Source organism: Pelmatolapia mariae, linkage group LG14 (assembly GCF_036321145.2).
Source record: "Pelmatolapia mariae isolate MD_Pm_ZW linkage group LG14, Pm_UMD_F_2, whole genome shotgun sequence".
Classification (NCBI taxonomy): domain Eukaryota; kingdom Metazoa; phylum Chordata; class Actinopteri; order Cichliformes; family Cichlidae; genus Pelmatolapia; species Pelmatolapia mariae.
Genome location: NC_086239.1, coordinates 25,390,394 through 25,533,889, shown reverse-complemented (window position 1 = coordinate 25,533,889; position 143,496 = coordinate 25,390,394). Strand labels below are relative to the sequence as shown.

The window sequence follows — 143,496 nt, the reverse complement described above, 5'->3', positions numbered from 1 at the left end:
GTAGGGCCTTGGGGTGCGGGTTTGTCACCAGGGTGCAGGGGAGGCCCAGGCCCTCCAAAGGCCTATCTCCCCTCACCACACTCCCTGCCGGTAACTGATGCCCTCAGGGGTCGGTGCGTTGGTGGTTCTTGGTGTTCGGGGCTGGGCGCTCAGGGATGTACCAGCTCACTCCCGGTGACTACTTGGCGGGGCCTGGTGCCTGTTGCTCGGTCAGGCCTCTTCCGGGGCGAAGGGGGCCCTCGGGCCTCCGGTATCTGGGCCTGCGGCTCGGTTCACTCTGGCACAGCTGGCTGCCGGCAGAGCCGGCGGGCACGCCAGTGCAGCCCCCTCTGGCTTCTGCTCCGTGGCTACTGGGTGACTCATCATCTGGGGCTCTCCTCAGCTCTTCCCAGGAGGGTGGCAAGGATGCCCCTCCAGTGGTCCTCCTTGGGCTCTCGCACTCTGGGGCCTCTGGATGTCTGGAGCATGGATCTCCTCCATGCCTGCTTCATGCCCTGGGGGACAGGGCAATGGCTCTCTATATCCTCTAGCAGACCATTACATGGGGAAACCTTTTTTTTTTTTTTTTGCCTGTCCCGTTTGGCTCTTTTGCCATCAGAATTATTGGCTAAAGGCGAAGAAAGATGGCCAACGGATTTACTTTACCAAATGGACCATCCCAGCCTTGCCGTAATGGTCTATTTGATTCACCTTTTATTGTTTATTTTATTTTATTTTCACTTGCTAAATGAGGAAAAGAAAGGGGAGAAAGAAAGAGGGAAAGAAAAACAGCAGAGAAGAGGGACGGGGATAAAGGGCAAAAACCAAAAACCAACAAAATAAGCAGACAAAAAATACATATATCAATCACCTGGATCACCTGTTGAGAAAGAAAAAAGAGAAAACAAGCAGAAGAAAAAGAGAGCAATATAATAAACAACATTATGATGATCTATGGGAATATAAGAGTAAATACTAAATATTAAACATTATTGTGCAGGACGTAAGATCGACAGCGCACAGTGTGCTTTGAGGTAGGAGCCAAAAAGGGTGTAGTTTGTGTGTGTGAGCACCCGTGTGTACACCTGTGAGCATGAGCGCACTTGTATTTAAAAGGTTCCTTCATGTAATGATCTGCTAGAGGGTGTGGGGGGCCACAGCCCCGTCCACCAGGGCATGAAGCAGGTATGGAGGAGATCAAACTCCAGACATCCAGAGGCCCCCAGAACACAAGAGACCAAGGAAGACCAACAGAGCAGCAGCCGCACCACTATCCCAGAAAGAGCTGAGGAGAGCCCCAGATGAGGGGTCACTCAGCAGCCGCGGAGCAGAAGCCAGGGGGGGTTGCAGTGACGTGTCCGTGAGCTCCGCAGCCAGCTGTGCCAGAGTGACTGAGCCCCAGGCTGAGAGGCCGAGGGCACCCCACCCCCAAAGTGGCCCGAGCGAGCCCCAGGCTCCAGGCCCCGATAAGCAGCCACCAAGGAGTGAACCGGTGTGTACCTGGACGCCCATCCCCAGACACAAAAAACCACCATGCACCGAAGTCTGAGGGCGTCTGCCACTAGCAGGGGAAGTGGTGGGGGAAGATAGGCCTCCATACCTTGGAGGGCTTGAGATGTCCCTAGAGAGGTGGCATCTGATACCCAACCTGACATATAGACACAGACATACAGGCACACACAGATACAAACATCCATTCCCACCCTCATGCTCTCATATGCAATTACTCAACACTCATCCAACGTGGAGAGAGACATAAAGAGACACTGTACACACAATCACACTCCCCAAGTGTACTCTAAGCCCCAGGTCTAGGTACCCTTGCCCCTGGAGGGGGAAACTGCACCCAGACCCAGGTGGTGTTATCCTTTTCCCTGGGGTGAAGAGAAGCAGACTGCCCCAACTCGGCAGCAGCAGGGAGGCCCCACATTCCAGACCCCAATCGGACGGCCAGCTCCTCCTCCTAGCCCCCCCGCTCCAGCAGGCTGCAGAGAACGGGGGTGTGTGAAGACTCCAAACCTCCCTCCGCCCGCTCATATGTAGTGTTGATGAATGTGTGTTCTAAGGTGCATTTAAAACCCAGGAGGGCATGGAGCTACCTGCCAGAGAGCAGCAGGTAAGCGCATAGCCCCTCCTGATAGCCCTCAATGTCTACATGTGTTTAAAATTGAGAGGTGGGCAACGACGCCAGGGGTGAGGTTGTACACCCTGATGGTCTTTTGGATTCCGTGTAGCGTGCCCACCCCCAGGATCCTATATGTATGTGTTATGAGAGTGTGAGCAATGTGAATGTCTAAGTTGTGGGATAAAATTGAGGCACAGGCAGCCAGAAGGGGACGGGGGGGGGGGGGGGGGGGGGGGATGCCTCCCCTGCACCCTGGTGACACACCTTTACCCAAAGGCCCTGCATGTGTGGGTGATTGTGGTGGAGCGGGAAGAGGGAGGCAGCTTGAGATGGGGAGGGAAGGAAGGGAGGGGCAAGTGACCCTTCCTTGGGGCCAGCTCCCCCGCTGACCCCAGTAGGCACCCCCATACTCTGCAACCCGCCAGGGAAAGGGGGCCCAGGCTCATGGGGAAACCTTTTGAATACAAGCGCGCTGATCCACACAGGTGTGCACACGGGTGTTCACTGTTCATAGACATAAACTACACCTTTATTTCCAAGCACAATGTGCGCTGTCGGTCCTGCTTGCTACACAACAACATTCAATATTTAGTATTTACTGCTGTTTACACTTAGCTAGATTAACGTGATGGTGCTGTGTTTAGTGTGTTGCTCTGTTTTTTTTTGCTTGTTTTCTTTTCTTTTTCTCTCAACAGGTGATCCAGGAGATTTTTTTTCTCTTTTTAAGAGCCCTTTCTCACTGTTCCTCTTCCCTTTTGTTTTTCTTTTCCTTCATCTTTCTTTCTCCCTTTCCTATCCCTCAGTCATGTCTGTCCCGTCTGTAACAACTGAAAATAAAATAAATAATAACAACAAAGGTTGATCAAATGGACCAATACGGCAAGGCCGTGATGATCCATTTGGCAAAGTAAATCCATTGGGTATCCTTGTTGGTCTTCAGACAACAATTCTGACGGCTAAAGAACCAAATGGGACAGGCCAAAAAAAAAAAAAAAAGGTTATCAGTATCATCTGATATATATGACATTTACAGTACAGTACTCACACATGACATAGGAGGGAATAAATATGAACTTTTTGACATAAATTTGATCATATGAAATCGGATTTTTTTAAAATATGAAATAATGTAGCTTTTCCCTTCCGTCATACTTCAGAAATATAAAAGAAAAAAAAAACAAAAAAACAACAACACAGCTTTATTGCTGGACCCAAGCAAAACAAACTAAACTGAAGAGTACAATAAACCAGGCAGGCAAGGAAGACAGAACACACAGCTTGGAGAGGGTACGACACAATGCAAAACAGATGAAAACAGAGACGATAAATACAAGAGGAAAATGAGGGAATGAGGACCAGATGGGGAACACAGCTGTCACTAATTACGGGACCAGGGAGACGCAAAACCAGAAACATTAACATAGGACACAGACTGTGAAAGTAAAACAGGAAATGATGAGAAGACACACACCGATGAGACCAAGAATAACAGAAGAAAACATAACAGAGACATGAGAGAAAAGAGCATAGGGAAGGCACCGTAATAGAACTGAGAACTATAATTATAATACAAACAGAAATCCATAATCCAGAAAGTATAACTTAACTCAAAAACATAAACACTGGATCACCAGACCCAGGACTGTGACAATATTTATCTATCTATATATGTATCTCCCGATAGATAGATAGATAGATAGATAGATAGATAGATAGATAGATAGATAGATAGATAGATAGTAGGGGTGCAACGATACACAAAATTCACGGTTTGGTTCGGTTCGATACTTTGGTGTCACGGTTCGATATTTTTTCGATACAAAAGAATGTTCATGCTTTTTTAATTTGTCATTTATTAAAATTATAAATATATATTTTAACTCAAAAGTACAGTTTTTAAATTTAATGTTGCTGAAACGACAAAGTAATAAAAAAATAAATATCTCATGGAAAAATCCCTCATCTTTGGAAAAGAGAGTTTATTACAGAGAAATGGCTCTTTCCAAAATAAAAGCTATACTATACCCTTCTTCTGGGGTATACTCTAAGCAGCATATTAAACATATCAGGTCCCCATAAGGAGAATCATGTGCTAACGGCTGTCTAAATGACTCGGGTAAAGTTTGTAGCATGCGTGCTTGTTGTTTTTGTCTGCTTCCACTTGTCTTTGCACTAGGATGATGTCGGAGTAAATGTGCAGTCATATTCATTGTGTTCCCACTGGTGCTGTCAGCGTTAATCTGAAATGACATTAACGCCACAACAAGGCAAATCTCCGTTAACGAGCTACCGCAGATCGCCCCGTGCGTGGGGCTGGACGGCATCAACATGTTAACGAGCAAACTGCGCTAACGCACTAGTTCCCACCCATGTAATTGAGCATTGCGTGGCACATCCGACATGCTGTTTTACTTTTGTCCATGATGCGCTTACCTTCAGGGTCATACTTCACATGAAGACCAAAATAGTTCCAAAGGCCAGGTCTGAATGAGGGTGGGGGAGGTTCAATTTGCCATGCTGCAATGAGCTAAGCTTCTGTCTTGCTAGCTTGCGCTGCGCTCAGTGGATCTGCGCTCGACAGTGCAGCCTAGGCGGAGTAGTCGAACGCAGATCCACAGCATCGTCAGAAGAAAAGTTGATAAAATAAATTAAAAATTTTGTATTGTTCGATACACATGCGTACCGAACCGAAAGCACTGTATCGAACGGTTCAATATCGATACGAGTATCGTTGCACCCCTAATAGATAGATAGATAGATAGATAGATAGATAGATAGATAGATAGATAGATAGATAGCAGGGGTGGAGCTGAACCTGAATACGGTATTCGGAAAGGCACAAATAACCTGTTTTTTACGAATAATTTAAATACTTTAAAAAATATTTGTATTCAGGAACAAGGGAAAACTTTATATTAAAAAGCTGAGTTTTCTTATGAGACCGCAGTGCATGACTGGATAAGTGAGCGACGTGTGAAAGAGGTGACTGTCACGTGCTGCTCCACACAGCAGCAGAGAAGGCTCGGCTGAGCGAAAAAGGGCTGAACTGCATCACTATTTTTGTTGAATAGATTTTTTTGTACCTTAACTTGGTTCCGGAGGCAGTTTATAACTTTCACGAAGATCGGGAGATTATTCCATTGCGCTGCATTATTGACGTCTGCAGTCAGGTGCTCTCATGTTTGTTCTGTTTACGTAGCTCTGTTAGCTCGGTAATTTAGACAATAGGCTGTTGACAGAGTAACGTTAACGTTCAGTTTAAAAGGCTAAAACAATGCTTGTGTAGTTGTCACTTATTAACTTAGCTGAAACTCCTCACATTGATTTGGGGAACTAAATAGAAGAGTGTTGCTGCTGCTGAGTCATCTGGCAATAACATAAATAACAACAGCAAATGGCTGTTATGTTATTTTCTTTTCAATGACAATGACCTTGTTACATGTTCATTGCTGGATTTAAGGAAAAACATCAACTAATATTGCATATCCATAATTATTATAATGGATATAATTGGATATAATTAAAGAATACTTACACTATATCATTTGTTAGAAGTGTAATTTTACCGGCTGCTTTGCACATCTCTAATAGATAGATAGATAGATAGATAGATATTGTCACGGTCCTGGGTCTGGTTATCCAGTGTTTAGGTTTTTGAGTTATCGATCTATATATGTATCTGTCTATGTATATATATATATATATTTATCTGTACATAGATATATATATGTATATATAGAAAAAGCGTGAGAGAGAGGCTCTGAGAGAATTCATATAAAATCTCCCTGTATTCATACTTGTTTAACATTATTAGATTGTTGTGAAGTGTAAAGAGCCATGGCCTCCTGGATTCTACCTGCTCCTTGGTTACATTGGCCTATTGGCCTTTGTCTGTCTTCTCCTAGCATTCTTTGGACGAAAGCTACCGGACACGTTCAACGAAGCAAAGTTCATCACCTTCAGCATGCTGATTTTCTGGGCTGTATGGATTTCTTTCATCCCAGCTTATGTCAGTTCTCCTGCGAAATTTTCCATGGCAGTGGAAATATTTGCTATCTTAGCATCCAGTTTTGGATTGTTACTATGTATATTTGTTCCCAAATGTTATATTATTTTACTGCATCCTGAGAGGAATATTAAGAAAGGGATGACTGGAAAATATCAAAGATGAACATTTATAGTTTCAGTGTTTTTCAGAGTAATTAATAAAATGCTCATATTTGAATTTGAAGCTAAATAAAATAGTATATGAGAGATGTCTTTGTGAGATGTCTTTGTGATTCTGGATAGTGTTTTTAAAATATGTTCAGCTGGAAGCTGGTTCCATAGAAGAGGGGCCTGAAAACTGAAGGCTCTGCCTCCCATTCTACTTTAAAACACTCTAGGAACAACAAGTAAGCCTGCAGTGGGAGAGCGAAGTACTCTAATGGGATGGTATGGTACTATAAGGTCATCAAGATAAGGGCCTGATTATTCAAGACCTTGTATGTGAGGAGCAGGATTTTGAATTCAATTCCGAATTTAACAGGGAGCCAATGAAAGGAAGTCAATACAGGAGAAATATGCTCTCTCTTTCTAGTCCCTGTCAGTACTCTTGCTGCAGCATTTTGGATTAACTGAAGGCTTTTCAGGGAGTTTTTAGGACAACCTGATAATAATGAATTACATTAGTCCAGTCTGGAAGTAATGAATGCATGAACTAGTTTTTCAGTGTCACTCCAAGACAGGATATTTCAAATTTTAGAGATATTGAGTAAATGGAAGAAAGCAGGCCTACATAGTTGTTCAATATTTGCATTGAGGGACATATCCTGGTCAAAAATGACTCCAAGGTTCCTCACAGTGTTACTGGATGCCAAGGTTATGCCATCCAGAGTAATAATCTGGTTATTACGCCGAAGGAGAGGAAAGCGAGCCGGCGCACTCGTGCGTCTGAGGAGACGCGGACTGCGAACTGCTCTTTCTGGGATCTTCCTCTCCAACTTACGCTCACTCAGGAATAAGATGGACGAGCTGGCCCTGATGAGAAGCATGAACAGAGACTTTGCCTCCTCCTGTGTCTTATGTTTTACAGAGTCTTGGCTCTGTGAGGACATCCCGGACTGCGCGTTCAAGCTGGAGGGTTTTCATTTGCTGCGCGCGGACCGGCAGGCCTCTCTCTCTGGTAAGACCACAGGTGGAGGTGTCTGCTTCTACATTAATAGTGGCTGGTGCACAGATGTAACAGTGATTGCTCAGCACTGCTCTTCCTCTCTGGAATACCTTTTTATTCACTGCAAACCGTTTTATTCTCCGCGGGAGTTTGCTTCATTCATCTTGGCCGCTGTTTACATCCCGCCAGATGCGGATGTGCAGGCAGCTCAGTGCGCACTCACGGAGCAGATACTGCACATGGAGCGGATATTCCCGGACTCTCTCATTATTGCTCTTGGGGACTTTAACAAAGCCAATCTGAGCCAAGAGCTTCCCAAATACAAGCAGTATATTAAATGCCCAACCAGAGAGGAGAGGACATTGGACCATTGTTACAGCATGATCAGCGGGGCCTATCGCGCGGTGCCCCGCGCTTCACTCGGACTTTCTGACCACGTCATGATCCACCTGATCCCCGCGTACAGACAGAGGCTGAAGCTCTCCAAACCTGTCGTGAGGACTAAAAAACTGTGGAGCAACGAGGCTGTGGAGGAGCTTCGCACGTGTTTGGAGTCCACAGACTGGGACACAATGAAGGCTGCTTCTAACAGCTTGGACGAGTTTACGGACATTGTCACCTCCTATATCCACTTCTGTGAGGACAGCATTGTGCCATCACGCACCAGGGTGAGTTATAACAATGACAAACCCTGGTTTACTCCTAAACTCAAAAAGCTGTGGCTGGAAAAGAGAAAGGCGTTCAGAAGCGGAGACAGGGACTGCTACAGAGAGGCCAAGTACAGGTTCACTAAAGAAGTGGACATTGCTAAACATCAGCACTCTGAGAAGATGCAGCAGCAGATCTCAGAGAATGACTCGGCCTCTGTGTGGAAAAGTTTTAGGAATAGCACCAACTACAAGCCTAAAACCCCCCACTCCACTGATAACTTGCTTTTGGCCAACACCCTTAATGACTTTTACTGCCGTTTTGATGAGCCATCAAGCAGCCTTCACACCTCCAACGGCCCCAACAATAGAGACACTTTGGACACTCATTCCCCCACCTCTCCCCCCTCCATAGAGCCATCACCACCATCAAAAACTTCACCTACAACACCTCCCTCCACACACCACACCAAGGAGGATTTCACACCACCTTCTCCCACCACAACTCTTCATATTCATGAAGCAGATGTGAGGAAGCAGTTTAAGAGTCTGAATGCTCGAAAAGCTCCTGGCCCAGATGGTGTGTCTCCTGCCACCCTCAGACACTGTGCAAACGAGCTGGCCCCAGTGTTTTCTGGCATTTTCAACTCCTCACTGCAGGCATGTCATGTGCCTGCCTGCTTCAAGTCCTCTACCATAATCCCTGTCCCCAAGAAACCTAGGATCACTGGACTAAATGACTACAGACCTGTGGCTCTGACATCTGTGGTCATGAAGTCATTTGAGCGCCTGGTTCTCTCCTACCTCAAGACCCTCACGGCCCCCCTCCTGGACCCCCTGCAGTTTGCATACAGAGCCAACAGGTCTGTAGACGACGCTATCAACATGGCTCTACACTTCATCCTGCAGCATCTGGACTCCCCAGGAACCTACGCCAGGATCCTGTTTGTGGACTTCAGCTCTGCCTTCAACACCATCCTTCCAGACCATCTCCAAGGCAAGCTTTCCCAGATGAATGTGCCTGATCCCATCTGCCGGTGGATCACTGACTTCCTGACGGACAGGAAGCAGCATGTGAGGCTGGGAAAGAATGTCTCGGACTTCCGGACCATCAGCACCGGCTCCCCCCAGGGTTGTGTTCTTTCTCCTCTGCTCTTCTCCCTGTACACCAACTGCTGCACCTCCACCCACCAGTCTGTCAAGCTAATCAAGTTTGCAGATGACACCACCGTTATTGGACTCATCTCGGACGGGGATGAGTCTGCCTACAGGAGGGAGGTTGAACGTCTGGTGTCCTGGTGCAGCCACAACAACCTGGTGCTGTATGTCCAGAAGACAGTGGAGATTATTGTGGACTTCAGGAAGCACACAGCCCCACTCCCCCCCATCATCCTGAATGACACCCTCATCACCTCTGTGGACTCATTCCGCTTCCTGGGTACCACCATCACCCAGGACCTGAAGTGGGAGCCCACCATCACCTCCGTCATTAAGAAAGCCCAGCAGAGGATGTACTTCCTGTGGCAGCTGAAGAAATTCAACCTGCCAACACGGACAATGATGCAATTCTACACCGCAATCATCGAGTCCATCCTCACCTCCTCCATCACCGTGTGGTATGCTGGAGCCACTATCAGGGACAAACAGAGACTGCAGCGTGTTGTGCGCTCTGCTGAGAAGGTGATTGGCTGCAGACTCCCATCTCTGCAGGACCTGTACACCTCCAGGACACTGGGGCATGCAGCTCGGATCACAGCTGACCCTTCTCACCCTGGACACAGTCTGTTTGACCTGCTCCCCTCAGGCAGGAGGCTCCGGTTCATTCGCACCAGAACCTCTCGCCATTAGAACAGTTTCTTCCCCTCTGCTGTTGGACTCATGAACAATAACCATATGACTGTTCCCACCACTAACACATGACCCTACACTGTGTTCACTGCATCATTCCATGTTTGGCACTGATCACCACCTGCACTCATGTATATATCTATCTACTTAGCACTTTTAATTCTTATTTTTATGTCTATTTAAGTGTTATATGACAGTATGTTTGCACTAAGTACCGCAGCAATTTTCTAATGTTGTAAACCTGCTCAACATTTGGCAATAAAACCCTTTCTGATTCTGATTCTGAGATGCAATATTTCTAGGTTTTCATGGCCGAGTGCAGTAACCTCAGATTGATCTGAATTTAGAAGTAGAAAATTAGAGGCCATCCAGATCTTTATGTCTTTAAGACATTCCTGTAGTTTAACTAATTGGTGTGTGTTATCTGGCTTCATGGATAGATAAAGTTGAGTGTCATCAGCATAGCAGTAAAAATATAAGCTAGGCTTTCTGATGATACTGCCTAAGGGAAACGTGTAATGTAAACGGAATCAGAACCATGTGGAACTCCATAATTGACCTTAGTGTGTGAAGAGGACTCTCCATTTACATGAACAAATTGGAGTCTGTTAGATACATATGATACAAACCACTGCAGCGCAGTACCTGTAATACTTACAGCATATTCTAATCGCTCTAATAAGATATTATGGTTAACAGTATTCAACACTGCACTGAGGTCTAGCAGGGTAAGCACAGAGATGAGTCCACTGTCAGAGGCTATAAGACGATCATTTGTAACCTTCACTAAAGATGTTTCTGTACTGTGATGAGCTCTGAAACCTGACTGAAACTCTTCAAATTAGTAATTCCTCTGCAGATGATCTGTTAGCTGTTTGACAACCACTCTTTCAAGAATTTTTGATATAAAAACAAGGTTGGAAATTGGCCCATAAGTAACTAAGTCTGCTGGGTCAAGAGATGGCTTTTTGATCATAACTGATCTTAACTGCTGCGAGCTTGAAGGCCTGTGGTACATAGCCGATTATTAGAGATAGGTTGATCATATTTAAGACTGAAGCATTGATTAATGGCAGGACTTCTTTGAGCAGTCCTTTAGCAATGGGGTCTAAAACAGCGGTCCCCAACCTTTTTTGCGCCACGGACCGGTTTATGCCCGACAATATTTTCACGGACCGGTCTTTAAGGTGTTGCGGATAAATACAACAAAATAAAACTAGTACCGGTACCGAAAAAAAGAAGATTTATTCATAACACACGTGAAAAGACCCAGGAAAACCGAGTTAATGATAAAAACGATAACAAAATAACGCTGAAAACCGATAAAAACCCTGAAAACCATACATTTCACACCTGAGCCTCAACTCTCGCGGCCCGGTACCAAACGACTCACGGACCGGTACCGGTCCGAGGCCCGGGGGTTGGGGACCGCTGGTCTAAAAGACACATTGATGGTTTGGAGGAAGTAATTACTAAAATTGACTCAAAGATCAATTGGAGAAAAAGACTAAATGAATATCAATGGTGCTGAAAGTAGCTGTAGATAATGTTACATATGTGAGATGATTATGAGTCATTGTTTCTCTAATGGTTAAAATTTTATTTGTGAAGAAATTCATGAAGTCATTACTAGCTAATGTTAAAGGAATGGTTGGCTCAACAGCGCTCTGACTTTTTGTCAGCCTGGCTGCAGTGCTGAAGAGAAACCAAGGGGTGTTCTTATTTTCTTCAATCAGTGATGAATAGTAAGATGTTCTAGTTTTCTGGAGGGCTTTCTCATAAAGCAGCGAACTTATGAGTTATCTGCTGTAAGGTGCACTTTTAAGAGTTTTACCAGGGAGTAAAGTGCTTCTGATTAGAGGCTCTTTTTTCACAGGAATTATACTATCCAGAGTCATACGTAGTGAGCAGGTAAAATTATTAACAAGATAATCGACCTCTCTAGGAGCAGAGTTCAGGTAGCTGCCCGGCTCTGTGATAATAAAGGACATTGAAGATGATAACATTTGGTGAATTCTTAAACTCAGTTACAACACTTTTAGGAAGACATCTACTGTGATTAATTCCATTCCTCATTCCTGTGTAATTACTTTTTGTAAATTTAAATGTTACTAGGAAATGATTAGACAGGAGAAGGTTTTCAGGAAACACTGTTAAATGTTCAGTTTTATGGCATATTTTAAAACAAGATCTAAAGCGCGATGAAAGTGATGAGTGGGTTCTTTTACATTTGAGAGAAGCCAATTGATTCTAATAACAGATTAAATGCCGTGTTGAGGCTGTCATTTTTAGCATCTACATGGATGCTAAAATCAGCCACAATAATTATCTTATCTGAGGTGACCACTAAATCAGATCAACTCTGAGAAATCAGACAGAAACTCTGTGTAAGGCCCAGGTGAACGATAGATGATAACAAAAAAGACTGGTTTTTGAGTTTTCCAGCTAGGTTGGACAAGGGTAAGCATCAGGCTTTCAAATTAATTAAAACTTTGTGATGGTCTTTGGTTGATTAAGCTGGTGTGGGAAAATGCTGCCACACTGCGCCCTCAGCATGCTCATAATCATCTTGCTGCAACCAGGTTTCTGTAAGGCAGAGAAAATTGATTTGTTGATCAACTATTAACTCATGTACTAACAGAGACTTGGAAGAGAGACCTAATCTTCTGAGCTCCAGACCAACCGCGCTCTAGTCATCCCACCTCTCTGGTCCTGACATCACTGAAATACGGACGACCCTAGATTAGTAGATGTCCCACAGCTGCCCTGCCTGCCGGGCACAGCCCCTTGAGCTCGTTGCACCACCCCTCCCCAGCAGCGGAGCCAGAAACCACACCTCTGCCTTACACGGCAAGCCAGGTGGGCTCCCTTCTTTACACTATTTAACTTTACTGTTTCCTAAAGGCCCGGGTCCAGGAACACAAAACCAGATGCTCTGTTCCTGAGTTGCTTTTTGTTGAGCAGACTGTGCTTATACATTCTAATTTGGGTTTTACAGGTTGTATAGAAAGAGCGGGTGAAGGTGGTGGCTGAATAGGTAGTTGAGTTAATGACTTGGCAGGTAACTGAGTTAATGACTGAGCGGGAAACTGAACTGCATACTGAGCAGATGACGGCGCTCATGACTGAACAGATAACAAAATGGATGACTGAGCTGCAGGCTGCGATAATGGCTGAGCAGCATACTGAGCTAATGACAGAGCTACAGGCTGCGCTACAGCCTGAGTGAGTGACTGAGTAGAAGCCTGAGCGGCTGCCTAAGCTGAAGCCTAAGCGGCTTACTTTAGTGATGGTTGTAGCAGAAGTGGAGCAGGTGAAAAACAGTCCTTTAAATGCTCAGAAGTTCGTTGAGTAACCTCCATTCCCTGGAACTGTCCCAGTTTCCTCTCCTGTTCCTGTGTCTGACAGTGTGGTGTAGTGTGAATGGAGTGAGAGCGTGACCGACTGAAGAGGAGCATGGAATGAACATTGGATCGGAGTGTGGAGTGTGTTGGATTGGATTGTGTGAACGAGCCTGTTCCCCTTGTTCCCTGGATCCCTGGAACCCTCGCACTTTGTATATAGCTTCACCTGCTGTTTTTGTGTAAATAAACTGTTGACTTTTATTCTTAGAGCTGGTCTGTGCTTGAGACCGTTCTGTCCTATGACAGAAAGATCCAGCCAGCATGGACTGAGTGGACCAGGATCCGGTCCATCAGGCTCTCGCAGCACAGGAAGTGCTGCTGTCCCGCCACGAGCAAATGTTCACACATCTGCGCGGTGAAATTGCCATTCTCACTCAGGCAGTCACGCAGGAGACGCCGCTGATAAGCACATTATCACCTTATTTCCCTCCTCCACAGGAAGATTCTGCTTCAGCCACGGGCCCGTTCTTCCTCTCACTCCACCTTCATCCATGGAAAGTTACTTACCCACACCGGAGCTGTTCGCGGGTTGGACAAATGTGCAGGATTCCTCACCCAGTGTTCACTTATCTTACGCCTGCAGAAGTGCTCCTGTGAGAATTATGGCGGATTACTCTATAGACTTTTGGATTCTGGCCGAAAATACTAGTTCGTGTCAAGAAGCCCTCAGCCTTATTGAAAAATGTAAACGACGAGTTAAAGGATGAATTAACCATGCGTGAGTTGCCCTCTTCCCTAGGTGCCTTGATGTCTTTCTGTATTCAGGTGGATGACAGGCTACAAGCCCTCAGTCCATTATGGGCCAAGCTGCAGTGGGAGCACTGCCAAGCCAAGACAGGACGCTTACACCTCACACCTGCAGAGCGACATCACTGCCTGATGTCCGGTGACTGCCTCTATTGTGGCCGCAAAGGGCATATTGTCACTACTTGTACTTTGCAAGTAAAAGGGTAATGGTAGGAGTACTGGTGGTCGACCTGTCAAGTAAGAATTCTCCTCCACGTCTAATGCTGACCGCTTCGAAACCCATTCTCTGGCGGTTCTAATCGATTTGGGTGCTGAACAAAGCTTTATGGACACCAAGTTAGCTCATCAGCTCAACATATCCACAGAAGCCTTGCCTCATGCTCTCTGTGTCTGAGGTTTATACTGCAAGCGTCTCACTGACATCACTCATGCTAGCGAGCTCGTCACACTCATTCCTTCCGCTAACCATTCAGAAAGAATCAGCTTCTTTACTTTTGCTGCACCCCAGACACTACTCGTTCTCGGTCATCCCTGGTTACAGCAGCATAACCCCTAGATCAAATGGAAGAAGGCGTGCATGTCTGGGTCGGGGGAGGAGTGTCACATGACCTGTTTGAAATCTGCCACGCCACCTAAATCTGCCAATAAACCATCTTTGCCTTCCGAAACACCTGATTTGACTTCTGTGCCACCTATTTATCACGATTTAGCAGAAGTGTTTCAGAAAGATACAGCATTATCTTTACCCCCGGATTGGCCTTACGACTGCGCCATCAACCCGTTTCCTGGAGCTCAGTTGCCCACTGACTGAATCGCAGCCGGAACGTAAAGCAATAGAAACATATATTACAGATTCGCTTGCAGCAGGCATCATTCAGAGCTCGTCATCTCCAGTAGGCACAGGTTTCTTCTTTTTCGAGAAGAAGGACAAATCCTTGAGACCATGCATAGACTATCGTAGATTAAACATAATAAGAGTAATAAAACAAGTATCCATTACCTCTGCTCTCCTCTGCTTTCAAGCTCCTCCAGGGAGCCACTGTTTTCAGGAAGCTTGACCTGTTGAACGCCTATCACTTGGTAAGGATCCGTGAAGATGATGAGTGGAAGATTGCGTTCAATACGTACCTTGGACACTTTGAGTACCTGGTGATACCGTTCGGCCTAACCAATGCACCGGCCATGTTCTAGGGCCTGGTGAACGACGTACATTCATATTCACCTACGTTGATGATATCTTAATCTTCTCTAAATCAGTTTCAGAGCATGAGAACCATGTCAGACAGGTCCTTGAGCATCTCCTGGAAAACAGACTCTTTGTGAAAGGTGAAAAATGCCAGTTTCATGTCAATACAGTCTCATTACTTTGTATACTACCTTGAAGCGACTGTTGTTGTGATTTGGTGCTATATAAATAAAATTGAATTGAACTGAATTGAACCGAGTAAAAGCTCTCCTGAGGCCCAATCAACCTTCTCTTGCCTTAAGGAACAGTTTGTCGCTGCACCTGTCCCAACCGGACCTCAGCCTGCAATTCGTGGTGGAGGTGGATGCCTCTGGGGGCTGTACTCTTGCAACAGAGGGATGGTAAGCTTCATCTATGTGCTTTTTTCTCTCGCCGTCTAACCCCACCAGAGAGAAACTACAATGTTGGGGACCAGGAATTTTCACTCGTTTCCATTTTTCCATCACCTGGGTCCCGTAATGTCAAACAGGACGCCTTGTCACGCCAGTTCGCAGTCACCGAAGGCAATGCTGACCCAGCACCAGTTCTGCCAGCTTCTTTCGCTATTGGGTCACTTGGGAGATTGAGTCCACCAGGCCCAGCGGACCGACCCAGATCCTGGGAATGGACACCCAGGTTGGCTCTTTGTGCCTGCTTCCATTTGCGCTCACGTACTCCACTGGGGACACACGGCCTGATTTACCTGTCATCCTGGGGTGCACCGCACCATTGCCTTCCTGCAGCAGTACTTCTGGTGGCCAACGCTGTCTCGAAACGTACGTGAATATGTCCTGGCCTGCTCTGTTTGCGTCCAGAACAAGTCCTCCAGCTGACCGCTGGGTTGTTGCAGCCTCTGTCCACGCCGTCCCAACCCTGGTCACACATAGCCCGAGACTTTGTCACCGGATTATCCACTTCTGGACGTAACAACCACATACTCACCATTGTCAATTGGTTCTCCAAGACAGCTTTCTTCGTGGCCCTCCCTAAACTTCACACTTCCCTAAACTGGCCCTGGAAACCAGGCAATTGCTCACAACTCATGTGACATCCGGGAGGACGTCGTATCAGACCATGGACCACAGTGTGCCTAGCCTTCAGACAGGATCTGAAGAGAAGTTCCTCGCTGGACGCTAAGGTCAGTCTCTCATCTGGATTTCATCCCCAGAGTAACAGGCAGACCGAGCACAACAACCAGGAGTTGGAGGCTGCTGCGCTGCATTGCCTCCTCAAACCAAATGATCTGAAGTGAGCTGCTGCCATGGATCAAATACGCCGACAACAGCCTCACGTCCTCAGCTTGACTCAGTTTGAGGCCTCCTTAGATTTTCAGCCCCCCTTGTTCCCGGCTATCGAAGATGAGGACACTGTCCCGTCTGTCCAGGTCCATCTGTGCAGGTGCCGTCGGGTATGGAGAACCACCAGAGCTGCGTTGTTGCACGCTAAGGAGCGCAACAAGCGCATTGCAGAACGGCATCAGAGCCCCACACCAGACTCCGCAGTTGTAAGGGCAGAATCCAAGAAGCTCAAGGCTAATTTCATAGGCCCATTTGAAATCTCTGCCTTGGTAAATCTGGTATCAGTCAAGCTTAAACTTCCCCATAACATGAGAATACACAGTGTTTTCCACGTGTCACAAATAAAACGTATACTCTCCAGTCCCTTGTGCCCTCCTTCCAGGCCCCCTTCACCCGCCTGGGCTGTGGATGGGCTGACTGCCTACTCTATCGCTCGCATAATGGACTCTCGGTGTCGGAGGCGCGGATGAGGGCTACAGTCCGGAAGAACGTTCCTGGGTTTCTCGGTCCATCTTGGACAAGACTATGTTGCAGGAGTTTCATAAACTGTAGACTTTTATTCTAGGAGCTGGTGTGCTCTTGAGTCCACTTGGTCCTGTGCCATTTAGTGCTATGCTTTCATTTCAGAGTGCAATAAGACATTAACTGCAAAATTAAAAAAAAAAATTGGAAAAATTGGGGTGTTCTAAAACGTTTGAGTGGTAGCGTGCATTTACCTAAATCTTATGTCATTGAATATTGCCTGTGAATAAACCTTATGAATCTAGACAAGAGTTCCATTTCTGAGTGCCCAGTTCGAAGATAATGCATTAGCCAAGCTGGTAAAATACTTTGGCTGTCACAGTACTGGGTCTGTGACCCAGTATTTGTGTGTGGCGGAGGTGTGGTCCCGGGCCCAGCTGCAGGGGAGCCATGGTGCAGTGAACTGGTCCAGCACTCTTCGTGTCCTCTGGAGGCTCAGGAGAGCCGGTCCAGCACTGCCTCGTTTCCACTGGAGGTTCAGATAAGCCGGTCCAGCACTCCCTCATTTTAGGTGGAGGCTCAGGAGAGCCGGTCCAGCCCCCCGCAGCTTCCATGCCACTGTCTGTGTCCGCTGGAGGCTCAGGAGAACTACTTCAGCACTTTCTCATCTCCACTGGGGGCTCTGGAGAGTCCGCCCAGCCGTCGCCCGTCTCTGCTGGGGGCTCTGGAGAGTCTGCCCAGCCTTTGCCAGTCTCCACTGGGGGCTCTGCAAAGTCCAGCCGGCCACGCCACCCGCAGCTCAACCACCTGTGGCTGACACGTTGCCCATAGCTTGACCACCTACGGCTGCCGCACCGCCCGCTGCTTGACTGCCTCCGGCTGCCATGCCAACCGCAGCTCCAGTTCCGTCTCTACCAGAGGTCAGCAGGTCGTCTGGTCCAGCTCTGTCTCTGCCAGAGATCAGCACGCCAACATGTCCATGTGGTGTTCGGCCTGCACGTCCACGTCCATCAACCAAGCCACACCGATGCCAACCATCCCCCAAGCCACACCAACGACAGGTGCCATCCAAGTCACCTAAAGCTCTTCGTTTCGGTCATCTCCTTTCTCTGCTTCTGAAAAGTCCCTCCTTCACCACCGTCGCCCTGCAGATCTGTTGCCCAAGGATCTTTCCTGAAAAGGTGGCCTCCTGGGTGGCTGTAGCTCAGGAGGTAGAGCAGGTCACCTACTGATCGAAGGTTGGTGGTTTGATCTCCTCCAGTCTGCATGTCAAGTATCCTTGGGCAGGATACTAACCCCAAGTTGCTCTCCGATGCATCCATTGGAGTGTGAATGTGTGTGAATGTAGTTAGAAAGCACTACGTATAGAGAAAGTGCTTGTGAGAATGGGTGTGATTGGATGAACGTGGCATGTTGTATACAGCGATTTGAGTACTCCGGAAGAGTAGAAAAGCGCATTTACCATCTAAACTGTGTTGTCGCTGCCGCTTTCCATCTAGTCGGCCTCCGGACCTGCTCCGCCTGTGTAGCCACCACATCTCGTCGGTTGGCCTCGTCAACATGAGATGCTTTGTCTCAGGTGCCGCTGCTGGCTCCGCGGTTGGCCTCCAGAACTGCTCTGTCGCTGCCACTGGTTCCGCGGTCGGCCTCCTGAACTGTTTTGCTTTGGACTTTTTTTTTGGACCCCTCTGTCCTGGACTGCCCGCCACCTGCCCGGGTTGGGTTGGACATTGTTTTGTTTGTTATTCGTAGGGGTGTCTGGAAGGGTATCTGTCATGACCCAGTATTTGTGTTTAGGTTCTTCTGTTCTTTGATTCAGTTTTATTTATGTTCTCCTTATTGGTCTTGATGTGTTATATGCTTAGTTTCTAGTCTTTAGTTTTCTGTCACTGTCTTCCTTGTGTACCACGTTTAGTTACTGTTGCCTCTGTGTTTCATGTTCCCTCTATTCCCCTAGTCCAGGGGTGGGGAACTCAAGGCCTCAAGAGCTGGTGTCCTGCAGGTTTTAGATATAACCCTGGGTCAGCACACCTAAATCAAATTATTAGTTCATTACCAGGCCTCTGCAGAACTTCAAGAATACTCTATGGGTTGGGATTGCATAGGGCACACAGAGTTTTCGGGTTGGACCTGCACAGGGCACACTAGACAGAGGCTGGGGCAGCACAGGATATTCAGGACACAGGGCACACTGGACACCCAAATGCAGACTAAGAGACAGACAGAATTCTTGTTCTGTTTTTTTCATTCTGGCATGAAATCATAAACCTGGAAACATGGCATGATGTAGTAACAAAGCAGACAAACAAACAAGGAATGAATGAATATGCACAGACTAAATACACACAGGAGGTGATGAGGGGAGGTGGAAACACATGGGGAAACGACTGACACAAATGAACATGACGCCACTGGAAGCAAAACTAAACACAATGAACATCGAGCACAAGACCTTCACAATAAAACAGGAAACATGGAGAGAAATAACCTGGGACACGCAAGCTGGACAGGAGAGAGAGGGAGCGGGGGAACATGGGAACATCGATAAACATGATAGGCAGGAGAAATGGAATGAACATGAGGGGAACATGGGAACGGAAAAGGGACATATACATATAAACACAGAGAGGGACACAGGGCAGAGACACAAGGGGAACCTAAATGGACAAGGAGACTACACATGACAAACAGAGGAGACTGAATGAAACACAAGAAGGGAAACATGTAAACAAGATGAGAAGACAGGAGACAGAGACATTACTGAAACACATAAAATGGATGTGAGCTTAAGATAACGAAATGAGACTTGAACATGAACAATAAACATCAAAATATAAGAAAACTCAAAACACTGGGTCAAACGACCCAGGACCGTGAAAAGCACTAACAGAACTGTAAAAACCTATCATCAAGCTCCAGACTGTAAATACGGATGGATTTTTCATTGTGACTGGTGACTTTAATCTTGCAAATGTTGAGAGAGTACCACCCAAATAGTACCAACATGTGGACTTTGCTACAAGAGGAGAGAACTGCTTGAATAAAGTGTACACCAAAATGTGTGATGTCTACAAAGCAGCTGTGCACCCTCACATCATTTCTTTAGACAAGACTACAGTGTTGATGCGGCCTTCATACACATCACTGCTGAAATGCACCAGACCTGCCAGAAGAACCATCAGACTCTGGCTGAGTGGAGTTGTCTCAGCACTGCCTGATTGTTTTGAGTACACAGACTTGCACATGTTTAAAGATGCAGCTACTCATGATGGCTGTGTGAATTTGGATGAGTACACAGAATCTGTGTCCTCCTCCATCGGAAAGCACACAGAGAATGTCGCCATCTTCAAGCACATTTCCACAAGAACTAAAAAAAGCCCTGTTTTTTCAGCAAGACATTAGTGAGAGAGATGTATAGGAAAGAGAGAAGAATGGTGTGTTTTGGTCAAGGAATAAAGCTAATCTTAAAACAACCAGGGCCAAACTCTTCCGTGCCATACAACTTCAAAACATATATATGCAAAAATGATCCAGAGTCGCTTTAGCAATACAAAAAACTCTCAGTTTATGGCAGGGCATTCAAGACATCACACAGTACAAGTCTTCATCAAGCATCAAGCAAGTCATCACTTTTTAACACACTGTCTGGCCCCTCCCCACTCAACCTACATTTATTTGGACGGTGAACTGAGTCTGCTGCACACCTGCACTTTACTCAGCACTGTTTTATGATTGACATGCTACTTCATAGACTTTTTTTCTTCATCCATCCAGAATACTGCAGGGAAACAGACTAGGTGCAAACAAAGCAGACTTTCACTTGACAGGTTCAGACTTCACAAGGAACTATTCCAAAGTGAAGCTTTAAATAAATACAGGAGGTAATTAGGTAGAATAGTAGTAGTATTAAAACACTCAACTCAATGGAAGAGGTGATCATCACTTTTATATGTTCAAGTGCATGTGTGGAGAATATAATAAAACACAATATTTATGAGTGTTTTAAGTTGTAAACTGGTCAGATTTGACCCGAACATGACAGGAAGGCTAGACACACCAGGGTAAAAAGACGGACGAAAGTAATAAAGGCACAATAAAGGAAGTAATACTAAATACAAGACACAAAATGTAAAAGAATACATACCCCCCCCCCACACACACACACACACACACAAAAAAAAAAAAAAGAAATAACAGAGATACATTAACAAAGACTTGACAAGATACAAGAGGATAGGAAGGCTAGACTTAAACCCAAGGAATTCAAAATATAGACAAGAAACACTAACAGAAAACCAGATTACAATGGTAGCAAAAACAAAACCCTAAACACAGATGATTTACAATAATGGGGAAAAATCAGCAAGGAAAAAAAGTAACCAATAAACAAAGTAGTGCAAAACCCAAAACTCTGGGTCAAAGACCCAGGCTAGCATTAGCCTTTAAATTTCCAGCATTATGGTCCAGTCAGTCATATCATACACTAATCTATTTATAGCAGCTTTCAATTGGAATTCTCATATCCCATCCCATGTTCATAAATTCTTGTTCTATGTCATCATCATATAGTTTTATACATAAAAAAAAACCCAGTAAAAACATTAAATAATCTTTTTAATGTGTTTATTGCCAGTTTTAGGAGCGAAGACTTTTTTTCTTTTCTTTTTTCTCTTTTTTTCTGACCCTGTGTTTGGAAATGTGTAGCCAATTAGATCATGGCATTAAAATCTGAAAATATACACTTACGTAATACCAAATCAAGGAAAACAAAATAATTTTTTTAAAATCTCTAGAACACAATAGAAGAATATTTAGAAAATTTTGACACGTCTCTGGAGCTGTATCAGACGTAGGGTTTTTTGGCTTTAGATTTTACTTTACTATCATCAGTATAATCAAATCAAACCCATCTATACTGCTATACATGATCTCTCCATTCTCATGGACATGCTCTGTGTCCATTTTTTAACCCATGTTTTGAAAATGCAACTATATATCAATAAATGTCCACTCTTAAAATTTACTTATTAGATTTTTTTCAGGGCGGGCTAACTGTGATACTAGAAACAGCTATGAAAACTGTGACACTATGATTACTATGAAGACTATGAATCCACAAGGCGTGAAGGTAAAACAGACGACCTGACAATGAACAAAGGAAGACAGAGGACTTAAATACACACAATAGGTGATCGGGGGAGTGGAAACACATGGGAAAACAGCTGACTAGAATGAACATAATGGTGTCACAGGTTAAGTGGAACTAAACACAATGACAAAGAAGACAAGACTCCTTCAAAATAAACCAGGAAACATGGAGACATAGACATGACAACACGTTTGACAGACTAGACTAGACAAGAAACCAAACACAAAAACCAAGGAGACAGATGATAAATGATGGCTAACCTAAAGCTCAGCTTAACCCTAAATAAGAATAAAATATGAACTAATAATCACAAACCTAACATAAGAAACTCAATAATACAGAATAAAATTCAAAATGCTGGCATGGCATGTCAGAGACCCAGCCAATGACAATTTTGAATATAAATTACATAGCAGTGAACTTTAAATTGAACTTTGAGCCAAGTTTTAGAATGATATATTTCCTGAATATTTTTTTTAAATATTTGTAGTGAAACAATAAATCATAGATTATCTTATTGTTAAAATCAATCAATTAGATGTGTATCTAAATTTAAATTAGAAAAGATATTCTAATTGGGTAATGGTTCACAAGAGGAAAACAGAGATATGATCATATTGCTATATCCATAGGACATAGAACATATAGACTTAATTAAAGGCTACTAGGTAAGGGCATGATCTTTTGAAAAGTTATACCAAAACTAGTAGGTCTGAAGAGCTATAAAAATGAGTGAGAACACAAGCTTGCTATATAGAAACACCTGACATCAAGCAGGGATGGAGAAAGTGGTGGCTTTCATTGGTCTGGTATTGGCTGTATGTTTGTTTCACCTGAACTCAGCTGCTGCCTTGGGTGTTTCTCTAAATGATTTGTATCAGAGGACTCCACTTACAGGGGCTCTAGCTGGTACTGTGGCTTCATCTGTGAATTGTAAGCCGCAGGGTAGCACTCGTCTACCTGTATTCTCAATGGATGGAGACTTCACTATTGGTGGTATTTTTTCTATTCACAACTATGTGCACACAGTTAACAATAACTACACCACCATGCCTGAGCCAGTAAGATGCACTGGGAGGTCAGTAAGATAGAGAAATTGGTGCTAAAAGGATGTTGGACTGAGTAGCAATTAAATATTCTGATGTTCAAAGATGCTGCATTGCTTTTGTACTGGGCTGAAAAGTCTTTGTTTTTATTTTAGTATATGTAAAAATACTGAGTAATCCATAGACATTCTGCTTATTGTTTTAAAAACTGAAATTATATAGTGTGTTAAGCAATTGCTTTATAAATGTGTTACTTTATATTTTTGTATAAAAATAATTTGACTTCCTGTTTGTATTTTACATTAGTTTCTCATAATAAATTGCTCAGGGTTACCCTTACAGTGATCATCTGACCATAGTCCAAAAATGCCTGTTTGTTAGGGCGATTTCTTGAAATTTAACCTGACCTAAGTCTGTGTAGGCTAAATTCTAACACTAACATAATTGTGTGTCTCCAGCATGGAATCTCGAGAGCTGCGATTCTCACGTGCAATGATCTTTGCCATTGAACAAATTAACAACAGCACAGAGCTGCTACCTGGAATCAAACTCGGGTATCAGATCTATGACTCGTGTGCATCTGTGCTTGTGGCGGTGCATGTGGCATTTGAGTTTTTGAATAGCTTGGACCCTGTGTTTTACATTGGCAATAACTGCTCCCAATCTGGTATGGTGATGGCTGTTGTTGGTGAGTCTGGGTCTACACCATCCATCAGCTTGTCACGAGTCATCAGTTCCTTTACCATTCCTCAGGTAAATATTTGAATTTCTGGAAACTTTAGATTGAAAATATGGATGTGAATTATTTTTGATTGTGCTGTCATTGAAAGAGTTTTGTTTCCTCTTTTGCTTTAGGTGAGCCACTTTGCCACATGTGCATGCTTGTCTGACAAGCAGCAGTACCCGAATTTTTTCAGAACAATTCCCAGTGATAAGTTCCAAGCTGGTGCACTAGCCAAGATGGTAAAACACTTTGGCTGGACTTGGATAGGTGCTGTTCGATCAGATTCGGATTATGGAAATAATGGCATGGCATCTTTTCTAGAAGCAGCACAGAAAGAGGGGATCTGTGTGGAATACTCTGTATCTTTCTATCGGACTCACCCACAGAGCAGGATCCAGAGAGTAGCAGATGTTATTCGCAGGTTTCCACATTACAAATATTAACTGTGTGGAGATTAGTTTACATTCTTATAAATAAATGTTTTGTGGTGACATATTCCACAGTAAGTTATTGAGATTGATACTTTGCATTTTACACAGTTAAAAACAAAAAAGCTTCTAATGTGTCATGTTGTCTCTCAAGGTCTACAGCTATAGTTATTGTGGCATTTGCAGCTATAGGGGATATGGCAATCCTGTTGGAGGAGCTTTCACATGAGCCTTCCCCACCTCGCCAGTGGATAGGCAGTGAGGCATGGGTAACCAGCCCAGAATTAACAAGTTTCAGTTTCTGTGCTGGGGCCATTGGATTTGGGATTCAGAAGTCTTTAATCCCAGGTCTCAGAGATTTCCTGCTAAATCTGTCTCCCTCTCAAGTAGCAGCCTCTGCATTGCTTACGGAGTTCTGGGAGGATGCATTCAACTGCACACTGAAAAAAAGTAATAAAGTGTTCTTAGTTTTAAAATTACTCTGACAAACTCATGGTGTTATAAAGTCTGCTGCTGCTTCATGAGCAAATCCATTTCCACAAAATAATGAAATATGAATTTGAAAAAGGATGCATCAGTGAAAATAATCTCACTTGATATAAAGACTTCTAGGTCAAGTTCAAGTATTTTAGTTCTAATGTTTTTTTTAACCCTTTGTCAAATCTGAGTTTGAGTGTTAAGATAATTGGTTAAATGTATCAGAGAGAAGGCATCTAAAATTTTTCATTCAATGGTGAAATCATCTGCCCTGTCTTTCTGTATCTGTAGGTGCTGCTGCTACAAAGAATAACGTGTGTGATGGAAAAGAAGACATACAGAATCTCCAAAGCCCATATACTGACACATCTCAGCTTAGAATTACTAACATGGTGTACAAGGCTGTGTATGCAATAGCACATGCCATTCATAATGCAGTGTGTCAGAGAAAAAACGTCACATCTCAGTGTGACAAACTGACCAGGTTAGAGTCCAAACAGGTCAGTCAAAAATCAGTTCCGGTGACTTCATTACCCATAATAAAATGCTAATGTAAATTAATTATTAATAGTAAAAGTAAAAATTATTACAGAGTATTGCTTTCTTTTTTTTCTCCTCTCCTCTCATCCTGTCTTAACTGATCCTTTCAGGTTTTAAATCAGCTGAAAACAGTGAATTTTTCCCAAAACGGTTATGACATGTCATTTAATGATAATGGGGATCCTGTAGCAATTTATGAGTTGGTTAACTGGCAAAAAAGTGAAAGTGGAGATGTTAAAATGGTATCTGTAGGGCTGTACGATGCATCACTGCCAGTGGGCCAGGAGTTCCGGATCAATAGAAACATAACCTGGATGGAGGGTACCGCAAAAGTAATGACAATCTGAATTAAACTTTAAAGAATGAAATTATTACAGCTGTGTAATAATTACATCTATTCTGCTGTTTTTATGTCTTTTACAGGTGCCGGTGTCAGTGTGCAGTGCCAGTTGTCCTCCAGGAACCCGTAAAGTGCTGCAGAAAGGAAAACCCATCTGCTGCTATGATTGTATACTATGTCCTGAGGGTGAGATTAGTAATACTACAGGTAGAGAAGAATTATTTCCATATTTCCTAAAATATTTGCCTTTATGGCAAATGTCTGTAACACTGAATATTTTACAAGAAGCCCTCTCTGATTTTCTTTATTCTTTCCATTTAGATTCTGCTGATTGTTTACCCTGCCACAAAGAGTTCTGGCCTAATGCAAAGAGAGACACTTGTATCCCTAAGCCTGTAGAATTTCTTTCATTTCAAGACATCCTTGGGATCATCCTGGCTACATTTTCAGTTCTTGGTGCCTGTCTGGCCATCATAACTGGGGCTGTATTCTTTTATCACAGGACATCTCCAATTGTCCGAGCCAATAACTCTGAGCTGAGCTTCCTGCTGCTCATCTCACTGACTCTGTGTTTCTTATGTTCATTAACTTTTATTGGAGCACCATCTGAGTGGTCCTGCATGCTGCGTCACACTGCATTTGGCATCACCTTTGTACTCTGTATTTCCTGTGTACTTGGGAAAACCATAGTGGTTTTAATGGCTTTTAAAGCTACACTTCCAGGTAGTAATGTCATGAAATGGTTTGGTCCTCCACAGCAAAGAATGACTGTTGTGTCTTTCACCTTCATTCAAGTTTTAATATGTACAATTTGGTTGGTACTTAGCCCTCCATTCCCAATTAAAAATCTAACCACATACAAGGAGAAAATCATCCTGGAATGCGATTTAGGCTCTGCTGTAGGCTTCTGGGCTGTGCTCGGCTACATAGGCCTACTTGCCTCCTTTTGTTTTGTTTTAGCTGTCTTAGCCCGCAAATTACCTGATAATTTCAATGAAGCCAAATTCATCACTTTCAGCATGCTAATATTCTGTGCAGTGTGGATCACCTTTATCCCAGCATATGTCAGCTCTCCTGGGAAATTCACTGTAGTTGTGGAGATTTTTGCCATTCTGTCCTCCAGCTTTGGACTAATAATGTGTATATTTGCTCCAAAGTGTTTTATCATTTTGTTTAAGCCCGAGAAGAACACCAAGAAAAATTTGATGAACAAAAACCAATCATAGTATATTCTTGGTTCAAAAATGGTTACTATTGCAAGCAGACATTTTACAGTTTACATAATAGTACATAATAAAATTCTTTAGTTTTAGTTGTTATTTAAATTAAACAATTATAATTCTTTCTGTGAAAAATTTCTCATACATATAATGTTATTCAATTATACATTATTTATAACTGTATTTCTTAATGTAAGAATAATTATTCCAAAGTTAAGAAACTAAATAAATTCATGTTCCCATGTAAACATGATTTTGTTCAGAGTTTTTTCTCGGTGGTTAGATACCATTGCTTCTAATATTTCCATTTGTATCAAAAGCTAAGGGAAAAATTACCAGCATAAATGTAATGTGAAATGAGTAAAGTTTGCCACGGTATATGTTTAAGCCTGGAATTTAATTATGATGAATTCACTGTTTTCCACTGGGAAACCCTGTGTTTGCATGTGGATGCTACTTTGAAATTTACCACACAGCTAAATGTTGCACAAGCAAGCACATGGCTGTAGCTTCCCAAAGCAAAGCAGTACCTACCACAAATTCACCTACCAGAAAATTGCACAGCAACATTTACAAAACAAAAGACTGCCCTGGCATTAAACCAATCTCTAAATCAGTGTTCACTCAAGCACAGCATATAGTTAGGGTATTAACCAGGGTTTAAAGTATAGTGAGTTCCAGAGGCAGAGGTATAGTTCTATTTGTTTAAGTGCTGGAGTACATTGGTCATGCACAAGCCCAAAATGCATGTATATGTTGAAGTTATTTGTTTCTATGGCTACTTAACCACGGTGGTAGGTGTACATATGTCATTTAAATATAAATGAGCAAAAAGATGATCAAAAGTTAGACTGAGTTTGAATTTGTCACTGTGGTAAGGTCGAAGTACAGTTCAGTCCTCTGCTGTATAGATACAGAAAAGGGTTGGTTTATTACAAAGTATTGCATATAAACATGAAATCTTTGTTACTGTTTATCTGTGCTGTGCGTCAAACAACAGAAACATTATGTAGTACCATTATATAGCAAATACTGACCCATCACTGTTTGTTTGCTTTTGTTTGTTTGTTTCATTGTTATGGTTTGTTTCTTTGTTTGCATTCAATGAAATACGACAGGAATTTAATTGAAATGTGAACAAAAAAAGGGACATTTTTAACAAAAACAGGGAAATTGTTTTATGTCAAATAATACTTGTTTTAGATTTCTTAATTATTTTATAATTAAGAAATTATTTATTAGTATAAATTATTATACTAATAATCAGTGTTGGGCAAGTTACTTTGAAAAAGTAATTCAATTATAGTTACTAGTTACCTCTTCAAAAAAGTAACTGAGTTAGTAACTGAGTTACAATATCCTAAAAGTAATTAATTACTTGAAAAGTAACTATTGCGGTACTTAAAAAAAAAAGTTTAACCCTCTGGGGTCCAGGGTATAACTGGCCATTTTAACTACTTTTGATTTTCCCTCCACATTTTACCTTTAAAAACTATTTACTTTGCCTTGTTTGGTATCATCCTTTTCAGCACAACCTCACGTGTCTGAATTTACAGTCATGTTTTCATTTTGATATACTGTATTAACACAATTGATCTAAAATCAGACAAAAACCATAAAATCAGAGTAGAAAAAGTTATATTTTTTACTGTAACAACCACAAACATCTTTAATGAATCATATTTCATAACTTTAAATGCAACTATAAATTGTCAATTTTAAAATCCTATGCACAAGATTGCTTTTACCCTTTTTTTAAATAACCATTTCAAACTATTTACAGAACAATCAGGTGTTCTGCATTCAATAAGATGCCACACAAATTATTTGTGCCACTCCAAATATTTCTGTCCACTACAAAGGAGAACATCACAGCCTGATACCTGCAGGTATGACAGCAGCAGGTGTATCACTCCTGTTTCTACCTGGAGACAGCAGTCGCCTTATTGTTCTGACACACAACACAAAACTATCCACAACACTACACACTAACTACACAAGACAACACATTAACTACACACTCCAAACACGCTAAACGTCACAAATCTCTCACATCTCAAAACTCGCGCTCTCTCTTTTTCTGCTCTCTCTCTCTCTCTCTCTCTCTCTCTCTCTTTCTCTCTCTCTCTCGCCGTCACTCCTAAAACTTCCGCTGTTTTTTTTTTGTTTTGGTCATAAGCAGAGAGTGCTTGCTAGTGCTGTCCTTAGACAGTAAACGTGACGAAACTATTGAGGAAAAAACGCCGCGTATATATTGTTTATCATGACTCTGGTTTTACGTGGCCTATCAACATAATTTATAAACTGGTATATATCACCTTGTTGCTTTGTCTTTAAGTGGTCGTGTGATTAGCTTACCACGGCTACTTTATTCTTCCTCAGTCAAACAGCAGCACTCGTGCGATTGTTTTGCCCCCTTAGCTCCAGGTGTTGTGCTAGACAGTGATCGTGATTTTCGCGTCCGCGGGAGCGCGCGCAGCTGCTTAAAGCTGTAGCGTCCAGATTACTTACGTAGTCAGCTACTTCCGTGCAACTGATATAAGATGCGGTAAGCTGAACACAGCTTCAACCGTCTGTTTGTTGAAAAATAGTAACGGACCGCGTTTCCTTGTTAGTAACTGTAACGGCGTTGTAACGATAGGAATAGTAATTAGTTAGATTACTCGTTACTGAAAAAAGTAACGCCGTTAGTATTGTAAAACTAAGACACTTCCATTTTTTCTTTGCAAAGTAAAAGCCACCTAGAGCTCTGCTTGTCCACCACTACTACGTCCGGTTGGTTAGCCATGGCCAGTTTGTTATAGAATAGAATAGAATAGAATAGAATAGAATAGAATAGAACAGAATAATCCTTTAATTGTCCAACAGGGGGAAGTTTGGTTGTAACATCGGCAAAAAACCACATATAGAAACAGAACAGGACACAGAACATAGAACGAAAACACACAAAATATACATATTTACATCATGGACAATTGTTACCAAAACAGTACTGTACAGTTATTAAAATTAAAGTACAGATAAGTGGTAAACCCAGGTTGTAGTGTGCAAACAGAGTAGGATACTGAAAGATGTTTAAATAGTTAAGAATATTTAGAATAATTAGAAAAGTACAGATTGTGTATTGTACCTGTGCGTTAAAAAGTAGACATGTAACTTCCAATAAGTTAGTATATATAAACTGAGAAAAGTAATTTGCAAGTTATAACAGTTGTAGTTGTTCGATTGATTAGTGCAAAGTACAGCGCTGATGTAAACATCTATGTTCGTTGGGAGCAGTTTTGATTGTACAGTCTGACAGCTACAGGGTGGAAGGACCTGCGGAAATGCTCCTTCATGCATTAATGTCTGTATCTTGAAATCCCACAAGATCTTAGGGGTGTGTCTCATTTGAATGCAGCACTACGGACAATACCTACCGTCACCATTACCATTACGCCACGGCAGCAGTGATCAATGAGATCCTTGGCTATAAGTTGAACAGCTACAAGGAGCAGTGCCCTCCATGGAGAAGGAGATTAGAGTCTAAGATCAAGGTAGCACGGAGAGAGGTTAGCCAGCTATTGGAGCTGCAGGAAGGTGCGACAAAGAAGGTGCCTAAGAAGTACAGCAAGCTGTCCTTACCTGAGGCCTTGAAAACTACCAAGCAGCTAGCCAGCCTTGGCCAGCCGCTTGAAGAGGTACACCAGAGAGATAGAAGGCAGGAGAATAAACCAGCTGTTCTCCACAGAACCAGCCAAGTTGTACTCTCAGTGGCAGGGGAACAACATGAGAACAGCCCCTCCAAGGCTGGAGACGGAGCAATATTGGAAGGGCATATGGGAGAAGGATGCAACCCATAACAGCAATGCTCTGTGGCTAGTGGATCTGAGAGCAGACCACAGCAACCTCCCTGTACAGGGTCCTGTAATCATCACAGTGACAGACATCCAAGAAAGGCTCTCTAGTTTGAAGAGTTGGACAGCACCACGCCCCAACATGGTTCATGTCTACTGGCTGAAGAGACTGACTGCACTCCATCAGCACCTGGCAGCACAAATGAGCTACTAGTTGACAAGAGACACGCGGAATGGCTAACCGAAAGACGGAAAGTCCTGATCCTCAAGGACCCCCAGGAGGAGGAGATAGAAGCCACTGACATCAAGACCAAGAAGCTGCTTACCATGCATGAAGGGGTTCACCCTAAGTCCAGCACCCTGAAGCTGCATGCTAAGTGGAAAGGAGGCCGGGGAATAGTGAGTGACAGCATTACAGTCCAGGATGAGGCAACGAACATTCACAAATACATCAGGAAGATGGCCCCAACACTCAGTGAATACCTCAGGCAGCAGAAACCCAAGAAAGGTTCCTGCACGGTATGTACCACCGGCAGATAGAGGAGGTGGCCAACATCCAGAAATCCTACCAGTGGCTGGACAAAGCTGGACTGAAAAACAGCACAGAAGCACTAATCGTGGCAGCACAGAAACAAGCTCTGAGCACAAGATCCATAGAGGCTAGGGTTTATTACACTAGGCAAGACCCCAGGTGCAGGCTGTGTAAAGATGCCCCGAGACAATCCAGCACACAACAGCAGGGTGCAAGATGCTAGCAGGCAGGGCATACATGAAACGCAATAACCAAGTGGCCGGCATAGTATACAGAAACATCTATGCCGAATATGGCCTGGAAGTCCCAAGGTCAAACTGGGAGACACCCCCAAGGGTGATGGAAAATGACAATGCTAAGGGTCCTGTAGGAAGTCCTGTGGGACTTCCAGATACAGATGAACAAAATGGTGGTGACTAAGCAACTGGACATAGAGGTGGTATATAAACAGAAGAAAACGGTCGTAGTGATAGATGTAGCGGTTCTGAATGACAGCAACATCAGGAAGAAGGAGCACGAGAAGCTTGAGAAGACAGAAGTCCTAAACACAAACTTAGCAACGTAGCATATGTTGTACAGTGTAGCACGGAATGCTTAGCCCTCTACATTAAATGCATGGCACAACATAGAAGAGCCACGTCAACAGGACAAGACTCGCATGTCATCTGCATCTTAAGGACAAAGGTCACTCTTTCGAGAATGCCAATCTTCACATTTTGGACAGAGAAGACAGATGGTTGGAAAGAGGAGTGAAAGAAGCCATCTATGTCTACTGTGAACGACTATCTTTGAACAGAGGCAGTGGTTTACGGCACCCACTGTTTGCCATCTATAATCCAGTTTTGAGATCCCCTCCCAGATGCCTTAACGCCCACTTACATCCTCTCCTTTGGACATCAGGAAATCACATGCTAGGGTGGGGCTAGGTTTCACAGTGGGTTCACCCGAAACCTTGGCTGATTGTGATCCACACCCATTTTCACACCTTGGCTTGTGTGATTAGGTAGAGGATCAACATGGGGTTCATGTCCCTCTTTGGGGACACTCCCATAGGGCGTGTCCCCTACTGGTCAAATGGTGGGACTCCACCATTTGACCTTAGACCTGAAGAAGCTTCTTGGATGAGAGGTGAAATGTCTTAAAGCAACTTAAAGAAGTCCAGCTGCTTTTCTTTCCAAGCTCCTGGACTATAATGTCCTGGATGACAGAGAACCTTCACAGACATACTAACATATTTGGGGGTTTGATGGGGGACATGTTTTTGTTCACTTTACTATAACCAGAACTGAGACTGTAGCCAGGATCACATTAAATTAATATTAAATGTATATTGTATCATTGAGAATTAAAACATGTTTTGTTTTGCATATTACAAACAAAGAAATGGGTGGGGGATTGTGTTTTGCTTGACCAGTGTTTGCCAGCAAACATTTACTCTTAAAATTTGTCTGTTTTTAATTCTAATTCCAGAGAAATTAATTTTAAAGGTAAAGCAGAGGTAAGTTTTTTTTATAGCATTATATATAGAATATTTTCTGTATTGTATTTTTAAAATAACTGAATTGAAGCAATGAATCTTGAAATTTATTATTGTTATTAAAAGAAATATTTAGAACCCAGAAAATCATATTTAAATAGAGAAATAGTTTGCTGGACGAGAACCAGTATGAGATAAGATATGACCAGTAGAAATTATTTATGCATAGATCATGGAACATAAAGATTTAATCAAAGGCATCTCGGTAATGGGCATGTCCTCTTTAGGGGTAGAACAAAAGACTTTTGTCTTAAGACCTATAAAAACCAGTGCTAACACACTTACACCCATATACAGACACCTGACATCAAACAGGGATGGAGATAGCAGCTCTTTTTGTTAGTTTGATATTGACTTTTTGTTTGTTTCACCTGACCACAGCTCTTGCCTTGGGTGTGTCCCTAGATCCTTTCAATCAAAAGATTACACTTATAGATGATCAGGTTGATACTGTGGATTCACCTGTAAAATGCAAGCTGCAGAATAGCACTCGTCCACCTGCATTCTCAATGGATGGAGACTACATTATTGGTGGTATTTTTTCCATTCACTCCTACATTCACACAGTTGACAGTAACTACACCACCATGCCTGAGCCAGTAAGATGCAAAGGGAGGTCAGTAAGAGAGAGAAGTATGTTGTTCTGTGTGAGGAAAAAAATATTCTAACGTTATGCTCGAGATCCATTAGTGCCTATTTTGTACTGATTTTCCATAACTGTGTGCTGAAATTAATTTCTAATGTAACCTTTGATTAAAAAAAAAATTACAATAAATAAATGTTCATAGCTGCAAACTGCAAATCTTCCTAGACTGTATATTCTGTTCTGTTCTGTTGTAATTTAACCTGATTCAAATTATAACAGTGACATAATTATCTGTCTCCAGCATTAATACACGTGAGCTGCGCTTTTCACGTGCAATGGTCTTTGCCATCGAACAGATTAACAACAACACAGAGCTGTTGCCTGGAATCAAACTGGGGTATCAGATCTACGATTCATGTGCATCAGTGCTTGTGGCGGTGCATGTGGCATTTCAGTTTTTAAATAGCTTGGACCCTGTGTTTTACATTGGCAATAACTGCTCCCAATCTGGTATGGTGATGGCTGTTGTTGGTGAGTCTGGGTCTACACCATCCATCAGCTTGTCACGAGTCATCAGTTCTTTTAACATTCCTCAAGTAAATATTTGAATTTCTGGATAAAGTTTGACTTTAAAATATGCCTGTGCATGACTTTAACACTGCAGTACATTGTTACACTGCTATATTAATTAATTAATTTATTCGATTTTTGTTTTGTTTTATCACTTTAGGTGAGCTACTTTGCCACATGTGCATGCTTGTCTGACAAGCAGCAGTACCCAAACTTTTTCAGAACAATCCCCAGTGACCAGTTCCAAGCTGGTGCACTAGCAAAGCTGGTGAAACAGTTTGGCTGGACTTGGATAGGTGCTGTCCGGTCAGATTCGGATTATGGAAATAATGGCATGGCATCTTTTCTAGAAGCAGCACAGAAAGAGGGGATCTGTGTGGAATATTCTGTATCCTTCTATCGGTCCCACCCACAGAGCAGGATCCAGAGAGTAGCAGATGTTATCCGCAGGTTTCTACATGACAGAAATGACTTGTGTGGCAATTGATTTATTCTCCTAAAGATAAATATTTTATGCTGTCAAATACCACAATAATATGTTGTATAAAGTTTTTTGACTAGTTAGGTATAGTAGAAAAGTGCTATATATGAACCCATCCATTTACCATTTATCAATAACTTACTTAAATAAACATAGTTGAAAATCTTTCTAATATATTATGTTGTCTCACAAGGTCCACAGCTATGGTTATTGTGGCATTTGCAGCTTTAGGAGACATGAGGATCCTGTTGGAGGAACTATCACATGAGCCTTTTCCACCTCGCCAGTGGATAGGCAGTGAGTCATGGGTAACCAGTCCAGAATTAACAAAATTCAGTTTCTGTGCTGGGGCCATTGGATTTGGGATTCAGAAATCTGTAATCCCAGGTCTCAGAGAGTTTCTACTCAATATCTCACCCTCTCAAGTTGCTGCCTCCGCAGTGCTTACTGAGTTCTGGGAGGATGCATTCAACTGCAAAATGAAAAAAAGTAACTTTAATTCAACGAATTTGGTTACTCGTAGAATTTCACCATTGGAACTGTTCTGATTGACTGTCAGTGATAAATGCTAACTTGATTGGTTAAATGCATCAAATAAGAGAGGTCTGAAATTTATTTTGACTTTTAATAGTATAAACATCTGTTCATGTTTTAGGTGCTGTTGGAGACATGAATATGTGTAATGGAACTGAAGATATACAGAATCTCCAAAGCCAATACACTGACACATCTCAGCTCAGAATTACTAACATGGTGTACAAGGCTGTGTATGCAATAGCACATGCCATCCATAATGCAGTGTGCCATGGAAAAAATGTCACAGCTCAGTGTAGAAAACTAACCAAGTTAGAGTCTAAACAGGTCAGTTGAAATGAACAAGTCCGTGTTAATGTTTTTCGTTATCTCTAATGTACATTGAATGAAAACAAATATGAATTAATTATTGCAAAATTTGATTTTTTTCCCCTCCCTTTTTGTGTTTTTACAATTTCACAGGTTTTGACTCAGATGAAGAAAGTAAATTTTTCCCAAAACAGATATGATGTGTCATTTAACGCTAATGGGGATCCTGTGGCTATCTATGAGTTGGTTAACTGGCGGAAAAGTGAGACTGGAATAACTGAGATAGTAACTGTAGGGTTGTATGATGCATCACTGCCAGCAGGCCAGGAGTTCCAGATTAACAGAAGCATAAACTGGATGGAGGGTAGCACAAAAGTAACGAGTAAAAGGACAAGAGTTTGGCAAATAAAATTTTGGTTAACATAATCATAGCAAATATTTGCAGTTATTACGTAGCCTTTATGTCTTGATAGGTGCCAGTGTCAGTGTGCAGTGCCAGTTGTCCTCCAGGAACTCGTAAAATGCTGCAGAAAGGAAAACCCATCTGCTGCTATGACTGTATACCGTGTCCTGAGGGAGAGATAAATAATATTACAGGTAAAATAAAATGTTTGCCCACGCATGTAAAATGTTATAGGGTGGATATCTACAATAATATGAATGATTAAAATATTACAACTCTTATAATTCTTGTTTTTAATTTATGTATTTATTTCAATCAGATTCGGCTGATTGTTTACCCTGCCACAAGGAATTCTGGCCTAATAGAAAGAGAGACACTTGTATCCCTAAGCCTGTAGAATTTCTTTCATTTCAAGACCTCCTAGGAATTATCCTGGCTACACTCTCAGTTCTGGGTGCCTGTCTGGCCATTATGACTGCGGCTGTATTCTTTCATCACAGGACATCTCCAATTGTCCGAGCCAACAACTCTGAGCTGAGCTTCCTGCTGCTCATCTCACTGACTCTGTGTTTCTTATGTTCATTAACTTTCATTGGAGCACCATCTGAGTGGTCCTGCATGCTGCGTCACACTGCATTTGGCATCACCTTTGTACTCTGTATTTCCTGTGTACTTGGGAAAACCATAGTGGTTTTAATGGCTTTTAAAGCAACACTTCCAGGTAGTAATGTCATGAAATGGTTTGGTCCTCCACAGCAAAGAATGACTGTTGTGTCTTTCACCTTCATTCAAGTTTTAATATGTACTATTTGGTTGGTACTTAGCCCTCCATTCCCAATTAAAAATCTAACCACATACAAGGAGAAAATCATACTGGAATGTGCATTAGGCTCTGCTGTTGGCTTCTGGGCTGTGCTCGGTTACATAGGCCTACTTGCTGCCTTTTGTGTTGTTTTAGCTGTCTTAGCCCGCAAATTACCTGACAATTTTAATGAAGCCAAGCTTATCACTTTCAGCATGTTGATATTCTGTGCAGTGTGGATCACCTTTATCCCAGCATATGTCAGTTCTCCTGGGAAATTCACTGTAGTTGTGGAGATTTTTGCCATTCTGGCCTCCAGCTTTGGACTAATGCTGTGTATATTTGCTCCAAAGTGTTTCATCATAATATTTAAGCCTGAGAAGAACACCAAGAAATACATCATGAATAAGGATAGGATTTAGAGGTTTCACACTTAAAATGGCAGCAGCAGCTTCAAAATATACAGCTTCAACACAATTAGCAAATCACTTGATTTTCAGTTTTAAGTGAATTCAGATATTTACGTTAAGATTTTCAAAATGTCAGTTTTTGAATCATTTATTATTTTTCAATGCAATTGATTAAGGTCAATTTTTTTTTCAAGGCACAATAATAAAAGTCACATTTCATGATAACAGTATCTTGTTGTGAGTCCTTTTTTGAGTTGTTTGATATTGTCTGAACCATCCCTCTGCAGATGATCAGTTAGCTGTTTTGCAACTACTCTTTTAAGAATTTTTTCGATAAAAGGGAGGTTAGCCCATAATTAGCTAAGACAGCTGGGTCAAGTGAACATCATACCAAGCAGGCCTTGAGTAAATGTGGTTATCCCATCTGTACACTTGTCAAATCTGGGAAGGCACCTAAAGAATGCTCCAGGCAATAAAGGAGAGAAGAAGGACAACTGCTACCTAAGTGAAAACCTCGAAGTGCCAGGAGATTTGCCATGATTTATACATCGGGGAAATCGGACATCCTCTGGTTAAGCGGATGGCACAACACTGAAGAGCTACTTTGTCAGGCCATGACTCCGCAGTCTATTTACACCTAGATGCCAGTGGCCGCTCTTTCAATGATGAGAATTTTCGCATCCTGGATAGGGAGGAACGCTGTTGGAGCGAGGAGTCAAGGAGGCCATTTATGCAAAAAGGGAAAGAACATCTTTGAATTGAGGAGGAGGCCCAAGGTTACATTTTTCACCATCTTACAATGCTGTGATTGCACCCATTCCCCAACTCTGTGAATGGTACTCATGGCCATTGGTCAATGGTCTTTGATCAATGGTTGTTGATGAGTGGTCATAACTATTTGCATATTAATGACCAAGAAACTGACGTCACAGTCCTTCTCTTCGGTAACATCTGCCTCTCTGACACAGTGGCGTGTCCAGCGGGGTGGCCTGGGGGGGCACAGGCCACCCCTCCAACCAGACTGGCCACCCCAGGTGCCACCCCGAAGCTAAAACAATAAAATTCAATCAAATATCAAATGTACGATTATGTTTTCACAGTGAAGCTCAGATATCCGAGTGTCAGTGAATGCAGCATGGGCTTCTGCAAATAAGCATCATGTTAGCAAAGGTAGGAGAGCCAAGCACGAAAGACGGCACCGCAGAAAACAATTCTTCGGCGAAAGATTAACAGGTTAACATAGCTGGACTGGCCATCGGGCATACCGGGCATTTGCCCGGTGGGCTGATGACTTATTTATTAAATTTTTTTGTAACGGCATGAACAATGAGAGGTGGTGGATTGGCCAGATGCTGGCCGATGTGTAAAAATAACTCAGTTGTTTGGTGGTGGCTGTGGCGGAGCTTCTACAGAGGCCAGCAGGTGGATGAGGGAAGGGGAGGCAGGAGGAGGAGAGACCCGAGGCGGCCGCCGGTCCGAGTGTTAAGTGAACTAAACTTCAGGTAAGAAGTTATGACCTGCAGTCTATCTGGGTCAGATATAAACCAAGTTCAGATGTGGTTTATTTTCGTTATGCTGACTTTTTCGTACTGGGTACTAGCTAGCATGACGGTGTTTCTATAAAGCTGGGCGGGTGCTATGATGTTACTGATAGTGAACTTTATTTTATTCACAAGGTTAGTTAGTAGAGTTGCCAACGGCTCCTTAAAAAATGGAATGGTCCCTCATTCAGAGAAAATATTATGCGTTTGGTATTGAGCTGAGAAGAGTCACAGTTTGTCCCGTACTTCAGCTAGAATGAAAAAAAGACACAAAGCTGGAGTTATTCTGTCATTACGCTGCACAGCTGCCTTTTCTTCTCTCATTCTCTCCCCTCTCTCTCCTGTTCCTACTTCAATCATGAAACTGATCAGTGATCAGCTGATCAGCTTTTCCCTCGTTTGTTTATCGCCCACTTTGCGCCAGAAAGAGGAAACCAGCGGATGTCGCGCTAAACAACAGCAGCACCTTTAAGCTTGATCAGCTGTTGTTAGAATTTGTTTAATATTAATTTCTAGTATCAGCTGATGTTTGCTGGAGCCACAGCTGTAAAAGCTGCTGGTCATGATATCGGTTTGGATATGTGGTGAGAGGGAAACATGCAGATGAAACCAGGAGATGTCCTTACTGAATCATCAGAGCTGAACAGGTGATGGAGAAACAGGTTTACCTTTTAGGTGACATGAATGATTTGAAGGGAAGTTATGAACTGTTTCTGAGAAATAACATCAGGATCCTTTTCTAAGTAGCTGACAGCTGGTAACTGTGCAGGGGCGGGTCTAGCAAAGTGTTGCCAGGGGGGCCAGGTAGGGCATTAACAGGGAAAGGGGGGCAGAAAGAAATACTTTTCTTTCTTATTCTCATTTAAAATATCTAGCTTTTATTAAATAATTATCTGAATCTTGCAAACAAAGTTTTTATCTGATGTAAAATGTATAGAAATCATACATATATCAAAAAGACAGTGTACATCACTGTCACAACAGTGTTTGTTTTCATTCAAAGGCTTTATGGCTTTAATACCTGGTGGGCCAGTCTCTAGTCAAAATGCCCAATTTTTTGTCCCAGTCCAGCCCTGCAGGTTAATACTGGCAGTGTCACCATGTCAGCTGACTGTATTTCATCATCAGCCAGTGTTGTTCTTTATACATCAATATTACCAAAGTTTACCATAAGGCAGCATAGAAAGTATTTACATGCTTTCAGTTTTCATTCAAATGTTAGTCTTTTCAGTTGTTTCCCCACTTTTTTCCTGTTTCAAAATCAAACACCAGTTTGTGAGAAGATTATCTTCTTTTTTTAATAGGCAGATAAAGTTTTGCATTATACAATTGGCAAATTAGCCAATGCCGTTAAAAGTGTTCGTATTTTAATATTCAAAAATGTTTTTGCCCAAAACACATGTGCACTATATGTCAGTAAAAATACTAGGCAAGGCAAGTTTATTTATATAGCACAATTCAACAACAAGGTGATTCAAAGTGCTTTACAGAGACATTAAAAACAAAAACAAATAAAAAGCACGATTTAAAATTGATTAAAACAAACAAACAAAACAGTATATAAAATCAAAAATTAGAACAGTAGATAAAATCAGAACAGTAGATAACATCAGTAGTTAAAATGTGAGTTTTGAAATTTAAGCTTAAAAGTGTGGATTTGGTGCTTTATTCAAATGCAGCTGAGAATAAGTGAGTCTTCAACCTGGATTTAAATAAACTGAGTGTTTCAGCTGATCTGAGGCTTTCTGGGAGTTTGTTCCAGATATATGGAGCATAAAAACTGAATGCAGCTTCTCCGTGTCTGGTTCTGACTCTGGGAACTGATAAAAGACCGGAACCAGATGACCTGAGGGATCTGGAAGGTTCATACTGGGTCAGGAGGTCACTGATGTATTTTGGTCCTAAACCATTCAGAGCTTTATAGACCAGCATCAGAACTTTAAAGTCTATCCTCTGACGGACAGGCAGCCAGTGTAAAGACCTCAGAGCTGGACTGATGTGGTCCACTTTTTTGGTCTTAGCGAGGACTCGAGCAGCAGGGTTCTGAATGAGCTGTAGTTGTCTGACTGATTTTTTAGGTAGACCTGTAAAGATGCTGTTACAGTAATCAAGCCTACTAAAGATGAATGCATGGACTAGTTTTTCCAGGTCCTGTTGAGACATCAGATCTTTTATCCTTGATATATTCTTGAGGCGATAGTAAGCTGATTTTGTTATTGTCTTAATGTGTTTTTCTAAGTTTAGGTCTGCATCCATCACTACACCCAAATTTCTCACCTGGTTGGTGGTTTTTAGGTGTATAGATTGAAGTTCTCTGGTGACCTGTAATCGTTTTTCTTTGGCTCCAAAGACTTTTACTTCAGTTTTGTTTTTGTTTAGCTGGAGAAAATTGTGGCACAACCAGTCATTAATTTCCTCAATGCATTTACCAAGAGCCTGTACAGGACCTCGGTCTCCTGGTGACATTGTGATATATATTTGTGTGTCATCTGCATAGCTATGATAGTTTATTTTGTTGTTCTTTATAATCTGTGCCAGTGGGAGCATGTAAATGTTAAACAGAAGGGGTCCCAAGATGGAACCTTGGGGAACTCCACATGTGATACTTGTCTGCTCAGATGTGAAGTTACCTATTGATACAAAGTATTTCCTGTTTTCTAAGTATGTTTTGAACCAGTTTAGTACAGTCCCTGAAAGACCTGCCCGGTTCTCCAGTCGTTTGAGTAATATGTTGTGGTCAACAGTATCAAATGCTGCACTGAGATCCAGTAAAACTAAGACTGACATTTTTCCACTGTCTGTATTCAGACATATGTCATTAAACACTTTGGTCAGAGCGGTTTCAGTGCTGTGGTTCTGTCTAAAACCTGACTGGAAGGCATCATAGCAGTTATTTTGTTTTAAGAAGTAATTGAGCTGTTGAGAAACTGCTTTTTCAATGATCTTACTTAAAAATGGGAGATTTGAGATCGGCCTGTAGTTGTTCATTTGTGTCTTGTCAAGATTGTCTTTTTTCAGTATGGGTTTAATTACAGCACTTTTTAGTGATTCTGGAAACACACCTGACATTAAAGAAAAGTTGACGATCTGTAACAGGTCTGACTCCAAAGTTTTTGAGACCTTTTTGAAAAAACTTGTTGGCAGGACATCTAAACAGCAAGAGGAGGAGTTCAGTTGACCTAAGATGTCCTCCAGGTCTTTGCTGTTAATAGGGTGAAACTGTTTCATGGTGTTCAAACAGTTTTTCAGTGGACACAGTACATATCCTGAATCTGCTGTTGATGTACCAATTGCTTGTCTAATCTTTTGGATTTTTTCTGTGAAGAATTTGGCAAAGTCATTGCAGGCCATGGTCGAATGAAGTTCAGCTGCCACTGACACAGGAGGGTTTGTTAGCCTGTCAACTGTAGAAAATAAAACTATGCAAATATTGCTGTCCTTGAATGCTGAATAAACACTGACAAAGCACTGATTGTATCTCTTGTACTTTATCAACGCAGTATCTAAAAACTTTGCACCGTAGTGGTTAAAATCTCATTCTAATGAGAGTTAAAAGCGCATTCGGTTATTAGGTTTATAGGGTTATTGAATTATGGTTAACGGTTGGTAGATTTTTTTTTTAACATTATCTGCCAATTACATCTGCCACCCTTCTCCAAATCTGTGCCCCTACCTGGCCCCCCCAACAAAATTTTTCTAGACACGCCACTGCTCTGACATCAAGTTAAGGGAGTCCAGCTCTATCCCCACAACAGTACTGGCCTTCTGGATCAGTTTATTGAGTCTGTTAGCATCTGCGATTCCTCAACCTGCTACCCCAGCATGCAACAGCATGGCACTGGCCACAACAAACTCATAAAACATCCTGAGCATTGCCAACACATATTAAAAGACCTTAGCCACCTCAGAAAATAGAGACGACTCTGGCCCTCCTGTAGCATGTAGTGGTATTTTTAACCCAGTCCAGTTTATTATCAATCCCTTGTGGTAACCCTGTGTTGCTGAAAGAAAAGGAAATTTGAATTTCATTACACATATTTCTCTTTTAGCACTGCTAAAGGTCAGCTAAACGTTCAGTACATACTTTTACATCACCTAAGTCTGTATCTTTAGTACAATACTGAACCTGGTTACAAGTATTAGTTTATACAGTACAAGCCTACAACTATGACTTCATTACTTAGGAATGCTGCACCCCTGCTCATTTATTCATAGTGCTACTTCTTATAGCAACGTCACATTCTATAATATTACACATCTGAAACACAGAGGCTCTTGCACCAGCTTGTAACATTTTCATTCTATATATTAATACTTTCATTCGGTATATTTGTGATTTATTTCATATATTTCAGTTTCATTCAATATATTCAAGGTACATTCTATAAAACAAAGGGGGGGGAAACGCACCAGAGTTTTGAGCCGAACCAGACAGAGAAGCCAAACCAGACCCTCAAGCTGCTGACCATCAAAGTTAGAGCTTTTTACCTTCCAAGGGAGTTCAGTTCAGTTCTCCTTTCAGTTGTTTACATCCCTCCAAATGCTGATAAAGCTACAGCTATGGATGAACTGTATGACGTCATTATTGGACTTGAGAACAAAAATCCTGAAGCTGTCTTTATTGTGCTGGGAGACTTCAACAGAGCCAACATAAAGAAAGCTGATGGCAGCTGATGGCAACATCAGTGAACTCACAAACTCTGTCACTGGATATACTGAAAAATGCATGGACAATATCATCACCAAAACCACCGTCTGCAAATATCCAAATTAGAAACCCTGGGTAAATAAAGACATTCGTGTTAAGCTCAAGGTGCGAACCTCTGCCTTTAACCCAGGGGATGCTGATGCATATAAAGCAGCCAGGTATGACCTTCAAAAGTCCATAAAAAAGGCCAGAAAGGACTACAGGGACAAAGTGGAGTCCAGTTACCACAGCTTTGACCCCAGGTGACTGTGGAATGGACTGCGCTGCATCACTGCCCATATGGAAAAGAAATAGTAAAAACTTATATGATTTACTCATGAAAGTGGCCACTTTCATGAGTAAATCATATAAGGCTTACATGATTTACTCATGAAAGTGGCCACTTTCTCATTACTTTCATATATTGTTTTAGTAAGTATCCAAAACATACAAGTTTCATTTATATAATTTTTCAAGGGATCTTATATCTGTTTTCACTCTTGTATGCTTTTCATACAAGTTTCACACAAGACAGATACAAACTTTATAAGATTTATATATATCTTTTCCATATGGGTGACTACAAGAAGGAAAGCAGGCGGTGTTCAGCCCACCCCGTCTCTTGCTGATGAGGCAACAAAGAGCACATCCTCTACCCTCAGGAAGAGAGTGAGGCTGTAACTCTAACACTCAAAACAGAAGATGTGAGATGGTCTTTCAAAAAGGTCAATCCTCACAAAGCTCTGGGAGCAGACGGCATCCTAGACTGGGTTCTCAGAGCGTGCGCCAACAAGCTGTTCACCAATATCTTCAACCTCTCCCTGAGGCAGTCAGTGGTCTCCTGTCTGAATGACCACGGTCCTATTGCACTGACATCCGTCATCATAAAGTGCCTTGAGTGACTAGTCAAAGGTCACATCTGCTCCTCCCTCCCTGACATCTGGACCCTCTTCAGGGATCTGCCTATCGAACAAACAGAGCCACTGAGGATGCCATCTCCCTGGTGAGTGAGGCCTGCACACTGCCCTCACTCACCTGGAAAAAGGGAATACATATGCATGAATGCTCTTCATCGACTACAGCTTAGCATTTAATGCCATCATCCCATCAAAACTTGCCTCAAAGCTCATCGACCTTGGGCTGGGAACACCTATCTGCAGATGGATTCTGAACTTCCTCACAAACAGGCCCCAGGTGGTGAGAGTTGGAAAGCACACCACCTCATCACTCATCCTAAACACAGGAATGCCATATGGATGTGTGCTTAGCCCCCTCCTATATTCCTTGTTCACGCATGACTGTGTCGCTAAACATAAGTCCAACACCATTATTAAGTGTGCGGATGACACAACCATCATAGGCCTCATCACAGACAATGACCTGTCTGTCGAAGTCAGCAAAACAAGAGAAATGATAGTGGACTACCGGAAACGATCAGTCGGGGAACACGAGTCCATCCACATCAACGGTGTCAAGGTCGAAAGGATCAGCAACTTCAAATTTCTTGGAGTCAACATCACCGAGGACTTCTCCTGGACCCTTCACACAGACACTGCAATCAGGAAAGCTTGCCAGCGATTCAACTTTCTGAGGAGGCTGAAGAAGTTTGGCCTGAATGCCAACATCACCTCAAATTTCTACAGGTGTGCGATCGAGAGCTTGCTGACGAGCTGCATTACAGTTTGGTATGGAAGCTGCTGTGCTAGCAGCCGTAAATCACTACAGAGGGTGGTGAAAGCGGCAGAGCACATCACTGGCATGAGGCTTCCTGCCATTCAGGACATTTATCTTCAACAGTGTCTCAGTAAAGCACACAGCATCATCAAGGACCACAGCCACCCAGCACATCAGCTGTTCTCCTTGTTACCATCTGGCAGACGTTACAGGAGTTTGTTTGCTCGGACTACAAGACCCAACAACAGCTTTTACCATCAAGCCATTCGAAACCTCAACTACAACACTTAAACACACACATCACACTTCACAGGATGCGCACAGAAGCTGTCCTACAGTTTCACAAGTTCATACTACACTCTGCACTGGTCACTCCATTTTTATTAGTATTTAAATAAAAATAAAAACCCTTACTCCGTGCAATAGTGTACTAACTGCCATATATATATGTAATATTTTTTACTGTATTATATTGCTGAGTGACATCTGAGTCTTCTGCTCGTCAAACAGATTTAATTGCAATGCTGACCCTGTGCTAACTAACATATGACTTGAAAATAAAACTGAAACTGAGCTGAAACTGGTATATTCAAGGTTGTTCAATAAATTCATATTTTTATTAATGTATTCAGACTTTCATTCTATATAGTCAAGTTTCATTCAATATATTCAGAGTTTCTTCTCTATATTTGAGATTCATTTAATATATTTGAGGTTTATTTAAAATAGTTAAGGTTATACTTTAAGATAAAAATACTAAAAAAACTAAATACTTAATATAAAAAAAAACTATCACATAATTATAATCTAACAGTAATAGTAATAGCTAGTAATGTAAGCACAATAATCAAATTGATTGGTTGTCTATTATTATTACTTTTGGTAATTACATTGACATTACTTGTTCTTACATAGTAATTTTATATTTGTTTCCACAATACCTTAGGTATACATGATATTTTCAACACCTTAGATGTTGTAAAATATAGATCATAGAATATTATGACTTTCTCAAAGACCAGTATAACACCATGTCATGATGAACACGTAGCACAGCCTTTGAATAACTATATAAATGAGTGAAAACACACCCATAACAGATGCCTGACATCAGGCGGGATGGAGCTGTCAGCTGTATTTATTTGTCTGAAATTATATCTGTGTTTGGCTGAGCTGAAATCAGCTCTTGCCTTAGATCTATATCTAGATGGTCTGGATCAAATGCCTACAGAGGCTCAGGATAGTACTGTGGCTTCTTCTGTGAAATGTAAGCTGCAGGGTAGCACTCGTCTCCCTGCATTTTCAGTGGACGGTGACTATGTTATTGGTGGTGTTTTCTCTATTCACTACTTCATGCAAACAGTAAACCATGATTACACTACCATGCCTGAGCCAGTAAGATGCAGTGGGAGGTCAGTAAGTGGAAGAACTGGGTGACAAACCTGTATGATGTTCAATAGTGTTGTGGTCCTTTTGTGTAGTGCTAGGTAAAAAAAAGTATTTATTCATTTTGCAATGTATGCTAAATCCACAGTTTTAAAAATACGGATACTGACACTTTATTTTCTTCAAAACAAAAATTATATTGTGTTAACTCTTTTATGAATGCCTTGTTGCCTTGCTTTGAATTCAGTTACTGCTTTCATGTGATGAATTTAACCCTTATATTTGATCCTAAAATGAATTGCAGTTATTAGTTCCCTACTGTCTTTTTTATGTTGAAGCTAAAATATCCTAAATTTATGTGGTGTGGATTCTAACAGGGAGTTGATGTTCTTTTTACAGCATTGATACCCGTGAGCTGCGCTTCTCACGAGCAATGGTTTTTGCCATTGAAGAGATTAACAACAGCACAGAGCTTCTGCCCGGGATAAGGCTCGGGTATCAGATCTTTGACTCATGTTCATCAGTGCCCGTGGCAGTGCATGTGGCATTTCAGTTGTTAAATAGCTTGGACCCTGTGTTTTACACAGGTGGCAACTGCTCACAATCTGGTATGGTGATGACTATTGTTGGTGAGTCTGGGTCTACACCATCCATCAGCATGTCACGCATCCTTGGGTCTTTTAATATTCCTCAAGTAAATGGCAATCTTTGTATTTCTAATAAGCATGCAAATAAGTTTTGATCGTGCTGTCCTAAAAAGAGTTTTGTTTCCTCTTTTACTTTAGGTGAGCCATTATGCCACTTGCGCATGTTTGTCTGACAAGCAGCAGTACCCGAATTTTTTCAGAACAATCCCCAGTGATCGTTTCCAAGCTGAAGCGCTAGCCAAGCTGGTAAAGCACTTTGGCTGGACTTGGATAGGTGCTGTTCGGTCGGATTCAGATTATGGAAATAGTGGCATGGCATCTTTTCTAGAAGCAGCACAAAAAGAGGGGATCTGTGTGGAATATTCTGTATCTTTCTATCGGACTCACCCACATAACAGGATCCAAGAAGTAGCAGGTGTTATCCGCAGGTCTCTACATGACAGATTTTGCTTAGATTGAGATTTGTTTAAAGAAATCCATCCATCCATTAATTCTGCTTATTGTTTTGTGTATTTATTTTCCTGCTGTCATATAGCAAACTGAAACAATTAGATTAATTCTTGTAAAAAAGAAGAAATTTCTTAATGTATTGCATTCTTTCTTAAGGTCTACAGCAGTGGTTATTGTGGCATTTGCAGCTCCTGGGGACATGAGGATCCTGTTGGAGGAGCTTTCACATGAGCCTTTTCTACCTCGCCAGTGGATAGGCAGCGAGGCATGGGTAACCAACACAGAATTAATGAGGTACAGTTTCTGTGCTGGGGCCATTGGATTTGGGATTCAGAAGTCTGTAATCCCTGGTTTCAGAGATTTCCTGCTTAATTTATCTCCCTCTCAAGTAACTACATCCCCAATGCTTACTGAGTTCTGGGAGGACTCGTTCAACTGCAAAATGAAAAAAAGTGAGAAAATCCTTCTGATCTTTAGCAACTGTTGTTTTGCTCAAGTATAAGGTTAAATAATATTGAAACTTTATGTTCTGATCTCTGGGGTGAGGTTTAGGCACTCAGTTAATGTAGTGATTTTGTCCCATTTTAAAAATGTGACTTGTTGTCTATTAAGGAATTTTATACTAATATGATTTGGTAAATACATGACAAATGAAAATGTATTAATGAAATTTAAAATCTTGCAGTTATGAAACATTCCCTGTGTCCTCTATTGTTTAGGTCCTGTTGTAGGCAAGAAGATATGTGATGGAACTGAAGACATACAGAATCTTCAAATCCCATATACTGACACATCTCAGCTCAGAATTACTAACATGGTGTACAAGGCTGTGTATGCAATAGCACATGCCATCCATAATACAGTGTGTCAGAGAACCAATGGCATAGCTAAGTGTGACAAACTAACCGAGTTAGAGTCCAAACAGGTCAGCTCAAATTAAAAAATAATGCCAGCTTCTTTTTGTTTGTTTTTTACCACTAAGGTATTCTTTATGAAATCAAATACTAGTAGTTCTAAAATATTTCCATTTTTTTTCTTTCTCTTCTCTTGCTTTCTATCTTAAAGATTTTAGTGGAGCTGAAGAAAGTAAATTTTTCCCGAAATGGTTATGGTGTGTCATTTAATGCTAATGGGGATCCTGTGGCTATTTACGAGTTGGTTAACTGGCAGAAGAGTGAAACTGGAAAAACAGAGTTGGTAACAGTAGGGCTTTATGATGCATCACTGCCAGTGGGCCAAGAGTTTCAGATTAACCGGAACATAACCTGGATGGAGGATGGCACCCAAGTAATGAATCAAAAGACAAGAACCACACTGCACTTTGGAGGATTGCGCATTTATATTTCCGTCTTTTGTTCTGGCTCTATCTCTCACAGGTGCCAGTGTCAGTGTGCAGTGCCAGTTGTCCTCCAGGAACTCGTAAAGTGCTGCAGAAAGGAAAACCCATCTGCTGCTATGACTGTATACTGTGTCCTGAAGGAGAGACTAGTAATACAACAGGTAAAATAAAATAATTTAACATATATTTAAAATTATTTTACTGTGCATAAGAGAGACATTGAAGGAATTATTGGTAGAAGTCATCTTTCCGTCTCTCTTTATTTATTTATGTTTTTTAATTCAGATTCAACTGAATGTTTACCCTGCCACAAGGAATTCTGGCCTAATGCAAAGAGAGACACTTGTATCCCTAAGCCTGTAGAATTTCTTTCATTTCAAGACATCCTTGGAATCATCCTGGCTGCATTTTCAGTTCTGGGTGCTTGTCTGGCCATTATGACTGCGGCTGTATTCTTTCATCACAGGACATCTCCAATTGTCAGGGCCAACAACTCTGAGCTGAGCTTCCTGCTGCTCATCTCACTGACTCTATGTTTCTTATGTTCATTAACGTTCATTGGAGCACCATCAGAGTGGTCCTGCATGCTGCGTCACACTGCATTTGGCATCACCTTTGTGCTCTGTATTTCCTGTGTACTTGGGAAAACTATAGTGGTTTTAATGGCTTTTAAAGCAACACTTCCAGGAAGCAATGTCATGAAATGGTTTGGTCCTCCACAACAAAGAATGACTGTTGTGTCTTTCACCTTTATTCAAGTTTTAATATGTACTATTTGGTTGGTACTTAGCCCTCCATTCCCAATTAAAAATCTAACCACATACAAGGAGAAAATCATACTAGAATGTGATTTAGGCTCTGCTGTAGGCTTCTGGGCTGTGCTCGGGTACATAGGCCTACTTGCTGCTTTTTGTTTTGTTTTAGCTGTCTTAGCCCGCAAATTACCTGACAATTTTAATGAAGCCAAGCTTATCACCTTCAGCATGTTGATATTCTGTGCAGTGTGGATCACCTTTATCCCAGCATATGTCAGCTCTCCTGGGAAATTCACTGTAGTTGTGGAGATTTTTGCCATTCTGTCCTCCAGCTTTGGACTAATAATGTGTATATTTGCTCCAAAGTGTTTCATCATATTGTTTAAACCTGAGAAGAACACCAAGAAATATGTCATGAATAAAAATGTATCATAGGATTTAGAGGTTTCATACTTAAGATGGTAATAAGAATTTCAAAACATACTTCTTCAACACAAGCTCTTGATTTTCAGTTTCAACTTAAATCAAATACTTAATATGTACTTTTTTAATAATAATTTTCAAATGATTTAGTATCTTTCAATGTATTTGTGTGAGATTTATTTTTTTCAAGGCACAAAAATAAAATTCACATTTCATGATAACAATATTTTATTCTGAGTCCTGTTTTTGAGTTGTTCAATACCACCAATGGTAATGAAAAAGTTCCAAATGTAAATTTAATATCCTGTGTGTGCATATGTCTAGTACAAATTCCAAATGATATTAGGATTCATGCATTGATCTGAATGTTACCCTGAAATGTGCCAGACACGTGAATTTTACATAGGTAAGCACACGGCAGTGATTTCTCATTGCAGAACAATGAAACCATCCCACCAGAAAACTGTTCAGAAGAGTTTTGAAAAACAGAATAAAAAAAATATTTACCTAACCTCCATAATTCCAGCATTCCAATTTGCTTGGTTAGGGGGTATGGCAATAGAAAAGGTGTGTTAATATTGAATTATAATGCTATCAACTGAATTCACACAACATTCACAGTTTCTAATTCTGTAATTCTCGCAAGTCACAAAAATATATTTTCAGTGAGTGATGAACCGCAGCAATATCAGAAATATTAGCACTGAATCTATATTTGGGCAAAATAATGAAAGAAAAAATGTTTTTCACCTCCTTTTTTTCCACTTTTAATTTTTCAAATGTTTTTTTAAGATTTGACAAAACAAGTATTCATGGTTAAATTGTACAGTTGTTCTTAGCTTTATACATGATTTACATCATATCATTACAAATAGCAAACTTAGAAAACACACTAGAATAAACGAATTAAAAGGTATTACAAATAACACAAAATAACAAACATGTCCAAATGTAATTATTACTGAAGAAGGACATTATCCAAAATTCATTTAAAAAATGTTTTCACAATGTGTGGCATTAGTTGTGCTAAGAAAGGTATAAAAACAGAGTGCTCATGTGAAACAAACTGGTACGCAGGATGTAGGACCCAAATGCAGAACTAGAGAAACAGAGGGATAAACTAAAAGAGGCAGCTTTTATTGTGCTGTGAAAACTTGAATACTAGTTACAAGAAACAAAACATAACAACTAGAAGCTAGGAAACTAGGAACTCAGGAAACCAGAAAACTAGAAACAAAGAAGCTAGAAACTTGGAGCTGATGAGAAATAAATATAGGAACCAGGAGCACAGAGGAAACACACAGTACTGAGATGGTACAATGCAACAATGGACAGAGGAAAACACAGGGCTTAAATACACCAGGGAGAAGGGAATGAGAAACAGGAGGAGTGCACAGCTGGAAATAATCACATATAACGAGATGTGGAGGAAGTGAAACTGAAGCCAATGAGCACGGGATGTGAGACTGACAAAGTACAACAGGAACCAAAAGACATTCACAAAGACACATACTTGACACTAAGACATGGAGACATGACTGGGTTTTACTCCGTTTGCTCGATTTGTTTTCCACATCATGGACTCTCTGCTCATTTCAGCTACAGGTCCACAACTGGTCAGAACAGCCAGCAACTCGCCAGGTTCCCCAGCTGCTCTGAAACATTCTGGCTCAAAATTCAATCCTCAGCCCATCATTAATTATTCATATTTTATTTAACTACAGTACTCTATATATTATTTTATCAACGACATATAGCTAGGATAGACTCATGTTATCTCAGCTTAAATGTCAAAATGTGTATAAACACTCATGTTGCAAAGCAACCCCACATGGTGCAGTAGTGGTTTTACATTAATTTCTTTGGGTTCAAAATGATGTCCTCAGTGGTTCTACACTGTAAACCCAAAGAAGTTAGCAGAACTTAAAAATTAAGGCAACTGATTGCCTCATTTTTTTAAGTTTATAAACTTAAGTGTTGAAGCTTATGAGAACTCCAATAATTTAATTCCATTTGAAATGTAACTGTTGACTAAAATAAAATTAAAATGTTTAATAATTAAATTTAAAAAAAAAACTAACTCACTGAGACACAAGGAATAAACTCAAAAGCACTGCTTTATTGCCTGAGTACAGGGAACACAGAGAACTAAACTAAACTGGGAAATGATAAACTGAAACGCGAGGAAACACAGGGAAACAAAGCCATGAGGGATGACGCGACACGGAACAGAGGGAGACTCTGACATAAATACACAGAAGGTAATGAGGGAAGTGGAAGCACACAGGGAACACAGCTGAGGACAATTACACTTGACAGGACGGGGAGGACACGAAACTGGAAACCCTGACACCAAGATGTGGACCTTAAATGTAACACAGGAAGTACAGAGAAACAGCCTGGAGAGAGAGGGAGAGAACATGAAGAAATACACGAAGGGAAGAGGAAAACACGGAACACAAGGAGTGGGAGCAAAGCACAATAACTCACATCACTATATAGACAGTCACACAGAGGGAGACACAGAAGGCAACAACACAGGGGGAACACATGGGCAGAGAAGACTAAACACAGAACAGAGGGCACAGAGAAACATCCAACCGGTTTTTACATGCTAGCAAGGGAAGGATCTCAGAGCAGCCCTTCTGCCCTCGGTGTCAGACCACTTTGAAGAACCGGCTTCCCCTGCAGCCTTTTATTTCTGTGTGTTTACACAAACACCCATTGTAAACCCCCCTATGGTTATAAAAGATAACGGGTTGCCCTACTATTGTAATAGTTGTGGGAGTCTCCTAGTTGGTGTGTGTTTTTAGCGGCAGCCATTCCATGCTGCTCGTGTTCCGTTTTCAGGAAAAAACGTACTGTTGTAACAGGCTGGCACCGGCGATACCGATCTCTGTGCATGTATGCGCGGACGAGTACAGCCATGGAGACCTGGCTTGTAAGGTGTAATGTTGCTGACTAGGGATGGGTATTGATAAGATTTTCACGATTCCGATTCCATTTTCGATTCTGTTTAACGATTCGATTCTTTATTGATTCTTTTATCGATTCTTTTTAAAAAAGGAGAACACTAAGGTCGATTAGCTTAGAACTTTGTTTTATATCTTCTCTTTGAACAAGATAGAAATTTACAAGTAGCATGGCCTTACAAACCCAACAGTGAGATCTTAAGAGATCCACAGCCTATGGCTCTTCAATGGGGTGTCACAGGGTCCCCGGGGAAAAAAAATTGTAAATGTAAAACAATAAAATAAATATTCTTCTGTAGCAATAACAAAGTATAACATAAATTATTCTGTAGCAATTACACAAGAATATCCAGTAATGTCCCTGCCTACAATTAAACACATTCACTTACCGAAAATCGGGGGCGTCTGCTGTGGCAAATGAGTGCAAGGCTTTTACCACAAACTTAGTCACTGCTCGGTGACATAAGTCTATCCTGGCCTGAAAGGAGACGCTACCGGTAGACTGCAGCGAGAACTGCCAGCGAGCGCCAGCCAGACTCTGTCTGTCTCTCTCATCATGGTCACCTAAATGCAGCGCACAGTAATGGCAGGTTTTGTAATAAGGCAGATCGCGCTAACATAATATGCACTATTAGTTGATTATTTACCTGCCGCATTAACGGGAGAGGACGTGCAAATGTTACCGCTGCTGCTGGGTTGAGATTCACGAGTCTGGAGCGGAATTAAAAACACGACATTCATTTAAGGTTATCGCGTGTTTTGTGAGCAAATGCTTTTGCATATTCGTAGTGTTTCCTCACTTAAATGAAATATCTACTTTGCAAGTATTGCAAGTTGCCCTGTTGTCATCCGTTCTCGTAAAGTATGACCAAACTTTTGAGCGTTTGAGCCGCCGTGTTTCCTGCCAGGTAAATGACGCTCCGCAACGTGGTGACGTCATTCGGGGCGACTGGAATCGATAAGGGAATCGTTTGCAAAAATGGCAAACTATTCCAAGGAATTGAAACAGTGGGAACCGGTTCTCAACAAGAACCGGTTTTCGATACCCACCCCTATTGCTGACAGCGAATAAAGGTCTGTTGTTTGATTTAACCAACTGGTTTTGGGTTATCCGACTAACCTCCACACCACACGCTCGCTGGACCTGCTAGCCGGTCCTTCCTCACCAGACTGCTGTTACAACTCACAGTCGCACAGGAACAGAGCGGGAGGGAAAGAGAGAGAAAGAAAGAAAGAAAGCCAGGGACAACAACAAGAGACAACATCATCACATTAGAAAGGTATAGTAATCATCCACAATTTTTCAGTTGCGGATGATAAAGGATTCAGAAAGTTTAGTCATGCACTGAATCCTATATATGCAAATCCAAGCAGGAAAACACTCTCCCAAAAAACCATCCCAGGCCTATATGACAGAGAATGTGCATCTTCTTTTTGTTTTGCATATTTTAATTTATATTTTATTGTGTTGTGGTTTGCAGTGTTTTGTGTTGTTACACTTTAAATTTGTTCAAAAGGAAAAAGCTGAAAATTGAAATAGTTGAAAAGTAAATATTTGGTTTTTGTATTTTATAATTTATTTATTACAGTTTATGTGGAGTGAATAAATAAAAGTATATTTATGGTGGCCCCTAGAGACAAAGCACGTACAAACTCAGAAGCACGTAAAACTCAGAAGGACGTACAAACTCCAAAGCACGTACAAATTCCGAAGCACGTGAAACCTCCAAAACACGTACAAACACCAAAACAAAACGGAAATACTCCAGGATCCTAGTGGCTACACAAGCCAGGAAATACCAACGACCGGATTTGGTGTGTGGTAGTAACAGGTAAATTAACATTTTTTTAATTATTTGAATATATATGAGTGTTTGTGTATAAATACACAAACAATACACATGTACTTTCAATTGTGTAATTTAAGTGATCTAGGTAGTTCTGTTTTGGAAGTTCAGTTAACGCTAGCAATGTGTTTTGGAGTTTGTATGTGCTTTGGAGTTTGTAAGTGTTTTGGAGTCTGTACGTGCTTCAGAGTTTTACGTGCTTCGGAGTTTGTACGTGCTTTGTCTCAAGGGGCTACCATAAATATACTTTTATTTATTCACTCCACATAAAATGTAATAAATAAATTATAAAATACAAAAACCAACTATTTACATTTCAACTTTTAACTATTTAAATTTTCAGCTTTTTCTTTTAAACAAATTTAAAGTGAAACAACACAAAACACTGCAAACCACAACACAATAAAATATAAATTAAAATATGCAAAACAAAAAGAAGATGCACATTTTTTGTCATAAAAGGCCTGGGATGATGTTTTGGGAGAGTGTTTTCCTGCTAGGGAACACACTCACTTGGAGCATGCACCGAAAATATTCTGTACCTTGTTGTCATTTTTGCTGTAAATAAACACACTGTCTTCATTCAGAGAGTCCAGCGTTTGGGTTCTATATCAGCGTCACTGACACCTTTATGAGACATGTGAGTGCTAGCACTGATAGATGCTCATATTAGAGATTGGAGATTGCTGTGTTTAAGGACCACAGTTCAAATCACCATTATGAGATTAATCATGCGGATTAATCATGCAGAGCAGGAAAAGCAACAAGGTCTTCTTACCAAGACCAGCATTCAGGGTTGGACCACTCCAGACAAAATTTGTGATTTCCCACAAAATTGCAACGAGTTTTTGGTGAACTCTGCAATCTAATTTGCCTTGAGAAAAAAAGAAACATTGAAGACTTTTCTGTATTTCCATTTGGCTCTGGATATTTGCTTCTTTGTGCAAGGAGGACCACTGCCAGAGCCCTACCAAATGACCTCCAGGTCATTAGTGTGAATGTCTCTGACCAAAACAATTGGACTTTATGAGGGTGGCTTGAGGGTAGTGATGTGTGGATCAATACTGAAATATCGATTTCTCCGATACCAGTCATTTATGTTCTAGAATCGATTCTCACATTAAAATATCAATATTTTAGTAATTTAGGGTAAATTTGTAGTTTATCATTAACAGGAACAGAGTGGAAAGAAACTATATCATTCGGATTGTCTACATTGGAAGGAACTACTTCCTCTTCCGCCTTTCATAGTCACGTGCAAAATACGGCTGTATAAATATATGGCAGCCCCTTGGCGTGTGCACTCACAACAATGGCTGAGCGTAAATGGAGTCATGTGCAGATGTATTTTACATCCACAAACAGCCAAGACGTGGTTTGCGATACATATGACAAGAAAGTGAGGTGTTGTGGCAACACCACTAACCTTGTCAAACACCTCAGAGTAAATCATATCACAGAATATGACGAGCGTATGTTGAGACGAACTGAAGAGGAGGAGTGGAAAGGGACAGGTGCTGCTAGGGCGAGACAGATGTCTCTCACGGAGTCCTTTAGTGCTGCAGGCAGGCAAGGTGTTTTGTAAGTTTTTGTACAAAGTATGGGTATCAGATCAGTATCGTCGATACCACCCTGAATTTTACTTGGTATCGAATTGGAAAGGAAATCAGTGGTATCGCACATCACTACTTGAAGGCCCAATGTTCTTTAGTGGCCTGTGTGGTCACTGCCCAGCATCGTGGAGTCTGTTGGGCATTTCTCATATAGTACCAGAATTGGTATGTCCACCATTGGTGCCCTGTGGTTTTCATAGATGAGGTCGGTTCACCATGAGCACATGTGCTATGGGGAATGTTTTGCTGCCTGTAATGTCATTCAACATGACAGGTTTGGTGGTGAGTAAGTGATGGTCTGACAAGGAATACCCTTTAAGAACTCACAGAGCTCTACAGGCTTGGCTTAAATATAAAAATTTGAAAACAGCCTTTCATTTCCAGTATACTGTATTATGCAAAATACTATACTTTTGTTTAACCTCATAGGCATTGCTCAAATTATTGTGCATTATTACAGATTATTATTAGCCTATCAGAAAAAATTAAATGTATTGCTTGTAAATTATTTTTGAACACATTTCAAGATGTTGTAAAATACAGATTATAGAACATAATGACTTTCTCAAAGACTGCTGCGTAAGAGCATGTCATGATAAAGACGTAGCACTGCCTTTGAACAACTATATAAATCAGTGAAAACACACCCATAACAGATGCCTGACATCAGGCAGGGATGGAGCTGTCAGCTGTGTTTAATTGTCTGAAATTATGTCTGTATTTGGTTGAGCTGAAATCAGCTCTTGCCTTAGATCTATCTCTAGAAGGTCTGGATCAAATGCCTACAGAGGCTCAGGATAGATCTGTGGCTTCTTCTGTGAAATGTAAGCTGCAGGGTAGCACTCGTATCCCTGCATTCTCAATGGATGGGGACTATGTTATTGGTGGTGTTTTCTCAATCCACTACTACATGCAAACAGTAAACCATGACTACACTACCATGCCTGAGCCAGTGAGATGCAGTGGGAGGTCAGTAAGTAAAAGGATTGGTTTACAAAACATGTTTGGTTGAGCTGGAATAGTAAGAGTCTGACCTGTATGTTGTCCAATGATTTGTAAAAAATCAATATTTTTTTAATATTAGTGATACTGATACTTTATTTTCTTCAAAAGTGAAATTATACTGTGTAAACTTTCTTATGAATGTTTAACATGAGATAAATGCCTATATTATTATCACTGTTATTATATATTAATAATATGTCATTTTGCTTTGATATCAGTTACTAATCTTGTGTGCTGAATTTAACCCTTATATTTTATCCTCAGATGAATTGCAGTTATTAGTTGTTTGTGGCCCAACTAAAAATTTTCCTTACTGTCTTTTTTTCTGTTGAAGCTTAAAATATCTGAAATCTATGTAGAATCGAATATTGAGTTGATGTTCTTTTTGCAGCATTAATACCCGTGAGCTGCGCTTCTCACGAGCAATGGTCTTTGCCATCGAAGAGATTAACAACAGCGCAGAGGTTCTGCCCGGGATAAGGCTCGGGTATCAGATCTATGACTCATGTTCATCAGTGCCCGTGGCAGTGCATGTGGCATTTCAGTTGTTAAATAGCTTGGACCCTGTGTTTTACACAGGTGGCAACTGCTCACAATCTGGTATGGTGATGACTATTGTTGGTGAGTCTGGGTCTACACCATCCATCAGCATGTCACGCATCCTTGGGTCTTTTAATATTCCTCAAGTAAATGGCAATCTTTGTATTTCTAATAAGCATGCAAATGAGTTTTGATTGTGCCGTCCTTGAAAGAGTTTTGTTTCCTCTTTTGCTTTAGGTGAGCCATTATGCCACTTGCGCATGTTTGTCTGACAAGCAGCAGTACCCGAATTTTTTCAGAACAATCCCCAGTGATCGTTTCCAAGCTGAAGCGCTAGCCAAGCTGGTAAAGCACTTTGGCTGGACTTGGATAGGTGCTGTTCGGTCGGATTCAGATTATGGAAATAGTGGCATGGCATCTTTTCTAGAAGCAGCACAAAAAGAGGGGATCTGTGTGGAATATTCTGTATCTTTCTATCGGACTCACCCACATAGCAGGATCCAAGAAGTAGCAGGTGTTATCCGCAGGTATCTACATGACAGATTTTGCTTAGATTGAGATTTGTTTAAAGAAATCCATCCATCCATTGAATTAGTTCTGCTTATTGTTTTCCGTTTTATTTACTGCTGTCTATTAGATTAAGAAAATTATAAATAAATTAGAAGTTAAACAATTAGATTAATACTGGATGTGTAACAAAGTTACAAGAAATTTCTTAATGTATTGCATTCTTTCTTAAGGTCTACAGCAGTGGTTATTGTGGCATTTGTTGCTTCTGGTGACATGAAAATTCTGTTGGAGGAGCTTTCACGTGAGCCTTCCCCACCTCGCCAGTGGATAGGCAGTGAGTCATGGATAACTGATTCAGAATTTAGAAGGTTTAGATTCTGTGCTGGGGCCATTGGATTTGGGATTCAGAAGTCTGTAATCCCCGGTTTCAGAGATTTCCTGCTTAATTTATCTCCCTCTCAAGTAGCTACATCCCCAATGCTTACTGAGTTCTGGGAGGACTCGTTCAACTGCAAAATGAAAAAAAGTGAGAAAATCCTTCTGATCTTTAGCAACTGTTGTTTTGCTCAAGTATAAGGTTAAATAATATTGAAACTTTATGTTCTGATCTCTGGGGTGAGGTTTAGGCACTCAGTTAATGTAGTGATTTTGTCCCATTTTAAAAATGTGACTTGTTGTCTATTAAGGAATTTTATACTAATATGATTTGGTAAATACATGACAAATGAAAATGTATTAATGAAATTTAAAATCTTGCAGTTATGAAACATTCCCTGTGTCCTCTATTGTTTAGGTCCTGTTGTAGGCAAGAAGATATGTGATGGAACTGAAGACATACAGAATCTTCAAATCCCATATACTGACACATCTCAGCTCAGAATTACTAACATGGTGTACAAGGCTGTGTATGCAATAGCACATGCCATCCATAATACAGTGTGTCAGAGAACCAATGGCATAGCTAAGTGTGACAAACTAACCGAGTTAGAGTCCAAACAGGTCAGCTCAAATGTATATGCTAATATAGTTTCTTTTGTTACCACTAATGTATTCTTCATGAAATCAAATATTAGAATAAGGCCTAATATTTTGGCATATCTTTTCTCTGCTTTCCATTCCTTTCTAACATACAGATTTTAGCTGAGCTGAAGAAGGTAAATTTTTCCCGAAATAGTTATGATGTGTCATTTAATGCTAATGGGGATCCTGTGGCTATTTACGAGTTGGTTAACTGGCAGAAGAGTGAAACTGGAAAAACAGAGTTGGTAACAGTAGGGCTTTATGATGCATCACTGCCAATGGGCCAAGAGTTCCAGATTAACCAGAGCATAACCTGGATGGAGGATGGCACCCAAGTAATGAATCAAAAGACAAGATCCACACTGCACCTTGGAGGATTAAGGATTTATATTTATGTCTTTTGTTCTGGCTCTATCTCTCACAGGTGCCAGTGTCAGTGTGCAGTGCCAGTTGTCCTCCAGGAACTCGTAAAGTGCTGCAGAAAGGAAAACCCATCTGCTGCTATGACTGTATACTGTGTCCTGAAGGAGAGACTAGTAATACAACAGGTAAAATAAAATGATTTTACATATATTCAAAATTATTTTAGTGTGCATAACAGTAGCAGCGGGAATGAGGATCAGCACCTCCAAATCTGAGGCCATGGTTCTCAGCTGGAAAAGGGTGGCGTGCCCACTCGGGGTCGGGGATGAGTTTCTACACCAAGTGGAGGAGTTCAAGTATCTCGGGGTCATGTTCGCGACTGTTCGGGGGAAGGGAGCCGGAGATCGACAGATGGATTGGTGCTTGTCTGGCAACAGTAATGTGGACGCTGCACCGGTCCGTCATGGTGAAGCATGCTGAGCGTAAAAGTGAAGCTCTCAATTTACCGGTCGATCTACATCCCTACCCTCACCTATGGCCACGAGCTGTGGGTAGTGACCGAAAGAACGAGATCGCGGATACAAGCGGCGGAAATGAGCTTCCTCCAAAGGGTGGCTGGACCCACCCTTAGAGATGGGGTGAGAAGTTCAGCCATCCGGGAGGGGCTCAGAGTAGAGCCGCTGCTCCTCCACATTGAAAGGAGACAGTTGAGGTGGTTCGGGCATCTGACAAGGATGCCTCCTGGGTGCCTCCTGGGTGAGGTGTTCCGGGCATGTCCCACCGGGAGGAGGCCCCGGGGCAGACCCAGGACACGCTAGAGAGATTATATCTCTCGTCTGGCCTGGGAACGCCTTTTTGTTCCCCCGGATAAGCTAGGGGAGGTGGCTGGGGAGAGGGAGGTCTGGGTTTCTCTGCTTAGGCTGATGCCCCCACGACCTGGCCCCGGATAAAGCAGAAGAAGATGGATGGATGGATGTGCATAACAAAAAAATTAACAAATTACCTTTAGAAGCCTTCTTTCTGTCTCTCTTCTTTTTATTTACATTCAGATTCAGCTGATTGTTTACCCTGCCACAAGGAATTCTGGCCTAATGCAAAGAGAGACACTTGTATCCCTAAGCCTGTAGAGTTTCTTTCGTTTGAAGACATCCTTGGAATCATCTTGGCTACACTCTCTGTTCTGGGTGCTTGTCTGGCCATTATCACTGTAGCTATATTTTTTCATCACAGGACATCTCCAATTGTCAGGGCCAACAACTCTGAGCTAAGCTTTCTGCTGCTCATCTCACTGACTCTGTGTTTCTTATGTTCATTAACTTTCATTGGAGCACCATCTGAGTGGTCCTGCATGCTGCGTCACACTGCATTTGGGATCACCTTTGTGCTCTGTATTTCCTGTGTACTTGGGAAAACCATAGTGGTTTTAATGGCTTTTAAAGCAACACTTCCAGGTAGTAATGTCATGAAATGGTTTGGTCCTCCACAACAAAGAATGACTGTTGTGTCTTTCACCTTTATTCAAGTTTTAATATGTACTGTTTGGTTGGTACTTAGCCCTCCATTCCCAATTAAAAATCTAACCACATACAAGGAGAAAATCATACTGGAATGTGCATTAGGCTCTGCTGTAGGCTTCTGGGCTGTGCTCGGTTACATAGGCCTACTTGCTGCTTTTTGCTTTGTTTTAGCTGTTTTAGCTCGCAAATTACCTGATAATTTCAATGAAGCTAAATTTATCACCTTCAGCATGCTGATATTCTGTACAGTTTGGATCACCTTTATCCCAGCATATGTCAGCTCTCCTGGGAAATTCACTGTGGCTGTTGAGATTTTTGCCATTCTGTCCTCCAGCTTTGGACTAATAATGTGTATATTTGCTCCAAAATGTTTTATAATTTTGTTTAACCCCGAGAAAAACACCAAGAAATATTTAATCAACAAAAATCCAACTTAGGTTTGTAATTGTTAATATTATAACAGGAAGATCAAATATTAGACACAATGAATTATTTATAACTTTACCTTATTACTTACTCATTTATTTCTCAGTGTTTCTGAATCTATGCCTATACATATACAGGGTGGTGAAAAAATATTTCTGCCTTTTCCAATTCATAGTTTTTTCACATTTGTCACACTTAAATGTTTCAGATCATTAAATACATTTTGATATAAGATAAAGATAATCCAAATAAATGCAAAGTTTAGTTTGTAAATGATTAATTTCATTTAATGAAAATCATAAACCTGTTTAATGTCATGTCAAGCATCTTATTCAAATTTGAATCAAGACTTTGACTAGGCCACTCAAAATTTTTAGATATGTTTTGCTTTTGTTTGGTTTTTTGAGTCACTCAGGAGTAGACTTGGTGTTGTGTTCATGATTCATTGTTCTTTGGTATAACCTAAGTGAGCTTGAGGTCATAAACTCGTGGCCAGACATTCTACTGATTTTCTGGTAGAGAGCAGAAATCACAGTTCCACCAACTACAGTAACAATTACAGGAAACTGTCCTGGTCCTGAAGCATGAAGCAGCCCCAGATGATATTAAAACATAACTTTTTTCCATTAATAAATAAAATCATTATTGAAAAACTGCATTTTGTTTTTCATAAATATCTTTATCTAATATTAAAATGTTGTATTATATTTATCTATTTCTTATATATATATATATCAAACCAGAGGCAAAGGCACAATAATGTTGACCAGAATTTTCCAAAGTAAGTATTGTGCAGAATCAACACAGAAAAAGAAAATCAAAGAGTAGACATCTGTCTGATCTGTTACTTGAATGTAGTGGCAGACATCCTATACAGCCATGTTTAGATATAAGATTCCTGTTAAATGCTACCATTCACATCAATGAATATTTTCTATTTGGAATGTGATATCATCAGAGAATGTGGGTAAAACAGAAGCTACCTTGGCTTGGTTTACTTTCACTCCATGGCCACTCTTACCTGTTTCTTCTTGCTTTCTCTCCTTTTGCTGTTTTCATCCTCTCTCTCTACTTCTCTCCCTATCTATCCTCTTCTTTCAATCTTTCTGCTGACACCCAAAGGTAAATCTGAGAGTGAAACAGAATTTACAGCCCGATAAATGACTGGTTTACATCTTATAACGAAATTCTAATTGAATATGGGCTGTTGCTGCCCATTGATAGGTAACAATTTTGCAGTTTTCACTTTTCCTTGCTAATATTTCAGGTACAGTTTGTTTTAAATCAGTACTGGATGGCCATGATCTTCATGACCACTTCACATGAAAGGGTGTAGTAATGTAGCAATACTGAAAAAATTCTAATATTAGAAAAATATGAAAAGGATACACAAAATACAGAATGAAAGCAACACAGCTGCTCCAAATAAGTCCAAAGTGTGAATTCACTGTTTTCTAATTTAGTATTAACAGCGCTAAATGAATGTTCTTTGACCCGTAAGACTGGAAAAAAGCTTCTATTTAAAAAATGAATATTGAAAAGACAGTTTTATTGTTACAGCTGCTGCCTTTAACATTCTGAGATTAATTAAAAAATAAATACAAAAACTGATTTCAAAATGTGTTTACATGCAAATTGAATTTAAAATCAGCAACTGCAAAGAGATGCTCTGTTTTAGGCTCATATATTAAGAATTAAGACTTTATATATATATGGATTAAGATAACAATAAAATGGTTGTAAATTGTTCCCAGCCAATAGAAGAAAAAGCAAATGATAAAGCTGCTTCTAAATGCAAAGACATTAAACACTAATGGAAAATCTCTCAGACTGTCATTAGAGAGAGGTCTGAGGGATCTTTCAAGGTTTGTGATACTATTTTTCAGAGAACTGGTTTGTCAGTAAGTAGAGTTGATCTCTAATCTGGATCACATTTGCAGCATGAGTTACCATGGTCATGTACCCTGGTAATAAGTAAAACCACCTTCCACCAAGGTTCACCCTGAGGTTACCTGAATAAGACAAAATTCTGTAGCACAAGCCTCAGCTCTTTCTTACTAACAATGCTACAAACATGGCTGGGACCAATGTTGTTTTTGTCTTTTCACGAATGTTCAGGAAATAATTACTAACTGTTGGTCTCTGCTTAACAACAGAGTTTTCCCTTTTCCCAAACCCCCCTGGACACCAAGCCCGATTCTTATTGTTAGTAATAAAGCATTCAATCTATCTGATTCATTCTCTGGAATCTGTTCGCTGCTTTTGGGTTCTCTCAATAACGGTTACCCTTAGGTCATCTTATATTTGACTCAATTCTCTCAATTTGTTGCCCAAACAATGACACTTGTGAATGGAATCTGACAATTTCACTACTCAAAGAAACATTAACAAATACCATCATTTAAGATATTATACAACTATACAACAACTGAAAGCTATTGCATGGCATGTATAAATTATGTAGACAGTGAAATGGTCCACATCAGTTTTCCATATTTCCATATTTGGCCCTCACTGAATGTTTTAACTCAGGGTGAGTCAACACCTCCCCAACTCACCCACAGGCCAACCTTATGTGATTTAGATGCAAGGTGTTTTGAAACCTTTGAGCCAAATTTCTCCTATACAAAACATGCAGCAGTCTGTGCCAGGCTTACTTTAAGACTGTTGGTTCCTGTCGAGCCTACACAGTACTGGTCAGTGCTGTACCAAAGCTTTAAATGCTAGAAAGAAAAAAAAAAACCCCTATGCATGGCTAGTATTTAGGCATTAATAATTGATATTTTACTACGACATGACACATGAGTTTTCTGACAAATATATAATAATGAAGTATTTAACATTTTGTGAGCAGAGGCCTGTACTGCGAAAAAAAATTAAACATACCAAGTGCATGAACTAGTGAGGGTATACTGTAGGACAAATACGCATTATAGGGAAAATATGAAATGATTATCCATACAGCAGAGCACTACATTTTAATATTAATGCTTATAGAACAACAACATTGTTTTGTGTGGTTTTTAGCACCAGGCACTGGAGAATAATAATATAGCAGAGGAAATGAAAAAAATATTATTCTTTTCTCTGTTTTGTAATGAAAAGTATGTGACTCTAGGAAAACATCTTAACAAACTTGAATTTAAAGCACTGGTTCAACTTAAGAAATTAACGATTTGTTCAAGCAGTGTTATCCTCTCTCCTGTTGCACTTTGCTGTGATTGGGTGATTTAATGATGACTCATAAGAAACAATGAAATGACACAAGCACCAGATATATTAAAACACTTTACTGTGGTGTCATAGACTATGCTAGAGGACCACTGGTTTAAGCACAAAGTTTTTATGAGTTTACCGTGGATAATGCACTCAACTCTTGTTGGTTATTTTCTTTGGGTGTTTTTTAATGTCTTCTTTAATACGATTTGTATTCTGTTCTTTGATGTTAACACTACTAAGTTACTAAGTGTGGAGGGAGGTGTTGTGGAAAAAGAAGAAGCTGCGATGACAGAGCCAATGCATGGTTTACAGATAAGGGGAACAAGAAGTGTTGATTCTAGTTTACCTCAGTGTGTAACACTGGGAGGCAGTGAGCTCCCAGCCTTGCACTCTGATGGGGATGTTGTGATTGGAGGGTTTTTCCCTCTGCATTATGTTGTCACTGAGCCACAGCACAGCTACAACAGTAAACCTCAAATTGCATCATGCAGCAGGTGAGTGTAGTATAGTGCTTTTTTTTCTTCTTCCTTAGAACACTGAAAAGTCAAAAAGGTATAAGCTTTGACCATATTGCCATGTTTCTATAAGACTGTTTAAATGATATTGTTTTATTAAATGAATAAATACGTTATGGAGTTTTTCTTATCTACAGCTTTTATCAAAGAGCCTTTCGCTGGATGATGACTATGGTGTTTGCAGTGGAGGAAATTAACCATAATTCAAGTCTGTTACCAGGTGTTAAACTAGGCTACCATATCATGGACTGCTGTGACCATATCCCCACCGGCCTGCAGGCTCTTTTTTCATTACTCAGACACTCTAAAACTGTTGACAGTAATGTCGAAAAATCAGCAGATACTGAATACAATGGTATCAACGGGGAAGGGTTAAAGACTGTAAGACTAACTACAAAAGAAATAATGACCTCATTGAAAAATAGAAATGAAATCTCAAATAGTCTTAAAAACACTGGATATTACCTAAATGAAAATACAACAGAAGAAATAAAGACGAAAGAGTCTTCCACATGTCTGTATTATTCTCCGGTGCCTGCTGTGATTGGTCTTGCATCCTCTTCCCCTACAAGAGCTGTCGCTCACACACTTGGCCCTTTCAACATACCACTGGTAATAAACTGTACAACTTTATTTTATAATGTTGTGTATCTGATTTGTATTTTATCTCAATAATATAGAAAGAAATCACTTTCTCTCTAGGTGAGTTATTTTGCCACCTGTACCTGTCTTACTGATAAGCATTTGTACCCATCATTCTTAAGAACTGTGCCAAGTGATCTCTTTCAAGTTAGAGGTCTCGTAAAGCTTGTCACATTTTTAGGCTGGTTCTGGGTGGGCACAATAGGAACTATGGTGAGATAAAAACCTTTTTAAATGCTACAATAAGACAGCTTTAGACAGCCACATGATTTATAAATGTTTTCTGTATGTAAATTTCAGGATGACTACAGCCTTTATGGCATCCAAGCATTCTCTAATCAGTTTGGAAGGCAAGGTGGATGTGTGGCTTTTCATCTCACCATCCCGACATCACCCACAATGGCTGAAATACAAGAAATGGCAGATAAGCTGGAGAGTTCAACTGCTCGGGTTGTGGTGGTGTTTGCTACAGAAGGGCAGCTTCTAAATCTGTTCTTAGAAGTAAGTAGTTGGTTGATATATAGTGTGATTATGCTCATAATTGTTTTCATGAAAGTATCTGCATTCTTTTATCTATGCTTTTCCAGCTGGCTCAAAGGAATGTGACCGGGATACAGTGGATAGCCAGTGAAGCCTGGGTGACCTCGAGCCGACTGGCCTCACCCCAGTTTCTCCACATTCTGCAGGGAACACTGGGCTTCACTTTCCCCGGAGTCAGCATCCCAGGCTTGAAAGAGTTTCTTTTGAATGTCCGACCCTCTCCCAATCCAGGATTGGAATTTGTCAATATGTTCTGGGAAGAACATTTTGGTTGTAAGCTAGAGTTTGAAAGCCAAAGAGCCAAAGACTATGAAGCAGATGATTTTAATGATAATGATAGTTTTCGTTACAACCCAGGTTTCCAAAACAATTCTCTTTATATGGTCGGATTTACTGTGAGACAAAAAAGTTTATTTAACATGTCAGCTTATAAAGATGGTGAATATGCTTTTGAAAAGCCTGTATGCACAGGGTCAGAGGATTTGAGAAACACTGACAGCAGTTATAGTGATGTATCTCAGGTTCGAATATCCTACAATGTGTATAAAGCTGTGTATGCCATTGCCCATGCTCTGCACACTTTTTTGAACTGTGATTCAGCAGGACCTAGCGGGGGATTGTGTGAGAAACACAGCTCATTTTCAAATGGTCAGGTAATTGTAATTATTATAAAATCTTTAAATCAACATTCATGGGATTCATGTGTAGGGTTTTTTTTTGCCACTCTTTTGTTTTTCTAATTCTCTTCTCATGTAGTTTCTTCAGTATCTGAATATGGTCAATTTCACCAACCAGTTTGATGATAAAGTATACTTTGACTCCAATGGAGAGCCAGTCCCCCTTTATGACATTATTAACTGGCAGAAGGACAGCAAGGATAAAATCAGGTGGAATATAATACTTTAAAGTGTAAATGAACTGCATGTTAAAGTAATCATGAACAATAAACTATAGTTACATTTATTGTACTTATCTCAGGATAACTGCAATTTTTGATAAAATGCTACAATACATAAATTCTTTGGCCTTTTGAAATATTTTATGCTACTTTATGCTAGATTTATCAAAGTTGGAACATATGATGCTTCAGCACCACAGAGAGAGCAGTTGCAAATAAAAAAGAACACCATTGTATGGACAAAAGGACAGTTACAGGTAGGTCATAGTTATCCTGCACGTATTTGTTATGAAACTGTTCAAATTAACTTCATACACTATCTTAAATAGCAGAAACAACATGTTGATGCCTGTTATTTTACTTTTCTCTGTTCCTTGTTCAGGTTCCTGTATCTCAGTGTAGTGCTCCATGTCCCCCTGGCAGCAGGCAGGCCACACGCCAAGGAGAGCCCAAATGCTGCTTTGATTGTTTGCCCTGTGCAGATGGAGAGATCAGCAACCAGACTGGTAGCCAATATAAAAAAAAATAAGATAAATTAATTATTATGTAGTGGAATGAAGAAGGTCATTGAATTTAAAGATCGACACTTGGAGAACCATCACGACATGTTGATATGCAAGGAAAACTTCCATAATGTTTACACACATATATTTACCTTTTGTGTTCCCAAAGGTTCCACTGAGTGCACAAAATGCCATGAGTACTTCTGGTCAGACAAAGAAAAAGTGAAATGTGTTGCAGGGGAAGAAGAATTCCTCTCTTTCTATGACACCATGGGAATCATCCTGGTTGCACTCACCCTGCTGGGATTCTTACTGACCACCATCATCACCATTGTCTTTCACAGTTTCCGCTTTACACCCATCGTCAAGGCCAACAATTCAGAAATAAGTTTCTTGCTTCTCCTGTCACTCAAGCTCTGTTTCCTGTGTTCTCTGGTGTTCATTGGTCAGCCATCTTGGTGGACATGTAGGCTCCGCCAGGCAGCATTTGGGATCAGCTTTGTCCTGTGTTTGTCCTGCCTCCTTGTTAAGACTATTGTGGTCCTCCTGGCTTTCCGGACTAACGTACCTGGTTCCAGGGGTCGGAAGCTGTTTGGAACATCTCAGCAGAGGATTCTGATCATCTGTGCGACAGCTCCTCAGGTAGGAGGAACAGTCACTATCATTTAAAGATCAGTTTGTGTGTTTCTGGTATTCTTCTATCATCATATCCTCCCCTCAGATTTGTCTCTGTTCTGGATGGGTGTTGGGAGCACCTCCCTTTCCATTCAGGAACCCAAACTACCAAGCTTTAACTGGAAAAGTGAGTATTAAATACTGAAAATATGACTTTTTGTAATTTATTTTCTTGATTTAGTTGCCATAAACCATCAGAAAAGATGGAAATGTCCATATCTTTATGTATATATCTATATGTAGGGATATATGTGTAAGAGAGGAACGAAAAATATTCATACAAAATCTCTCGGTATTCATACTTTTTAACATTATTAGATTGTTGTGGAGTGTAAAGAGCCATGGCCTCCTGGATTCTATCTGCTCCTTGGTTACATTGGCCTACTGGCCTTTGTCTGTCTTCTCCTGGCATTCTTTGGACGAAAGCTACCGGACACGTTCAACGAAGCAAAGTTCATCACCTTCAGCATGCTGATTTTCTGGGCTGTGTGGATTTCTTTTATTCCAGCTTATGTCAGCTCTCCTGGGAAATTTTCTGTGGCAGTGGAAATATTTGCCATATTAGCATCCAGTTTTGGATTGTTACTATGTATATTTGTCCCCAAATGTTACATTATTTTACTGCACCCTGAGAGAAATATTAAGAAAGGCATGACTGGGAAATATCCAAGATGAGCATTTTGTATTTTCAGTGTTTTTCAGAGTAATTAATAAAGTACTCACATTTGAATTTGAAGCTAAATAAAATACCATATGAGAGATGTCTTTTTTGTGATTCTGAATAGTATTTTCCTTTTAGGCCTTTAAAAGAAATATTTACAGTACGAGTACAAGTATAAAAAAGGACATGTCTAGAAATTATGAAAAATAACATGAAATAGGTCATCATAAAATGACAGTACACTGCTGTTATTGAATATCAGTGATGGGTCAAGGATAAGGCCAATATAAATATACAATTAGAGCTGAGTACTATCATATAAAGAGGAGAGAAGACAAAGACAGCAACAACCAAGATACATGAAACCAAATATCACAATCAAACAGGAAATGATGAAAAGAGAAATAATTAAAAACAGAGACAGGAAGACTAAAACTATATCAATTATACATATGAACACCGCACTGTATAGAAAACATCACCGCAATGAAATAGCCATAGAGTCAGCAATGGACCAGACCAGATCTGGTTCTGAGGGCCTCAGGAATTGTAAAGTTGGAAACTAAGAGACAGATTCACTGATGTTTTGCACCAATACAAACTGAGTTTTGGTGTAAAAGGAAAAAAAAAAGCTACTCTGGCTACTGAAAAAGAGAGCACATTGAAAAGGGGTAGGGACTCTGAGATTTTTGCAACTGACCATCTCACAAACACATTTCTGGGAGTTTCTTTCTTGAGACCTAAAATATAGGGAGGGCAATATTTACTAATGTTTGACATATGCAATTTACTCCTAATCTTGCCAATATTCAATGTGACAAAAAGCATGCTGGGTTTCTTTGCGCTTAATACGACGGCAGCTACTGTATTTCTGCACATAGGAAGCACTGAAAGGATTTAAGAACTTGTGCTGAGAGTGAGATTTTTACCCCAATCACAGGTCCACTCATGTCATTTTATTTGGAATGCAAGATGAAGATATTTTTTAAAAAGTATAGGTTAAAGAAGTGACACAATACCAGCAGCAATAAAACTTCTTCAAGCATTTCAGTTTTTATCATTGAGTTCTCTTCAACATACTGTAGCTTCTGTGACAGGAATTTCACAGTATGTGCAATGGGGTTCCAAGCAAAATGGCTGGAGAATGGCAAGAACAGAGGGATGGCAATAATGATTTTGGACACTATCCTGATAAAAATTCAGGTGTGGGATGAACATCAATCTGATTATTGCATTTACATTCAAGGTTACAAGGTTATAGCCAGGCAAACCATATGACAAAACCAGATCCAGAGTGTGTCAATGTTTATGTGTGGGACCAACGACAGACTGCAAAACATTAAAAGCATCAAGTAGGTTTAAAAAGTCCTTTGACAATGGCTTAGTAGGACAACACACATGAATATTCATAAGACCAGGGATTAAAACTTGTCATACTTTAGCATTATTTTAGCCAAGAACTCCTGTTATATTTAGGTGGACGGTAAATCACTGCACAAAGAACAGGATGACTGCTACCAAGCTCAAACATATTCAGTTGAAAACTGGAGAAAGTGACAGGTGACAGGTGACAGCTGACGACAGAGAAAAGTATTTTTATAAACTGCGGCCACTCCTCCACCTTTGCCCGTAGTCCTCTGTGAGTTAAAATATGAACAGTCTGGCGGTAACAGTTCTGAGAAAGAGCTTAACTCAACGTCACCCAGTCAGGTTTCTGTCACACAGAGGAAATACAGATTATGAGAAGTGAAGAAATCCTTCAGTATGAACGTTTTATTTGCTAACGACCTAGCGTTAAGCAGGGCAATCCCAGCAGGGTCCACCAGGCCGGTGACAGCCACCCAAGGAACCCGTTTTAATGGCCGGAGATTCCGCGGATTCACTCCACTGCTGCCAAGAAAATAGAATAAAAGTACATGTGTGGGCAGCGTTGTTTATTGTTGTGTGAATATGTAGTTTCTAAATTTTTATTTAACTTTACTATGACTGCTACCATTATATTGACTAGCAAAACCTCAGCCTACAGGCAGTTTTTGCCAGTGCTGCAGTGCTTTTTCATAGTCTTCATTCCATATTTATGGTTGACTCTAACTAAGTGGGTGACTTCACAGATGCAAATTAAGTTACAGATGAGCAATGTACATTGTAGTTGAGATGTGAATAAAACAAACAGAGAACATAAGGTCACATTTGCGGATGATGATGATGAAATGAACATTATATATATGAAAATCAGATTAATTGAGATTTATATATATATTTAACTTATAGATGTTAACAACTGCTTTATGTGTAACCACGTTTATGCAATGTTTGGATCAGACGGCCCACCCGTTATGGAAGGTATTTTATACATACATACACGTTCATACACTATGATCATTGTAATTGCGGCACTCTGGCTCTGTTTCACTCTTCTGTACCACCTTTAGGAGTCAGTCCAGCAACAGGTATTTGAAATGCGAGCAAGACCAGGTACTTTTGTTTCAAAACAGATTAACATGGCAACACTCGGTCAAAAAACTGTGTTGCTTCCAGCTTATCCGACTCCCCGACTACTTAAGCATAAATACTTAACAACAAACATGTATATTTCTTCTTTTAATCATTTTACCACTACCAATAAACTAGCCTTTAATTGCTCTTACAATCATTATGGTAAGATGAAGCAATTCAGACTCAGAGAAATGGATAGAACAAATGGAATCATTCTTATTAATTTCCTGTGTTTTTGTTTTAATATGTATGATATATTTTATTTTTGCTACCTCTAGAATGACAGTGTTTCAGTTTAATAACTCAAGGTTCACGTGAACTGTGTTGCATGCAGTTTGCTGTGATTGGGTCATCTTGTGATGACTCACACGAAATGATGTAATGACAAAAAACATGGCAGTTTTTAATGCGCCTCATGAGCCTGTCACAGACTCTGTTGAAGGAGTATTTTTCTCAGCACACACATAGTTTTTATGGGGTTACAGTGGATTATGTATTACACCCTTTTTGATAATTGTCTTTGGCTGCTTTTTTGTATCTTTACTTGTGTTTGTATTGTTTGCTCTGATGTAGGTGAAAGAAAACTACTGAGTGTGGAGGGAGATGCTGTGACAAAGCCTGGTTTAAGGATCAGAGAAGTGAGAAACGTTAGTTCTAATTTACCTCAGTGTGTAAAGCTGGGAGGCAGCGAGCTCTTAGCCTTGCACTCTGAGGGCGATGTTGTCATTGGGGGTTTTTTTCCACTGCATGCTGCATCTAATCCACAGTACAGGTACAACAGCAAACCCCAAACTACACCTTGCAGCCGGTGAGTGCAAAGGTACCTATGAGGTTGATTTCTGTATGATAAGATAAATACTTTTTCAACTTTTAATTAAATAATTAATTATTTTTATTTTTAAAGCTTTTATCAACGGGGCTTTCGTTGGATGATGGCTATGATATTCGCAGTGGAGGAAATTAACAGTAATTCAAGTCTGTTACCAGGTGTTAAACTAGGCTACTGGATTATGGACAGCTGTAACCATATCCATAACAGCCTGCAGGCTCTTCTGTCCTTACTCGGTCACTCTAAAGCTGTCAGCAGTGTGGTAGAAAAAACAGCAGAAACTGACAGTGGTAGTGAAATGGAAGCATTAAAGACTGGTGAAACAACACAAAAGAAAAGAATACTAACACGAAAAAAGAGATGTATTAAAGCTAATACCACAATGCTGAATAGTCTTAAAAATGCTGTAAATGACATAAAAGTAAATGCAACAGAAGAGATAAAAGCAAACCAGTCATCCACATGTCTGTATTATTCTCCTGTGCCTGCTGTAATTGGTCTTGCATCCTCTTCCCCCACAAGAGCTGTAGCTCAAACACTTGGACCTTTTAACATACCACTGGTAATACACCACACAGCTTTGTTTTTTAATGTTATATACTTGATTTGTGTTTTCTCTCAGTGATAAAAATGAACTCACTTTCCATCTAGGTGAGTTATTTTGCCACTTGTACCTGTCTTACTGACAAGCGCTTGTATCCATCATTCTTGAGAACTGTGCCAAGTGATCTCTTTCAAGTTAGAGGTCTTGTAAATCTTGTCACTTACTTTGGTTGGTTCTGGGTGGGCACACTAGGCACAACGGTAAGATCAAAATTTTTCTTAAGTGCTACGACATGACTTATAAATCTTTCATATACATATATATATATTTATTTATTTATTTATTTATTTTTTCAGGATGATTACAGTCTTTATGGCATACAAGCATTCTCTATTCAATTTAGAAAAGAAGGTGGGTGTGTGGCATATCACTGCACTATCCCAACATCACCCACAGTGGCTGAGATAAAAGAAATAGCAGACAAGCTGCAGAGTTCAACTGCTCGGGTTGTGGTGGTGTTTGCTGGAGCAGTGGAACTGCTAGATCTGTTTTTAGAAGTAAGTATGTTTGTTGATTTATTATGTGATTTAAAATAATACTTTATATTCACATTTTTGATTTTATAAAACTATTATAAGACATAGAAACTGCAAAATAAATTGTGTCCGTTGTCATGATTACATAATATTATCCAGCTTGCTAGGAGGAATGTGACTGGGATACAGTGGATAGCAAGTGAAGCTTGGGTGACCTCTAGCCAGCTAGCCTCACCTGAATTCCACCCTCTCCTAGTGGGAACACTGGGGTTCTCTTTCCCCGGAGTCAACATCCCAGGCTTTCAAGAGTTTCTTTTGAATGTCCGACCCTCTCCCAAACCAGGAATGGAATTTTTCAATATGTTCTGGGAAGAACATTTTGGTTGCAAGCTAGAATTTGAAAGCCAAAGAGCCAAAGACTATGAAGCAAATATTGTAGATAACTTCACTGATATATATAGTTTTCGCTACAACAGGAACGGAGATGATCGTTTATTTAATGGGAGAGTGGAGGAAAAACCCGTGTGCACAGGTTCAGAGGATCTGCGATACACTGACAGCAGTTATAGTGATGTATCTCAGGTTAGAATTTCCTATAATGTGTATAAAGCTGTGTACGCCATTGCTCATGCTCTTCACAAGTTTTTGAAGTGTGACTCAACAGGACTTAATGAGGGATTATGTGAGATGCACAACTCATTTGCAAATGGTCAGGTAAGTGAAATTATAACAAAATGTAACACAAGGATAATGTATACTTTATACTTTATTGATCCCCGTAGGGAAATTCCTCTCTGCATTTAACACATTCACTCAGGGAAGCAGTGTTAATGTGATCTCATGTGTTTTGTAGGTTTTTAAAATATTTTCTAATGATCTTTCCTTGTAGTTTCTTCAAGATCTGAAAATGGTGAATTTCACTAACCAGTTTGATGAGAAAGTATACTTTGACTCCAATGGAGAGCCAGTCCCACTTTATGACATTGTTAACTGGCAGGAGAGCAGCAAGGATAAAATGAGGTGGAATATAATACTTCCACATATAATTGAACAGTGAAAGTAATCACAAAAATATGCAATATTTCTCTTTCATGATGCAGTTCTTTTGCATGTATTATTTGGTTTGAATGCATTTTGAAATAATTTACTGTTTTTTATCATAGCTTTATCAAAGTCGGAAGCTATGATGGTTCAGCTCCACAAGGACAGCAGTTGAAGATAGTGAAAAACACTATTGTTTGGACAAAAAAGCAATATCAGGTACGTCATAGTTAACCTCAAAATATTTATTTTTGTGCCTTTAAATTATTTTTCTTTTACTCTTTACAACAATCTCATAATTCCACTTTGTGAAATAATGAGGTTTCCAATCCAATCTAGGATTTCCAATCATGCCAAAAAGTTGATTCTGTTAATCTGGACATAGTGTTTTTCGTGGGAGAATTGCTTCATCACTCATCCAACTGACTTCTTCAGTCCCACCTGACTGCAGGTTTCCTTACATCTTTCACCATTTTACAATGCTGTGATTGCAGCCATTCCCAGCTCTGCAAATATTATTCATGGCCATTGATCAATGATAGACATTATATGATCAGTGGTTGTTGATCAATTCTGAACAACCACATGTTAATGATCAAGTAACTGACCTCACAGCCCGTTGTTCATTCAGTGGGCTAGTTTCACTCATTGTGCAAAAGGTACTGTTTACAAGGTAAGGAACCCTGCAGTCAGCTGAGACTGAGTGACGAAACTTCCACTGAAAACGTTACATCCATGTCAACTTTTTGGAATTTACATACCTGGATGACTGAGCATACATCAAGATATTTCATTATGTCAACTCTTAAGGACAAAACAGACAAAAGAAAACAAAAAAACAAAAACAATATGCATTTCTTCATTTGTTTTTTTTTTCTACTTTCGATGGTGAAAGGTCTTTGATACAGCATGTCAGTTTGTTAGAAACTGCATATCAGTGCCCATTATTAAACCTTTCTGTGTTCCTTGTTCAGGTTCCTGTATCTCAATGTAGTTCTCCATGTCCCCCTGGCAGCAGGCAGGCCACGCGCCAAGGAGAGCCCAAATGCTGCTTTGATTGTTTGCCCTGTGCAGATGGAGAGATCAGCAACCAGACTGGTAGCCTATATAAGTTCAAACACACAAACAAACAACATCCTCCTTTAGCATTATGTAGTGCAATCAAGAAGGTCATTAAAGTAACAGAAATGTTGCATAGTGGAAAAATCATGAAAACTTGATAATATATCTGTTTTATTTGTTCCCAAAGGTTCCACTGAGTGCACAAAATGCCATGAGTACTTCTGGTCAGACAAAGAAAAAGTGAAATGTGTTGCAGGATTAGAAGAATTCCTCTCTTTCTATGACACCATGGGAATCATCCTGGTTGCACTCACCCTGTTGGGATTCTTACTGACCACCATCATCACCATTGTCTTTCACAGTTTCCGCTTTACACCCATCGTCAAGGCCAACAACTCAGAAATAAGTTTCTTGCTTCTCCTATCACTCAAGCTCTGTTTCCTGTGTTCTTTGGTGTTCATTGGTCAGCCGTCTTGGTGGACATGTAGGCTTCGCCAGGCAGCATTTGGGATCAGCTTTGTCCTGTGTTTGTCCTGCCTCCTTGTTAAGACCATTGTGGTCCTCCTGGCTTTCCGGACTAACGTACCTGGTTCCAGGGGTCGGAAGCTGTTTGGTACATCCCAACAGAGGATTCTGATCATCTGTACGACAGCTCCTCAGGTAGGAGGAACAGTCACTGTCATTTAAAGATCAGTTTGTGTGTTTCTGGTATTCTTCTATCATCCTATCCTCCCCTCAGATTTGTCTCTGTTCTGGCTGGGTGTTGGGAGCACCTCCCTTTCCATTCAGGAACCCAAACTACCAAGCTTCAACTGGAAAAGTGAGTATGAAGAACTGAAAATCTGAATTCTGTAATTTATGTTTTCATATTGCCATCAGCCATCACAAAAGTCAGTAACATACAGTAACATAGAGGAACCAAACATAATTATATAAAATCTCAGTGTATTCATTCTTGTTTGAAATCCTTAGTCTTGTAATTTATTTTCTTGATTTAGTTGATGTTGCCATGAACCATCAAAAAAGACGGAAATATCCATGTCTATATCTATATTTATATATGTGGAAAGAGACAAATAAAAAATATTCATAAAAATATCCCTGTTTTTATACTTGTTTAACATCTTTAGATTGTTGTGGAGTGTAAAGAGCCATGGCCTCCTGGGTTCTACCTGCTCCTTGGTTACATTGGCCTACTGGCCTTTGTCTGTCTTCTCCTGGCATTCTTTGGACGAAAGCTACCGGACACATTCAACGAAGCAAAGTTCATCACCTTCAGCATGCTGATTTTCTGGGCTGTGTGGATTTCTTTCATCCCAGCTTATGTCAGCTCTCCTGGGAAATTTTCTGTGGCAGTGGAAATATTTGCTATCTTAGCATCCAGTTTTGGATTGTTAATATGTATTTTTATTCCCAAATGTTACATTATTTTACTGCACCCTGAGAGGAATATTAAGAAAGGCATGACTGGGAAATATCAGAGATGAATATTTATATTCTCAGTGTTTGTGAGAGTAAACAATTTATACAGTTTTATTTAATGTCATATGATCATTACAATATTGTTAAAAGCTTTTACTTTCCAACCTTGATTTCAGCATGTACTGTGTCCTTTAGGGAGCATTGTCTAAATGTTAGGCAAAATGAACAGGGGGGTTAAGCCACCACAGAGAAACCTCTTTTTTTTTTTTTTTTTACCCATTTGAAACCAGGTCACTTGTCTATTTTAATTATTGAACTCACAACTGGTGTTAATACTGCACAAACATTTTTGTTTTAACTATTTTAAAAGTTATTGAAGTCTTTCAAACACAGAAACCATTTACTTCTCTAAAATAAAAGACTAAATATGATGTCTGTTGACAACACGTCTCAAGATTTTCACAATGTGTTTTTTTCAACATACAAATAAAGAATTATAAGAAATGTCATACTTTAAATAACCTTGGACATTTTCCTTATGATGTGTCTTTTTTTTTTAATCAGCACAGAAGAATTTTTAAATAAATTAACCCAGTTATTAAGTCTACACCACTGATATTCTTTTCTAGACATTCACTGCGGAACATCTATATGTCTTCAAAATATAAAATAAGCCTCTTGTTATAATACATATTTATTCACTTCATGTACTTTTACACTGTACTCCAGTTATTATAATATAATTTACCTACAGCTTAGTTAATACAAAGCTAAAATATTATTATATAATAATGTATTTGAATTAGTCAAGAAACACTCAACACTGAATAACTGACTGGAGAGACTGACAGCAGTGTTTCAGAGGATCACCAGGAGGCAAAGCAAATTGGTGATCTTACCAGGAGACTGACAATAAAACTTTTCTGGAAATTGATGACAGAGTGAGGTGTCCTCCTCTCCAACTGGGAAAGCTCAGACTGACACTGGGAAAATGGAGTCGGTTCAGACTCTGCAATAGCTGGTGCTGACTCTAGAAGTGAAGTTGAAAACTTTGAGGTTGTAGGAGGTTGGTGATCTTTCTGGATTCTGGGGAGAGACATTTGGGAGCATGGATAGTTTTAAAAGAGCCCACCAACAATCCAGTATGACAGCAAAACGTGTAATAAACATGCCGGGGTCCACCCCTCAGGTCATCTTTCAGTAATAAGAGCAGAACCCCCTACCCCCGCTCTTTACACAGTGAACCAATTTTCCATTTGGTATTGGGTGGGTGTGTCATTATCTTTCCTAGCTTTATTCTACAACACCTATTTCTATAGTAGAAGATATAAAAATGTGTGTTTAAAATTATGAGGTATTTGTGAAATATATAAAATAATGATGTACACCTGTATCGGATGCATATCAGACGGGAATGATCAGGAATACAGGGGGGTCATCAGTGACTTTGCTGGCTGGTGTCAGACCAACGTACTCCAAATCAACGCCGGCAAGACAAAGGAGATGATCATAGACTTTAGGAGGAAGTCACCCCCTACAACACCGGTGAACATCCAAGGGAAAGACATTGAGATAGTGGACTCTTACAAGTACCTGGGTGTTCACCTCAACAATAAACTAGACTGGACTACAAATACAGACGTCCCTGTATAAAAAGGGCCAGAGTCGACCCCACCCGCTGAGGAGACTGAGGTCCTTCGGAGTTTGCAGGACATATTAAGGACATTCTATGAAACTGTGGTAGCATCTGCCCTTTTCTATGCAGTGGCCTGCTGGGGGAGTGGATGCACAGACAGGGACAGGAGAAGGATTGACAAACTGGTGCGGAGGTCTAGCTCTGTGCTGGGATGTCCCTTGGAGTCTGTGGAGGCAGTGGGCGAGAGGAGGATGTTAGTAAAGCTGACATCCATCATGAACAACCCAATTATACGTTTTGTTCTTAAATCAAACTGACTTGACTTAATGGGATTCCAATAAAAAAGTTTTAAGTCTAAGCAAAAACAGCATTAATGGTTACAATAAAGAGCAAGTAATACAGGAAGCAAGCCATCCATCCACCAAATAAAAGCTAATGTTGACTACTTAAATAACACATGCCACACAAAAGAAAAATAATTGCAGCAAATGTGCCCCATATCAGGAGTTTAGTTTTCACTGACAGTATAGACTCAGAGTTACCTGATCTGGATCAATTCAGCTACAGATACAACTTGTCGTATAAGTTAGTCAGCTATGGAATGTAACATTTCGGTCTTATTTGAATCACACAGCACTTGTTGTAGCCAGTGTCAAGCTGACTTATGGAACTCTGCTCTATGTCTGACCCACACAACAATAAATAAGCAAAAAATAATCCAGACTTTTTGGGACTTGCTCAGTGTCTTCGGCTTTCTGAAAAATATGACATAATCAATATATTAACATTTGCTGCACATGTGTGATCAGAATTGTTTATTACTGTGTGAATATGTAGTTACTAATTTTCCATATTAATTTACTATTTTTGTTACAGTTAAATGAAGTAAATATATACTCAGAAGCCATGAATAGAATAAATATTTTCTTATTAACTTCCCATAGCTTTAAAATAAAATATTTGTGACTTTGTCTTTTATTCTTGTCACCTCTAGGAAGACAGTGTTTCAGTTTTGTAAATTAAGGTTCATGAGAGTCATGTCAACCTATCTCTGATTGGGTAATGTCATAATGACTCATCTGGAACAATGCAGTGACACGAACGTCTGAGTTTTTAACTCACTGGCTCACTTCACTGGCTTGTCACAGACGCTGTTGGAGGGCCATTGTTTTCAGCATACAGTTTTTTATGGGGTTACGGTCAATTATGTATTCAGCCCTTGCTGGCAAATGTCTTTTAATGCTTTATCTGTTTTCTAATCCTGTTTACATTGTGTTCTCTGACGTTTCTCACACTGTAGATGAAGGAAAACCACTAAGAGTGGAGGGAGACTTTATTAGAAAAGAAGAGGTTATGAGAGAGATACAGCATAGTTTAAGGATTGGGGACGTGAGAAGTTCTAAATCTAGTTTACCTGATTGTGTAAAACTGGCAGGCAGTGAGCCCTTAGCCCTGCACTCTGAAGGTGATATTGTGATTGGAGGATTTTTCCCTCTGCATTATGTTGTGCCAAAACCACAGCAAAGCTACAACAGCGAACCCCAAATTCCACCTTGCAGCGGGTGAGTGTAAGGGTATTATTAATCTATGTTGGATCTTCATTTTGGTTTTTTTCTCCCTTAGATATGAATGAATGAAATATCAGTATTTCATGAAAAACTGTATTAGTTGCTATGTGGCTATGCTATGTTTACATGGAATTGTGGCACTGTGACTGATGAATAAATGTAAATTATATTTATATTACATAATTTTTAATCTATGATTTTACAACTAATTGAATTTAATTTCTTTATACTAAAAATTTAAATACTTTTTTAAAGAATGTCTGCAGCTTTCATCAAAGAGCCTTTCGATGGATGATGACAATGGTGTTTGCAGTGGAGGAAATTAACCGTAATTCAAGTCTGTTACCAGGTGTTAAACTAGGCTACAGGATTATGGACAGCTGCAACCATATCCATAATAGCCTGCAGGCTCTGTATTCTTTGCTCACTCACTCTGAAGCTGTTAGCAGTGAGGTAGAAAAAAACAGCAGAAATTGAAAACAGTGGTATTGAAACGAAGGAATCAAAGACTGTGACAATAACAGCCAAGTCAAAAATACTAACCATACTGAAAGAGAGAAGTGCTGAAGTTAACACAGCAATTCATCACAATCTTGGAAACACTGAAAATGACATAAAAGTAAATGCAACAGAAGAGATAAAGGCAAGACAATCTTCCACATGTCTGTATTATTCTCCTGTGCCTGCTGTGATTGGTCTTGCATCCTCGTCCCCTACAAGAGCTGTCGCTCACACACTTGGACCTTTCAATATACCACTGGTAATAATCTGTACAACTTTGTTTAATAATGTTGTGTATTTGGTTTGTGTCTCAATAATATAGAAAGAACTTGCTGTCCTTCTAGGTGAGTTATTTTGCCACTTGTACCTGTCTTACTGATAAGCATTTGTACCCATCATTCTTGAGAACTGTGCCAAGTGATCTCTTTCAAGTTGGAGGTCTCGTAAAGCTTGTCACTTATTTTAGCTAGTTTTGGGTGGGCACAATAGGAACTGTGGTGAGATCAAAACTTTTTTAAATGCTACAATGAGACAGTTTTAGACAGCAACAAGATTTATAAATGCTTTCTGTATATACATTTCAGGATGACTACAGCCTTTATGGCATCCAAGCATTCTCTAATCAGTTTGGAAGGCAAGGTGGATGTGTGGCATTTCATCTCTCTATCCCAGCATCACCCACAATGGCTGAAATACTAGAAATGGCAGATAAGCTGGAGAGTTCAACTGCTCAGGTTGTGGTGGTCATTACTGCAGAAATAGATGTATTGCATCTGTTCTCAGAAGTTAGTATCTTGATTAATGCATTTTGTAAATAATAACATCTTAATTAATAATGTAACAAATCCTATTTTGGGTATTTTTAAGTATATACGTGAATAGTCTTCACAGTTGTTTATGTTTGCCTTTCCAGCTAGCTCAAAGGAATGTAACAGGGATACAGTGGATAGCAAGTGAAGCCTGAGTGACCTCGAGCCGGCCCACAAAATTGCAAAGAGTTTTTTTGTGAACTCTGCAATCTAATTTGCCTTGAGAAAAAAAGAAACACTGAAGACTTTTCTTTTCTGTATTTCTATTTGGCTCTTGATATTTGCTCCTTTGTGCAAGGAGGACCACTGCCAGAGCCCTACCAAATGACCTCCAGGTCATTGGTGTGAATGTCTCTGACCAAAACAATTGGACTTTATGAGGGTGGCTTGAGGGTAGTGATGTGCGGATCGATACTGAAATATCAATTCCTCCGATACCAGTCATTTATGTTCTAGAATCGATTCTCACATTAAAATATCAATATTTTAGTAATTTAGGGTAAATTTGTAGTTTATCATTAACAGGAACAGAGTGGAAAGAAACTATATCATTCGGATTGCCTACACTGGAAGGAACTACTTCCTCTTCCGCCTTTCATAGTCACTTGCAAAATATGGCTGTATAAATATGTGGCAGCCCCTTGGCGTGTGCACTCACAACAATGGCTGAGCGTAAATGGAGTCATGTGCAGATGTATTTTACATCCACAAACAGCCAAGACGTGGTTTGTGATACATATGACAAGAAAGTGAGGTGTTGTGACAACACAGCTAACCTTGTCAAACACCTCAGAGTAAATCATATCACAGAATATGACGAGCGTATGTTGAGGCGAACTGAAGTGGAGGAGTGGAAAGGGACAGGTGCTGCTAGGGCGAGACAGATGTCTCTCACGGAGTCCTTTAGTGCTGCATGGGAGGCAAGGTGTTTTGTAAGTTTTTGTACAAAGTATGGGTATCAGATCAGTATTGTCGATACCACCCTGAATTTTACTTGGTATTGAATCGGAATGGAAATCAGTGGTTTCGCACATCACTACTTGAAGGCCCAACATTCTTTAGTGGCCTGTGTGGTCACTGCCCAGCATCGTGGAGTCTGTTGGGCATTTCTCATATAGTACCAGAATTGGTATGTCCACCATTGGTGCCCTGTGGTTTTCACAGATGAGGTCGGTTCACCATGAGCACATGTGCTATGGGGAATGTTTTGCTGCCTGTAATGTCATTCAACATGACAGGTTTGGTGGTGAGTAAGTGATGGTCTGACAAGGAATACCCTTTAAGAACTCACAGAGCTCTACAGGCTTGGCTTAAATATAAAAATTTGGAAACAGCCTTTCATTTCCAGTATACTGTATTATGCAAAATACTATGCTATTACTATTTTGTTTAACCTCATAGGCATTGCTCAAATTATTGTGCATTATTACCGATTATTATTAGCCTATAAAATGGTAAATGGCCTGCATTTGTATAGCGCTTTACTTAGTCCCTAAGGACCCCAAAGCGCTTCACACTACATTCCGTCATTCACCCATTCACACACACATTCACACACTCGTGATGGCAAGCTACATTGTAGCCACAGCTGCCCTGGGGCGCACTGACAGATAAGAAAAAATAAAATGTATTGCTTGTAAATTATTTTGTAAATTATTTTTTGAAAACTATTCAAGATGTTGTAAAATACAGATTATAGAACATAATGACTTTCTCAAAGACTGCTGCGTAAGAGCATGTCATGATAAAGACGTAGCACTGCCTTTGAACAACTATATAAATCAGTGAAAACACACCTATAACAGATGCCTGACATCAGGCAGGGATGGAGCTGTCAGCTGTGTTTATTTGTCTGAAATTATATCTGTATTTGGTTGAGCTGAAATCAGGTCTTGCCCTAGATCTATCTCTAGAAGGTCTGGATCAAATGCCTACAGAGGCTCAGGATAGATCTGTGGCTTCTTCTGTGAAATGTAAGCTGCAGGGTAGCACTCGTCTCCCTGCATTCTCAATGGATGGGGACCATGTTATTGGTGGTGTTTTCTCAATCCACTACTACATGCAAACAGTAATCCATGACTACGCTACCATGCCTGAGCCAGTGAGATGCAGTGGGAGGTCAGTAAGTAAAAGAATTGGTTTACAAAACATGTTTGGTTGAGCTGGAATAGTAAGAGTCTGACCTGTATGTTGTCCAATGATTTGTAAAAAAAATCAATAATTTGTAATATTAGTCATACTGATACTTTATTTTCTTCAAAAGTGAAATTATACTGTGTAAACCTTCTTATGAATGTTTAACATGAGATAAATGCCTATATTATGCCTATATATTATCACATAATATGTCATTTTGCTTTGATATCAGTTACTAATCTTTTGTGCTGAATTTAACCCTTATATTTTATCCTCAGATGAATTACAGTTATTAGTTGTTTGTGGCCCAACTAAAGATTTTCCTTACTATGTCTGTGAAGGTTCTCAGTCATCCAGGTCATCGTAGACTAAGGACCTTGTAAAGAAAAGCGTCTGGACTTCTTTGTACTTCAGACCCAACAACACACTCAGACAGAAACTGGTTCACCCGAAAGACAAAACTCCTAAACACAAACTTAACAATGTGGTGTATGCTGCACAGTGCAGCGAGGAATGCCCAGACCTCTACATTGGAGAGACCAAACAGCCACTTCACAAGCGCATGGCACAACATAGAAGAGCCACCTCCACGGGACAAGACTCAGCAGTTCATCTGCATCTAAAGGACAAAGGTCACTCTTTCGAGGATGCCAACGTTCACATTTTGGACAGAGAGGAGAGATGGTTTGAAAGAGGAGTGAAAGAAGCCATTTACGTCCACTGTGAGCGACCATCTTTGAACAGAGGCAGTGGTTTACGACACCAACTGTCTGCCATCTATAATCCAGTATTGAGATCCCTTCCCAGACGCCTTAACGCCCACTCACATCGTGGGCCATCCAACCCCAGGAAATCACATGATAGGGTGGGGCCAGGTTTCACAATGACCTCACCCGAAACCCTGGCTGATTGGGACCCACACCCGCTTTCACACCTTGGCTCATGTGATTAGGTAGAGGATCATCAGGGGGTCCTGGGTCCCTCTTTGGGGGGAAACTCCCACTGGGTTTAAATCTGGGACTCCCCACCAATTTTCCTTACTGTCTTTTTTTCTGTTGAAGCTTAAACTATCTGAAATCTATGTAGTTTAAAATCTAATATTGAGTTGATGTTCTTTTTGCAGCATTAATACCCGTGAGCTGCGCTTCTCACGAGCAATGGTTTTTGCCATCAAAGAGATTAACAACAGCACAGAGCTTCTGCCCGGGATAAGGCTCGGGTATCAGATCTATGACTCATGTTCATCAGTGCCCGTGGCAGTGCATGTGGCATTTCAGTTGTTAAATAGCTTGGACACTGTGTTTTACACAGGTGGCAACTGCTCACAATCTGGTATGGTGATGACTATTGTTGGTGAGTCTGGGTCTACACCATCCATCAGCATGTCACGCATCCTTGGGTCTTTTAATATTCCTCAAGTAAATGGCAATCTTTGTATTTCTAATAAGCATGCAAATGAGTTTTGATTGTGCCGTCCTTAAAAGAGTTTTGTTTCCTCTTTTGCTTTAGGTGAGCCATTATGCCACTTGCGCATGTTTGTCTGACAAGCAGCAGTACCCGAATTTTTTCAGAACAATCCCCAGTGATCGTTTCCAAGCTGAAGCACTAGCCAAGCTGGTAAAGCACTTTGGCTAGACTTGGATAGGTGCTGTTCGGTCGGATTCAGATTATGGAAATAGTGGCATGGCATCTTTTCTAGAAGCAGCACAAAAAGAGGGGATCTGTGTGGAATATTCTGTATCTTTCTATCGGACTCACCCAAATAGCAGGATCCAAGAAGTAGCAGATGTTATTCGCAGGTATCTACATGACAGGTTTTGCTTAGATTGAGATTTGTTTAAAGAAATCCATCCATCCATTAATTCTGCTTATTGTTTTGTGTATTTATTTACTGCTGTCATATAGCAAACTGAAACAATTAGATTAATTCTTGTAAAAAAGACTTAGAAGAAATTTGTATTGCATTCTTTCTTAAGGTCTACAGCAGTGGTTATTGTGGCATTTGTTGCTTCTGGCGACATGAAAATTCTGTTGGAGGAGCTTTCACGTGAGCTTTCTCCAACTCGCCAGTGGATAGGCAGTGAGTCATGGATAACTGATTCAGAATTTAGAAGGTTTAATTTCTGTGCTGTAATCCCCGGTTTCAGAGATTTCCTGCTTAATTTGTCTTCCTCTCAAGTAACTACATCCCCAATGCTTACTGAGTTCTGGGAGGACTCGTTCAACTGCAAAATGAAAAAAAGTGAGAAAATCCTTCTGATCTTTAGCAACTGTTGTTTTGCTCAAGTATAAGGTTAAATAATATTGAAACTTTATGTTCTGATCTCTGGGGTGAGGTTTAGGCACTCAGTTAATGTAGTGATTTTGTCCCATTTTAAAAATGTGACTCATTGTCTATTAAGGAATTTTATACTAATATGATTTGGTAAATACATGACAAATGAAAATGTGTTAATGAAATTTAAAATCTTGCAGTTATGAAACATTCCCTGTGTCCTCTATTGTTTAGGTCCTGTTGTAGGCAAGAAGATATGTGATGGAACTGAAGACATACAGAATCTTCAAATCCCATATACTGACACATCTCAGCTCAGAATTACTAACATGGTGTACAAGGCTGTGTATGCAATAGCACATGCCATCCATAATACAGTGTGTCAGAGAACCAATGGCATAGCTAAGTGTGACAAACTAACCGAGTTAGAGTCCAAACAGGTCAGCTCAAATGTATATGCTAATATAGTTTCTTTTGTTACCACTAATGTATTCTTCATGAAATCAAATATTAGTATAAGGCCTAATATTTTGGCATATCTTTTCTCTGCTTTCCATTCCTTTCTAACATACAGATTTTAGCTGAGCTGAAGAAGGTAAATTTTTCCCGAAATGGTTATGATGTGTCATTTAATGCTAATGGGGATCCTGTGGCTATTTATGAGTTGGTTAACTGGCAGAAGAGTGAAACTGGAAAAACAGAGTTGGTAACAGTAGGGCTTTATGATGCATCACTGCCAATGGGCCAAGAGTTCCAGATTAACCGGAGCAGAACCTGGATGGAGGATGGCACCCAAGTAATGAGTCAAAGGACAAGATCCACACTGCACCTTGGGGGATTAAGGATTTATATATATGTCTTTTGTTTTGGCTTTATCTCTCACAGGTGCCAGTGTCAGTGTGCAGTGCCAGTTGTCCTCCAGGAACTCGTAAAGTGCTGCAGAAAGGAAAACCCATCTGCTGCTATGACTGTATACTGTGTCCTGAAGGAGAGACTAGTAATACAACAGGTAAAATGAAACGATTTAACATATATTCAAAATTATTTTAGTGTGTATAACAGTAGCAGCGGGAATGAGGACCAGCACCTCCAAATCTGAGGCCATGGTTCTCAGCCGGAAAAGAGTGGAGTGCCCACTCCGGGTCGGGATGAGTTCCTGCTCCAAGTGGAGGAGTTCAAGTATCTCGGGGTCTTGTTTGCGAGTGTTCGGAGAAGAGAGCCGGAGATCGACAGATGGATTGGTGCTGCGGCCACAGTAATGTGGACGCTGCACCGGTCCGTCATGGTGAAGCATGCTGAGCGTAAAAGTGAAGCTCTCAATTTACCGGTCGATCTACGTCCCTACCCTCACCTATGGCCACAAGCTGTGGGTAGTGACCAAAAGAACGAGATCGCGGATACAAGCGGCGGAAATGAGCTTCCTCCAAAGGGTGGCTGGACCCACCCTTAGAGATGGGGCAAGAAGTTCAGCCATCCGGGAGGGGCTCAGAGTAGTGCCGCTGCTCCTCCACATTGAAAGGAGCCAGTTGAGGTGGTTCGAGCATCTGACAAGGATGCCTCCTGGGTGAGGTGTTCCAGGCAGACCCAGGACACGCTAGAGAGATTATATCTCGCGGCTGGCCTGGGAACGCCTTTTTGTTCCCCCGGATAAGCTAGAGGAGGTGGCTGGGGAGAGGTCTGGGTTTCTCGGCTTAGACTGCTGCCCCCGCGACCTGGCCCCCGATAAACGGAAGAAAATGGATGGATGGATGGATGAATGTGCATAACAAAAAAAATTAACAAATTACTTTTTGAAGCCTTCTTTCTGACTCTCTTCTTTTTATTTACATTCAGATTCAGCTGATTGTTTACCCTGCCACAAGGAATTCTGGCCTAATGCAAAGAGAGACACTTGTATCCCTAAGCCTGTAGAGTTTCTTTCGTTTGAAGACATCCTTGGAATCATCTTGGCTACACTCTCTGTTCTGGGTGCTTGTCTGGCCATTATCACTGTAGCTATATTTTTTCATCACAGGACATCTCCAATTAAGGGGCGATCGTGGCTCAAGAGTTGGGAGCTTGCCTTGTAATCGGAAGATTGCTGGTTCGAGCCCCGGCTTGGACAGTCTCGGTCATTGTGTCCTTGGGCAAGACACTTCACCTGTTGCCTACTGGTGGTGGTCAGAGGGCCCGGTGGCGCCAGTGTCCGGCAGCCTCGCCTCTGTCAGTGCGCCCCAGGGTGGCTGTGGCTACAACGTAGCTTGCCATCACCAGTGTGTGAATGTGTGCGTGGATGACTGGATGTGTAAAGCGCTTTGGGGTCCTTAGGGACTAGTAAAGTGCTATACAAATACAGGCCATTTACCAATTGTCTGAGCCAACAACTCTGAGCTGAGCTTCCTGCTGCTCATCTCTCTCACTCTGTGTTTCTTATGTTCATTAACTTGGTCCTGCATGCTGCGTCACACTGCATTTGGGATCACCTTTGTACTCTGTATTTCCTGTGTACTTGGGAAAACCATAGTGGTTTTAATGGCTTTTAAAGCAACACTTCCAGGTAGTAATGTCATGAAATGGTTTGGTCCTCCACAGCAAAGAATGACTGTTGTGTCTTTCACCTTCATTCAAGTTTTAATATGTACTATTTGGTTGGTACTTAGCCCTCCATTCCCAATTAAAAATCTAACCACATACAAGGGGAAAATCATACTGGAATGTGCATTAGGCTCTGCTGTAGGCTTCTGGGCTGTGCTCGGTTACATAGGCCTACTTGCTGCTTTTTGTCTTGTTTTAGCTGTCTTAGCCCACAAATTACCTGATAATTTCAATGAAGCCAAGCTTATCACCTTCAGCATGCTGATATTCTGTGCAGTTTGGATCACCTTTATCCCAGCATATGTCAGCTCTCCTGCGAAATTCACTGTGGCTGTTGAGTTTTTGGAATTCTGTCCTCCAGCTTTGGACTAATAATTTGTATATTTGCTCCAAAATGTTTTATAATTTTGTTTAACCCCGAGAAAAACACCAAGAAATATTTAATGAACAAAAATCCAACTTAGGTTTTGTAATTGTTAATATTTTAACAGGAAGATCAAATATTAGACAAAATGAATTATTTATAACTTTATAACCTTATTGCTTACTCATTTATTTCTCAGTGTTTCTGAATCTATGCCTTTGCATATACAGGGTGGTGAAAAAATATTTCTCCCTTTTCCAATTCATAGTTTTTTCACATTTGTTACACTTATATGTTTTAGATTATTAAACACATTTTGATATTAGATAAAGATAATCCAAATAAATGTAAAATTTAGTTTGTAAATGATTAATTTCATTTAATGAGAATCATAATCCCGTTTAATGTCATGTCAAGCATCTTATTCAAATTTGAATCAAGACTTTGACTAGGCCACTCAAAATTTTTAGATATATTTTGCTTTTGTTTGGTTTTTTGAGTCACTCAGGAGTAGACTTGGTGTTGTGTTCATGATCATTGTTCTTTGGTATAACCTAAGTGAGCTTGAGGTCATAAACTCGTGGCCAGACATTCTACCGATTTTCTGGTAGAGAGCACAATTCACAGTTCCACCAACTACAGTAACAATTACAGGAAATTGCCCTGGTCCTGAAGCATAATGCAGCCCCAGATGATATTAAAACATAACTTTTTTCCATTAATAAATAAAATCGTTACTGAAAAACTGCATTTTGTTTTTCCTAAATATCTTTATCTAATATTAAAATTTTGTATTATATTTATCTATTTCTTATATATATATATATATATATATATATATATATATATATATATATATATATATATATATATATATATATATATATATATATATATATATATATATATATATATATATATATATATATATATATATATATATATATGTCATGGATCGGCTGTGTGGCAGGCAGGGAGTGGACCCAAACGCAAGCTCGCGGAGACAGGAATGAACTCAAAACGCAGCTTTATTGCTGGACAGGAAGACCATACAAACTAAACTGGAAACTAAACATACTGCACGGGGAAACACACGGCCATGTATGAGGGAGAACGCGACACAGAACTGAGGGAGACGCAGACCTAAATACACAGAGGGTTAACGAGGGGAGGGGGAGCACACGGGGAACACAGGTGACACTGATAATCATAACGAGACAGGGCAGGAGTGAACACAACATGACGGATGCTGATGAGGGACTGTCAAAGCAAAACAGGAAGTGCACAGAGGTTCAGACAGGAGGAGAGAGAGCACGGGGAGAGCACAGACATAACGGGCTGGGGAAAACATGGAATAAAACACAAGGAGAGAGGAGGGCTCAGATACACAAAGGGGCACACAGGGGGTAAGAGCCACAAGGGGGAAAACACATAAGGAACAATGTAACAGGGCAGGGAACCATGGCCTAAATAAAGAACAAAATACAAAAATACATGGAAACTAAGAATGCTGGGCCAACATGGCCCAGGATCATGACATCACCCCCCCCTCAAGGGCTGGCCCCTGACAGCCGAAACCCAAGAAAAAAACAAAACAACCCACCCAGGGCGGGAGGCGGGGGACCAGGACGGAGGGAACGAAAACCAAACAAAACAAGGAGCAGGGGACCAAAACTGAGTCCACAAATACACAAAACGGGTCAAAACAGGGAAGCAAAGTCCAAAAAGGGCAGAAGGTCAACTCGGGGGCGACAGCACAAAAGTTCAGTTCAGCTGTTCCGGGGGACGGCCATGTGAAACGCGGCAGTGGCAGCAGAACGGGTCCGGAGGCCGGCCGCATGGAAGACGGCGGCGATAGCAGAGCGGGTCCGGAGGCCGGCCGCGTGGAAGATGGCGGCGATAGCAGAGCGGGTCCGGAGGCCGGCCGCGTGGAAGACGGCGGCGATAGCAGAGCGGGTCCGGAGGCCGGCCGCGTGGAAGACGGCGGCGATAGCAGAGCGGGTCCGGAGGCCGGCCGCGTGGAAGACGGCGGCGATAGCAGAGCGGGTCCGGAGGCCGGCCGCGTGGAAGACGGCGGCGATAGCAGAGCGGGTCCGGAGGCCGGCCGCGTGGAAGACGGCGGCGACGTGGACACAGTTCCGGGGGCCGACCGTGTGGACGGCAACGTTGCGGGAACAGTTCCGGGGGCCGACCGTGTGGACGGCAACGTTGCGGGAACAGTTCAGGGGGCCGGCCTCGACGGCGGTGACATCTGGCTGGTGGCCCGGAAAGGGACCGGCGATTCCCAGGTGCAGAAGATGGACCAGGCGTAGCAGAAGCCGAGGCCGGACCAGGCGTAGCAGAAGCTGGAGCAGAAGCCGAGGCCGGACCAGGCGTAGCAGAAGCTGGAGCAGAAGCCGAGGCCGGACCAGGCGTAGCAGAAGCTGGAGCAGAAGCCGAGGCCGGACCAGGCGTAGCAGAAGCTGGAGCAGAAGCCGAGGCCGGACCAGGCGTAGCAGAAGCTGGAGCAGAAGCCGAGGCCGGACCAGGCGTAGCAGAAGCTGGAGCCGATGCAGAGGCCGGACCAGGCGTAGCAGAAGCTGGAGCCGATGCAGAGGCCGGACCAGGCGTAGCAGAAGCTGGAGCCGATGCAGAGGCCGGACCAGGCGCGGGCGAAGCTGGAGCCGATGCAGAGGCCGGACCAGGCGCGGGCGAAGCTGGAGCCGATGCAGGGGCCGGACCAGGCGCGGGCGAAGCTGGAGCCGATGCAGGGGCCGGACCAGGCGCGGGCGAAGCTGGAGCCGATGCAGGGGCCGGACCAGGCGCGGGCGAAGCTGGAGCCGATGCAGGGGCCGGACCAGGCGCGGGCGAAGCTGGAGCCGATGCAGAGGCCGGACCAGGCGCGGGCGAAGCTGGAGCCGATGCAGGGGCCGGGCCAGGCGCGGGTGAAGCAGATGTGGAGGCCAGGCCAGGCGGAGCAGAAGCTGACTTGGACCCTCCAGCGGAGACGAGGAGGTGCTGGCCGGGCTGACCAGAGCCGCCAGCGGAGACGAGGAGGTGCTGGCCGGGCTGACCTGAGCCGCCAGCGGAGACGAGGAGGTGCTGGCCGGGCTGACCTGAGCCGCCAGCGGAGACGAGGAGCGGCTGGAAAGGTTCTCCTGAACCCCCAGCGGAGACGAGGAGGTGCTGGCCGGGCTGACCAGAGCCGCCAGCGGAGACGAGGAGCGGCTGGAGAGGTTCTCCTGAACCCCCAGCGGAGACAAGGAAGTGCTGGCCGGGCTGACCTGAGCCGCCAGCGGAGACGAGGAGCGGCTGGAGAGGTTCTCCTGAACCCCCAGCGGAGACGAGGAGGTGCTGGCCGGGCTGACCAGAGCCGCCAGCGGAGACGAGGAGCGGCTGGAGAGGTTCTCCTGAACCCCCAGCGGAGACGAGGAAGTGCTGGAGGGGTCCTCCTGAACCCCCAGCGAGAACAGAAACAGAGCCAGCGGGTACGCAGACTTCTGCCTGAGGGGACGCTAACTGTAGCTGCACAGGGCACGCAGTCGGCTTGGGATGCAACGACTGGGGCTGTGCAGTGCAAACAGTTTGTCCAAACTTTGTCAGCATTTCGCTGTCCTCAACTGACTGAGTGAGCACACAAGAGCTTCCAGCCGAGGATGGCAGTGACTGAACAGGTTGCTGAGCTACAAACTGGGCTGGTAATGACTGAGCTGATAACTGAACAGGCAGTGGAGCAAGAAACTGAGGTGGTAACAAAACGGATGACTGAGCAGACAATGGAGCTGATAACTGTGCTGGTGACAAAACAGGAAACTGTACTAAGAACTGAGTTAATGACTGCGCTATGGACAAAAGTGCAAGTTGTAGTGGTGGTGGAACAGCAGGCAGTTGAACTTGTGACTGAGCAGGTGTCTGACTCTTGGCTGCTCTCCTCCGGGGAACAGGAACGGGTACTAGGCCTGGCCGAACACCAGTCATCCCCACCCGAGGAACAGAGACGGGTGCAGGGACGAGCTGGGCTCTGGCTGCCTTTACCCTGGGGGCCGGTGTAGGTGCAGGAGACAGCTGGACCTCTGCTGCTCCCACCCGAGGAACTGAGACGGGTGCAGGAGTCGGCAGGGTCACAGCTGACCTCACCCGGGGAACCGGAACAGGTGCAGGCAACGGCTGGGTGTCCATCAACCCCACCCGAGAAGCAGGTACGGGTGCCGGGATGAACGGCGCCTCTGCCAGGCTGGGGACAGAAGCAGGGACCAGCTGGACCTCAGCCACCCTCACCCGTGGAACTGATACGGGTGCAAGGGAAAGCTGGGCCCGCGCTGCCCTGGGTACAGGAACTGGAGGTGGAGAGCGAAGCACAGGAACAGTTACAGTCACTGGGTAAACGAGGTTGCTGGTGCTGAACACAGTACTAGCACTCAGCGACTTATGGTGGGCTGGCTCTAGCAACTCTGCTGTACATAAATTGTCCATGTCATAATTAGCAGCCATTAAAACAGTCATTATGGGGACGGATTCAGGCTTAGCAAACTCTGGGTCAGTAACGCTCAGCTCAGAATGGGTGATTACAGAAACAGGTGTGTTTTCACAGACCAACTCAAAATGAACTGGCTGGTGGGCTGCACAGTCCAGGGGTGTAACAATGTCAACCACAGTCTTTTGAGGTGTAAACTCAGTGTTAACAGGGACTGGCACACAGGCATGGTGAGTTGGTTTACATATGGATGACTGCGGAACACAAAACTCAACCTGATTCAGTAGGTCTGAAGCACACAGTCCAAACCTCTTAGCTAGTTTAACTATGGCAGCTGGCACTCTGTCGCCATTTACATTCACCAGCTGAGGCGCAGCACAGTCCCAGGTTTGAATGGCAGTCCCATAGGAAAAAACACAAACAGTCGTTTCTTGAAGAGCTTCCTGAACATTCTTTGCAGAGACTGAGCTAGATGCCTGGTGCACAAAGTTCAAACGGTCAGACCGTGGAACACAACAGGTGACAGAGCCCATTTGGTTGCTGTCATAGCTTTCTGGTGACAGAGCAGGTGAACAGGTAAGACAGTCACGATGAGTAGCTGCATGGCTAATTGTCTCTATACTACCAGGTTTAGGCAGAACAGAAGAATGACTTGCTCGCTCATTAACACTGGATTTACTCAGGGGAACAACAGGCACAGAAACAGATGCTACTGAGTTAACTGCCTTAGAACCCTGACACTTTAAGTCTGCTGAGTCACAATCTACGGATTCAGGTTTATCAAAGTCCACGGAGGGAAGCACAGTCTTACTCACTGAGGGTGCAATGTCCGGAAGCCTGGGAGCTGAATGCTCGAGCGGAATGTGAGAAACACGATCACTCTCACCAAAAGAAGAAAGCTGCTCCGCTGCTCGGGAACGCCGGCGGCGTGAACGCCGTTTTCTCCGGGAAGGGGGAGGAGAGGAGCCAGGCCGCAAATCCTCCAGCGGACCGGGCTGAACGTCCTCCGGCTCTTCATACTGGAGCGGCAGCTCCGGGCGAATGAGTATGGTGGAAACAAGGAAGTCCTGGATGTGGGGGTGTAGCGCGCCGAACAGCCATGGGAGTCCGGACACCATCCTCTGTAAACGGATGGCTACGGTCTCCCGATATTCTTCCCCTGGCAGCGCTGCCCACTCCTGACAGTGGTACTCCACTGTGTAAATTAAATCCTCGCGGAGTTCAGCGGAGGGATTGTGAGGTGCTGGGTCCATGTCGTGGTCGCGTTCTTCTGTCATGGATCGGCTGTGTGGCAGGCAGGGAGTGGACCCAAACGCAAGCTCGCGGAGACAGGAATGAACTCAAAACGCAGCTTTATTGCTGGACAGGAAGACCATACAAACTAAACTGGAAACTAAACATACTGCACGGGGAAACACACGGCCATGTATGAGGGAGAACGCGACACAGAACTGAGGGAGACGCAGACCTAAATACACAGAGGGTTAACGAGGGGAGGGGGAGCACACGGGGAACACAGGTGACACTGATAATCATAACGAGACAGGGCAGGAGTGAACACAACATGACGGATGCTGATGAGGGACTGTCAAAGCAAAACAGGAAGTGCACAGAGGTTCAGACAGGAGGAGAGAGAGCACGGGGAGAGCACAGACATAACGGGCTGGGGAAAACATGGAATAAAACACAAGGAGAGAGGAGGGCTCAGATACACAAAGGGGCACACAGGGGGTAAGAGCCACAAGGGGGAAAACACATAAGGAACAATGTAACAGGGCAGGGAACCATGGCCTAAATAAAGAACAAAATACAAAAATACATGGAAACTAAGAATGCTGGGCCAACATGGCCCAGGATCATGACATATATATATATATATATATATATATATATATATATATATATATATATATATATATATATATATATATATATATATATATATATATATATATATATATATATATATATATCAAACCAGAGGCAAAGGCACAATAATGTTGACCAGAATTTTCCAAAGTAAGTATTGTGCAGAATCAACACAGAAAAAGAAAATCAAAGAGTAGACATCTGTCTGATCTGTTACTTGAATGTAGTGGCAGACATCCTATACAGCCATGTTTAGATATAAGATTCTTGTTAAATGCTACCATTCACATCAATGAATATTTTCTATTTGGAATGTGATATCATCAGAGAATGTGGGTAAAACAGAAGCTACCTTGGCTTGGTTTACTTTCACTCCATGGCCACTCTTACCTGTTTCTTCTTGCTTTCTCTCCTTATGCTGTTTTCATCCTCTCTCTCTACTTCTCTCCCTATCTATCCTCTTCTTTCAATCTTTCTGCTGACACCCAAAGGTAAATCTGAGAGTGAAACAGAATTTACAGCCCGATAAGTGACTGGTTTACATCACCTTATAACGAAATTCTAATTGAATATGGGCTGTTGCTGCCCATTGATAGGTAACAATTTTGCAGTTTTCACTTTTCTTGCTAATATTTCAGGTAAAGTTTGTTTTAAATCAGTACTGGATGGCCATGATCTTCATGACCACTTCACATGAAAGGGTGTAGTAATGTAGCAATACTGAAAAAATTCTAATATTAGAAAAATATGAAAAGGATGCACAAAATACAGAAAGAAAGCAACACAGCTGCTCCAAATAAGTCCAAAGTGCGAAGTCACTGTTTTCTAATTTAGTATTAACAGCACTAAATGAATGTTCTTTGACCTGTAAGACTGGAAAAAAGCTTCTATTTAAAAAATGAATATTGAAAAGACAGTTTTATTATTACAGCCACTGCCTTTAACATTCTGAGATTAATTAAAAAAATAAATACAAAAACTGATTTCAAAATGTGTTTACATGCCAATTGAATTTAAAGTCAATTTTCAAAGAGATGCTCTGTTTTAGGCTCATATTTTAAGAATTAAGACTTTATATTTATGGATTAAGATAACAATAAAATGGTTGTAAATTGTTCCCAGCCAATAGAAGAAAAAGCAAATGATAAAGCTGCTTCTAAATGCAAAGACATTAAACACTACTGGAAAATCTCTCAGACTGTCATTAGAGAGAGGTCTGAGGGATCTTTCAGGGTTTGTGATTCTATTTTTCAGAGAACTGGTTTGTCAGTAAATAGAGTTGATCTCTAATCTGGATCACATTTGCAGCATGAGTTACCATGGTCATGTACCCTGGTAATAAGTAAACCACCTTTCACCAAGGTTCACCCTGAAGTTACTTGAATAAGACAAAATTCTGTAGCACAGGCCTCAGCTCTTTCTTACTAACAATGCTGCAAACATGGCTGGGACCAATGTTGTTCTTTTTCTTTTCACGAATGTTCAGGAAATAATTACTAACTGTTAGTTAGTCTCTGCTTAACAACAGAGTTTTCCGTCTTGATGCATTCTCAATCATCCAGGAAAGTAAATCTCCAAAAGTTGATTCTGTTCATCTGGACGTAGCGTTTTGTGGGAGAAACAAGAAACGTTTCGTCACTCATCCTCTCCAACTCTCCCACAAAACGCTACGTCCAGATGAACAGAATCAACTTTTGGACAACAGAGTTTTTCCTCTTCCCAAACCCCCCTGGACACCAAGCCCTATTCTTATTGTTAGTAATAGAGCATTCAATCTATCTGATTCGTTCTCTGGAATCTGTTTGCTGCTTTTGGGTTCTCTCAATAACCGTTACCCTTAGGTCATCTTATATTTGATTCAATTCTCTCAATTTGTTGCCCAAACAATGACACTTATGAATCGAATCTGACAATTTGTCAGGTTCCTGGGTCTGTTGACCAAGCGTTTTAAGTTTTAGTTTATTTGGATGTTGTTTATGTTTAAGTTTGTTAGATTAGTCAAGTTCATTTGGTTATTAGACTTCTTGTGTTTTCTGCCCCTGTATTCCCTCACCCTTTGTGTTTCATGCTGCATATCTTATGTTATCAAGTTTGTATTGTCATGTCTGTGTCTCATGTTTCCTGTTTTATTTTGAAGGAGTTGTGTGTTCTTTGTTCATTGTATTTAGTTTAACTTCCCCTGTCCTGTCACTAGCCTCATGTCAGTCAGCTGTTCCCCCATGTGTTCCCACTTCCCCTAATCACCTCCTGTGTATTTAAGTCCTCTGTTTTCAGTGTGTCATTGTCAGATCGTCTGGTTTGTTTGTAGGCCAAGAGTTCATGTCACGTTTTCTTATGTCAGGTCCATGTTCCTGTTGAAGGTTTTTATTTAATTTAGCTCACCCAGTTTAGTTTATTGTTAGCCTTGCCTTTTGCCTTTTGTTTGCAGTTAATTTGCCAGCCTCAATGAACAGCTCGTGTTTGGTTATTCAAGTCACGTTTCACGTTTTGTTTCGTCTGCCTTTGGGTCCACCTTTCACTCTACACACAGTCAGCCACGCTGATTGTGACACAATTTCACTACTCAAAGAAACATTAACAAATACCGTCATTTAAGATATTATACAACTATACAACAACTGAAAGCTATTGCATGGCATGTATAAATTATGTAGACAGTGAAATGGTCCACATCAGTTTTCCATATTTCCATATTTGGCCATCACTGAATGTTTTAACTCAGGGTGAGTCAACACCTCCTCAAGTCACCCGCAGGCCAACCTTATGTGATTTAGATGCAAGGTGTTTTGAAACCTTTGAGCCAAATTTCTCCTATACAAAACATGCAGCAGTCTGTGCCAGGCTTACTTTTGGTTCCTGTTGAGCCTACACAGTACTGGTCAGTGCTGTACCAAAGCTTTAAATGCTAGAAAGAAAAAAAGAAACCCTATACATGGCTAGTATTGTATGGAGGACCACAAAATTAAGCACAGAATTTTTTATTTCGATGCGCGTGGCTCTTGTGGTCCTCCATAGTATTGAGGCATTAAAAACTGATATTTTACTACAACATGACACATGAGTTTTCTGACAAATATATAATAATGAAGAATTTAACATTTTGTGAGCAGAGGCCTGTACTGCAAAAAAAAAATAAAAAAAAATAAACATACCCAGTGCATGAACTAGTGAGGGTATACTGTAGGACAAATATGTACTATAGGGAAAATATGAAATATGATTATCCATAGAGCAGAGCACTACATTTTAATATTAATGCTTATAGAACAACAACATTGTTTTTTGTGGTTTATCACCAGGCACAGGAGAATAATAATATAGCAGAGGAAATGAAAAGACTATTATTCTTTTCTTTGTTTTGTAATGAAAAGTATGTGACTCTAGGAAAACATCTTAACAAACTTGAATTTAAAGCACTGGTTCAACTTAAGAAATTAACAATTTGTTCAAGCAGTGTTATCCTCTCTCCTGTTGCACTTTGCTGTGATTGGGTGATCTAATGATGACTCATAAGAAACAATGAAATGACACAAGCACCAGATATATTAAAACACTTCACTGTGGTGTCATAGACTATGCTAGAGGACCACTGGTTTAAGCACAAAGTTTTTATGAGTTTACCGTGGATAATGCACTCAACTCTTGTTGGTTATTTTCTTTGGGTGTTTTTTTAATTTGTTCTTTGATGTTAACGCTACTAAGTTACTAAGTGTGGAGGGAGGTGTTGTGGAAAAAGAAGCTGCGATGACAGAGCCAATGCATGGGAACGAGAAGTGTTGATTCTAGTTTACCTCAGTGTGTAACACTGGGAGGCAGTGAGCTCCCAGCCTTGCACTCTTATGGGGATGTTGTGATTGGAGGGGTTTTCCCTCTGCATTATGTTGTCACTGAGCCACAGCACAGCTACAACATTAAACCTCAAATTGCATCATGCAGCAGGTGAGTGTAGTATAGTGCTTGTTTTTTTTCTTCTTCCTTAGAACACTGAAAAGTCAAAAAGGTATAAGCTTTGACCATATTGCCATGTTTCTATAAGACTGTTTAAATGATATTGTTTTATTAAATGAATAAATACGTTATGGAGTTTTTCTTATCTACAGCTTTTATCAAAGAGCCTTTCGCTGGATGATGACTATGGTGTTTGCAGTGGAGGAAATTAACCATAATTCAAGTCTGTTACCAGGTGTTAAACTAGGCTACCATATCATGGACTGCTGTGACCATATCCCCACCGGCCTGCAGGCTCTTTTTTCGTTACTCAGACACTCTAAAACTGTCGACAGTAAGGTTGAAAAATCAGCAGATACTGGATACAATGGTATCAACGGGGAAGGGTTAAAGACTGTAAGACTAACTACAAAAGAAATAATGACCTCATTGAAAAATAGAAATGAAATCTCAAATAGTCTTAAAAACACTGGATATTACCTAAATGAAAATACAACAGAAGAAATAAAGACGAAAGAGTCTTCCACATGTCTGTATTATTCTCCGGTGCCTGCTGTGATTGGTCTTGCATCCTCTTCCCCTACAAGAGCTGTCGCTCACACACTTGGCCCTTTCAACATACCACTGGTAATAAACTGTACAACTTTATTTAATAGTGTTGTGTATTTGGTTTGTGTTTTAGCTCAATAATACAGAAAGAAATCACTTTCTCTCTAGGTGAGTTATTTTACCACCTGTACCTGTCTTACTGATAGCATTTGTACCCATCATTCTTAAGAACTGTGCCAAGTGATCTCTTTCAAGTTAGAGGTCTCGTAAAGCTTGTCACATTTTTAGGCTGGTTCTTAAATGCTACAATAAGACAGCTTTAGACAGCAACATGATTTATAAATGTTTTCTGTATATAAATTTCAGGATGACTACAGCCTTTATGGTATCCAAGCATTCTCCAATCAGTTTGGAAGGCAAGGTGGATGTGTGGCATTTCATCTCACCATCCCGACATCGCCCACAATGGCTGAAATACAAGAAATGGCAGATAAGCTGGAGAGTTCAACTGCTCGGGTTGTGGTGGTGTTTGCTACAGAAGGGCAGCTCCTAAATCTGTTCTTAGAAGTAAGTAGTTGGTTGATATATAGTGTCATTATGCTCATAATTGTTTTCATGAAAATTGCTGCATTCTTTTATCTATGCTTTTCCAGCTAGCTCAAAGGAATGTAACAGGGATACAATGGATAGCCAGTGAAGCCTGGGTGACCTCGAGCCGACTGGCCTCACCCCAGTTTCTCCACATTCTAGAGGGAACACTGGGCTTCACTTTCCCCGGAGTCAGCATCCCAGGTTTGAAAGAGTTTCTTTTGAATGTCCGACCCTCTCCCAAACCAGGAATGGAATTTTTCAATGGCCTCCTGGACTCTATCTGCTCCTCGGTTACATTGACCTACTGGCCTTTGTCTGTCTTCTCCTGGCATTCTTTGGACGAAAGCTACCGGACACATTCAATGAAGCAAAGCTCATTTCCTTCAGCATGCTGATTTTCTGGAGTGTGTGATTTCTTTCATTCCAGCTTATGTCAGCTCTCCTGGGAAATTTTCTGTGGCAGTGGAAATATTTGCTATATTAGCATCCAGTTTTGGATTGTTACTATGTATATTTGTCCCCAAATGTTACATTATTTTACTGCACCCTGAGAGAAATATTAAGAAAGGCATGACTGGGAAATATCCAAGATGAGCACTTTGTATTTTCAGTGTTTTTCAGAGTAATTAATTAAGTACTCACATTTGAATTTGAAGCTAAATAAAATACCATATGAGAGATGTCTTTTTTGTGATTCTGAATAGTATTTTCCTTTTAGGCCTTTAAAAGAAATATTTACAGTACGAGTACAAGTATAAAAAAGGACATGTCTAGAAATTATGACAAATAACATGAAATAGGTTATCATAAAATGACAGTACACTGCTGTTATTGAATATCAGTGATCGGTCAAGGATAAGGCCAATATAAATATACAATTAGAGCTGAGTACTATCATATAAAGTGGAGATAAGACAAAGACAGCAACAACCAAGATACATGAAACCAAAATATCACAATCAAACAGGAAATGATGAAAAGAGAAATAATTAAAAACAGAGACAGGAAGACTAAAACTATATCAATTATACATATGAACACCGCACTGTATAGAAAACATCACCTCAATGAAAAAGCCATAGAGTCAGCAATGGACCAGACCAGATCTGGTTCTGAGGGCCTCAGGAATTGTAAAGTTGGAAACTAAGAGACAGATTCACTGATGTTTTGCACCAATACAAACTGAGTTTTGGTGTAAAAGGAAAAAAAAAAAGCTACTCTGGCTACTGAAAAAGAGAGCACATTGAAAAGAGGTAGGAACTCTGAGATTTTTACAACTGACCATCTCACAAACACATTTCTGGGAGTTTCTTTCTCGAGACCTAAAATATAGGGAGGGCAATATTTACTAACGTTTGACATATGCAACTTACTCTTGCCAATATTTAATGTGAAATAAAGCATGCTGGGTTTTTTTTTTTTATGCTTAATACGATGGCAGCTACTGTATTTCTGCACAGAGGAAGCACTGAAAGGATTTAAGAACTTGTGCTGAGAGTGAGATTTTTCTCCCAATCACAGGTGCACTCATGGCAGTTTATTTGGAATGCAAGATGAAGATATGTTTTAAAAAGTGTCACGGCCTGGCGGATCAGCTGCACGCTGATCGGCACTTTCTATCTGTTTCTCTCTCTCTCTTCCACTCTTTCTCTCCCCTTCTCTCTCGCCGGGGCGGAACTCACTGTGGGTTCATGCCCTTGGTCCACGCCTTCGGGAAATGAGACACCTGGGTCTCATCAAGATGATCAGTATTTAAGGAGGTGACTGCTGTTCGTCGTTGGATCGTTGTCGACCACGCGCTAGTGATAGCCAAGCTACAGCAAGTTCAGCTAAGTGTGTTCTTGGTGCATTGTATCTAATCACGTCACCCTGTCTGCAGAGCTCCCTAGATTTCTCCCCGTGTGATTCCCGAGTGGTGAGTGTTTGAGTGAGAGCCTGTGATCGTGTGTGTGGATTATCTGCTCGGGAGCAGGTTTACTTTATGTAAACAGGATTAGATCGCGGCCACTCAGGTATGTCCGCTGCAGTTATATGAAAGCAACAGCGATATTTCGCCACTGTTTTACCATAAATAAATATTATCAATGTAACTAAATATAATGCAGCATTTGATGCTTTTATTGATTTCATACAGATACATACAGGTCATTTCCGAAAAAAAGGGAAATGTACTCTTAACCATTCTATGTCATGTAGTAGATCATGTCAGATGTAATTCATATTTTAGGGTAGTATAAGTAAATTACTACGTGCAATCAAGATGAGACCACGGCTATAAAAGCGAAGGTGGATTTGGGAAGTCTGTCGCAGCCATGTCCTGTCCGTTTATACGCGAGCAACCCATTGCGGAAGGTGCAAGAGTGATAAGGAGAGTTTTCAGAATACAGCGGACATTGCGGGATAGACAGGATCCCTTAGCTCAGCGCGACAGTGTGCTCATAGAGAGGTATCGCTTTTCCCGTGAGGGTATTATTTACTTAACCACCTTGTTGGATCCCTATGTTAAGAGTTCCACTCGCCGTAGTCGGGCGTTAACAACTGCACAAACTGTGTGCATTGCCTTGCGTTTCTTTGCGAGTGGCACGTTTCTGTACGCTGTTGGAGACGCAGAGAACATTGGCAAAAGTGCTGTCTGCCGTGCCATTCGCAAAGTATACCTGGCACTCAAGCAATTCCTGGGTGTGTTTGTGGTTTTCCCAAGCCACGTGAGACCACAGGTTGTCAAACAGGGCTTTTTCGCCATTGCAGGTACATGAAAATCGATAATGAATGTGATGCAATCATGACCTATGTCTGTAACTGTAGCGCGATTGTCCGCAGGCTTCCCCAATGTGATTGGTGCCATAGACTGCACACACATTGCAATCAAGGCCCCCCCAGGCCCCAATGAAGGGGATTTTTGTCAACCGAAAGGGGGTCCACAGTATAAATGTGCAGGTGAGTAATACTAATATTCCAGACGGTAATATGTAATGGAATGGAGTGTGTTCACATATACTGACATCCCTTAGATCAGGGGTGCCCAATCCCAGTCCTCGAGAGCTACCGTCCTGCAGCTTTTAGATGGATCCTTGTTCCGACACACCTGAATCAAATGAATGGCTTGTTATCAGGCATTTGCCAAACTTGATGGCATGCTGAAGAGGCAATCAAACCATTTGATTCAGCTGTGTTGGAGTAGGGATGCATCTAAAAGCTGCAGGACAGTAGCTCTCGAGGACTGGGATTGGGCACCCCTGCCTTAGATGGTGTGTGACTCCATGTGCCACATCACCAATGTGGAAGCTAAATGGCCAGGATCAGTGCATGACTCAAGAATCTTCAGAGAGTCAGGGTTATGCACATTATTTGAGCGTGGTAAGTAAAAGGGACGTATTTCGATATGTCATACTTATCTTGGGCCTAACATAACAGCATTTCTCCATTACACAGGGGCCTACGATGGGATTCTTCTTGGGGACAGGGGTTATGCATGCAGGCAGTACTTCCTGACACCGTTCCCTGACCCCAACCCTGGGCCACAGACCTGCTACAATGCAGCTTTAGCCAGGACAAGGGCACGCATTGAAATGACCTTTGGGCAATTAAAGGAGAGATTTCAGTGTCTGAAAGGTCTGAGGGTTGCACCTGACAGGGCATGTGATATTATTGTTGCATGTGCTGTACTGCACAACATTGCCACCATTAGAAAGGAGAGGACCCCTGTGGTGGAGGTGCAGCCTGTTGATGACCTCCAGCCAGTGCACCTGGACCAACCCAGTGGCAGAGCTGCACGGGACAGAATTGTGCAACACAATTTCGCATATTAAACACTTGACCAAACATATTATCCTGTGATATTTATTTGGGCATTTCCGTGCCGTCTCGTCCACCAGAAGGCAGCCATCATTTGCCTGGAAAAGAAAATGACATATACTGTGCCACGCAAGGTTACCAATAGTGCTCTGTATGAAAGTGTATTGTTACTAACTCTGTAGTTCCTTCTGTAGCAACTCGATTTCCAGTTGTACTTTTTGCCTCATTAGGGCTTGGAGTTCGATGTCACCGAGAAGCTTCTGTTTCTTCAGCTCAGTGTACTCTATTTTCTGCTGGAGACTTCTCTTATAGAGCACACGGATGTCACCGTGTTCCAATTGTAGGGACAACATTTGACAGTCAATACATGTCATGTAGGAGGTAGAATTAATTCCAAGACTGCCCACCCACCTCTGTATCAGGCCCCTCTGCCGGCCTCTTGGCCTGCAAACCATACTGCAGTCAGAAACACATGGCAGTACACAAGTAGATACACATTCAGGCCAAATTATGCATGCACTTACAGGGAATGTGGTTCCTCCAAACCACAGTCATCTGACAGGGTTGCTTCACTGTCCTGTGCATTGGGAACAACATGGTGTTACAAAGGGATGTGGTACAGCCTATTGGTCTACATCATTACACAACAGATTGTGTGTGTGTGTATGTATATGTATGTATCTCCCAACTTACTGTGCATGCTTCAGTCACCCCTTGCATGGGAACAGGTAAAAGTGACGGAGTGTCATGTACGACTGCACACACAAACACCCACAGTGTACAACCAGCATTGTGATTACGGCAACGACCACATATTTGGCATTTTACAAATGGAATTATGAGCTCATTTACCAGTTATGTAGGTGCTGCTACTACTGCACCCCGGCTGCTGGTCTAAGGAGGAGCTGCCCCCGGGGATGCCCTCAACAATGGGTCTGGTGGCGTTCAACCCTAGGGCCAGCTCCTCTGCCGGGGTGTGACGAGGGGGTGCAGGACCACCACCTGTCTGTTGTTGCTCTGCCCTTTTCTTGGTTGCTGTTATGACCAAACAAACAGGTTATTTCAGGGTCTCTTTTCAAGAGACTGAATGCAATATGAGTGATAGATATTACCATTCTGTAGGATGTTCTTGTATTTAACTTTTACTTGTTCCCATGTTCTGGTGGGTCCTGTTGTGGCTCTAATGTGAAAGAGGATATGATGTCATATAATATAATGTGGTATTGTATGTTATCACATGATATGATGTAATATCATGGATCACTCACGTGTTTAATTTGTCAGCAACTTTCTGCCAGCCCTCTCTCCTTGCTTTTGCAGCCTTTGCAGTGTTCCCCTGCATTTTAATTAGACTCTGGAACTCCTGATATCCCTCAATCAAGAGTTCTTGCTCTGCTGCCGTGAAATACTGAGCGCGCTCCTTCGCCATCTTCGCCGACCAATCACAGGGTTGCCGATCAATGTTTCTACTATCGATGCGTAGCCCCTTTTAAGCCACCCAGTGATCTCAGATTACTTCATCCAGCTGTACTAATCGTCAACAACAGGTGTGTTCGGAGAACCGGATTAGCGAGCTCAAGGTTAGCGCGATGATTTGATCTTGGATGTGTCATTTGATCTTGGATGTAGTAAGCGAGGTACGAAGAACGGGCCCCTGGACATCCCTGGAGCCCCTTTTCCCCCACTCAGCTGTACATAGCACTCCCCCCGCACCTTCTTGTATATACACCTGGTGAATTGTAAATAAACCTTTCTTGTGTGCATCCGAGCCCGGAGTCCTGTGCTTGAGTCCTACTTTGAACCGTAACAAAAAAGTATAGGTTAAAGAAGTGACACAATACTAGCAGCAGCAATAAAACTTCTTCAAGCATTTCAGTTTTTATCATTGAGTTCTCTTCAACATACTGTAGCTTCTGTGACAGGAATTTCACCGTATGTGCAATGGGGTTCCAAGCAAAATGGCTGGAGAATGGCAAGAACAGAGGGATGGCAATAATGATTTTGGACACTATCCTGATAAAAATTCAGGTGTGGGATGAACATCAATCTGATTATTGCATTTACATTCAAGGTTACAAGGTTATAGCCAGGCAAACCATATGACAAAACCAGATCCAGAGTGTGTCCATGTTTATGTGTGTGTAGCAGGTTGGAAAAGCTACATGTTTATTTTTGTAAGAAAACCAATTACCCCCTTATTTTTTGTTTATTATTGTGACTTATTTTGACAATGTTATGTGTTGCCAGACCATGGTTATATTTCATTATGCCAGTAGATGGTGCTCTTGCACTGCTGTGGAACTACCAGAGAGACTCTAGCTATAGGCTCTGCGCATGCGCAGCTCAGAAATAAATGAGCTCCGGCCTGAGCAAGACGCTAACTTCGGTGTCCTCTCTATTAATCCACAGGTACTGACAAACAAACTTTTATGTTACCGAACTGGTTCTGAATGTCATGTAAGTTGAGTAACAACTGTTCGGCTATATTTTGAGATGATTGTGATGATGTTGTTTTGTGGTATTTTGTTGTAATGAGTATTAGTGGATCATCGGCATAGTGCTATAATGCTACGTAGCACTATAAGTATATGCTATGACAGTGGCAACCTGCGACTTCAGAAAATGTGTTGTAGTGTTTGTTTTAGTGTTATCCAAGCAGTACTGAGTACATGTATTAAGGGGAAAGCTTTTCGTTGGTGAAACAACGTTTGCAGTCGTCGGCCGCCATGTTGTGTTGAGTTCAGGGGACGCCATGTTTAAAAGTAATAGCGTATATGGCGCGAATGTGGGGAAAGGTTGTGTGAATGTGAGATGGGTTATTTTGGTATGTTGTTATGCTTTAGCCGTGAGTGTTTTGTTTAAGTTGTGAGTATGTAAAGTCATTTTGAATTAGTTTGTATTTATTTTGCTTTTGAGAGAATGCTTTTTGTAACTTTATTTTTGTTTATGAACTCTGTTATTTTATGGGAAGAATACATGGTCTAGTGTGATTTGTATTGTGTATATGTGGAGAAATAAATGAGCTCCGGCCTGAGCAAGACGCTAACTTCGGTGTCCTCTCTATTAATCCACAGTTTGCTCATATTTGGCTACGCAGTGCTCTCTAGCCTGTGTGCTGCTTGCTGCCGGTCCAGATTCCCCTTGGTCTGGTGCCGGTAACATGTGGGACCAACGACAGACTGCAAAACATTAAAAGCATCAAGTAGGTTTAAAAAGTCCTTTGACAATGGCTTAGTAGGACAACACACATGAATATTCATAAGACCAAGGATTAAAACTTGTCATACTTTAGCAATATTTTAGCCAAGAACTCCTGTTATATTTAGGTGGATGGGAAATCACTGCACAAAGAACAGGATGACTGCTACCAAGCTCAAACATATTCAGTTGAAAACTGGAGAAAGTGACAGGTGACAGCCAGTGTTGGTCAAGTTACTTGAAAAAACTAATCAGTAACTAATTATTGATTACTTCCCCAAAAAAGTAATCCCGTTACTTTACTGATTACGTATTTTAAAAAGTAATTAATTACTTAGTTACTTTTTAAAAACTCTATTTACAACCTGAATAGGTGATAAAGCGATAGATCTTTCAGCCCAATTCTACTTTTTCTGCATAATCCATCATACAAAATGTAATCAAATGGAAAAGTCTCTTTTTAAAACTTGTTTTATTAGTTTTAATCTTTTAACTTTATGCATCAAGCAAATATTTAATTATATGCAACATTCTCTGACTGGAAGAAATTTGTTTAACATTTAAACCAATTTTCTGCACATTCCAGGACGTAAAATAAAATATTTTTTTTGTGTTTACACTCAGTCTTTCAAATAGATGCAAGTAAAACACAGCAGAAAATAAATAAAATCAAAGACTAGCGGTCCTGTTGCTCTATTTTCACCTGTGCACAGCAGGAGTGGGGTAGGCGGAGGTGTGCCCTGTTGCAGGTGTGCCGCAGCGGTCAGTTGAAGAATCCGTGAGTTTCTCTGTGAATTTCCCATTACGTGGTAGCGCACTCGGTGCTTACTCAGAAGTTTTCTTCCCACGCACAATGGACACTAATGTTTTTGTCACTTTTTATGGAATCAAACTCAAAATAAGGTCGGTACTTCCACGCTTTAAACGCTGCACGCTCATACTCTCTCCCGCACTCGATATATTATCCATTGTTGATCTGCACACAGCTGTTGTCACGAATGTCGCACTCACTTACGTCATTGTCATGAGACATTCTCGCAAAAAAATCAGTTTTAGTAACGCAGTAACGCCGCGTGCTTACGGGAAAGTAACGGTAATCTAATTACCGTTTTTGCAATAGTAATCCCTTACTTTACTCGTTACTTGAAAAAAGTAATCGGATTACAGTAACGCGTTACTGCCCATCTCTGGTGACAGCTGACGACAGAGAAAAGTATTTTTATAAACTGCGGCCACTCCTCCACCTTGGCCCGTAGTCCTCTGTGAGTTACAATATGAACAGTCTGGCGGTAACAGTTCTGAGAAAGAGCTTAACTCAACATCACCCAGTCAGGTTTCTGTCACACAGAGGAAATACAGATTATGAGAAGTGAAGAAATCCTTCAGTATGAACGTTTTATTTGCTAACGACCTAGCGTTAAGCAGGGCAATCCCAGCAGGGTCCACCAGGCCGGTGACAGCCACCCAAGGAACCTGTTTTAATGGCAGGAGATTCCGCGGATTCACTCCACTGCTGCCAAGAAAATAGAATAAAAGTACATGTGTGGGCAGCGTTGTTTATTGTTGTGTGAATATGTAGTTTCTAAATTTTTATTTAACTTTACTATGACTGCTACCATTATATTGACTAGCAAAACCTCAGCCTACAGGCAGTTTTTGCCAGTGCTGCAGTGCTTTTTCATAGTCTTCATTCCATATTTATGGTTGACTCTAACTAAGTGGGTGACTTCACAGATGCAAATTAAGCTACAGATGAGCAATGTACATTGTAGCTGAGATGTGAATAAAACAAACAGAGAACATAAGGTCACATTTGCGGATGATGATGATGAAATGAACATTATATATATGAATATCAGATTAATTGAGATTTATATATATATTTAACTTATAGATGTTAACAACTGCTTTATGTGTAACCACGTTTATGCAAAGTTTGGATCAGACGGCCCACCCATTATGGAAGGTATTTTATACATACATACACGTTCATACACTATGATCATTGTAATTGCGGCACTCTGGCTCTGTTTCACTCTTCTGTACCACCTTTAGGAGTCAGTCCAGCAACAGGTATTTGAAATGCGAGCAAGACCAGGTACTTTTGTTTCAAAACAGATTAACATGGCAACACTCGGTCAAAAAACTGTGTTGCTTCCAGCTTATCCGACTCCCCGACTACTTAAGCATAAATACTTAACAACAAACATGTATATTTCTTCTTTTAATCATTTTACCACTACCAATAAACTAGCCTTTAATTGCTCTTACAATCATTATGGTAAGATGAAGCAATTCAGACTCAGAGAAATGGATAGAACAAATGGAATCATTCTTATTAATTTCCTGTGTTTTTGTTTTAATATGTATGATATATTTTATTTTTGCTACCTCTAGAATGACAGTGTTTCAGTTTAATAACTCAAGGTTTACGTGAACTGTGTTGCATGCAGTTTGCTGTGATTGGGTCATCTTGTGATGACTCACACGAAATGATGTAATGACAAGAACAGCAGTTTTTAATGCGCCTCATGAGCCTGTCACAGACTCTGTTGAAGGAGTATTTTTCTCAGCACATACATAATTTTTATGGGGTTACAGTGGATTATGCATTACACCCTTTTTGATAATTGTGTTTGGCTGCTTTTTTGTATCTTTACTTGTGTTTGTATTGTTTACTCTGATGTTTCTCACACTGTAGGTGAAAGAAAACTACTGAGTGTGGAGGGAGATGCTGTGACACAGCCTGGTTTAATGATCAGAGAAGTGAGAAACGTTAGTTCTAATTTACCTCAGTGTGTAAAGCTGGGAGGCAGCGAGCTCTTAGCCTTGCACTCTGATGGGGATGTTGTCATTGGGGGTTTTTTTCCACTGCATGTTGCATCTAATCCACAGTACAGCTACAACAGCAAACCCCAAACTACACCTTGCAGCCGGTGAGTGCAAAGGTACTGTTAATATCTGCTGATTTTGATACTATTCCCATGTTCCTATGAGGTTGATGTCTGTATGATGAAATAAATACTTTTTCCACTTTTAATTAATTAATGAATTATTTTTTATTTTTAAAGCTTTTATCAACGGGGCTTTCGTTGGATGATGGCTATGATATTCGCAGTGGAGGAAATTAACAGTAATTCAAGTCTGTTACCAGGTGTTAAACTAGGCTACTGGATTATGAACAGCTGTAACCATATCCATAACAGCCTGCAGGCTCTTCTGTCCTTACTCGGTCACTCTAAAGCTGTCAGCAGTGTGGTAGAAAAAACAGCAGAAACTGACAGTGGTAGTGACATGGAAGCATTAAAGACTGGTGAAACAACACAAAAGAAAAGAATACTAACACGAAAAAAGAGATGTATTAAATCTAATACCACAATGCTGAATAGTCTTAAAAATGCTGTAAATGACATAAAAGTAAATGCAACAGAAGAGATAAAAGCAAACCAGTCATCCACATGTCTGTATTATTCTCCTGTGCCTGCTGTAATTGGTCTTGCATCCTCTTCCCCCACAAGAGCTGTAGCTCAAACACTTGGACCTTTTAACATACCACTGGTAATACACCACACAGCTTTGTTTTTTAATGTTATATACTTGATTTGTGTTTTCTCTCAATGATAAAAATGAACTCCCTTTCCATCTAGGTGAGTTATTTTGCCACTTGTACCTGTCTTACTGACAAGCGCTTGTATCCATCATTCTTGAGAACTGTGCCAAGTGATCTCTTTCAAGTTAGAGGTCTTGTAAATCTTGTCACTTACTTTGGTTGGTTCTGGGTGGGCACACTAGGCACAACGGTGAGATCAAAACCTTTTTTAAGTGCTACGATATGACTTATAAATCTTTCATATATATATATATATATATATATATATATATAAAAAAAAATTTTTTTTCTTTTTCTTTTTCAGGATGATTACAGTCTTTATGGCATACAAGCATTCTCTATTCAATTTAGAAAAGAAGGTGGGTGTGTGGCATATCACCGCACTATCCCAACATCACCCACAGTGGCTGAGATAAAAGAAATAGCAGACAAGCTGCAGAGTTCAACTGCTCGGGTTGTGGTGGTGTTTGCTACAGAAGTGGAACTGCTAGATCTGTTTTTAGAAGTAAGTATGTTTGTTGATTTATTATGTGATTTAAAATAATACTTTATATTCACATATTTTTTTCACATTTTTGATTTTATAAAAGTATTATAAGACATAGAAACTGAAACATAAATTGTGTCCGTTTTCATGATTACATAATATTATCCAGCTTGCTAGGAGGAATGTGACTGGGATACAGTGGATAGCAAGTGAAGCTTGGGTGACCTCTAGCCGGCTAGCCTCACCTGAATTCCACCCTCTCCTAGTGGGAACACTGGGGTTCTCTTTCCCCGGAGTCAACATCCCAGGCTTTAAAGAGTTTCTTTTGAATATCCGACCCTCTCCCAAACCAGGAATGGAATTTTTCAATATGTTCTGGGAAGAACATTTTGGTTGCAAGCTAGAATTTGAAAGCCAAAGAGCCAAAGACTATGAAGCAAATATTGTAGATAACTTCACTGATATATATAGTTTTCGCTACAACAGGAACAGAGATGATCGTTTATTTAATGGGAGAGTGGAGGAAAAACCCGTGTGCACAGGTTCAGAGGATCTGCGATACACTGACAGCAGTTATAGTGATGTATCTCAGGTTAGAATTTCCTATAATGTGTATAAAGCTGTGTACGCCATTGCTCATGCTCTTCACAAGTTTTTGAAGTGTGACTCAACAGGACTTAATGAGGGATTATGTGAGATGCACAACTCATTTGCAAATGGTCAGGTAAGTGAAATTATAACAAAATATACCATGAGGATAATGTATACTTTATACTTTATTGATCCCCGTAGGGAAATTCCTCTCTGCATTTAACACATTCACTCAGGGAAGCAGTGTTAATGTGATCTCATGTGTTTTTGTAGGTTTTTAAAATATTTTCTAATGATATTTTCTTGTAGTTTCTTCAAGATCTGAAAATGGTGAATTTCACTAACCAGTTTGATGAGAAAGTATACTTTGACTCCAATGGAGAGCCAGTCCCACTTTATGACATTATTAACTGGCAGGAGAGCAGCAAGGATAAAATCAGGTGGAATATAATACTTCCACATGTAATTGAACAGTGAAAGTAATCACAAAAATATGCAATATTCCTATTTCATGATGCAGTTCTATTGCATGTATTATTTGGTTTGAATGCATTTTGAAATAATTTACTGTTTTTTATCAAAGCTTTATCAAAGTCGGAAGCTATGATGGTTCAGCTCCACAAGGACAGCAGTTGAAGATAGTGAAAAACACTATTGTTTGGACAAAAAAGGAATCTCAGGTGCGTCATAGTTAACCTCAAAATATTTATTTTTGTGCCTTTAAATTATTTTTCTTTTACTCTGGACAACAATCTCATAATTCCACTTTGTGAAATAATGAGGTTTCCAATCCAATCTAGGATTTCCAATCATGCCAAAGTTGATTCTGTTAATCTGGACATAGTGTTTTTCGTGGGAGAATTGCTTCATCACTCATCCAACTGACTTCTTCAGTCCCACCTGACTGCAGGTTTCCTTACATCTTTCACCATTTTACAATGCTGTGATTGCAGCCATTCCCCAACTCTGCGAATAGTATTCATGGCCATTGATCAATGATAGACATTATTTGATCAGTGGTTGTTGATCAATTGTGAACAACCACATATTGATGATCAAGTAACTGACCTCACAGCCCGTGGTTCATTCAGTGGGCTAGTTTCAGTCATTGTGCAAAAGGTACTGTTTACAAGGTAAGGAACCCTGCAGTCAGCTGAGACTGAGTGACGAAACTTCCACTGAAAACGTTACATCCATGTCAACTTTTTGGAATTTACATACCTGGATGACTGAGCATACATCAAGATATTTCATTATGTCAACTCTTAAGGACAAAACAGACAAAAGAAAACAAAAAAACAAAAACAATATGCATTTCTTCATTTGTTTTTTTTTCTACTTTAAATAGTGAAAGGTCTTTGATACAGCATGTCAGTTTGTTAGAAACTGCATATCAGTGCCCATTATTAAACCTTTCTGTGTTCCTTGTTCAGGTTCCTGTATCTCAATGTAGTTCTCCATGTCCCCCTGGCAGCAGGCAGGCCACACGCCAAGGAGAGCCCAAATGCTGCTTTGATTGTTTGCCCTGTGCAGATGGAGAGATCAGCAACCAGACTGGTAGCCTATATAAGTTCAAACACACAAACAAACAACATCCTCCTTTAGCATTATGTAGTGCAATCAAGAAGGTCATTAAAGTAACAGAAATGTTGCATAGTGGAAAAATCATGAAAACGTGATCATATATCTGTTTTATTTGTTCCCAAAGGTTCCACTGAGTGCACAAAATGCCATGAGTACTTCTGGTCAGACAAAGAAAAAGTGAAATGTGTTGCAGGATTAGAAGAATTCCTCTCTTTCTATGACACCATGGGAATCATCCTGGTTGCACTCACCCTGTTGGGATTCTTACTGACCACCATCATCACCATTGTCTTTCACAGTTTCCGCTTTACACCCATCGTCAAGGCCAACAACTCAGAAATAAGTTTCTTGCTTCTCCTGTCACTCAAGCTCTGTTTCCTGTGTTCTCTGGTGTTCATTGGTCAGCCGTCTTGGTGGACATGTAGGCTCCGCCAGGCAGCATTTGGGATCAGCTTTGTCCTGTGTTTGTCCTGCCTCCTTGTTAAGACCATTGTGGTCCTCCTGGCTTTCCGGACTAATGTACCTGGTTCCAGGGGTCGGAAGCTGTTTGGAACATCTCAGCAGAGGATTCTGATCATCTGTGCGACAGCTCCTCAGGTAGGAGGAACAGTCACTGTCATTTAAAGATCAGTTTGTGTGTTTCTGGTATTCTTCTATCATCCTATCCTCCCCTCAGATTTGTCTCTGTTCTGGCTGGGTGTTGGGAGCACCTCCCTTTCCATTCAGGAACCCAAACTACCAAGCTTCAACTGGAAAAGTGAGTATGAAGAACTGAAAATCTGAATTTTGTAATTTATGTTTTCATATTGCCATCAGCCATCACAAAAGTCAGTAACACACAGTAACATAGAGGAACCAAACATAATGATACAAAATCTCAGTGTATTCATTCTTGTTTGAAATCCTTAGTCTTGTAATTTATTTTCTTGATTTAGTTGATGTTGCCATGAACCATCAAAAAAGATGGAAATATCCATGTCTGTATCTATATTTATATATGTGGAAAGAGACAAATAAAAAGTATTCATGAAAAATATCCCTATTTTTATACTTGTTTAACATCTTTAGATTGTTGTGGAGTGTAAAGAGCCATGGCCTCCTGGGTTCTACCTGCTCCTTGGTTACATTGGCCTACTGGCCTTTGTCTGTCTTCTCCTGGCATTCTTTGGACGAAAGCTACCGGACACATTCAACGAAGCAAAGTTCATCACCTTCAGCATGCTGATTTTCTGGGCTGTGTGGATTTCTTTCATTCCAGCTTATGTCAGCTCTCCTGGGAAATTTTCTGTGGCAGTGGAAATATTTGCTATCTTAGCATCCAGTTTTGGATTGTTACTTTGTATTTTTATTCCCAAATGTTACATTATTTTACTGCACCCTGAGAGGAATATTAAGAAAGGCATGACTGGGAAATATCAAAGATGAACATTTATGTTCTCAGTGTTTGTGAGAGTAAACAATTAATACAGTTATCATATTTTAAACTGAAAAAAATTTAAATGCCATATGAGCATTACATTATTGTTAAAAGCTTTTATTTTCCAACGTAACCTTGATTTCAGCATGTACTCTGTCTTTTAGGGAGCATTGTCTAAATGTTAGACAATCTGAACAGGGGGTTAAGCCACCATAGAGAAGCATTTTTTGAAAAAAAAACAAACATTTGGAACCAGGTTAATTGTCTAATTTAGTTATTGTATTATGAACTCACAACTGGTGTTGATACTGCACATACATTTTTCTTTAACTATTTTAAAAGTTATTGAAGTCTTTCAAACACAGGAACCATTTACTTCTCTAAAATAAAAGACTAAATATGATGTCTGTTGACAACACCTCTCAAGATTTTCACAATGTGTTTTTGCCTATATACAAATAAAGAATTATAAGAAATGTTATACATTAAATAACCTTGGACATTTTCCTTATGACAGCTGGGCTAGTTTCCAGCACCCCCTGCGACCCTGAAAAGGATAAGCGGACGTGAATGGATGGATGGATTTTCCTCATGATGTGTCTTTTCTTTTCGGTCAGCACAGAAGAATTTTTAAATAAATTAACCCAGTTATTAAGTCTACACCACTGATATTCTTTTCTAGACATTCACTGCGGAACATCTATATGTCTTCAAAATATAAAATAAGCCTCTTGTTATAATACATATTTATGCACTTTATCTACTTGTACACTGTACTCCAGTTATTATAATATAATTTACCTACAGGTTAGTTAATACAAAGCTAAAATATCATTATATAATAATGTATTTGAATTAGTCAAGAAACACTCAACACTGAATAACTGACTGGAGAGACTGACAGCAGTGTTTCGGAGGATCACCAGGAGGCAAAGCAAATTGGTGATCTTACCAGGAGACTGGCAATAAAACTTTTCTGGAAATTGATGACAGAGTGAGGTGTCCTCCTCTCCAACTGGGAAAGCTCAGACTGACACTGGGAAAATGGAGTCGGTTCAGACTCTGCAATAGCTGGTGCTGACTCTAGAAGTGAAGTTGAAAACTGAGGTTGTAGGAGGTTGGTGATCCTTCTGGGTTCTGGGGAGAGACATTTGGGAGCACAGACAGCCGTAAAAGAGCCCACCAACAATCCAGTATCACAACAAAACGTGTAATAAACATGCCGGGGTCCACCCCTCAGGTCATCTTTCAGTAATAAGAGCAGAACCCCCCACCCCCGCTATTTACATAGTGAACCAAATTTCCATTTGGTATTGGGTGGGTGTGGCATTATCTTTCCTAGCTTTATTCTACAACACCTATTTCTATAGTAGAAGATATAAAAATGTGTGTTTGAAATTATGAGGTATTTGTGAAATATATAAAATAATGATGTACACCTGTATTAAAGATAAAAAAAATGACTTCTAACATGAGCCAAGCATTTCTTTAAACTTGATTAAATAGCAACCTATTTTCCAATGTAAAAATTTTTAATGCTCTAACTTTTATTTTTGTCTTTGTCAGTCAATTGTGATTTTCCCCCCTAATTTTTCATTTTTGTTATGTTTGTCTTTTTTAATTTTGAGTTTTGAATTTGCATTTTTGCAGACATGGAATGTAATTATACGTTTTGTTCTTAAATCAAACTGACTTGACTTAATGGCATTCCAATAAAAAAAAAGTCTAAGCAAAAACAGCATTAATCGTTACTATTAAGAGCAAGTAATACAGGAAGCAAGCCATCCATCCAACAAATAAAAGCTAATGTTGACTACTTAAATAACACATGCCACACAAAAGAAAAATAATTGCAGCAAATGTGCCCCATATCAGGAGTTTAGTTTTCACTGACAGTATAGACTCAGAGTTACCTGATCTGGATCAATTCAGCTACAGATACAACTTATCGTATAAGTTAGTCAGCTATGCAATGTAACATTTGGGTCTCATTTGAATCACACAGCACTTGTTGTAGCCAGTGTCAAGCTGACTTATGGAACTCTGCTCTATGTCTGACCCACACAACAATAAATAAGCAAAAAATAATCCAGACTTTTTGGGACTTGCTCAGTGTCTTCGGCTTTCTGAAAAATATGACATAATCAATATATTAACATTTACTGCACATGTGTGATCAGAATTGTTCATTACTGTGTGAATATGTAGTTACTAATTTTCCATATTAATTTACTATTTTTGTTACAGTTAAATGAAGTAAATATATACTCAGAAGCCAATGAATAGAATAAATATTTTCTTATTAACTTCCCATAGCTTTAAATAAAATATTTGTGACTTCCTAGAGGTGACAAGAATAAAAGACAGTGTTTCAGTTTTGTAAATTAAGGTTCATGAGAGTCATGTCAACCTATCTCTGATTGGGTAATGTCATAATGACTCATCTGGAACAATGCAGTGACACGAACGTCTGAGTTTTTAACTCACTGGCTCACTTCACTGGCTTGTCACAGACGCTGTTGGAGGGCCATTGTTTTCAGCATACAGTTTTTTATGGGGTTGCGGTCAATTATGTATTCAGCCCTTGTTGGTAAATGTCTTTTAATGCTTTATCTGTTTTCTAATCCTGTTTACATTGTGTTCTCTGGCGTTTCTCACACTGTAGATGAAGGAAAACCACTAAGAGTGGAGGGAGACTTTATTAGAAAAGAAGAGGTTATGAGAGAGACACAGCATAGTTTAAGGATTGGGGACGTGAGAAGTTCTAAATCTAGTTTACCTGATTGTGTAAAACTGGCAGGCAGTGAGCCCTTAGCCCTGCACTCTGAAGGTGATATTGTGATTGGAGGATTTTTCCCTCTGCATTATGTTGCACCAAAACCACAGCAAAGCTACAACAGCCAACCCCAAATTCCACCTTGCAGCGGGTGAGTGTAAGGGTATTATTAATCTATGTTGGATCTTCATTTTGGTTTTTTTCTCCCTTAGATATGAATGAATGAAATATCAGTATTTCATGAAAAACTGTATTAGTTGCTATGTGGCTATGCTATGTTTACATGGAATTGTGGCACTGTGACTAATGAAAAAGTGTAAATTATTTTTATATTACATAATTTTTAATCAATGCTTTTTAAAATTAATTTAATTTAATTTCTTTATACTAAAAATTTAAATACTTTTTAAAAAAATGTCTCCAGCTTTCATGAAAGACCCTTTCGATGGATGATGACAATGGTGTTTGCAGTGGAGGAAATTAACCGTAATTCAAGTCTGTTACCAGGTGTTAAACTAGGCTACAGGATTATGGACAGCTGCAACCATATCCATAATAGCCTGCAGGCTCTGTATTCTTTGCTCACTCACTCTGAAGCTGTTAGCAGTGAGGTAGAAAAAACAGCAAAAATTGAAAACAGTGGTATTAAAACAAAGGAATCAAAGACTGTGACAATAACAGCCAAGTCAAAAATACTAACCATACTGAAAGAGAGAAGTGCTGAAGTTAACACAGCAATTCATCACAATCTTGGAAACACTGAAAATGACATAAAAGTAAATGCAACAGAAGAGATAAAGGCAAGACAATCTTCCACATGTCTGTATTATTCTCCTGTGCCTGCTGTGATTGGTCTTGCATCCTCGTCCCCTACAAGAGCTGTAGCTCACACACTTGGACCTTTCAATATACCACTGGTAATAATCTGTACAACTTTATTTAATAATGTTGTGTATTTGGTTTGTGTCTCAATAATATAGAAAGAACTTGCTGTCCTTCTAGGTGAGTTATTTTGCCACTTGTACCTGTCTTACTGATAAGCATTTGTACCCATCATTCTTGAGAACTGTGCCAAGTGATCTCTTTCAAGTTAGAGGTCTCGTAAGGCTTGTCACTTACTTCGGCTGGTTCTGGGTGGGCACAATAGGAGCTACGGTGAGATCAAAACTTTTTTAAATGCTACAATGGGACAGTTTTAGACAGCAACATGATTTATAAATGCTTTCTGTATATACATTTCAGGATGACTACAGCCTTTATGGCATCCAAGCATTCTCTAATCAGTTTAGAAGGCAAGGTGGATGTGTGGCATTTCATCTCTCTATCCCAGCATCACCCACAATGGCTGAAATACTAGAAATGGCAGATAAGCTGGAGAGTTCAACTGCTCGGGTTGTGGTGGTCATTACTGCAGAAGTAGATGTACTACATCTGTTCTCAGAAGTTAGTATGTTGATTGATGCATTTTGTAAATAATAACATCTTAATTAATAATGTAACCAATCCTATTTTGGGTATTTTTAAGTATATACGTGAATAGTCTTCACAGTTGTTTATGTTTGCCTTTCCAGCTAGCTCAAAGGAATATAACAGGGATACAGTGGATAGCAAGTGAAGCCTGGGTGACCTCGAGCCGGCTGGCCTCACCTGACTTCCACTTTCTCCTGGAGGGAACACTGGGCTTCTCCTTCCCTGGAGTCAGCATCCCTGGCTTGAAAGAGTTTCTTTTGAATGTCCGACCCTCTCCCAAACCAGGAATGGAATTTATCAATATGTTCTGGGAAGAGCAGTTTGGTTGTAAGCTGGAGTTTGAAAGAGACAGAGCCAAAGAATATGAAGTGAATACTCTGGAAAGATTGAATTATATGGATACTTTTAATTACAAACTAGGCTCTCAAAACAATTCTAGCTATATGGTTGGGCTTACTGTTGAACCAAAAAGATTGTTTAATATGTCAGCTGATAGAAATTATGCAGGTGCTGTGGCAAAACCTGTATGCACAGGTTCAGAGGATCTGAGACAGACTGACAGCAGTTATAGCGATGTATCGCCGGTCAGAATATCCTATAATGTGTATAAAGCTGTGTACGCTGTTGCCCATGCTCTGCACACTTTCTTCAACTGTGACTCTGTGGGACATAATAGGGGGTTGTGTGAGAAACACAGTTCATTTTCGAATGGTCAGGTAATTGAAACAATTACAAAATATCCAAATCATAATTCATGTGATTTTTTTTTCTTTTGAGTTTGTATTTTTTTTAATATATTTTTTAGTTGTTTCGTTTAATATTTTATTTTTTATAATTCTCTTCTTATGTAGTTTCTTCAACATCTGAAGATGGTCAATTTCACCAACCAGTTCAATGAGAAAGTGTATTTCGACTCCAATGGAGAGCCAGTCCCTCTCTTTGACATCATTAACTGGCAGAAGGACAGCAAAGACAAAATGAGGTTTAGTATAACTTTTAAGTGAACATTACATGTGAAACACTGCATGTATTAATCCTAATTTCAACTATGAACACCTACTCTAAAAATTGTCATAGATTTAACTGTCCATGAAGCTGGAGTGAATAAATAGGTGTTTTAAATTACAATTTTTATAGCACGTGTAGTGTAATCATTCCGGGTACAGAATTTAATGTCCGTAACTAGGTTGGTTGCTGCTAATAGTTCAACGATAGTTTATGTTAGTTAACTTGTGACAGAACCAACAGCTCAATGTTAAGAAGGAAACGAAACCAAAAAACAGTTTTGGGGAGGTCAATTTAGGCTTCAGCAACGAATATAATGTTAAAAACATGGAAAGACTGTCATTTCACTTTCACTCATTGTATCTTTTAATTCAATAAAAGGACTAGATGTTACAATTACTGATAATGCATTTCTTCAAATGGAGAAAGTCTTGAGGGATGGCTACTATGAGGAAAGGCAGCCTGGAAACTTTACCAGCGGGACACATCGTTGTGTGCCTCAACTTTACAGGGTGTTTTGTTCTTTTATCACAAGCTATTCTGCCATTTTTCAGTTTCTTTTTACCTTCCTTGGTTAGGTTTAGAGATTAGAAATCTGATCTAGATTTTAATAATAAAATTTTAGTACACATCATCAGTATTGGACCTTGGATTCATTGGGTGTTTCAGTCATTATCACTAGACACCCTCATCCAAGGAGGCCCTGCCGGGGTTAATCAGGCCCTGGAGTGTGTCATTGCTTCATGTTAAATTGTTATTTCTTTTCTACTTTCTTCTATTTAGTTTTCTACAAGCTGCCCAAGTGATGTCAGCCCTCTTTAGCCAATGTCATTGGTTCTTCCTCATTGTCTAAATGCATTGAAACTGGAGACTCTACTTAGACGTAAAGCTAAATTTGTAGAGTAATTTATAGATGATGACTGTGTGGAGGAGAAGCTGTTCTAGTCCAATGCACCAGTAGTTCACCAGACTGAAAAGCTAAAAACACTTTTCCCTCAGTTTGTTTTTTCCTCATTGGGTCAGATATACTGACTGAACAGTAGAGCATGTGTCCAAAAGATGCAATCAGCACTATGTTATGCAATAAATGGGTATAATTTAACCTTCAGTTATATGGATGTCAAGTCTTTCTGTTCCCAAGTACACCCAACCAGTTGGCAGTATAATAGGTTATGACATTGGAATCAGAATACTTTATTAATCCCTAAAGAAATTATGTTGATTGATTGATTGATTTTTACTCTAATCTGTAAAACATATTTGTTATTTTCACTGTAGAGGGTGTGCAAAGGGGTGTAACTAATGCACTGTGTACTGTGCATTAAATACTATGCATTAATCTGAATTCATGGACAATTCTAAAATCTATGACACTTTGTTAGAATAGGTTTCTGTGGACAAAGTGTTTTATGTCCCTTTGAAAGATCTGTCTGTTACAACAACCATGAACAAGAAGTTATGGGTATTTACTTTATAACCCAAAACTTTGGTTTGGTTTTATTCTGAAATATTTTAAGCTAGATTTATCAAAGTTGGAAGCTATGATGGTTCAGCTCCCCATGGCCAACAGTTGCAGATAATGAAGAACACTATTGTATGGACAAAAGGAGAGAGGCGGGTAGGTTATAGTTATTGTAAATTTATTTCTTATGCCACTTTAAAATTAAACATTTTTAAGCTGTTGAAAATTATTTGATAAACTATGTCAAATACTCAGTAAGAACATCTTTTCACTTTTTTTCTGTTCCTTGTTCAGGTTCCTGTATCTCAGTGTAGTGCTCCATGTCCCCCTGGCAGCAGGCAGGCCACACGCCAAGGAGAGCCCAAATGCTGCTTTGATTGTTTGCCCTGTGCAGATGGAGAGATCAGCAACCAGACTGGTAGCCCATATCATATTAAAGAATGAAAATGTTGCACTGTTAAAAAGTATTGAAAAAATATCTCCCCACTGAAGGAACAATGGGCTGTGAGGTCAGTTCCTTAACCATAATTATGCAAATTCCCATGACCATTGATCAACAATCACTGACCAAAACCCACTGATCAAAGAACACTCATCAATGGCCATGAGTCCCATTCACAGAGAGTTGGGGAATGGCTGCAATCACAGCATTGTAAGATTGACAGATGTACCCTTAGGCCCCCTCCTCGATTCAGAGATGGTCTTTCCCTTTTCACGTAAATGGCCTCCTTGACTCCGCGCTCAAACCAGTGTTCTTCCCTGTCCAGGATGTGTACATCCTCATCATTGAAAGAGTGTCCACTGGCCTGGAGGTGTAAATAGACTGCAGAGTCCTGGCCTGACGAGGTTGCTCTTCTGTACTGTGCCATCCGCTTCGCTAGAGGTTGTTTGGTTTCCCCGATGTATAAATCCTGGCAATCCTCCTGGCACTATTTTACTCTGTTTGTGTCGGGGGACCCGATCCTTGGGGTGGACCAGTTTTTGGCGCAGCGTATTTTGGGGTTTAAAAAATACGAGGAGGGGGCCTAGGGGTACATCTGTCACCATCTTACAATGCTGTGATTGCAGCCATTCCCCAACTCTCTGTAAATGGGACTCATGGCCATTGATCAGTGTTCTTTGATCAGTGGGTTTTGGTCAGTGATTGTTGATCAATGGTCATGGGAATTTGCATAATTATGATTAAGGAACTGACCTCACAGCCCATTGTTCCTTCAGTGGGCTGGTTTCAGTCGTTATGCAAATGTACTGTTTATAAGATTGGGGAAACCTGCAGTCAGCTGAGACTGAAGAAGTCACTTGGATGAGTGACAAAACGTTTCTCCCACAAAAAGCTACGTCCAGATGAACAGATTCAACTTTTGAAGATTTACTTTCCTGGATGATTGAGAATGCATCAAGATATTGAAAAAATATTGATCTTGAATGAAGAGTACCTGAATTTTAATCAACATATGTCTTGTTGTCTTGTGTTCTCTGCTCCCAAAGGTTCCACTGATTGCATAAAATGTCCTGAATACTACTGGTCAGACAAAGACAAGGTGAAATGTGTTGCAGGGGAAGAAGAGTTCCTCTCTTTCTATGATGCCATGGGTATCATCCTGGTTGCACTCACCCTGCTGGGATTCATCCTGACATCCATCATCACCATTGTGTTTCACAGTTTCCGCTATACACCCATCGTTAAGGCCAACAACTCAGAAATAAGTTTCTTGCTTCTCCTGTCACTCAAGCTCTGTTTCCTGTGTTCTCTGGTGTTCATCGGTCAGCCGTCTTGGTGGACATGTAGGCTCCGCCAGGCAGCATTTGGGATCAGCTTTGTCCTGTGTTTGTCCTGCGTCCTTTTTAAGACCATTGTGGTCCTCCTGGCTTTCCGGACTTATGGACCTGGTTCCAGGGGTCGGATGCTGTTTAGTACAGCTCAGCAGAGGATTCTGATCATCTGTACGACAGCTCCTCAGGTGGGAAAGATATAAAACTGTCAGCAAATTTTAATGTCAGTTTTTGTAGTCACTTTAACTTTTTTGTATTGTTTCTGTAACTATTATTTTATGCTGCTCCAGATTTGTCTCTGTACTGGCTGGGTGCTAGCCGCACCTCCGTTCCCATTCAGGAATCCAAACTACCAAGCTTCAACTGGAAGAGTGAGTAGCAAGTACTAAAACACTAATTGTTGCAATTTATTTTCTTGGACGTTAATATCACTAAGTTATACAGTAAGATGTCTTCAAATCCTATAGAAGGGGACTTCAGTGTTTAGTGTAGACATCAGAGCAGAAACAAATAAATCATATAAAATGAACCATTTCTCTGTATACATACTAATTGTTAGATTATATTAGATTGTGGTGGAGTGTAAAGAGCCATGGCCCCCTGGATTCTACCTGCTCCTTGGTTACATTGGCCTGCTCGCCTTTGCCTGTCTTGTCCTGGCATTTCTTGGACGAAAACTACCAGACACGTTCAACGAAGCAAAGCTCATCACCTTCAGCATGCTGATTTTCTGGGCTGTGTGGATTTCTTTCATTCCAGCTTATGTCAGCTCTCCTGGAAAGTTCTCTGTGGCAGTGGAAATATTTGCTATATTATCATCCAGTTTTGGACTATTACTATGTATTTTCATCCCCAAATGTTACATTATTTTACTACGACCCGAGAGAAATATCAAGAAAGGCATGACTGGAAAATATTCAAGATGATTTTTTTATTTCTATTTCAGAGTAAAAAAAATATAAATTTATTGTATTTTAATGTGAAAAAAATTAAAACTTTGTTTTTGTTGTACCTTTATTGTGTTGGAAATCCCAGTTGTGTTTAAGTTTAATACTGTAGTAATCACTTACTAAAATAATGTTTGAATGTGAAAGTAAATAAATATCATATGAAACATGTTTCAGTGATTCTGGATGTTTTTCTTCTCTTGTTAGTTCTGTTACTTGTTTTAACTAAAATTATTTGTTAAAAGCTATTATTTTCTACCTCATCTGCAGCCCAACTGTGTGCAACACGATCCTGCTTACACATGGATTCAGTCAGCCCCAAAGTGATTAAACCACCAACAGTCTCTGTACTGTCCACACACATCTTAGATAAAACAAAAGCCTGCCTAGTGAGGCAAACACTGTGTTAAACACTAACATGGTTAGCATGTTGCACTGTTCTTGGTGTTGGTATGTGTGTGTGTGTGTGTGTGTGTGTGTCCGTGTGTGTGTGTGTGCGTCTGTGTGTGTCTGTGTGTGTGTGAGATTTCTGCAGATTCTGGTAAGAGGGACCCTGCAGCTCCTGTCAGATCTCATGAGTGGAACAAGCTCTAACTGCAGCCCAAATGTGTGACATGGGAAGCAGCTGAGTGATTTAGAGCACTGCAACAATACAGGCAAGTCAGCTGTGAAAAGATTATATAAAAAGTTCCAGGTCTAGTAGCCATTTATACTTAAATCTTAAAATCTGTGTGTGGGAAACACTGTTTCTTTGTTATATATGTCAAAAACATGATTTTTAGGCAACCTGACTGGTTCTTAGTTTGTTCATCTGAGTTGCAAATAATAATTTTGAGTTTAATTGTCTAAAAGGATGTCTAAACACCTGGAACTATGTTGTTAAAGTTAAAATTCTTAAGATTGTTTTTTTAATGCCACAGTTTATGACCATTTATTCATTGCACTGATTGGCTGTAACAATCAATTTATTTTTCAATATATATATACTATATATATTACTTCAACTATTACTGGATAAAAAAGATGCTTTATAAAAAGCATTTTTAAAATGTAAGTAATGAGCTGTTTAATTTGGTTCACAGGACACAGCTCTACCTGCTGTTAGAACATTCAGCACAGAGGAATTTTCAAATACAGCTTTTGGAATAAATGAGTCAATATTTACCCCAAATGTTGAGTTTTGTCTTGTTTTTACAGTTGTAAATCTATTGTTGGCATCAAATTGAGGTTGCAGGTTATTTAGATATTAAAGAAAGGCTTTTCTCAAAAACTTAACCAGAGAAATTAACAGGAATATTTAGTGTTGAATTTCTGTGTTACCTCAAAATATGGATACGTTTTAGCTGATTATACATATTTATTTTGTTGTACACTTTAATACACTTACTATAATATCAGTTGTATACAACTGTCACAGTTCATTCAAATCCAAAATATATTAGAACTGATGAAGAAATAACCCTTAACATTAAAATAACTGTCTGGAAAGACACTTATTTTAATGACAGCAAATGCATTTTAGAGATTGACCAAGAGGTAAGGCAGACTGGAAAGCCTGATCAGGAGGTTCGATCAAACTTTAGCTATTGGACAGATGGCCTCACATTTGACTCTAGAATATTTTATATAGAATAGACTCAACATTGATGGGTATTGTCATGGTCCTGGGTCGGTGACCCAGTGTTTTGTGTTGTGTATTACTTTGATTTTATTGTTATTTATCATTTTTAGTCTCTTGGTTCTATGTCTGTGCTCCTCCTGTGATCCGTGTTCCATGTTCCCTGGGTCTCCTCAGTCAGTGCCTTTGTGGATGTCTCTTGTGTTTCCTGTTTTACTTTGATGGTCTCGTGTCCTGTGTTCAATGTTTTGAGTTTTGATTTCCCAATGTCTCATTATGTCTGATTAGTCCCAGCTGTGTTCCCACCTGTTCCCCATCCTCTCATTATCCTGCCTGCGTATTTTAGTCCTCAGTCTTCCCCTGTTTGTTGTCGTGTCAAACCCTCACAATACTGTGTGTTGTCTCCATACTCCTGATTCTCATTGTTACTTCCCTTCAGTCCTTAGTTCCTAGTCCCTTTGTTTCTAGTTCCCTAGTTTCCTGAGTTTTAGTTTCATAGCTTCTAGTTTTTATGTTTTGCTTCTAGCATTTAGTGTTCAAGTTCTTTCCAGCGAATAAAGCTACCGCTTTCAGTTTATCTTTTTGTGTTTGGGTCCTCATCCTGTCCGCCACACAGTGTAACCTTGACAGGAGTAATGACGTTAAAAGTAACAGCGTTACTAACACTAACATACTACACCCCCCCCCCCCCCCCCCCCCCCCCCCCACACACACACACACACACACACACACACGCACATAAACACAACACCTTTTGAGTGTAGGCCTGAGTGAATACAAAGGTTTTGAGTCCACTACACACACAGAGATTTGTTTCTAAGAACACGACCAAAATAACTGAAAGCAACTTCAGCATACTTGGTTGGGAACTCTTTACCTCTAACCTTTAAGCTACACCAGAGACAAGCTACAAACTGCCAGTAGCAGTTTCTCCAGAAATTGCATTATCTACTTTGTTTTTATACACCATTTTGGAAGATAACATACATATATATTATACATATATAGTATAAGTAAAATGAAAATGCATAGTTTACACATTATTTAATTCACTATTTACATGCTCAAGAACTGCAATTCTATATTTATACATTAAAAAAATAAAGACAGATATGTTAAATAAGATTCAAATGGCTTATAACAGATTTATCTACATTGTTAAAGAAAATATATTCATATGTTAATTCATGTCTAATACTAAAAATATTTTATTATTTATATTTGAATTTGTTGGACTTTCTCTGTAAATATGAGCAAAATGTTATCTGCCTTACAGGGAATCATATGGGTTAAAGAGGAATAATAATTTTATGACCTATATCTCTTGCAATTTAAAGAGCACCTTTATTTTAACGCAATAGGACATCACTGACTGCAATAAAAACACCTGTTGCTACAGTTATAATATTACCACATTATAGTATGAGGTGTCAGGTGTCCTGTAACATTTGGACCACATTTAGCTACCATAACACTTTCTGTAACTAGTGTTTAGCTCACTGTATGATTTCTGCTGTGCATCTGGCCATAGAACCATAGCTGAGCAAACATTAACAAGCTATTATGGCACTTGTGGAGTGTGACTTCACTTGGGTTTTCTAAAAAATATAATGAGATGAAGACATTAACTTTTGCTGAGTACATGAGCTATCCTCTCTCCCATGTGTCTGTGTCACTCTGATTGGTTAATCTCATGATGACTCATATGAAAAAATGTATTGACAAAAGCATTGAGTTTTTAACTCTCTTCATTAGTCTGTTACGGAGTATGTTAGAAAACCAAAGCCAGGAAACTGTTTTCAGCACACAAAGTTTTTATACAACAGAAAATGCATTCAATCCTTTTTAGTAATTGTCTTTGGCTGCTTTTTTATCTCTTTCTAAATCCTGTTTGTATCATGTTCTCTGATGTTCCTCATACTGTAGTTGAAAGAAAACCAAAAAGGATGGAGGGAGATGTTATAAGGAAAGAAGAGGCTGTGAGAGAACGACTGCGTGGTTTACGGAAAGGGGAAGTGAAAAGTGAGAATTTTAGTTTACCTCAGTGTGCAAAAGTGGGCGGCAGCGAGCCGATAGCCTTGCACTCAGATGGTGATGTTGTGATTGGAGGATTTTTCCCTCTGCATTATGCTGCATCTAAGCCAGAGTACAGCTACAACAGCAAACCTCAAGTTACATCTTGCAGTGGGTGAGTGTTAATATTTCTATCTTAGTTTTTTTTTTTCAAAGTTTCAATGTTTAAAAACAAAAGAGAAAGAGAAAAAAAGATTTGGGGTTTTGATAATATTCCTGTGATTTCTGTATCACTTTAGATTATTTATTCATTTTAATTCTTTATATTTTGTCAGCTTTGACCATATAGCGTTTCGCTGGATGATGACCATGGTTTTCACTGTGGATGAAATTAATCGTAATTCAAGCCTATTACCAGGTGTTAAACTAGGCTACAGAATTATGGACAGCTGTGACCATGTCCACACCAGTCTGCAAGCACTTTTTTCCTTAATCAGTTACTCCAAAACTGTGAAAAAAACAGCAGAAACTGAAAACAGCAGAATTCAAATGGAGGGATTAAACATGGCAGGGATGAAAAGGAAGCCTGGGATCCTATCCTCAGTAGAAAAAAGACATGCTGAAGTTAGCATGTCAAAGCCTAGGAGTCTTAAAGACGCAGAAAATTACATGAAAGAAAAATTAACAGTAGAAATGAAGACAAGGGAGTATTCCCCCTGTCTGAATTATTCTCCGGTGCCTGCTGTGATTGGTCTTGCATCATCTACCCCTACAAGAGCTGTAGCTCACACGCTTGGCCCTTTCAACATACCACTGGTAATAAATTGCTTAATCACATTTAATAATAATTTATGTTTAGAGTTTGTTTTAATTCAATATCATAAAATAACCTGTCTCTTTATAGGTGAGTTATTTTGCCACTTGTAGCTGTCTTACTGACAAGCATTTGTACCCATCATTCTTGAGAACTGTGCCAAGTGATCTCTTTCAAGTTAGAGGTCTCGTAAAGCTTGTCACTTTCTTTGGCTGGTTCTGGGTGGGCACAATAGGAGCTACGGTGAGATAAAGACTTTAATAAATCTCCAGCTAATCAGTCACATACAGGGCACAAAAAGAATCGTTAATATACACAGACATGATTTACAAGTTCTTTTTGGGGATATATTTCAGGATGATTACAGTCTTTATGGTATCCAAGCATTCTCTACTCAGTTTGGACAACAAGGTGGGTGTGTGGCATTTCATCTCACAATCCCGACATCACCCACAGTGGCTGAGATACAAAAAATGGCAGACAAACTCCAGAGGTCAACAGCTCGGGTTGTGGTGGTATTTGCCAAAGAAGTAAATTTGCTAGATTTGTTTTCAGAAGTAAGTATCTCAGTTGATGTATTGTGTGGCTTTCCCTATATTGTGACAGATTTTGTAGTGTTTTAAACTATATTATGAAAAGATAGGTATTTCAAATGAATTGTTTTCACATTAATCATCATTTCTTTCTGTATCATCCAGCTTACTCAGAGAAATATGACAGGGATACAATGGGTAGTCAGCGAAGCCTGGATGGCCGCTAATCAGCTGACCACTCCTGACTTCCATAATCTTCTAGAGGGAACACTGGGTTTCTCCTTCCCTGGAGTCAGCATCCCAGGCTTGAAAGAGTTTCTTCTGAATGTCCGACCATCTCCCAAACCAGGAATGGAGTTGGTCAATATGTTCTGGGAAGAATATTTTGGTTGTAAGCTAGAGTTTGAAAGAGACAGAAGTGAAGAATATGAAACTAATACTGTGAAAAACTACAAACTAGGCTCTCAAAACAATTCTGGTTTCATGGTCGGGCTTACTGTGGGACAAAGTTCATTTAATATGTCAGTTGATAAAAGTAATGAAGGTGCTCTGAAAAAACCTGTATGCACAGGTTTAGAGGATCTGAGTTACACAGATAGCAGTTATAGTGATGTATCTCAGGCCCGAATATCCTATAATGTGTATAAAGCTGTGTATGCCGTTGCCCATGCTCTGCACACTTTCTTAAACTGTAACTCAACAGGACCTAGCGGGGGATTGTGTGAAATGCACAACTCATTTACAAATGGTCAGGTAGCTGAATAAGTTCATTTGTTTGTCAAATAATGTTAAATGTGTTACTCAAGCTTCACATGTTTGTTTTTTTTTATTTTATTTCATGATGTATTTCTATCAGTTTTTTTATTAACATTTTTTAATAATCTTTTTTATGTAGTTTCTTCAATATCTGAAAATGGTGAATTTCACCAACCAGTTTGATGAGAAAGTATATTTCGACTCCAATGGAGAGCCAGTCCCTCTCTATGACATCATTAATTGGCAAAAGGACAGCAAGAATGAAATTAGGTGAAATGCCATACTTCAAGTTAACTTTTTAACGTTTTGTTAAGATGATCATAAGCCAAGAACTACACTTGTTGTATACATTTAAGGATACCAATATTGTTTTTTAATGTAATGTTTTTGCATTTATTGTTTTGCCTGACTGCATTGCATTGAAATTATCTCTTCTTTTTTCGACTAGTTTTGTCAAGGTAGGAAGTTATGATGGTTCAGCTCAGCAAGGACAACAGCTGCAGATATCGAAGAACACTATAGTATGGACAACAAGACAGTCACAGGCGGGTCATGGTTATCCCAAACCTATTATTTATGTTAATCCTTAGAAACAACCTATTGATTCACATTGTTATATCTTTTTTCTGTTTCTTGTTCAGGCTCCTGTATCTCAGTGTAGTTCTCCATGTCCCCTTGGCAGCAGGCAGGCCACACGCCAAGGAGAGCCCAAATGCTGCTTTGATTGTTTGCCCTGTGCAGATGGAGAGATCAGCAACCAGACCGGTAGCCCATATATGTTTTTTTTTTCCAAAATGCTATTAAAGTTATTTAAAATGACAGATATGTAATGAATAGTTTCTGACTGTTTACATGCATATTTCTGTGTTTTGGGTTTTCAAAGGTTCCTCTGAATGTATCAAATGTCCTGAATACTTCTGGTCAGACAAAGAAAAAGTGAAATGTGTTGCAGGGGAAGAAGAATTCCTGTCTTTCAGTGACACGATGGGAATCATCCTGGTAGCAATTACCTTGCTGGGTTTCATACTGACCACCACCATCACCATTGTCTTTCACAGTTTCCGCTTTACACCCATCGTCAAGGCCAACAATTCAGAAATAAGTTTCTTGCTTCTCCTGTCACTCAAGCTCTGTTTCCTGTGTTCTCTGGTGTTCATTGGTCAGCCGTCTTGGTGGACATGTAGGCTCCGCCAGGCAGCATTTGGGATCAGCTTTGTCCTGTGTTTGTCCTGCCTCCTTGTTAAGACCATTGTGGTCCTCCTGGCTTTCCAGACTAATGTACCTGGTTCCAGGGGTCGGATGCTGTTTGGGACATTCCAGCAGAGGATTCTGATCTTGTGCACTACAGCTCCTCAGGTGAAAGGGAGAAAAAATGTCTGCAACTTTGACATCAGTTTGTTTACATTGTATAGTTTTAGATTGTGTTCTTCTATTGTTTTACGTCACCCTCAGATTTGTCTCTCTACTGGCTGGGTGTTGGGTGCACCTCCCTTTCCATTTAGGAATTCAAACTACCAAGCTATAACTGGAAAAGTGAGTAAGAAAACTGTTTCTGTATTTTCTTACACAGCCTGCCCAAAATATTGTAAACGGACATGGGAAATATTTTTCAAATATATATTTTTAATGAAAGAAAAAACAACCAAAATTTTTTTTGCTAATTTTGTATCTCAAAAACATTGGGATGGGGGCAACAAAATTTCTTGCAATTTCCGATATACATCTGAATACATTGACGACGTCATAGCCACTATAAGTAGGCCTTTCCTAAATTTTGTGAAATGCATTTATGTCATTAAATTTAAAATGAGTTAAAATGGTACATTTGATCAGTTTAAAGATTCAATATATTTTCTAAATAATTCTATATGTTCTACTGTGAATAAAGTGTTAGTATGTTTTAATCTATAAGATTCATAAATTAACTGCTACTGTTATTTACATTTTTTTATAATCAACTCTTTGGGAATTGGTTTTGTATTTATTTTCATATTGTCATTAACCATCAACATAATAAAATCCTATAGAGTGGCACTTTAATGGGTAAAGTAGACACAAAAGAGTAAATAATTATAATCACATAAAATGTACCATCTCTCAAAATCCATTCTAACAAATTTCTGGACATCTTTAGATTGTTGTGGAGTGTAAAGAGCCATGGCCTCCTGGGTTTTACCTGCTCCTTGGTTACATTGGCCTACTGGCCTTTGTCTGTCTTCTCCTGGCATTCTTTGGACGAAAGCTACCGGACACATTCAACGAAGCAAAGTTCATCACCTTCAGCATGCTGATTTTCTGGGCTGTGTGGATTTCTTTCATTCCAGCTTATGTCAGCTCTCCTGGGAAATTTTCTGTGGCAGTGGAAATATTTGCTATCTTAGCATCCAGTTTTGGGTTGTTACTTTGTATTTTTGTGCCCAAATGTTACATCATTTTACTGCACCCTGAAAGGAATATTAAGAAAGGCATGACTGGGAAATATCAAAGATGAACATTTATATTCTCAGTGTTTGTGAGAGTACAGTTATCATATTTTAATGTGAAAAAAATAAAATGCCATATGATCATTACATTATTGTTAAAAGCTTTTACTTTCCAACGTAACCTTGATTTCAGCATGTACTCTGTCTTTTAGGGAGCATTGTCTAAATGTTAGACAATCTGAACAGGGGGTTAAGCCACCATAGAGAAGCATTTTTTGAAAAAAAAAACCAAACATTTGGAACCAGGTTAATTGTCTAATTTAGTTATTGTATTATGAACTCACAACTGATGTTGATACTGCACAAACATTTTTGCTCTTTTTTAAAATTTATTGAAGTCTTTCAAATACAGAAACCATTTACTTCTCTAAAATAAAAGACTATATATGATGTCTGTTGAGAACACCTCTCAAGATTTTCACAATGTGTTTTTTCCTATATACAAATAAAGAATTATAAGAAATGTCATACATTAAATAACCTTGGACATTTTCCTTATGACAGCTGGGATAGGCTCCAGCACCCCCCGCGACCCTGAAAAGTATAAGCAGATGTGAATGGATGGATGGATGGATTTTACTCATGATGTGTCTTTTCTTTTCAGTCAGCACAGAAGAATTTTGAACTAAATTAACCCAGTTATTAAGTCTACACCACTGATATTCTTTTCTAGACATTCACTGCGGAACATCTATATGTCTTCAAAATATAAAATAAGCTTCTTGTTATAATACATATTTATGCACTTTATCTACTTGTACACTGTACTCCAGTTATTATAATATAATTTACCTACAGCTTAGTTAATACAAAGCTAAAATATCATTATATAATAATGTATTTGAATTAGTCAAGAAACACTCAACACTGAATAACTGACTGGAGAGACTGACAGCAGTGTTTCGGAGGATCACCAGGAGGCAAAGCAAATTGGTGATCTTACCAGGAGACTGGCAATAAAACTTTTCTGGAAATTTATGACAGAGTGAGGTGTCCTCTTCTCCAACTGGGAAAGCTCAGACTGACACTGGGAAAATGGAGTCGGTTCAGACTCTGCAATAGCTGGTGCTGACTCTAGAAGTGAAGTTGAAATCTTTGAGGTTGTAGGAGGTTGGTGATCCTTCTGGGTTCTGGGGAGAGACATTTGGGAGCACAGACAGCCGTAAAAGAGCCCTCCGACAATCCAGTATCACAGCAAAATGTGTAATAGACATGCCGATCACCATGTCCCTTTCAGACTTTGCCTCTCCAATGGTGTCTTACAAATTTAGAAGATCTTTTTTTAACCTGGAGAAAGAGTTTATTATTCTATTAAAAAAAGGTTTTAAAAAAACAAACTAAAGCTAGGACATCTTACTGTTCATCGCTGAGTGAAGTCGATAAGAACAAAGTTTCTCCTCAGCACTGTTGCCAGGCTGAGCTCTGTTTAGTTTTGGGTTCTTTTTATGAAAGAAGACAATACAAACTCAAAGTATGGATTTTCTTAAATTTATTAGGTAGTTAAAGGATCTATATAATAACAGCACCATGTCTCTTGCCCCATTCAGCAGACCAAACAAACAAAGAGCGCTGCACTGAGGCAATAAACACTAATGTGCTTGGTCAATAGTTAGTGGAAGGCTGCAGTTTTAGACTTGATCCCTGTTATTTGGCGTTGGTCCATCCCTCAGGATCACCTGGCACGGATCTCCTTGTGTAGTGAGAAGAGCAAAAAAACAACCCCCGCTCTTTACACACAGAACCAATTCTCTGTGGTAATTTTCCACTATTCTGGTATCCGGTGGGTGTGGCATTATCTTTTCAAGCTCTATTCTAAAACACCTATTTCTGTAGTAAAATATATAATAAATGTGTGTTTAAAATTATGGGGTAGTTGTTAAATATATAAAATAATGATGTACACCTGTGTCAGACGTAACTCTTCCACAAAGGATACGCCGCACAGGATGGTCGATTTGGGCAGCAGCCCTTTTATTTGCCACACACAAATACACTGTGGTTTTTGCTCATTCAGCCTGGGACACAGACACTCCCCTGGTGGCTCACTGCTGCCTTCTGTCTCTCTGCTCCTCACTGACAACATAAAACACAACCCTACGTTAATCCCCTGCCCAGGCACACCTGCTCTTCACTCCGCCCCGCGAGCGCACTGCGTCACCCCTCCTCTGCAGGAGGCCAGAGACCACGCCCCCGCGGCAACCTGTATTACAGTTTTTCTCGATTGCTTAAACACTATAACCAGGCCTCTAAACTAAAATTTCAAAACCATAAACGCTATTGGTCAAAAAGCTCACCCATTTCCCTGAACTATAAACACTATTCCCTGCTTTGACACATGACTCAAATTTGGTGAACTGGTACTGCAAAACTCTACACACAAATCCCTACATTTTACAGTGCTTACACCATGTAGTCATGTAGAAAGCACTAGCATGCAATAATGTTAACGTAAGTCAGCATAGCTTGAGCCCAATTAGCACACAATTAACCAGGTGGAAACACTAGGAGTCAAAATTTAGCACACACCAATCAGAACCTGCGATGGATAGATAAAAGGGCCAAAGTCAGCTCATTCAGGTTTGAAACAATGGATCCAAAGAGATGCAAAGGAAGAGGACGTGGTGGAGAAAGAGGACGTGGTGAAGGAGGAAGACGTGGTGGAAGAGGAGGAGGAGGTGGTGAAGGAGGTGGAGGTGGAGAACGACGGCGACAAGGAAGGGGAAGAGCAAGGGCACGAAGACAGTCAGTCTCGGATGAAATTCGAGCCACTTTAGTTGACCATGTCCTTGTCCATGGGATGACTATGAGGGAGGCTGGGCAACGAGTACAACCAAATTTGAGTCGCTTCACTGTTGCCTCCATCATCAGAACCTTCAGGGAGGAAAACAGGTAGGTGTACTTGCAGTAAGACTGCTTTGTACAGTAACGTTTAAGTTACTGAATTTATGTGTCTTGAGTTTCAGTATGTTTCCATTATTTTCCTGTAAAATGAATGTGTGACAGTTACAGTAATGAGTGCTTCTACTTTTGTAGGACACAGAGACGACCACTTGGTGGAGGCAGGTTAAGGCTTTTGTCGGAGGAGCAAGAGAGGGAACTTGTAAACATGGTAATTGCAAATAATGTAATCCGCCTGCAAGAGATTCAAAGGAGAGTGATTGAGGATGATCATCTTTTTCGAGGCATAAATGCCATCAGCCTCTCCACAATTGACCGCATCCTCCGAAAGAATCAATTCCGGATGAAACAGGCATACCGAGTCCCTTTCGAACGAAACTCTGACAGAGTGAAAAACCAACGTGTTCAGGTATGAGTTTTGATACTGTATAAGGTATTGTGTACCATCACAGCATGGCAGTTTATGCTGCCATTTCAGCACTCTTGAACTTTGGTTCAGGGTACCGATTGACGCTACTGTGTTATGTGTTTTGCAGAGAATCTTTGAGATTGAAGGACGGCCTGTTCCCCATGAAATGATCTTTGTGGATGAGGCAGGTTTTAACCTGACCAAAAGAAGGAAAAGGGGGAGGAACATAATTGGCCATCGGGCTATTGTAAATGTCCCTGGTCAGCGTGGGGGGAATGTCACTATGTGCGCAGCCATCAGCCAACGAGGGGTACTCCACCGCCATGCCGTACTAGGACCCTATAACACTATGCTTCTCCTTGCTTTTCTTGATGGTTTAAGACAACATATGTTCCAGCTGGACTACAGGGAACCAGCACAGCCAGAGCAGCCTCACTACGTTGTTGTGTGGGATAACGTCAGCTTCCATCGCGCTGCTCTGGTTCGTGACTGGTTTACCAATAACCCAAGGTTTTCTAATATCTTTCTGCCTGCATACTCCCCCTTTCTAAACCCGATAGAGGAGTTATTTTCGGCATGGCGGTGGAAAGTGTATGACCGAGAACCTTATGTCCGTGTTCACCTCCTTCAGGCCATGGAAGAGGCCTGCCTAGACATATCAGTAGATGCATGCCAGGGGTGGATCAGGCATGCAAGAGGATTTTACCCCCGCTGCCTGGCTGGGGCCAATATAGCCTGTGATGTGGATGAGATTCTCTGGCCTGACCCAGACCAAAGACAAGATGCTGTGGTGGGATAATGTTTCTGGTGTGTGTTGTACTGTATAGTACATGAATGACAATGTGCCACTGTACATACATTGGTTGCGTCTTTTGTGTTTATCATGTGACAAGGGTTTTGAAGGGGAGAACCATAAGCAACCTAATTGTTTTGGAACTATTGTTTTGAATTAATTGTACCAGTGTGCAAAACTCTGTTGTAGTGTGTGTGTTTTTGAGGGCTTGTGTTTGATGTCTGAGGGCAAAGTTCGGTTTTTCAGCAGGAGTGAATAGTTTTGGGTGTAGAGCTTCATTTTGACCTGGAAATAGGATGTTTGGGGAATTGAGTGAGATGTTATGGATTTGTGTTTACTGTTGTGCGGATATGAGGTGTAGTTTCAAGAAATGTGTTTTAGCAATCGAGAAAAACTGTAAAAATAAAAATTGACTTCTAACATGAGCCAAGCAAACAACAGATGAATGCACTGAATACAGTTACAGACAAAACAAAACAAAAAAACAACAGTGCTGCGTCCTCTTTTCTGTTTCTATCTGGCCACAGCACCTTATCCACATCACAAGCAATGTTTTCCCTGACTGATCAGCAGGGCAAATGTTGCCTAGCATGGCGAATCCAGCCATGAATATCATCAACTGCTGTATCTCCACATGCATGTTCCATAGCTTGGGGAAGGGGTATACGTGTGTGTGGATTTCAGTCATACACTTTCCATCTCCAAGCATCAAAAGATTCCTTAATGGGATTGAGGAATAGAGAATTTGGAGGGAGTATGTATGTATCAGAGTATGATTACTGTACAGTACTGTGATTTATATAGTGTTGAGAATATGCATCAATTGTGGGATTGTATGGGACTTACTTGCACATAGTTGTATCACAGTTCTTTGACTCTTTCTGAATTGCGTTCAAATGGCACCCTGTAGAGCTGGTTCATCCTCAGATTATTTCTGTGCAAGACATGGTCCAGTGTTGATAAGCTGACCCTATCAATATTTTGGAAGATGGTGTTGTCTTCTATTATTTTTGTTTGTATTTGCTGTAACAGTATTTTCTAGAACCATGTTTATGATTTCAGTCTCCTGTTCAGGAGACAGAAGACGTTCCCGACCACCTCGTCTTGGTACACTTTCAGCTCTTCAATACAAATAGTATACTGTAAAATAGTGTGAATAGGCCTACTGTGTAGGAATACAAAGTAGGAATACATTTCCCAAATACTTGAAACATACTTTACAGTATTTTCAGTCTACAGAACAGGCAATACTGTGCTACAGTAATGTACTCATTGAGTACAGTGACATTTCTTACCTATTCTCATTTTGGGAAGTCAGGATGATGGATGCTACAGTGTACCTGCTCAAATTTGGCTGTACTCTTTGCCCAGCCTTCTTCATTGTTAGACCATGGTTTAATACATAGTCAACCAAAGTGGCCTTGATCTTATCAGAGATTACGTTCTTAGCCTTCATCGTCCTCGTCCTCCTCGTCCTCCCCCTCTTACTCTCACGCCTCTGTTTCCAATGTTGGCCAAATTGTGCCAATTGCAGAGAATTGTGTGTAGTGTTTGAAAAAAGTGTGTTTTAAAACAATTTGAGTGTAAAGCAGGAATTGTGCTTGTAGTTTAGCAGAATTAGTTCAGCGGGTTGGTGCATCAGTTACATGTTGTAGTCACTGTGTCTGACGTACAAGTAATTGAGTGTAAACAATTGGGAAAAACTGTAAGAGCTTCCTCTACATGTGTGTGATCCCTCTTCTTCCCTTGAGGCTTAGAAGGAACATTTTCTGCCCGGTGTTGTAGGGTCCTGATTACTCCAAGTTTGTGTTCCAGAGGGTGGTGGGAGTCAAAGATGAGGTTCTGGTCTGTGTGTGGGGGCTTACGGTAAACTTCAATGTTGAGGTTTCCATTCCCTTCAATGCGCACAGCACAGTCAAGGAATGGCAAACAGTTATCCTTTGTGTATTCCCTGATGAACTTTATGTTTTTATCCACAGCATTAATGTGAGCAGTGAAGGTTTCCACTTATTGGGTTTTGATTTTGACCCAGGTGTCGTCCACATATCTGTACCAGTGGCTGTTCTCTCCCTTTACAGTTTTTTCTGATGGCTTAAGCATATTTTTGTAACTATTGGCTATTTTTGCAAAACTCTACACACAAATAAGAAAACCCTTCACCAAATCAGCAAAACATTGTAGTGTTCTTGCAAAAGCTAATAAACCTTGCTTAACTCTCCACACCTTCATAAAAATGGTATTTTTGTATCAAACAGTTAACACAAGCCATCACATTAATAAGCACACAATGCACCAACTACACACTGATGGTATGAATAAAAAACACATCTGGCTTTTGCTTTCTCTGTGCACAAGGTAGGCTATGTCAGTTTGAGGTCATACTTTTGTCATAGGTCCGTAAACATAGAGGCATCCAAACTTCAAGTACTGGTGTTTATTCACACACATCAAAACAAAATAGTAATTTCACTGGGGGAAAAAAAAGAAATCAGTCTACATCGTGTCGTCTCTCTGGGTCCAGCCACAAAATTTCGTCTACATCACATGCAGTGTTCTCTAGTCCATAGCACTGGGAAAAAATCTTCTGGAATGGCGTATCCAGGCCTGACATGATGCCTGGTCAATATCCCCACATGCCTCCTCCATTGCCTGTAAAAGGGCTATGCGTTGATGGGGATGACGGTCATAGACCTTCCAGCGCCAGGCAGAGAAGAACTCTTCAATTGGATTCAAGAATGGAGAGTATGGGGGGAGGTTGTACAGTGAAGAGTGGGTGATCTGTAAACCAGTTGCGGACCAAAGCAGCCCTATGGAAACTAACATTGTCCCATATGATGACATATCTGGTCTGCTCTGGTCTCTGAACATTAGTGAGCATGTCATGTAAGGTGTCCAGGAATGTAATAATGTGTGCAGTGTTATATGGGCCCAGGGTTGCATGATGGTGAACAACACCATTTTGACTTATAGCTGCACACATAGTTATGTTACCACCACGTTGTCCTGGGACATTGATTATGGCATGGTGTCCGATAATGTTCCTGCCACGTCTCCTTGTCTTAGTGAGGTGAAAACCAGCCTCATCCACAAAAAACTGCTCATGACCCATGGCATGTGCCTCTAGCTCCATCACTCTCTAGACAAGACAAAACAAATTCAGCACAGCAGGCCCATGCACAACACTACAGTATGCATTGCCAGATTCAGTACCAATGATACTATAGCTTACCTGCACATAGTCATATCGCAGCTGTTTTACAAGTTCACTGTTTCTTTCAAAAGGTGCTCTGTAGATTTGATTCATTCAGATTCTGTTGCGGGTAAGTACACGACCTAATACAGAAATGCTCACATTTTGTATGTTTTGGAAGGTGGGTGTCATCCTCAATTAATCCGCTGCTGATGGAATTATTTGCAATCGCCATATTGACTATATGGGTTTCTTGGTCTGCAGTGAACATTCTTCCTCTGCCCCCAGCATCTGGTCGTCTAGCAATTCTGTAAAGTAACAATTTCAGTATTTTTAAATCTATGATATTGTTGTGTTTCTCATTAGCATATGGCAGTGCTACAAATCTTAGTGCAAAGTGACTGTACTAACCGATTCTCATTTTGAAATGTCCTTATGATGCTTGCTACAGTGTAGCGGCTCAAGTTAGGCTGAACCCGTTGGCCAGCTTCCCTCAGGGTCATTCCATGGTTGATTACATGGTCCACTATTGTAGCTCTGATATCATCAGTAATTCTATTTCTTACTCTTCTTACCCTTCCTCTTCCCCCTCCTCGTCCTCCTCTTGCTCGTCCTTGTCCTCTTCCTCTAACTTCTCCTCCTTGTCCTTGTCGTCCTCTTCATCCTACTTCTTCACCTCTATGTCCTCTTCCTCGGCCTCCTCTAATTCTCACTCTTCTCACTCTTCCTGCTCCCTCCATTGTACTCCACACGGACAGCTTACCTGTAGCTTATTTATAGTGCTTAGGCTGATTGCAAAGTGAACTAATTATCTAAAACAGTTTTCACATGAGACAGTGTGCCAGGCAGTTGGCAAAATACTGTAAATAACAGCCATAAATGTGTATAGTTTTGCTGGGAGTGTGTTGATCATTTGGAAATTGAGTGTAAAGCAGTGAGTTGTGTTTATAGTTCCGCAAAAAGAGTCCTGTGCAGTGGATTGTACCTACAGTTTTGCAAGGTGTGTGTTACAAAATGGCAAACCGAGTGCAAAGCAGTGTTTGTGCTTTTAGTTTTGCAAACTCAGTGAGTGATTTTGCTATAAGTATTACAGTTATTTTTGATGGCTTAAGCACATTTTTTGTAACTATTGGCTATTTTTGCAAAACTCTACACACAAATAAGAAAACCCTGCACCAAATCAGCAAAACATTGTAGTTTTCTTTCAAAAGCGAATAACCCTTGCTTAACTCTCCACACCCTTGTAAAAATGGTATTTTTGTATCCAACAGTTAACACAAGCCATCATATTACAGTTTTTTCTGAATGCTTAAACCCCAACTGTGATTCTTATAGCACAATTTCTAAAACTAGTAATACTTATAGCAAAACCACTCACTGAGTTTGCAAAACTAAAAGCACAAACACTGCTTTGCACTCAGTTTGCCATTTTGTAACACACACTTTGCAAACCTGTAGCTACAATCCACTGCACAGCACTCTTTTTGCAGAACTGTAAACACAACTCACTGCTTTACACTCAATTTCCAAATGATCAACGCACTCCTAGCAAAACTATACACATTTATGGCCATTATTTACACTATTTTGCCAACTGTCTGGCACATTGTCACATGTGAAAACTGTTTTAGATAATTAGTTCACTTTGCAATCAGCCTAAGCACTGTAATACAGGCAAGCTCTGTGTGTGGAGTACAATGGAGGGAGCAGGAAGAGTGAGAAGTAGAGGAGGCCGAGGAAGAGGACGTGGAGGTGAAGAAGTAGGACGAAGAGGACGACAAGGACAAGGAGGAGCAAGAGGAGGACGAGGAGGGGGGAGAGGAAGGGTAAGAAGAGTAAGAAATAGAATTGCTGATGACATCAGAGCTACAATAGTGGACCATGTAATCAACCATGGAATGACCCTGAGGGAAGCTGGCCAACAGGTTCAGCCTAACTCGAGCCGCTACACTGTAGCAAGCATCATAAGGACATTTTGAAATGAGAATCGGTTAGTACAGTCACTTTGCACAAAGATTTGTAGCACTGCCATATTCTAATGAGAAACACAACAATACCATAGATGTAAAATTCCAGAAGATATTTTCCCCAGTGCCTTCGACTAGAGAACATTGCATTTTATGTAGACGAAATTTTGTGGCCAGATCCAGAGAGACGACACGATGTAGACTGATTTCTTTTTTTTCCTCAGTGAAATTACTATTTCGTTTTGACTTGGAAATAAAGACTTGTGTTTGTTTTGATGTGTGTGAATAAACACCAGTACTTGAAGTTTGGATGCCTCTATGTTTACGGACCAATGACAAAAGTATGACCTCAATCTGACATGGCCTACCTTGTGCACAGAGAAAGCAAAAGCCAGATGTGTTTTTCATTCATACCATCAGTGTGTAGTTGGTGCATTGTGTGCTTATTACAATTTTTTCTGAATGCTTAAACCCTAACTGTGATTCTTATAGCACAATTTCTAAAGCTAGTAATACTTATAGCAAAACCACTCACTGAGTTTGCAAAACTAAAAGCACAAACACTGCTTTGCACTCAGTTTGCCATTTTGTAACACACACTTTGCAAACCTGTAGCTACAATCCACTGCACAGCACTCTTTTTGCAGAACTTTAAACACAACTCACTGCTTTACACTCAATTTGCAAAGGATCAACACACTCCTAGCAAAACTATACACATTTATGGCCATTATTTACACTATTTTGCCAACTGTCTGGCACACTGTCACATGTGAAAACTGTTTTAGATAATTAGTTCACTTTGCTATCAGCCTAAGCACTATAATACAGGTAAGCTCTGTGTGTGTGGAGTACAGTGGAGGGAGCAGGAAGAGTGAGAAGTAGAGGAGGCCGAGGAAGAGGACGTGGAGGTGAAGTAGGACGAAGAGGACAACAAGGACAAGGAGGAGCAAGAGGAGGACGAGGAGGGGGGAGAGGAAGGGTAAGAAGAGTAAGAAATAGAATTGCTGATGACATCAGAGCTACAATAGTGGACCATGTAATCAACCATGGAGTGACCCTGAGGGAAGCTGGCCAACAGGTTCAGCCTAACTTGAGCCGCTACACTGTAGCAAGCATCATAAGGACATTTTGGAATGAGAGTCGGTTAGTACAGTCACTTTGCACTAAGATTTGTAGCACTGCCATGCTAATGAGAAACACAACAATACCACAGATGTAAAATTCCAGAAGATATTTTCCCCTGTGCCTTGGACTAGAGCAGGGTACCGGCCCGTGAGTCGTTTGGTACCGGGCCGCGAGAGTTGAGGCTCAGGTGTGAAATGTATGGTTTTCAGGGTTTTTATCGGTTTTCGGCGTTATTTTGTTATAGTTTTTATCGTTAACTCGCTTTTCCTGGGTCTTTTCACATGTGTTATGAATAAATCTTCTTTTTTTTGGTACCGGTACTAGTTTTATTTTGTTCTGTTTATCCGCGACACCTTAAAGGCCGGTCTGTGAAAATATTGTCTGCCATAAACCGGTC

At 40.7% G+C, this 143,496-nt stretch overlaps 9 protein-coding genes and 3 pseudogenes across 9 annotated transcripts; all 12 read left to right on the top strand.

Annotated features, from left to right (window-relative positions):
* The first annotated feature begins 22,965 nt into the window (after positions 1-22,965).
* LOC134641279 (extracellular calcium-sensing receptor-like) lies at positions 22,966-26,817 on the top strand. Its single transcript, XM_063493627.1, has 8 exons — positions 22,966-23,114; positions 23,541-23,835; positions 23,938-24,227; positions 24,389-24,684; positions 25,003-25,211; positions 25,362-25,583; positions 25,675-25,798; positions 25,913-26,817. Exons 1-8 carry the CDS (start codon positions 23,008-23,010, stop codon positions 26,815-26,817), a joined length of 2,448 nt encoding a protein of 815 aa, XP_063349697.1. The 5' UTR covers positions 22,966-23,007.
* Positions 26,818-33,225: 6,408 nt separating this feature from the next.
* LOC134641159 (extracellular calcium-sensing receptor-like) lies at positions 33,226-36,823 on the top strand. Its single transcript, XM_063493413.1, has 8 exons — positions 33,226-33,332; positions 33,604-33,898; positions 34,033-34,322; positions 34,547-34,842; positions 35,009-35,214; positions 35,350-35,571; positions 35,670-35,793; positions 35,919-36,823. Exons 1-8 carry the CDS (start codon positions 33,226-33,228, stop codon positions 36,821-36,823), a joined length of 2,445 nt encoding a protein of 814 aa, XP_063349483.1.
* A 9,273-nt stretch (positions 36,824-46,096) lies between these two features.
* Positions 46,097-49,725, top strand: LOC134641133 (extracellular calcium-sensing receptor-like). Its single transcript, XM_063493368.2, has 8 exons — positions 46,097-46,125; positions 46,499-46,793; positions 46,885-47,174; positions 47,353-47,648; positions 47,916-48,121; positions 48,262-48,483; positions 48,573-48,696; positions 48,821-49,725. The coding sequence occupies exons 1-8, from the start codon at positions 46,097-46,099 to the stop codon at positions 49,723-49,725; spliced, it is 2,367 nt and encodes a 788-aa protein (XP_063349438.2).
* A 7,276-nt stretch (positions 49,726-57,001) lies between these two features.
* LOC134641122 (extracellular calcium-sensing receptor-like) lies at positions 57,002-61,537 on the top strand. The gene is made up of 8 exons (XM_063493351.1): positions 57,002-57,114; positions 57,542-57,836; positions 57,928-58,217; positions 58,431-58,726; positions 58,994-59,199; positions 59,334-59,555; positions 59,645-59,768; positions 60,633-61,537. Exons 1-8 carry the CDS (start codon positions 57,008-57,010, stop codon positions 61,535-61,537), a joined length of 2,445 nt encoding a protein of 814 aa, XP_063349421.1. The 5' UTR covers positions 57,002-57,007.
* A 3,885-nt stretch (positions 61,538-65,422) lies between these two features.
* Positions 65,423-69,193, top strand: LOC134641673 (extracellular calcium-sensing receptor-like). The gene is made up of 13 exons (XM_063494169.1): positions 65,423-65,596; positions 65,756-65,872; positions 65,963-66,115; positions 66,203-66,403; positions 66,589-66,725; positions 66,783-66,837; positions 66,901-67,095; positions 67,199-67,329; positions 67,501-67,597; positions 67,723-67,846; positions 68,013-68,485; positions 68,565-68,645; positions 68,837-69,193. Exons 1-13 carry the CDS (start codon positions 65,423-65,425, stop codon positions 69,191-69,193), a joined length of 2,295 nt encoding a protein of 764 aa, XP_063350239.1.
* A 3,411-nt stretch (positions 69,194-72,604) lies between these two features.
* LOC134641725 (extracellular calcium-sensing receptor-like) lies at positions 72,605-77,174 on the top strand. Its single transcript, XM_063494244.1, has 12 exons — positions 72,605-72,791; positions 72,951-73,066; positions 73,156-73,308; positions 73,405-73,609; positions 73,841-74,023; positions 74,105-74,298; positions 74,474-74,604; positions 74,748-74,844; positions 75,600-75,723; positions 75,875-76,347; positions 76,427-76,507; positions 76,818-77,174. The coding sequence occupies exons 1-12, from the start codon at positions 72,605-72,607 to the stop codon at positions 77,172-77,174; spliced, it is 2,301 nt and encodes a 766-aa protein (XP_063350314.1).
* Positions 77,175-80,604: 3,430 nt separating this feature from the next.
* LOC135933756 (extracellular calcium-sensing receptor-like) lies at positions 80,605-81,778 on the top strand (annotated as a pseudogene).
* A 1,829-nt stretch (positions 81,779-83,607) lies between these two features.
* Positions 83,608-89,072, top strand: LOC134641347 (extracellular calcium-sensing receptor-like; annotated as a pseudogene).
* Positions 89,073-102,694: 13,622 nt separating this feature from the next.
* LOC134640613 (putative nuclease HARBI1) lies at positions 102,695-104,191 on the top strand (annotated as a pseudogene).
* Positions 104,192-110,471: 6,280 nt separating this feature from the next.
* On the top strand, positions 110,472-115,072 carry LOC134641610 (extracellular calcium-sensing receptor-like). Its single transcript, XM_063494095.1, has 12 exons — positions 110,472-110,658; positions 110,818-110,933; positions 111,023-111,175; positions 111,290-111,494; positions 111,739-111,921; positions 112,003-112,196; positions 112,373-112,503; positions 112,647-112,743; positions 113,497-113,620; positions 113,772-114,244; positions 114,324-114,404; positions 114,716-115,072. The coding sequence occupies exons 1-12, from the start codon at positions 110,472-110,474 to the stop codon at positions 115,070-115,072; spliced, it is 2,301 nt and encodes a 766-aa protein (XP_063350165.1).
* Positions 115,073-116,716: 1,644 nt separating this feature from the next.
* On the top strand, positions 116,717-124,476 carry LOC134640612 (extracellular calcium-sensing receptor-like). The gene is made up of 14 exons (XM_063492522.1): positions 116,717-116,723; positions 117,865-117,991; positions 118,265-118,446; positions 118,633-118,757; positions 118,843-118,995; positions 119,083-119,283; positions 119,412-119,655; positions 119,812-120,026; positions 120,162-120,292; positions 121,837-121,933; positions 122,072-122,195; positions 123,266-123,738; positions 123,841-123,921; positions 124,120-124,476. The coding sequence occupies exons 1-14, from the start codon at positions 116,717-116,719 to the stop codon at positions 124,474-124,476; spliced, it is 2,517 nt and encodes an 838-aa protein (XP_063348592.1).
* Positions 124,477-128,061: 3,585 nt separating this feature from the next.
* Positions 128,062-132,722, top strand: LOC134640611 (extracellular calcium-sensing receptor-like). Its single transcript, XM_063492521.1, has 13 exons — positions 128,062-128,303; positions 128,464-128,624; positions 128,790-128,944; positions 129,033-129,185; positions 129,299-129,499; positions 129,641-129,893; positions 130,002-130,228; positions 130,371-130,501; positions 130,680-130,776; positions 130,873-130,996; positions 131,115-131,587; positions 131,684-131,764; positions 132,366-132,722. Exons 1-13 carry the CDS (start codon positions 128,062-128,064, stop codon positions 132,720-132,722), a joined length of 2,655 nt encoding a protein of 884 aa, XP_063348591.1.
* Positions 132,723-143,496: the final 10,774 nt, after the last annotated feature.

Bases quoted from the DNA above. Each gene is read 5' to 3' on its own strand.
- LOC134641279 (XM_063493627.1), top strand. From the start codon at position 23,008: ATGGATGGAGACTTCACTATTGGTGGTATTTTTTCTATTCACAACTAT. The intron at 23,115-23,540 runs GTCAGTAAGATA...GTGTGTCTCCAG, and splicing joins CCAGTAAGATGCACTGGGAG to CATGGAATCTCGAGAGCTGC. The intron at 24,228-24,388 runs GTTTCCACATTA...TTGTCTCTCAAG, and splicing joins GTAGCAGATGTTATTCGCAG to GTCTACAGCTATAGTTATTG.
- LOC134641159 (XM_063493413.1), top strand. From the start codon at position 33,226: ATGGATGGAGACTACATTATTGGTGGTATTTTTTCCATTCACTCCTAC. The intron at 33,333-33,603 runs GTCAGTAAGAGA...ATCTGTCTCCAG, and splicing joins CCAGTAAGATGCAAAGGGAG to CATTAATACACGTGAGCTGC. The intron at 34,843-35,008 runs GTAACTTTAATT...TTCATGTTTTAG, and splicing joins CAACTGCAAAATGAAAAAAA to GTGCTGTTGGAGACATGAAT.
- LOC134641133 (XM_063493368.2), top strand. From the start codon at position 46,097: ATGCCTGAGCCAGTAAGATGCAGTGGGAG. The intron at 46,794-46,884 runs GTAAATGGCAAT...CTTTTACTTTAG, and splicing joins GGTCTTTTAATATTCCTCAA to GTGAGCCATTATGCCACTTG. The intron at 48,484-48,572 runs GTAATGAATCAA...TATCTCTCACAG, and splicing joins GGATGGAGGATGGCACCCAA to GTGCCAGTGTCAGTGTGCAG.
- LOC134641122 (XM_063493351.1), top strand. From the start codon at position 57,008: ATGGATGGGGACTATGTTATTGGTGGTGTTTTCTCAATCCACTACTAC. The intron at 57,115-57,541 runs GTCAGTAAGTAA...TTCTTTTTGCAG, and splicing joins CCAGTGAGATGCAGTGGGAG to CATTAATACCCGTGAGCTGC. The intron at 58,218-58,430 runs GTATCTACATGA...TTCTTTCTTAAG, and splicing joins GTAGCAGGTGTTATCCGCAG to GTCTACAGCAGTGGTTATTG.
- LOC134641673 (XM_063494169.1), top strand. From the start codon at position 65,423: ATGATGACTATGGTGTTTGCAGTGGAGGAAATTAACCATAATTCAAGT. The intron at 65,597-65,755 runs GCAGATACTGAA...GAAGAAATAAAG, and splicing joins ACAGTAATGTCGAAAAATCA to ACGAAAGAGTCTTCCACATG. The intron at 65,873-65,962 runs GTAATAAACTGT...CTTTCTCTCTAG, and splicing joins GCCCTTTCAACATACCACTG to GTGAGTTATTTTGCCACCTG.
- LOC134641725 (XM_063494244.1), top strand. From the start codon at position 72,605: ATGATGGCTATGATATTCGCAGTGGAGGAAATTAACAGTAATTCAAGT. The intron at 73,309-73,404 runs GTAAGATCAAAA...TTATTTTTTCAG, and splicing joins TGGGCACACTAGGCACAACG to GATGATTACAGTCTTTATGG. The intron at 74,299-74,473 runs GTAAGTGAAATT...CTTTCCTTGTAG, and splicing joins ACTCATTTGCAAATGGTCAG to TTTCTTCAAGATCTGAAAAT.
- LOC134641610 (XM_063494095.1), top strand. From the start codon at position 110,472: ATGATGGCTATGATATTCGCAGTGGAGGAAATTAACAGTAATTCAAGT. The intron at 111,922-112,002 runs ATAACTTCACTG...TGGAGGAAAAAC, and splicing joins CTATGAAGCAAATATTGTAG to CCGTGTGCACAGGTTCAGAG. The intron at 112,744-113,496 runs GTGCGTCATAGT...TTCCTTGTTCAG, and splicing joins GGACAAAAAAGGAATCTCAG to GTTCCTGTATCTCAATGTAG.
- LOC134640612 (XM_063492522.1), top strand. The intron at 118,447-118,632 runs GTGAGGTAGAAA...ATGCAACAGAAG, and splicing joins TCACTCTGAAGCTGTTAGCA to AGATAAAGGCAAGACAATCT. The intron at 118,996-119,082 runs GTGAGATCAAAA...TATACATTTCAG, and splicing joins TGGGCACAATAGGAGCTACG to GATGACTACAGCCTTTATGG.
- LOC134640611 (XM_063492521.1), top strand. From the start codon at position 128,062: ATGGAGGGAGATGTTATAAGGAAAGAAGAGGCTGTGAGAGAACGACTG. The intron at 129,500-129,640 runs GTAAGTATCTCA...TGTATCATCCAG, and splicing joins TGCTAGATTTGTTTTCAGAA to CTTACTCAGAGAAATATGAC. The intron at 130,229-130,370 runs GTAGCTGAATAA...TTTTTTATGTAG, and splicing joins ACTCATTTACAAATGGTCAG to TTTCTTCAATATCTGAAAAT.